Source organism: Tetrao urogallus (genome assembly GCF_951394365.1).
Source record: "Tetrao urogallus genome assembly, chromosome: 1".
Lineage (NCBI taxonomy): Eukaryota > Metazoa > Chordata > Aves > Galliformes > Phasianidae > Tetrao > Tetrao urogallus.
The window spans coordinates 189,590,738-189,734,916 of record NC_136813.1 but is presented as its reverse complement, the minus strand read 5'-3'; the positions used below and the strand labels follow the sequence as shown (position 1 = coordinate 189,734,916).

At 45.3% G+C, this 144,179-nt stretch overlaps 2 protein-coding genes across 2 annotated transcripts; one reads left to right on the top strand and one right to left on the bottom strand.

Annotated features, from left to right (window-relative positions):
• Positions 1 to 61,061: 61,061 nt before the first annotated feature.
• Positions 61,062 to 92,069, top strand: LOC306958195 (store-operated calcium entry regulator STIMATE-like; the record flags this gene model as incomplete). The annotated part of the gene is made up of 9 exons (XM_079549629.1): positions 61,062 to 61,170; positions 72,033 to 72,081; positions 72,641 to 72,736; positions 74,733 to 74,854; positions 81,904 to 82,016; positions 83,055 to 83,138; positions 84,931 to 85,047; positions 91,173 to 91,286; positions 91,956 to 92,069. 9 exons carry the CDS (start codon positions 61,062 to 61,064, stop codon positions 92,067 to 92,069), a joined length of 918 nt encoding a protein of 305 aa, XP_079405755.1.
• A 4,613-nt stretch (positions 92,070 to 96,682) lies between these two features.
• On the bottom strand, positions 96,683 to 142,472 carry ITIH5 (inter-alpha-trypsin inhibitor heavy chain 5; the record flags this gene model as incomplete). The annotated part of the gene is made up of 14 exons (XM_079549802.1): positions 96,683 to 96,981; positions 98,237 to 98,614; positions 100,728 to 100,844; positions 101,915 to 101,965; positions 102,336 to 102,889; positions 106,056 to 106,365; positions 108,840 to 109,011; positions 124,668 to 124,784; positions 125,311 to 125,480; positions 132,445 to 132,691; positions 133,981 to 134,092; positions 135,391 to 135,554; positions 139,360 to 139,404; positions 142,353 to 142,472. 14 exons carry the CDS (start codon positions 142,470 to 142,472, stop codon positions 96,683 to 96,685), a joined length of 2,856 nt encoding a protein of 951 aa, XP_079405928.1.
• Positions 142,473 to 144,179: the final 1,707 nt, after the last annotated feature.

Genomic DNA, 144,179 nt, shown 5'->3' with positions numbered 1-144,179 from the left:
TAAGTTCCAAGGTTATCCCAACACATCCGCCCCAACTCCATTTCTCGCTTCTCCGTGAAGCTGGGGCACATGCTCATGAGACAGCCTGGGCAGGCCTAGCACCGCAGCCTTAATGTCAGCAGAACTGTGCAGAAGGACACCAACCTGAGTGGGATGTGGATCCCATGGATGGCCATTTGTATGAAAAACCGCTCGACGTTTCGACAGCTGGGGCACTGGAAGCTCAAAGCGCCAGTATTCAAGGCCAGTTGCTGCAGGAGAAGCACAAGCAGGGTGAGCGTGAGCAGGGCCTTGTGCAGATGGGCACCAAGCGTGCCTGCAGGGTGAGGAGAGGGCTCCTACCTGGATACAGCCCCGGTGGTACCAGGCATGCGTGCATGCTGGGCACAGCATGGTGCGGTAGGACAAGGTGTCCCCCACAGGCTCAAAGCAGATGAGGCAGTTGGTGCCTTCTGCAGGAGCTTCCTCAATTTGCTGTGAAGGGCGGTGTTCCCAGCAGTAGGACCTGGGGGAAGATGGAAAAAGGGATGGGCACGGTGAGAAGTGCTGCGAGGAGGGCGGAGGACCAGGAAGCAGACCCAGGCCTTGGCTCTGGCTCTGGCAGCCTGCTGGCAGGTGTCACTGTGGGTTTCTCACTGGCTTGCCTACTGCTGACAGCCCTTACCTGTGCTGCTCGAAGTACTGGGTGACACATTCCCCATCCATGGCGCAGGGCAGATGGAAGCTTCGTTCACAACTGCTCTCTGCGCAGCTGATGGCAGCCCCCCTCTCGCCACAAACAAAGCATTGCTGGAAAGAAAGAGAAGAACCGAACCATCAGCGGCAGGCTCAGGGCCTCTGTGGCCAGCCCCACACCTCTGGGCAAGACACAGGATGTGGGCACTGCTGGGTCACACTCTACAAAGATGCCTGGTAGACAGGGCTCATCTCCTACAGCAGGACTTTGTTCTGGAGCTGTTTGGAAGGGCCACGACTGCTCTCTTTGGGTCCAGACTAAGATGGTACAAACCAGTCCTGGCACAAAACACCTCGCTCCACTCAGGTCCTCACCTTCTGGTTTGCCTGCTTGACTGCACGTGTGATGACAGCAGGGGGGACATTCTCAATTCTCATCCCATGAGGAACAATGTTGGCAAAGGTCTGAAAAGAGCAGGATACCATTAGGACAGAATGGAAGTGAGCAGCCCTGGCAGGAATCTGGAAGGAGCCCATGGGGGAACTCACCAAGCAGAACTCATGGACGTAAATCCCACTTGCAGAAAGTGTGTCCCCGCAGATGTCTGGGTCGACATCCACTCGGCGACACAGCACACACACTGCAGAGGAGAGAACAAATGTGAGCACCTGGTGGGGCCAGGTGTCCCTGAGGGCTGTCCCCAGGGTCCTGCTCTGTGCCTGCCATGCTGGCTGGAGGTGGTGGATTGGAAGGGGCCACGGCAGGCCCAATGGTGCCAGCAGGCAATCACAGCCCAAGCTGGAACCCACGTGCCAAAGAGCAGAGGGGCCCTGCCTTGCAGCAGTTGCGGAGTCCCTGCCTGTCCCTTCCTCACCTCCCATCCGCAGGCAGACCCTCAGCACTCCTGTTGGCAGGAGCTGTGCTCAGGGATGCTTTGATCTCACCTGGTTCCTCCGAGCTGGAGGCCTTCCTCTTCCTATCGGACATGATGTGCGTCAACAGTGAGCACTGCGAGAGTCCCTGCTCTCTCCGCGCCTCACCAGGCCGCACTGGTGCTTGGCCTGAGCCCGGCAGCCTTTGCTCTGCTCCAAGCTTCGCGCATCACAATGGCCGCTCTGTGACACCCACTGTGACATCACGGCCACCGCCTCACTGGGGCTGTGGGCCTGGGTCCCCAGGCAAGAGAGCAGAGGCTCTGGCAGGCCTCAGGAATTATGTCCTCCCTCAACCTGCTAGCAAACTGCTCCCCCGGCCAGAGCCAGGAGCAGAGCTGTCCCTTGGCCAAGGCTGCAGCCCTGGAGCCACATTAGCATTTCTTGTCTGAGTCCAGTCTCGGTTTCTAGAGAATCTAGTCCACATTTGCAAGTCAACAGCATATTTGGTATCTAGCGAGTGTGGTGGGTGACTTTCTATGTGGTTTGACAGGCACAGGACAAGGTGGAACGGTTTTAATCTGAAAAAGGAGATTAGATTAACTCTTAGAGGAAATGTTTTACTCAGAGGTTTGTGAGTGGAAATGCACTGGAATTGCCCAGGGAGGCAGAGGGGTCAGCATCCCTGGAGGCGTGCAGGAAACATGAAGGTGCAGCACTGAGGGACACGGTTTGGTTGGCATGGTGGGGATGACCCGTCTGGATGCCTACCTGTGCAGGCTGCTGAGACTGCCCTGGCAGGGGGGTGGACACAATGGTCACCAGAGTTCCCTTCCAACCCCTCATGTTCTGTGATTCTGCACTGCAGCCTCTTTAGCGGCAATGTGTGGATGTGTGAACTTATGAACTTTGAATCTCTCATTCTTCATCCATCACCTTCTTTTGCTAACTACTACTACAACGTAGCTCCCCATTGGGTCACTGCATTTTGCCAGCTTTGATTTGTCACCAAATTCTCAGCACAACCAACATTTTGTTATCACGACGTATGCTTTGGAATAATACTCTTCCCACTGGAAAATTTTTTTTTTTCTTTTATCTTAGATATATATATAGAGAGATATATCTATATTTCCTCGTGACTTACAATCTACTAGTTGCCTGATGGCTTTTTGCTGTATCTATTTAAATAGCTTTTAGATTTTCTCTTAGTAACAGATTACACTGAGCCTCCATCTTATCAGAGGAGTTATCGGGATCTAATCCCTTATAAGCACTGAAGTTATTACAGTTGTGAGACTATTTTCCTTCCTTCCATAATCTGTTGTAGATGGGGAAAAAAAGGTGGGGGGGAAGCCACTTGCATCCTTGCTCCCCTGATCTACGGTCCTAAACCCAAGGAGCAAACCTCCCTTATCCACTGCCCTGGCAAGGAGCTGAGAGTGGAGGTTGTATACCAACACACATGGGGTGCAGGCTGCACCAGAGCAATGCTATGCAAAGCAAAGTGTTCCCCTCAGAAAGTGCAGTTTGCAAAGGGAAATGACATTTTAAGCTGTTTTTTCTTTAGTTTTGTTTCTTTTCCTTTTATAAGCAGAATCCTCCAATGCAAATACATTAAAAAAAAAGAAAAGGGGGACGGGAGGGGGGGGGAAGGGGGGGGAGGAGGGGATTGAATCCAGCAACACCCCAGGATAGAGCTGAGTCATCTCACCCAAAAAGCAGTGCCCATGGGGATGGGGAGAGCAGAGAAGGAAGATGAAGGAACTGCTTTCCATTTTGCAATGGCTCCATCCCTTCCCAACGCACAGAAAATCCCACTACTCCACCAGTGCTTCTGGATTTTGCAACCTCAGTCCCTCTGCCTATATGAAAGATATTTTCAGATAGTTTGATAACAGGTAACAATCTTTCTCCCTCCTCTTCCCCTTTGCCATCTCTGCCCTATGAGCTCAGTGCTTCCCTGAGCAGCGCAACCTGGTCCAGGCAGGGAATGGAGGCTGGAAAGAGGGGGAAAATGGGATGGGAGATGGAGCAGAGCCCTGTGGGAAGCCAAAAACTCAACCTGCACAATGAGGTGGGCAAACACCACCGTCACTCTCCAGCATGATGGGTTTCTGAAGAACATCCCCAAAAGGTGCAAGGGCATCTTCCTCCCTGGGTCTTCCCTGTTCCTCCACCCCTGCCTGGGCACTGAGATGCTGGAGCTTCCCATCACCTCCCACAGCTGCAAAACATCGATGTTCCAAAGTGAACATCTTGCAGCGACGAAACAGCAATCCCTGAGCAGCAGTAAAACACTCCCTGCACTGGAACAAGGAAGTTTCTCCCGAGTCAGCTTCACTCCTCCGCTCCCCTGAAAAATGCTTTTGCAAAAGGCAGAGGAAAGGGCACAAACAACTCCCTGCAAACTCCTCGCCAACTCTCATTTTGCTTTGCAAAAGCTGCGATTCGCCTCCCCTCCATCACTGCGGGCTTTTGAGGGTCTTTCTGTAGAAGAGATGCTCGCTGCAACACTTACTTGTCAGCCCAAATTTCAGTGCACAGCAATTTCTGAGCATTTTTGCACAATAGCAGAGGGGGAAAGAAGCACACCCCCGTTGATTGTCTAGGAAAGGTTTGACAGCTCCACCAGGACATCTCATCCCACGACATGTCTACTGCTAATGCAAAATAAATCATCGCTACATCTCTCGGCATTTTCTTTTTTCCCTCCCTCTTTCATGGCATCTCTGCAATTTTGGCATCCGAAAGCAAACCGGCCACGCTCCGAAGTCTGGGTGCTCCTTCTCGTGGTTTCCTCCCAGCACACACAAACCCCCGTACTTTTCCCACCCCTAAGTCCAGCGGAGGGGGGGGGGGGGGGGGGAGACCCGAGGACGGAGCCCATCCCTCTGCCTCCGCATTGAATTCTCCAGCGCACCTCTCCGAGCAACAAAAGAGAGTTGAACCAGACGTGTGGCACCTCGCTTCTCTCCTTCACCCCCCCAACCCCCCCAAAATGTTTATTTTCAGCTTTTAAAAGACACCTTAATCCGCCATGTTGAGCCGACAAGCTTTATAAATATTCATTTACCGCAGTTCGGGAGCGCTACGGGGAAATATGTAGCGATCAGGGCTGCACGATTTGGCACAGCCGATTGCTTTCTTTTCTTTCTTTTCTTTCTTCCCCGTTATTTGAGGCAGCTTGGTTCTCTCTCCCGCCCCCCCTCCCCCCCCATCCCCCCCCTTTTGCAGATTCAGAAGAAAGGCACTCGCACACCCAAAATAACTCTTTCCGAGGCATGCAATCATCAGCCTAGTGAATGTAAAAGGAGGTCGCGTGAGAACGTAGCAGGGAAGCACCATGAAGACAGATGGTAGTTTAAAGAGGAAAAACAAAACGAGAGAGAGGAAAAGCAAAAGAAAGGAAAAAGAAAGAAAAAAAAAGAAGAAGAAGAAGAAGAAAGAGAAAAAACTGAGCGCATCTACAGCACGACAGGGGAAAAAAAAAAAAAAAAAAAAAAGAAAGAAAGAAAGAAAGAAAAGAAAGAAAGAAAAGAAAGAAAGAAAGAAAGAAAGCTCCGCACGCCCGCGGTGAATCGCGCTCGCGGAGCCGCGGAAGGACGGCGGCGGGGAGCGGCAGCCGCAGCCCCGAGCGCAGGTACCGAGCGGCACGGCCGGGGCTGCGCTCCAGCGGCCCCGCAAACACTTCACAACAACTCCACCGCGAGCACAATTCCCAGCCCCGCTGCCATCTCCCCTCCGCTTTTTTTTTTTTTCCCTCAAAAAAAAAAAAAAAAATAAAATTAATAAACCTTGGATAAGAAGCGGCTCCCTCCTCCTCCTCCCCCACAAAAATAATAATAAATAAAATAAAGAAAAAATGCCAGCAGGGAGACCGCAAGGGAGCCGCAGGGTGCGGCGCTTACCTGAGCAAGTTTGGGATTTATTTTTTTAGTTATTTTTTTTTCCGCTGCGCGGAGCCGACCCGTGCCTCCGCCCGCACCCGCGGCAGACTCATTCCAATATGGCATCCGCGCAGTGCGCATGCCTGCCGCTCTTTTTAGGGCTTTTTTTTTTTTTTTTTTTTTAGCAGCCAACTCCTTCAGTGACCTTTTTCAGCAGTTTCAAAAAAAAAAGAAAATAGAACTTAAAAACAAATCCGCGCGTCCTCCCCCTATGGCAGTCAGCATCAGTGCGGTGCCGCCGGGGTAGGGGTGCGGGGCAGCGCGGTCTCTCCGTGCGCGCAATTTTGAGCCAGAAAATGCCGAAAAGCCATCGGAGCCTTCAGCGTAGAGGGAAATCTGCTCTGATTTTTCCCTCCCCGCTCCTCCCCGCAATCTTTTCGCTTGGGTTTGGTGGCTGATTTTGTGTGGCAAAGAAACTTTCGGGGAGCATGGGGATACAGCGATAGGGGAAAAAGCACCGCGGCTCCTTCACTCCCTGTCCTGGCACCCCCTGGCTCTTGTATTGCCGTATTACCTGGTTATTCCCCATTGTTGGAAAGAAAAAAAAGGCACGAAACAACACCAGAGCAAGCGAGGAACAAGACAAGATGCGAAATCAACTGGTGCGTACCCTCCCAGCGCGCAGCGCACGCACAACTTTCCCGCTATCGTTTGCATCTCAGATCATTCTCTTTTATTTTTCCTTTAGTGCCTGCAGGGGATGAACGGCTGTATCGCGTCGTGCGGATGTGCTGGTGAGGGGGGTGTTTGCGCCTTTAGCCACATTGCGGATTTTTTTAGAATGTAGGCTTTTTCCTTTGCTTTGCTTTCTTTCAGGCTGCTGAAATCGTCCCTGACGCAGCGCTGGAAACCGCCCCGTGTCCCTCGCACCGATTGGTTTCGCTTCCCTGTGGGGTGCTTGAAAAATCCCCAGGGGGAATTAAAACCCTCCTCTGCACCCGGGGTTATTTGGGATGCCCCAGTTGGTGGTACCCAGCCAGCTCCAGAGCTTCCCCTACACAAGTTTGATCAGCAGCTGATGTGTTTTGCAGGAATTTTACTACCTGCCTGGCAGCCCTGCCTAAAAGCTGAGCAATGCTCATTTGCTGGGGATTTTTGGACTCTTTGTAACCCTTTTCCCCGCAGCATTCCTGATATGAGGCTGAGGATGCAGGACACCTTTGGAGCATTTCCTGGATTCAGTGTACGCATTCAGCAGGAGAGCAGAAGGAAGGGGTTTCCTTGCTTCTGGGCTTTGTTCTTTCTGCAGTGAGGGTGTTCTGACACCCTCACATGGTGAGGACATGTCAGAGAGGTGGCGGTGATTTGGAATTGTAGAGTCATAGAATGGCCTGGGTTGAAAAGGACCACAATGATCATCTAGTTTCAACCCCCTGCTATGTGCAGGGTTGCCAACCACCAGACCAGGCTGCCCAGAGCCGCATCCAGCCTGGCCTTGAATGCCTCCAGGGATGGGGCATCCACTTTTCCCATAGTTAACCCCAGCTCTCCTCTGTCCCATTGCAATCACCATCATCCTTTCACCGATCCTTGCCCAGAACTCAATGCTGAGGCTCCCCATCCCCTTCCTCCTCCATCAACCCATCTCCTTTCCCTTTCACCATTCCATACCCTTTTTCTCACACCTCTCATAGGTACACCAGCACACCATGGTGTGTTTGTGCCTCAAAACAAGTGAGGCAATAGAGATGAAGGGGATACATTCATGGAGAAAAGAACAAATGCTTCAGACTGTGCGTTTCTTCACCGCCTTCTTGCCATTTGTGGTCCATCTCCAAAAGGTCATGGTTTGGCTCCTCTTGCTCCAGCAGAGTTACTGTGAAACAAACACTTCAAGCAATTCATATTTTTCAGGCTTTCAGGTTGGTTCAAAATAGAAAGGAAATGCTGTCAGAGCTTCAAGATAAGACGAAAACTCCAACAGATGCCAGGAAAGCACTGAAGTCCTATTTCTCCAGATGATCGTGGAAGTGGTTGACATTTTCAGCACGGTGACATTTCATATTTTCAACATATTTGGGAGTGGAAGATGCCCTGCAAACATGATACCTGTGTTCTTGCTCCTTTTAACCTGCTCTAAATTAGGTTACCCTGAGGCTTCTTTCACTGTGGCATATTTCAGTGTGGCCAAGGTCATGGCATGTTCTGACACTGCTGTCACCCAAGCTAGGGACAAGCCAGCAGTTCTCACTGCATGAAGTTCTTTTCCAGCTCCCTTCCATTAGATGCATTTGTGCTTTATTTTCATACCCATTTAGAGCCACAGAATCATAGAATTGTTTGAGTTGGAAGGAGCCCTTTAAAGGTCATCTGGTCCATCTCCGCTGCAATGAACAGGGACACCTCCAGTTACATCAGGTTGCTCAGAATCCCATCCAGCCTGATCCTGCATGTCTCCAAGAGTGGGGCAACCACTACATCTCATTTAAAGGCTCTTTTGTTCCTCTGATCTCCCTGGAGTTTCTTCCTCCCTCTTGGCCCTCTCTTATTTTCACTTAGAGACCATTTCTGAGCAGCTGACAGCGTGTTTGGCCATGTATGTAGAGATGTAAAAGAAAGCATTATCCTTGTGCAAGGAAATTATTATCTAAATTAGCTCGGTGGAAGCTGTCTAAAATAAAATGAAGGCTGAGGGAGAAAATCACTCCAAATTTTTTTCCAAGGGGCTGTTTCTGTAAAACTTACAGATACAAATGTCAGGTCTCATCTGTAGATGGCTGTAACGACTCCTGCTGGTGGCTGAGACGTTGGGTCTTGCTCATAGCTGGGAATACAAATTTGTTTAGCGGACATGAAGTACAGCAATCTCTGTGTGATTTCATTTTAGTTCTACCTTTTAGAGAATTACTGGGAAAAAGAAACTTCTCAGAGAAATACTCAGTTGTCCCAGCCTCGTACTCCATGATTCTGTGATCCCAAGTATCCCAAGATTTAAAATAGGTTTAATCCCTGGTGAAAAATCATACCAAGCTTAGCTGCAGTTTTAGTCTCTGTAGTACTGTGTTCTCAGGGGTATACCTTCAATTATTAAGTTACATACATTTTGCTGCTGTTGATGCTGCAGTGTCACACCTGTTGGCAGCCACTTACCACCAAAACTTGTATTTCAAGTTGAGAAAAGAAGTTTCTCAGTATTTTTTTATTTTTTATGTTTTTAAGAAAAATGCTTTAATGTAAATAGGATTGATAAAAGATTTACCTGAGCACCAAGTACTCAAATTATGATTATCATCCAACTGCTCATTTCTGATATTCACCTCCCCAGAATATTCACACTCCACGTTGTCCATAGCTGAAGAAGAGAAACATGTACAACCCAGTGGAATTCACAATCTCATTGTTCTAGATTAGGAATCAGTGGTTTCTGAGTTCCAGAATAGGTTATCAGTACAAGAAAAATGCATCCACTTCCCAATCTGGAATCTTTAGCAGGTCTAGGCTTTAGGGGACAGGTGGGGATGTAAAGAGACTCCCCTACAAAAACAGATACTAGAACATGGGCATACAAATGTTATGGCATTAGCACTCCCAATTTCTCTCTTTGGGAAAGCTAAGTGCCCTGGAAGAGATCGGGATTTATACTGATTTTATAAATCAGTAGGATTTATAGAGGGATGTGCATCTTGGCATCCTTTCCTGCCCCTGATTTCACCAGGTGTCTGAAGGACTTGGACTGTCCCACAGTCTCTAACAGAATGCTGAGATGTTGCATGTATTTGTGCACAGTGTGTAGGCTCTTCACAAGCATGATGGTTGGACTAGATGATTTGAGTGATCTTTTTCCAACCTCAATGATTCTATGATACTATAAATCAGTGCATTAGTCTGGTAGGTGGTACAAATTGTGGAGTGTGATACCACATAAAATAGAAAATCTCCAGCTTTAGAAGTTCAGTTGTGATATACGCCATCATATAGGGCAGAAGTTATTTAGCAGTAGCCAGGTTTGTATCTGGAGGAGTTTAGGGAGGTGGTGGACTGCTTTGGAATGCTGCCATTGAGTCACAGTGAGGAAGGGCAAAGATGTGTAGCCCCCAGTGATGAAATAATTGGGGATGATTAGCGGTGTCAAACCTGAGCTGTTGGACTAGATGGTCTTAGAGGTCTTTTTGAGCTTTAATGATTCTATGAAGTATGGAGACTGCCCAGCAGGATCTCGGTCAGTGGAGATCCACATCTGTTCAGCCCATCCTCATCAGCAGCTGCATCTTCTGCCATAGATATCTCCTTTCCGCAGGACTGCTGTTGGGTTCATGATGGAGCAGCTCTCTGTTGGGGGTTGGAACTGGATGATTCTTAAGGCCTCTTCTGATCTAAGCCATTCTGTGATTCTGTAATTTCCTCCCCTCCATGCCTTCAGATTTGAGTTTTACAGCTTCCAACCCACCATACGCTCTATCTCTTCACGAGCAGAAGGCATCTCAAGGCTGTCACTTCATGCCAGCTGATGTCAATGTTGTGTCGGGGATTGCTATGTCTTACCTACACCTTTGTCTCCATTTTATTCATTGGCTTCAATTCGGAGAAGTGATCCCTGTTAGCTGACGCCGGGATGCTCTAAGCCTAGTTTCGCAGTGCCATCTTCTGGAGAATAATACCACATTTCAAATGCATTTTGCAGGCACCTTTTTCTCCTGATTTACTGCTGAACATAGGGTGCTTTGAAGGAAAGTGAAATCACTTCAGATCACCAAACTTGGCATCATCTAAGGAAGAGATTAGCATACATGTGGTTAATCCAAAATTTAAACTGTCTCTTTATGCTTCACAGCGAAAGTCTCAGACACCATGAGCTACAATGAGATTCCTGGCTGGCAGTTCGTAATATGTTCTCCTTGGAACAGGAAAGAATGTGGTTTATATCTCCCATCACTTTTCTTCACTTCATTGACAGCATCAGCCCTGTCTGTGGTGGTCGCAAAACTACACATCTAGTCTCTACTTCAAAGCAAAAGCAGTCTTCCTTGCAGCTTACTGGCTGAATTTTGTTTATTTTTGTATTGCTGTGTAGGGGTTGTGGCTGATCAGCAGAGGGACAAAGACCGGTTTTAACACTAACTGGAAAAGCTGAGCCAGTGCATCATGTCTGCAGCTCAAAAGTGCTTAGAAAATGTGCTGAACAACAGCTCTTCCACCTCAGCAGTAAATGAAAAGGAAGCACATGTTATATCCAATAAATCACAGCACTGAGGTTCAATACTGAGGTTCATAACTATGTCTTATTGATCATACTTGCACTGCAGAAGAGATCCACTCCCACACCAAGGTCTTGCTCATTTGTACCGTTTATAACAGATTCATTATTTACTTTGATTATTTACATAGCAAGAAAACACCTCACTGTGTGTTTAACCTCCAAGACATGGTGTTGGTAAGTGACTCTGGGAAAACTGAGGCCAAATTCTCTGATTGACAAGCATGACCAGGAGCTTATGGCCTACAAACACAGCTAAATTCTACCTCACATCTGCATTTCTCATCATTTCTGCTGTACCCCAGTGGGGATCAGAGCCTTTGCTGCGAGCTGAGCGCATTCTGTATCACAGTGCATGAGGTGTCCTAGCTCTGCGCGCTCAGTTTTAGTACCAAATCAAGTTTATGAACTTTCCAGTTGTGATTGGGGTCCCACGCATGACATGTTTCATGCTGAACTTTTTCCAGTGAGCACCTCCCTTGTCCAGTTTTCAACGAGCTGGACAAAACCTGGAGGAGAGGACACAGCATTCAGAGCATTATGTCAGAAATCACACTCAAGTGTAACAAAAATTCATTTTGCAATTACACAGCTGGTGTTCTCTTCCCTCTTTCCAGTCTCTGTTTGCTGCCACCCCTAAAATAACACTGAAGGTGTGTGCTAGTGATGTTTTCGATCTGCAGCAGTAAGTTGAAAATGATACATTTAGAAGCATCTCTCTGACGCTGACTGTGAATCAGGCATGTCAATGGCTCTCACTGTTTTAACAGATCCTTCTGTATTAAAGAGAAAGATGAAGTATAAAATGCCACTAATTGCTCATAAAGGCATCAGTTTCCACAGACGGGTAAGTGTACATAGTATCCAGCTTAATCTCCATCTGCCCCTAAGAGCATAATTGATTTTTTATTTTAATTTGAAGAAGCTGACACTTCTATTTCTTCACTGCCAGGTTGCTAAGCACATTTAATAAGAATGCATACAAGCGGGGGAGTCTACAGTATGCTATTATAAGTAATAGGTAGCATATTTAAGGTCATAATGAGCTTGGAACTAAGTACTCAGTCCAGGGATCGGGAGAGAAGATGTATGAATACTTTTCTTACTAGGATTCTGTTGAGCAAGGTATGGCTGTTGGTTAATAAATAAAGAAGAGATTTCTTGTGAAAGCTTTTCAAAGGGAGTTCTATCTCAAAAAGTAGATTTTCTGGTCTTTTTTACAAGAGATGGTCTCAATGTCTCCTTTTCTCCATCTCTGTTATATAGAAATAGTGCTCTGACTTCATACATTGCCTTGAGATTCATGGCTGAAAACCACCAGTGCTATGTTCTTCTTCGTTCAAGCTCTGCAGTCATCTTCACCCTGTTAGGCCCATGACTGCATTAGCTGTATTTTTACTTTTAACGTAAAATAAAATACATCCCTGTTGAATGAGATGCTTTCTCCTCGTTTGAAGCTAGGAGATGCACAGCAGAATGGGTGGCATCCAGCCCAGTACTCCCTAGGGCTCCTTTGCAAGTCCCTACGCTGAGTTGACAGCTTGGGACTTCCCTTCCATGCTGCTCTGAGCTCTATGGACTGCTGGGGAATCAAACCACATGGATACAGCTTTGATGACAAACGTAGTAGAGGATATTTACAGCAAGATCTCCAAAATCCCAACTTTTATTATGATGTTGATACTCTTTTCTCCATTTTCTAACTCTTAATTGATAAGGCTATCCTGGACACATCTTGTGATGTTACTCCAATCTTGCACGAGCAAACAATTTGTTCAAGTAGCAGCATCTTGTCTATTTGAAATTCACATTTACGTTGAAATCCTGCAAAAGCCTCGGGTCCTACTTCTGCCACAAAGCTGCAGCCAAACCTGAAAAATTCAAGCCTGAAGTTGTAGTGAGGAGTTGGTCTCTCTTCCCAGGTAACAGCGATAGGATGAGAGGGAATGGCCGCAAGTTGTGCCAAAGGAGGGTCAGGCTGGATGTTAGGGAAAAAATTCTTCTCAGAAAGAGTGGTGAAACATTGGAACAGCTGCCAAGGGAAGTAGTAGAGTCACCATCCCTGGAGATGTTCAAGTAAAGAGCATATGTGACACTCAGGGACATGGTTTAGTGGGCATGGTGGTGACTGGTTGATTATTGGACTAGATTATTTTTTTCCAACATGAACCATTCTATGATTCTACAAAAAAAAAAAAAAAAAAAGGCATCCTGGCCACCAGAAATAACTTTAACAACCTCAAAACTCCACTGTAGATACAACTTTAGCTCCAAATGTAGGCCATCTCCTAAATCCTGCCTCAAAGCCAAGGAACAGTACACAAGCAACTTCTGGCATCCATGCTAGCCCTGCTTTTCAGTGTGTTCAGCTGAACTGTGAAATAAGCTACTTGCAAGGCTTATTCCCATCACTCTGTGATCAGCTACCCATCATAAATATTAATTCCCTCCTGGGTTTTCTTTCGGATTGAACCAACCATTTTCCTATGAGATGAAACCTGGTGAGTTCATGGGTCACTTGAAGGATTTCCCTTTGTAGGCTATACATTTCTCTCCCCCCTGTCCTTCACAGTCCTCTAAGTCTACTCCATCACGATCCGTGCCACAAGTGTCCTTAGAATACTCTGCCAGTACTCTATGGAAAGATTGTGCTACAAACACTCTGTATTTTCAGACGTTGTGTCCTGAAAATTAATTATTATCTTAGCGCCAAAGAAATACCATGTGAATCCCAGAGTTGACCACAGTCAAATACCAATATCAAATACCAATATCAAATACCAATATGACCAGCAGCCCTGGGAAGAGGCCAGCCATAAGTTAGATGTACATGATTTCACCTGGAGGCTGGAGATCTCTCCTTATATCAGATGACACTAGAAAGGTATATAATATACAGTGAAGATTTCACCAGCACTGGAGCGGTCTTTTGGGGTCATTTGCAGGAAAGGTCCACTGCCAAAAGCATTAATACGAAAAACTTCTTCTCCATCCCCACTTTTTGACCACCTCTCATTATAGATGTGAGGTACAGATGTGGAAGTTCTTTCAAGAAAAAAGCAGGTTTTAGTGCTGTGAAAAGTTTTTCTCTAAAGGAACACATCTCTTTACACAGCACAAACATCTTCTCTATTCATGTTTGCATCTATAATTGCATATTCTAAAAAAGAGGTTTTTTTAGTCTGACAAGTCTTAGTGCTTGTCTCAGAGTCCTTTAATTTGCCTCCTTGCAAATGAAAGGATATAACCCTGTCCCATCAAGAGGAGTGTCAGCGGAGAAGCATTGGGTCTTTCAGTAAACAAATAATGAACATAGTCCATAATTAATTGGGCTACTGCTTATGAAATATCCTAATTCTTCAGGATCCACAAAAAAAAAAAAAATCAACAGCTTAACATGTTAGCACAAACGCAAAGTGAAAGCAGAAACTGTGGCAAAGGGGGATGCTGGGAGAGATGCCAACAGGACAAGGCAGGAGTAAACATCTTCTATTTGAGAAGTGGGAAGTTGGAAATGTCAGGGATGAAAGCTCATGTAATAGTGCCTTCTTAAACTGCCAAATGTAAGGTCACTGTCACATAATTGGGTTGTGCTGTTTCCTGGCATTTGAAGGGTTTATTTGGGTGCATTGCAATTTCCCCAGCTTGAACTCAACGTGGCTGCTGGGGTAAAAAGGAACAAGATACAAATACATCAGTGGTAAGAGGAGGACTAAGGAGAATCTTCATTCTTTACTGGATGAGGCTGGGATGTGACCACTGAGGATAAGGAAAAGCAGAGGTTCTGAATGCCTTCTTTACGTCTGTACTACCTGTCAGACCAGGTATCCTCAGGGAACTCCACTCTCTGACCTGGTAATCTCGGCTGGGGTGCGGACTGAACCCCCTGTGATTCGGGAGGACACAGAGACCTACTGCTCCAGCTGGACTGTCACAAGTGCATGGGGCCAGATGGGATTCACCCGAGAGTGCTGAGGGGACTGGCAGAAGTGATAACCGAGCTGCTCGCCATTATCTATCAGCTGATATGTACTGTTGACTGCTGAGGTCCAAGAAGACTGGAGTTTGCCAACGTGACTGCCATCTACTTCCATCTATTGTAAGGAGGATCCGGGGAACTACAGGCCTGTTAGCCTCACCTTGGTGCCAGGGAAGGCTATGGAGCGGATTGTCTTGAGGGAGATCACGCAGCATGTGCGGAACAACTGGGGGATCAGGCCTAGCCAGCATGGGTTCACGAAGGGCAGGTCCCGTTTGACCAACCTGATCTCCTTCTATGATCTAGTGACCCATGTGGTAGACGAGCGAAAGGCTGCTGATGTAGTCTAGCTAGACTTCAGCAAAGCCTTTGACACTGTCTCCCACAGTATTCTCCTGCAGAAGCTGGCAGCCCATGGCTGGGTAAGGAGCTGGCTGGAAGGCCAGGTCCAGAGAGTGGTGGTGAATGGAGCTAAATCCAGCTGGCGACTGCTCACGAGTGGTGTTCCCCAGGGGTCGGTGCTGGGGCCTGTCCTCTTCAATATCTTTATTGATGACCTGGATGAGGGCACTGAGTGCACCTTCAGTAAGTTTGCAGATGACACCAAGTTGGCTGGAAGTGTGGATCTGCCTGGGCATAGCGAGGCCATACAGAGGGATCTGGGCTGAAGCCAATGGGATGAGGTTCAGCAAGGCCAAATGCCAGGTCCTGCACTTCGGCCACAACAGCCCCAGGCAACACTACAAGCTTGGGGCGGTGTGGCTGGAGGCCTGCGTAGAGGAAATGGACCTGGGGGTATTGATTGATGCTCGGCTGAACATGAGCCAACAGTGTGCCCAGGTGGCCAAGAAGGCCAATGGCATCCTGGCTTGCATCAGAAACAGTGCTGCCAGCAGGAACAGGGCAGTGATTGTCCCCCTGTACTCAGCTCTGGTGAGGCCGCACCTCGAGTACTGTGTCCAGTTTTGGGCCCCTCACTGCAAGAAAGACATTGAGGCTCTGGAGCGGGTTCAAAGAAGGGTGACAAAGCTGGTGATGGGTCTGGAGCACAGGTCTTATGAGGAGAGGCTGAAGGAGCTGGGAATGTTCAGCCTGGAGAAGAGGAGGCTCAGGGGAGACCTCATTGCTCTCTATAACTACCTGAAGGGAGGTTGTAGCGAGCTGGGGGTCGGCCTCTTCTCTCGTGTAACAGTGACAGAACTAGAGGGAATGGCTTCAAGCTGCACTAGGGGAGATTTACGCTGGGCGCTGGGAAACACTACTTTTCTGATAGATTGGTCAGGCAGTGGAATGGGCTGCCCAGGGAGGTGGTGGAGTCACCAACCCTGGAGGTGTTCAAGGAACGTTTGGATTTTGTGTTGAGGGACATGGTTTAGTGAGAACTATTGCTGATAGGTGGATGGCTGGAGTGGATGATCTTGAAGGTCTTTTCCAACCTTGGTGATTCTGTGATTCCTTCATCAGCACCATGCAGTCTTTATTGACATTGCTCTTGGCTCCCATTTGGCTTTACAAGAAGTATACCTACTCACTTTACCGGGATTTTTAATGATGTCTTTTGGCAAGGTTAATCAAAGCATAACTATGTGATAAGCAACAAGTTTCACACATTCAAAACCAATGGAGAAAGGGTGTTTTTTTAGCATGACACTAGGAAAACCTTCTGGACAGTAAGACAGAGCAGACAGAGAGGGAGAGGTTGTTGGGTTGTTCAAGGCCAAATTGGATGGGATGGGATCCTGGCCTACCCGATCTAGTTGCCTGAATTAGTGGTTGGCAATCCTGTCCACAGCAAGAGAGCTGGAACTGGATGACCTTTGAGGTCACTTCCAACCAAGTCATTCTGTGATTCTATGAGCAGGTCAGTCTGCACTGTCAGTCTCCTTCTGAGTCTGGACAATTGACTCTTATGCTCTTCTGTTCCTGTGAAATGACTAGGGAAGGTTCAGGTTGAACAGCAGGAAGATATTCTTCACCAGAGAGTGGTAGGCACAGAACAGGCTCCCCAGGACAGTGGTCACATCCCCAAGCTGCCAGAGTTCAAAAAGCCTCCGCACAGTGCTCTCAGAGGTATTGGGTTTTGGCTGGCCTTTTGTGAAGCCAGGATTTGGACTCAGTGATGCTTCTGAGTCCCTTCCAACTAGGGATATTCTATAATTCTGTGATTCTACGACTTGTGCTCAGTCAAGCAGCATGATGAGATAGGTGAGCTATATCCATGGAGACACAGAGCAACCTGATCAACATGACAGCACAGAGAAGAGAGGTAGAAAATTAATTCTACATGACAGGCTTTAAAATGAACTTGATTTTCAGCACAAACATTTAAAAAATCAATCCACAAGGAATACTTTCTATCTACAGATAGGACCCCACCTCCTGGCAGATACACCTCCAATTGTTTTGGAGCATTCTGCTAGAGCAAAAGGTAGAATACACTATGATGACTGGAAAGACATGCAAAGTCATTCAAAGGTGTTTGTGCAGCAAACTTGTAATTTTCAAAGGAGACTGTGCAAATTTATACCCAGTGGGAAAGGAGTAGTATTTCCCTTGGACTGCTTGGAAAATTCTTAGAAAGGTGGCCCTTGTGAGGGCAAACCACACCTTTACAGTACAATTTCAAAAAAGGATTAGCATCAGCACTTGCAGGTTTAAGGCACAGAGAGATGACTTTGCCATGTGACTGGTCACAGCCCAGTAACTCATTGTTAGATCATTCTGCCTCCTCATTTTTCATTTCACCTGGTAGTTTTAATGCTAATCTTCTTAAATGCCTTTTTCTAGCCAGTAGCTGAAGGCTAGTAGAGTTCAAAAACCTCTACATTTGTACAGTTGTTTACAGGGCTCTTTAAGACATGATATATATTATGTATGAGGCTTTAGAACAACCAGCTGTATCAGAGATGATGGAGAACATGAAAGCAATACAGTAGTGTTCCTTCCTACAGCACTTTGTTAAGTGTGACAAGAGATAGGAGATCGAAGCCAAATAACATTGTAGTAGGATACTATTTTCCCAAGAGAATCCTAAATAATGTAACGGTAAATATGATTTTTAAAATTATTGAGACACTAAAGGTTCCTTAAAAGAAATCTGGAAAATGTTTTAGGCTATATTAATCTGTATGAACTAGGATATACTTAGATATCTGCCTTTGAAGTATCAATCCCCTTTACAATCAGTGGAGAAAATCACTGTAGGGGAGTTGGCTGGAAGGACTATTCACTCCTGGGTATGTAGCAAATGTTATGTACGTGCCTGAGACTTCATAGCTTCAACATCTGAGTATTCCCTGCCTCCATGCAAGGAAACCTGTTCCCTGGAAAAATAATACTCTTCAGATCCCTTGGTTTTGACCCTCAGGTCAAAGCATCTTAAATGCAAGAAACACAGAAAATGTGAGAAGCTTCCTAAATTCAAACAAAAACTAAGTCTTGGGAGCAGAAGTTCCTCCATAGGGTCATGACTCACATGATAAAATTAATTCCTGTATGTATCAGTTTCTCTGTATTGGATCTACACCGCTTTCAGTCTTCTTCAACCAAGCCCTAAATGTGTGTCCATGGGGAGTTTTTCTCCAAGAAGAGCCCAAAGGGATTACAAGAATTTCATGAGAAAGGCACATGGGGTAATGAAAGCATGGAGGAAGAGCATTCTCTCCAAAAAGAATTGTCACATAGTGGTGCACAGTGGTTACCAAGAGCTTACATCCACTGCAAGTGGTATCAAGAGCTGCAGCAACTCAACAACAATACGAAGAAAATGAGCAATAAATCAATTTTTACTGCATGCTACTAAACAGACCTCGCTAGAAAAATATATGTTTATACTGCCCAATAAAGGGATGGATGGGAACGGACAGAAACAAGGACAAGCACTCCCACATTTCCTGAAGAAATAAATGATTATTAAAATTATTTTTGCCTTAGCCAATAGCATTCTGATGAATAAAAAAGAAAACTGGAATATTTTCTTGTATGTTTAGCACAGATGCAGCAAGTGCACAGTATGCTCTTTGTTTACAGAGAGGAAATACCCGCTCATATGAGAGACAAACCCACTTTGTACCTTCATGGAATGTGGCTGTGCTGGCTTCCCTGGGAAAGCCACCCTGATCTCCCTATGGGACTCCCCACTGCTGTCACTTTTCTTCGCTTTTTCATGCCCTACATCCTTCAGCCACCACTCTCTGTTTCACCTCTTAGGTTTGGTATGGGTTCCCAACTCACACTCCTGTCTACACTACAGTCTGATACAGACGTGCACTATATTATACTACGTTATATAGAAACTATATAATTGATGTAATATGTTCCCTGAAAACAGAATAAAATGAGCCTGCAGGCTGAAATGAAGAGAGACTGTTAACACCTGTTCTAGTCAGAGATAATGCTCTCTGATAATGCAGAGACTTTCTGACTAATAAGGACCATCTCATCCACAAGTTCACACCCAAATTCACTGTAGCAGCCTGCCCTTCTGCATCTAAGTGGTTGATATAGGCTGTCCTTAAGGCAATTATGGATAAACAGGCACCTCGTGTTCCTTGATCCCAAGGACTTCTAGATACGACTCACGCAAGAGGAATTTCATGGCAGAGGCGTGAATGTCATTGCCTGAGAATGCAGTCTAGGCAACAAGCTAAAGGTAGCTGCTCAGCACCTCCTTGCCGATTCCCAGTAAGAATCCAACCGAGTCTCTGCAGTGCCTATGTGGTGAAGTTTTCTTGTGGTGGCACACAAGACTTCATGCTGTAATCCGCTGTGGGGCATTGCTATAGCATAGTCAGGATTTCCCATCTGAAATATCTATGGGAAAAAAATGCCTTATGAAAGATTCTTAAATATACTATGAAACATTTATGGACATCTTTCCACGGGTGTGAATAAGCATGCACACTTAATCACATTTACTAAATGACACATTCAGGAAAGAAGACCTCATTTATCAACTGACAACTTTCAGCTTCTATTATCCATGTGTCACATGAGTTCCTAAACACAACATTTGTACAGCCACCCCAGGGATCAAACACAGGATCAGAAAATCAGCACCTGGTTAGCAATAATCAGAGCCAATCCTAACTTAGCTGAGCACTGGGCTTCCCGTTAGACAACTTAGAGATCTTGGTGTTAATTCCAGAAGCTGAATTCAAGGGACAAAGACACAAAATTCAAGACAGTTTAGGAAACCAGCTATAGCAGTCAGCTTTTAAGAGATCTTAAGCAGGTCAGGAGCAGTATACCTGATACCTTGGACCACATTTTGCCCGCTCTGCTCACCCACACTACTGAGAACTGTGCTCCCTGAGAACAGCCTTTGTACGTTGGGGTTTGGCTGCCATCACTTCCAGCTCCAATGAAAGCACCTCAGAGAGACGCGGGGCTTCCACTGCGCGGTGGGCCTGCGGGAGCTCCCTAAATCTCCCTGCACTTCTTCCTGCTTCATTCGCACAGATTTCTCTTAGCAGCCCGGCTTTGTTCTCATCCCCTTCTTTCATCTCCACCTTAGCAGTTCCTTTCCTTACTAAACAAAACGACTTTTGCAGCCATTTTATTAGTCATAGAATCATAGAATCACCAAGGTTGGAAAAGACCTAAAAGATCATCCGGTCCAACCGTTCACCTATTCCCAATAGCTCCCACTAAACCATGTCCCTCAACACAACATCCAGCCTTTCCTTGAACAGCCCCAGGCTCGGTGACTCCACCACCTCCCTGGGCAGTCCATTCCAGTGCCTGACCACCCTTTCTGAAAAGTAATACTTCCTCATGTCCAGCCTGAATCTCCCCTGCCGTAGCTTGAAGCCATTCCCTCTGGTCCTATCACTAATGACACGAGAGAAGAGGCCGACCCCCAGCTCACTACAGCCTCCCTTCAGGAAGTTATAGAGAGCAATGAGGTCTCCCCTGAGCCTCCTCTTCTCCAGGCTGAACATTCCCAGCTCCTTCAGCCTCTCCTCATATGGCCTGTGCTCCAGACCCCTCACCAGCTTTGTCGCCCTCCTTTGAACACGTTCCAGGGCCTCAATGTCTTTCTTGCAGTGAGGGGCCCAAAACTGGACACAGTACTCGAGGTGCGGCCTCACCAGAGCTGAGTACAGGGGGACAATCACTGCCCTGTTCCTGCTGGCAGCACTGTTTCTGATGCAAGCCAGGATGCCATTGGCCTTCTTGGCCACCTGGGCACACTGTCGGCTCATGTTCAGCCGAGCATCAATCAATACCCCCAGGTCCATTTCCTCTACGCAGGCCTCCAGCCACACCGCCCCAAGCCTGTAGCGTCGCCTGGGGTTGCTGTAGCTGAAGTGCAGGACCTGGCATTTGGCCTTGTTGAACCGCATCCTATTGGCTTCAGCCCAGCTCTCCAGTCTTGCGTCTATGAGTGACTGATGCTGTACAGAACCAGCCCTCAGACCTCACAGCACTGCCCACACGCAGGAGGAAAACCCAAGCTCTGAGGCAGCTGGAAGCAGCCTCAAGGCTGACATGAACCCTGAACATGGTGGCACCCCCAAGCCCAGATACAACCCCAGAGCTGGGCTGCCCCTGCCAGAGCAGCGATTGTCCATGAGGATTTTGGACACTCTGTCTCCCCACACATGGGGCAGATCCCAGCACAGCCTGGATTGGCCCACGTGGAGGAAGGTCTGGGAAGGCCAGGGGGAGGAAGGAACCCTGTGGTTGAGGTCTCTACCTCTGCCCACCTCAGGAAAAGCAGCAACAAATGAAGCCGACAAATGAGCATGAGGTCACCCAGCTTTATTGGTGTTGGCTGCTGGGGACCAGAGCCAGCAGTTGGGAATGGAACACAGCTTCTCCTACGTAGATCTTTGATGCTGGCTGTGGTGATGTTTGTTCCGAAGATGGACTCGGAAGTGTCTCGCTGTTTGGAATGGCTCCTGCTCATGGTCTCTTCAGGGCCGGCTGTGGGAATTTGAAGCCCAACGACCCGCTGGGAGATGGCTTCGTGTGCGGGACCGTCCTTGCTGTCTGGGCTGTTGCCTGTCTTCAGGCAGCGAGGACTCCCTCGAGGGCATCTGCCTGTGGCCACGTTGTCCTCTGGGCCGGCTTTGTGGACTAGAGGCCCGATGGTGTAACGGGGAGCGGCTTCGCGTCCGGCCAGACCGCCGCCGCCTGGGACGCTCAGTGGGAGCAGCTGCTGGGGACTCTGTGCCAGACCTCAATGCCCTCCGTCTGGTGGAGGTCTGCGAGCTGCTCTCACCACCTGGGGCTGGCGTCCGTCTGCTTCTTTGGCGCCCTCGGTGCTGCCCAGAGGAATCCTGATCTTCTTGCGGGTAGAGGTCCGGCTCAGGCTCACTGGGTTGGCCACTGTGCCCAGGCAGCTGGGAACTGTGTGACGGGCCCACTGCTGCCTGGCTGGTGGATCCGGAGCTGACGTTCTCAGGCACTGAGGAGCTGTGGGATGGCCTCAGTCCCTCCTGGCTGGCACTGCTGGGGCCAGCGAGCTCCGTGTTTGTGCTGGAGGCTGTAAGGAAGGCAGGAAAGTCAGCAGGATGAACCTGCAGCCCCAAGCTGGGACAGGCTCTTATCCCTCCCTCATGGAGCACAGAGACTCAGGCAAGGCCGCCCCGAGCTCCCCATGCCAGCCTGCCAGCCCTTGCCTGGAACCATTCCAGGGACATGTGACTGCATCTTACCGGTGCCCACGCCAGCACAGCTGTCGCACTCCGAGGAGGAGCAGCGCCGGTGAGTGCCTTCAGCAGCACTCTGTCTGGTGGAGGTCTGTGAGCTGCTCTCAGCACCTGGGGTTGGCGTCCGTCTGCTTCTTTGGTTCCCTTGGTGCTGCCCAGAGGAATCCTGATCCTCTTGCGGGCAGAGCTCCGACTCGGGCTCACTGGGTTGGCCACTGTGCCCAGGCAGCTGGGAACTGTGTGACGGGCCCACTGCTGCCTGGCTGGTGGATCCGGAGCTGACGTTCTCAGGCACTGAGGAGCTGTGGGATGGCCTCAGTCCCTCCTGGCTGGCACTGCTGGGGCCAGCGAGCTCCGTGTTTGTGCTGGAGGCTGTAAGGAAGGCAGGAAAGTCAGCAGGATGAACCTGCAGCCCCAAGCTGGGACAGGCTCTTATCCCTCCCTCATGGAGCACAGAGACTCAGGCAAGGCCGCCCCGAGCTCCCCATGCCAGCCTGCCAGCCCTTGCCTGGAACCATTCCAGGGACATGTGACTGCATCTTACCGGTGCCCACGCCAGCACAGCCGTCGCACTCCCAGCTGTTTGTGTTGTATATCACGGAGGAGCAGCGCCGGTGAGTGCCTTCAGCAGCACAGGAACTGCAGAGTAGCAGCTGCCAGGGCCTGGGGAAGCAAAAGGGGTTGTGCCTGTGAGGACAAAGGGAGGAGCCAAGCCAGGGAGTGCCCAGCACATCTCTGGTGCTCAGTCTTCAGTGCTCTGTCAGGGGAAAACCCCCAGGCTGTGCTGAGGCTGACATCCTCCGTAGTGCCCGAGAGAACTGCTGAGGTAACTCACCCCCGTGTCTCCACATGCTCCCTTCCTCCTGGGTTAAGGCAGTTGCTTACATCGCAGCGCCTGTGCCTCTCTCGCAGCGATGCATACGCATTATTGGCCTCCCATGATGGTGGTCTGCCGGAGAAGGGAGAGAAAGTGATGATCCTCCACTGTCCCCAGCATAAGTTCCAAGGTTATCCCAACACATCCGCCCCAACTCCATTTCTCGCTTCTCCGTGAAGCTGGGGCACATGCTCATGAGACAGCCTGGGCAGGCCTAGCACCGCAGCCTTAATGTCAGCAGAACTGTGCAGAAGGACACCAACCTGAGTGGGATGTGGATCCCATGGATGGCCATTTGTATGAAAAACCGCTCAACGTTTCGACAGCTGGGGCACTGGAAGCTCAAAGCGCCAGTATTCAAGGCCAGTTGCTGCAGGAGAAGCACAAGCAGGGTGAGCGTGAGCAGGGCCTTGTGCAGATGGGCGCCAAGCGTGCCTGCAGGGTGAGGAGAGGGCTCCTACCTGGATACAGCCCCGGTGGTACCAGGCATGCGTGCATGCTGGGCACAGCATGGTGCGGTAGGACAAGGTGTCCCCCACAGGCTCAAAGCAGATGAGGCAGTTGGTGCCTTCTGCAGGAGCTTCCTCAATTTGCTGTGAAGGGCGGTGTTCCCAGCAGTAGGACCTGGGGGAAGATGGAAAAAGGGATGGGCACGGTGAGAAGTGCTGCGAGGAGGGCGGAGGACCAGGAAGCAGACCCAGGCCTTGGCTCTGGCTCTGGCAGCCTGCTGGCAGGTGTCACTGTGGGTTTCTCACTGGCTTGCCTACTGCTGACAGCCCTTACCTGTGCTGCTCGAAGTACTGGGTGACACATTCCCCATCCATGGCGCAGGGCAGATGGAAGCTTCGTTCACAACTGCTCTCTGCGCAGCTGATGGCAGCCCCCCTCTCGCCACAAACAAAGCATTGCTGGAAAGAAAGAGAAGAACCGAACCATCAGCGGCAGGCTCAGGGCCTCTGTGGCCAGCCCCACACCTCTGGGCAAGACACAGGATGTGGGCACTGCTGGGTCACACTCTACAAAGATGCCTGGTAGACAGGGCTCATCTCCTACAGCAGGACTTTGTTCTGGAGCTGTTTGGAAGGGCCACGACTGCTCTCTTTGGGTCCAGACTAAGATGGTACAAACCAGTCCTGGCACAAAACACCTCGCTCCACTCAGGTCCTCACCTTCTGGTTTGCCTGCTTGACTGCACGTGTGATGACAGCAGGGGGGACATTCTCAATTCTCATCCCATGAGGAACAATGTTGGCAAAGGTCTGAAAAGAGCAGGATACCATTAGGACAGAATGGAAGTGAGCAGCCCTGGCAGGAATCTGGAAGGAGCCCATGGGGGAACTCACCAAGCAGAACTCATGGACGTAAATCCCACTTGCAGAAAGTGTGTCCCCGCAGATGTCTGGGTCGACATCCACTCGGCGACACAGCACACACACTGCAGAGGAGAGAACAAATGTGAGCACCTGGTGGGGCCAGGTGTCCCTGAGGGCTGTCCCCAGGGTCCTGCTCTGTGCCTGCCATGCTGGCTGGAGGTGGTGGATTGGAAGGGGCCACGGCAGGCCCAATGGTGCCAGCAGGCAATCACAGCCCAAGCTGGAACCCACGTGCCAAAGAGCAGAGGGGCCCTGCCTTGCAGCAGTTGCGGAGTCCCTGCCTGTCCCTTCCTCACCTCCCATCCGCAGGCAGACCCTCAGCACTCCTGTTGGCAGGAGCTGTGCTCAGGGATGCTTTGATCTCACCTGGTTCCTCCGAGCTGGAGGCCTTCCTCTTCCTATCGGACATGATGTGCGTCAACAGTGAGCACTGCGAGAGTCCCTGCTCTCTCCGCGCCTCACCAGGCCGCACTGGTGCTTGGCCTGAGCCCGGCAGCCTTTGCTCTGCTCCAAGCTTCGCGCATCACAATGGCCGCTCTGTGACACCCACTGTGACATCACGGCCACCGCCTCACTGGGGCTGTGGGCCTGGGTCCCCAGGCAAGAGAGCAGAGGCTCTGGCAGGCCTCAGGAATTATGTCCTCCCTCAACCTGCTAGCAAACTGCTCCCCCGGCCAGAGCCAGGAGCAGAGCTGTCCCTTGGCCAAGGCTGCAGCCCTGGAGCCACATTAGCATTTCTTGTCTGAGTCCAGTCTCGGTTTCTAGAGAATCTAGTCCACATTTGCAAGTCAACAGCATATTTGGTATCTAGCGAGTGTGGTGGGTGACTTTCTATGTGGTTTGACAGGCACAGGACAAGGTGGAACGGTTTTAATCTGAAAAAGGAGATTAGATTAACTCTTAGAGGAAATGTTTTACTCAGAGGTTTGTGAGTGGAAATGCACTGGAATTGCCCAGGGAGGCAGAGGGGTCAGCATCCCTGGAGGCGTGCAGGAAACATGAAGGTGCAGCACTGAGGGACACGGTTTGGTTGGCATGGTGGGGATGACCCGTCTGGATGCCTACCTGTGCAGGCTGCTGAGACTGCCCTGGCAGGGGGGTGGACACAATGGTCACCAGAGTTCCCTTCCAACCCCTCATGTTCTGTGATTCTGCACTGCAGCCTCTTTAGCGGCAATGTGTGGATGTGTGAACTTATGAACTTTGAATCTCTCATTCTTCATCCATCACCTTCTTTTGCTAACTACTACTACAACGTAGCTCCCCATTGGGTCACTGCATTTTGCCAGCTTTGATTTGTCACCAAATTCTCAGCACAACCAACATTTTGTTATCACGACGTATGCTTTGGAATAATACTCTTCCCACTGGAAAATTTTTTTTTTTCTTTTATCTTAGATATATATATAGAGAGATATATCTATATTTCCTCGTGACTTACAATCTACTAGTTGCCTGATGGCTTTTTGCTGTATCTATTTAAATAGCTTTTAGATTTTCTCTTAGTAACAGATTACACTGAGCCTCCATCTTATCAGAGGAGTTATCGGGATCTAATCCCTTATAAGCACTGAAGTTATTACAGTTGTGAGACTATTTTCCTTCCTTCCATAATCTGTTGTAGATGGGGAAAAAAAGGTGGGGGGGAAGCCACTTGCATCCTTGCTCCCCTGATCCACGGTCCTAAACCCAAGGAGCAAACCTCCCTTATCCACTGCCCTGGCAAGGAGCTGAGAGTGGAGGTTGTATACCAACACACATGGGGTGCAGGCTGCACCAGAGCAATGCTATGCAAAGCAAAGTGTTCCCCTCAGAAAGTGCAGTTTGCAAAGGGAAATGACATTTTAAGCTGTTTTTTCTTTAGTTTTGTTTCTTTTCCTTTTATAAGCAGAATCCTCCAATGCAAATACATTAAAAAAAAAGAAAAGGGGGACGGGAGGGGGGGGGAAGGGGGGGGAGGAGGGGATTGAATCCAGCAACACCCCAGGATAGAGCTGAGTCATCTCACCCAAAAAGCAGTGCCCATGGGGATGGGGAGAGCAGAGAAGGAAGATGAAGGAACTGCTTTCCATTTTGCAATGGCTCCATCCCTTCCCAACGCACAGAAAATCCCACTACTCCACCAGTGCTTCTGGATTTTGCAACCTCAGTCCCTCTGCCTATATGAAAGATATTTTCAGATAGTTTGATAACAGGTAACAATCTTTCTCCCTCCTCTTCCCCTTTGCCATCTCTGCCCTATGAGCTCAGTGCTTCCCTGAGCAGCGCAACCTGGTCCAGGCAGGGAATGGAGGCTGGAAAGGGGGGGAAAATGGGATGGGAGATGGAGCAGAGCCCTGTGGGAAGCCAAAAACTCAACCTGCACAATGAGGTGGGCAAACACCACCGTCACTCTCCAGCATGATGGGTTTCTGAAGAACATCCCCAAAAGGTGCAAGGGCATCTTCCTCCCTGGGTCTTCCCTGTTCCTCCACCCCTGCCTGGGCACTGAGATGCTGGAGCTTCCCATCACCTCCCACAGCTGCAAAACATCGATGTTCCAAAGTGAACATCTTGCAGCGACGAAACAGCAATCCCTGAGCAGCAGTAAAACACTCCCTGCACTGGAACAAGGAAGTTTCTCCCGAGTCAGCTTCACTCCTCCGCTCCCCTGAAAAATGCTTTTGCAAAAGGCAGAGGAAAGGGCACAAACAACTCCCTGCAAACTCCTCGCCAACTCTCATTTTGCTTTGCAAAAGCTGCGATTCGCCTCCCCTCCATCACTGCGGGCTTTTGAGGGTCTTTCTGTAGAAGAGATGCTCGCTGCAACACTTACTTGTCAGCCCAAATTTCAGTGCACAGCAATTTCTGAGCATTTTTGCACAATAGCAGAGGGGGAAAGAAGCACACCCCCGTTGATTGTCTAGGAAAGGTTTGACAGCTCCACCAGGACATCTCATCCCACGACATGTCTACTGCTAATGCAAAATAAATCATCGCTACATCTCTCGGCATTTTCTTTTTTCCCTCCCTCTTTCATGGCATCTCTGCAATTTTGGCATCCGAAAGCAAACCGGCCACGCTCCGAAGTCTGGGTGCTCCTTCTCGTGGTTTCCTCCCAGCACACACAAACCCCCGTACTTTTCCCACCCCTAAGTCCAGCGGAGGGGGGGGGGGGGGGGGGGGAGACCCGAGGACGGAGCCCATCCCTCTGCCTCCGCATTGAATTCTCCAGCGCACCTCTCCGAGCAACAAAAGAGAGTTGAACCAGACGTGTGGCACCTCGCTTCTCTCCTTCACCCCCCCAACCCCCCCAAAATGTTTATTTTCAGCTTTTAAAAGACACCTTAATCCGCCATGTTGAGCCGACAAGCTTTATAAATATTCATTTACCGCAGTTCGGGAGCGCTACGGGGAAATATGTAGCGATCAGGGCTGCACGTTTTGGCACAGCCGATTGCTTTCTTTTCTTTCTTTTCTTTCTTCCCCGTTATTTGAGGCAGCTTGGTTCTCTCTCCCGCCCCCCCTCCCCCCCCCATCCCCCCCTTTTGCAGATTCAGAAGAAAGGCACTCGCACACCCAAAATAACTCTTTCCGAGGCATGCAATCATCAGCCTAGTGAATGTAAAAGGAGGTCGCGTGAGAACGTAGCAGGGAAGCACCATGAAGACAGATGGTAGTTTAAAGAGGAAAAACAAAACGAGAGAGAGAGGAAAAGCAAAAGAAAGGAAAAAGAAAGAAAAAAAAAAGAAGAAGAAGAAGAAGAAAGAGAAAAAACTGAGCGCATCTACAGCACGACAGGGGAAAAAAAAAAAAAAAAGAAAAAAAAAGAAAGAAAGAAAGAAAGAAAAGAAAGAAAGAAAGAAAGAAAGCTCCGCACGCCCGCGGTGAATCGCGCTCGCGGAGCCGCGGAAGGACGGCGGCGGGGAGCGGCAGCCGCAGCCCCGAGCGCAGGTACCGAGCGGCACGGCCGGGGCTGCGCTCCAGCGGCCCCGCAAACACTTCACAACAACTCCACCGCGAGCACAATTCCCAGCCCCGCTGCCATCTCCCCTCCGCTTTTTTTTTTTTTCCCTCAAAAAATAAAATAAAATAAAATAAAATTAATAAACCTTGGATAAGAAGCGGCTCCCTCCTCCTCCTCCCCCACAAAAATAATAATAAATAAAATAAAGAAAAAATGCCAGCAGGGAGGCCGCAAGGGAGCCGCAGGGTGCGGCGCTTACCTGAGCAAGTTTGGGATTTATTTTTTTAGTTATTTTTTTTTCCGCTGCGCGGAGCCGACCCGTCCCTCCGCCCGCACCCGCGGCAGACTCATTCCAATATGGCATCCGCGCAGTGCGCATGCCTGCCGCTCTTTTTAGGGCTTTTTTTTTTTTTTTTTTTTTTTTTAGCAGCCAACTCCTTCAGTGACCTTTTTCAGCAGTTTCAAAAAAAAAAAGAAAATAGAACTTAAAAATAAATCCGCGCGTCCTCCCCCTATGGCAGTCAGCATCAGTGCGGTGCCGCCGGGGTAGGGGTGCGGGGCAGCGCGGTCTCTCCGTGCGCGCAATTTTGAGCCAGAAAATGCCGAAAAGCCATCGGAGCCTTCAGCGTAGAGGGAAATCTGCTCTGATTTTTCCCTCCCCGCTCCTCCCCGCAATCTTTTCGCTTGGGTTTGGTGGCTGATTTTGTGTGGCAAAGAAACTTTCGGGGAGCATGGGGATACAGCGATAGGGGAAAAAGCACCGCGGCTCCTTCACTCCCTGTCCTGGCACCCCCTGGCTCTTGTATTGCCGTATTACCTGGTTATTCCCCATTGTTGGAAAGAAAAAAAAGGCACGAAACAACACCAGAGCAAGCGAGGAACAAGACAAGATGCGAAATCAACTGGTGCGTACCCTCCCAGCGCGCAGCGCACGCACAACTTTCCCGCTATCGTTTGCATCTCAGATCATTCTCTTTTATTTTTCCTTTAGTGCCTGCAGGGGATGAACGGCTGTATCGCGTCGTGCGGATGTGCTGGTGAGGGGGGTGTTTGCGCCTTTAGCCACATTGCGGATTTTTTTAGAATGTAGGCTTTTTCCTTTGCTTTGCTTTCTTTCAGGCTGCTGAAATCGTCCCTGACGCAGCGCTGGAAACCGCCCCGTGTCCCTCGCACCGATTGGTTTCGCTTCCCTGTGGGGTGCTTGAAAAATCCCCAGGGGGAATTAAAACCCTCCTCTGCACCCGGGGTTATTTGGGATGCCCCAGTTGGTGGTACCCAGCCAGCTCCAGAGCTTCCCCTACACAAGTTTGATCAGCAGCTGATGTGTTTTGCAGGAATTTTACTACCTGCCTGGCAGCCCTGCCTAAAAGCTGAGCAATGCTCATTTGCTGGGGATTTTTGGACTCTTTGTAACCCTTTTCCCCGCAGCATTCCTGATATGAGGCTGAGGATGCAGGACACCTTTGGAGCATTTCCTGGATTCAGTGTACGCATTCAGCAGGAGAGCAGAAGGAAGGGGTTTCCTTGCTTCTGGGCTTTGTTCTTTCTGCAGTGAGGGTGTTCTGACACCCTCACATGGTGAGGACATGTCAGAGAGGTGGCGGTGATTTGGAATTGTAGAGTCATAGAATGGCCTGGGTTGAAAAGGACCACAATGATCATCTAGTTTCAACCCCCTGCTATGTGCAGGGTTGCCAACCACCAGACCAGGCTGCCCAGAGCCGCATCCAGCCTGGCCTTGAATGCCTCCAGGGATGGGGCATCCACTTTTCCCATAGTTAACCCCAGCTCTCCTCTGTCCCATTGCAATCACCATCATCCTTTCACCGATCCTTGCCCAGAACTCAATGCTGAGGCTCCCCATCCCCTTCCTCCTCCATCAACCCATCTCCTTTCCCTTTCACCATTCCATACCCTTTTTCTCACACCTCTCATAGGTACACCAGCACACCATGGTGTGTTTGTGCCTCAAAACAAGTGAGGCAATAGAGATGAAGGGGATACATTCATGGAGAAAAGAACAAATGCTTCAGACTGTGCGTTTCTTCACCGCCTTCTTGCCATTTGTGGTCCATCTCCAAAAGGTCATGGTTTGGCTCCTCTTGCTCCAGCAGAGTTACTGTGAAACAAACACTTCAAGCAATTCATATTTTTCAGGCTTTCAGGTTGGTTCAAAATAGAAAGGAAATGCTGTCAGAGCTTCAAGATAAGACGAAAACTCCAACAGATGCCAGGAAAGCACTGAAGTCCTATTTCTCCAGATGATCGTGGAAGCGGTTGACATTTTCAGCACGGTGACATTTCATATTTTCAACATATTTGGGAGTGGAAGATGCCCTGCAAACATGATACCTGTGTTCTTGCTCCTTTTAACCTGCTCTAAATTAGGTTACCCTGAGGCTTCTTTCACTGTGGCATATTTCAGTGTGGCCAAGGTCATGGCATGTTCTGACACTGCTGTCACCCAAGCTAGGGACAAGCCAGCAGTTCTCACTGCATGAAGTTCTTTTCCAGCTCCCTTCCATTAGATGCATTTGTGCTTTATTTTCATACCCATTTAGAGCCACAGAATCATAGAATTGTTTGAGTTGGAAGGAGCCCTTTAAAGGTCATCTGGTCCATCTCCGCTGCAATGAACAGGGACACCTCCAGTTACATCAGGTTGCTCAGAATCCCATCCAGCCTGATCCTGCATGTCTCCAAGAGTGGGGCAACCACTACATCTCATTTAAAGGCTCTTTTGTTCCTCTGATCTCCCTGGAGTTTCTTCCTCCCTCTTGGCCCTCTCTTATTTTCACTTAGAGACCATTTCTGAGCAGCTGACAGCGTGTTTGGCCATGTATGTAGAGATGTAAAAGAAAGCATTATCCTTGTGCAAGGAAATTATTATCTAAATTAGCTCGGTGGAAGCTGTCTAAAATAAAATGAAGGCTGAGGGAGAAAATCACTCCAAATTTTTTTCCAAGGGGCTGTTTCTGTAAAACTTACAGATACAAATGTCAGGTCTCATCTGTAGATGGCTGTAACGACTCCTGCTGGTGGCTGAGACGTTGGGTCTTGCTCATAGCTGGGAATACAAATTTGTTTAGCGGACATGAAGTACAGCAATCTCTGTGTGATTTCATTTTAGTTCTACCTTTTAGAGAATTACTGGGAAAAAGAAACTTCTCAGAGAAATACTCAGTTGTCCCAGCCTCGTACTCCATGATTCTGTGATCCCAAGTATCCCAAGATTTAAAATAGGTTTAATCCCTGGTGAAAAATCATACCAAGCTTAGCTGCAGTTTTAGTCTCTGTAGTACTGTGTTCTCAGGGGTATACCTTCAATTATTAAGTTACATACATTTTGCTGCTGTTGATGCTGCAGTGTCACACCTGTTGGCAGCCACTTACCACCAAAACTTGTATTTCAAGTTGAGAAAAGAAGTTTCTCAGTATTTTTTTATTTTTTATGTTTTTAAGAAAAATGCTTTAATGTAAATAGGATTGATAAAAGATTTACCTGAGCACCAAGTACTCAAATTATGATTATCATCCAACTGCTCATTTCTGATATTCACCTCCCCAGAATATTCACACTCCACGTTGTCCATAGCTGAAGAAGAGAAACATGTACAACCCAGTGGAATTCACAATCTCATTGTTCTAGATTAGGAATCAGTGGTTTCTGAGTTCCAGAATAGGTTATCAGTACAAGAAAAATGCATCCACTTCCCAATCTGGAATCTTTAGCAGGTCTAGGCTTTAGGGGACAGGTGGGGATGTAAAGAGACTCCCCTACAAAAACAGATACTAGAACATGGGCATACAAATGTTATGGCATTAGCACTCCCAATTTCTCTCTTTGGGAAAGCTAAGTGCCCTGGAAGAGATCGGGATTTATACTGATTTTATAAATCAGTAGGATTTATAGAGGGATGTGCATCTTGGCATCCTTTCCTGCCCCTGATTTCACCAGGTGTCTGAAGGACTTGGACTGTCCCACAGTCTCTAACAGAATGCTGAGATGTTGCATGTATTTGTGCACAGTGTGTAGGCTCTTCACAAGCATGATGGTTGGACTAGATGATTTGAGTGATCTTTTTCCAACCTCAATGATTCTATGATACTATAAATCAGTGCATTAGTCTGGTAGGTGGTACAAATTGTGGAGTGTGATACCACATAAAATAGAAAATCTCCAGCTTTAGAAGTTCAGTTGTGATATACGCCATCATATAGGGCAGAAGTTATTTAGCAGTAGCCAGGTTTGTATCTGGAGGAGTTTAGGGAGGTGGTGGACTGCTTTGGAATGCTGCCATTGAGTCACAGTGAGGAAGGGCAAAGATGTGTAGCCCCCAGTGATGAAATAATTGGGGATGATTAGCGGTGTCAAACCTGAGCTGTTGGACTAGATGGTCTTAGAGGTCTTTTTGAGCTTTAATGATTCTATGAAGTATGGAGACTGCCCAGCAGGATCTCGGTCAGTGGAGATCCACATCTGTTCAGCCCATCCTCATCAGCAGCTGCATCTTCTGCCATAGATATCTCCTTTCCGCAGGACTGCTGTTGGGTTCATGATGGAGCAGCTCTCTGTTGGGGGTTGGAACTGGATGATTCTTAAGGCCTCTTCTGATCTAAGCCATTCTGTGATTCTGTAATTTCCTCCCCTCCATGCCTTCAGATTTGAGTTTTACAGCTTCCAACCCACCATACGCTCTATCTCTTCACGAGCAGAAGGCATCTCAAGGCTGTCACTTCATGCCAGCTGATGTCAATGTTGTGTCGGGGATTGCTATGTCTTACCTACACCTTTGTCTCCATTTTATTCATTGGCTTCAATTCGGAGAAGTGATCCCTGTTAGCTGACGCCGGGATGCTCTAAGCCTAGTTTCGCAGTGCCATCTTCTGGAGAATAATACCACATTTCAAATGCATTTTGCAGGCACCTTTTTCTCCTGATTTACTGCTGAACATAGGGTGCTTTGAAGGAAAGTGAAATCACTTCAGATCACCAAACTTGGCATCATCTAAGGAAGAGATTAGCATACATGTGGTTAATCCAAAATTTAAACTGTCTCTTTATGCTTCACAGCGAAAGTCTCAGACACCATGAGCTACAATGAGATTCCTGGCTGGCAGTTCGTAATATGTTCTCCTTGGAACAGGAAAGAATGTGGTTTATATCTCCCATCACTTTTCTTCACTTCATTGACAGCATCAGCCCTGTCTGTGGTGGTTGCAAAACTACACATCTAGTCTCTACTTCAAAGCAAAAGCAGTCTTCCTTGCAGCTTACTGGCTGAATTTTGTTTATTTTTGTATTGCTGTGTAGGGGTTGTGGCTGATCAGCAGAGGGACAAAGACCGGTTTTAACACTAACTGGAAAAGCTGAGCCAGTGCATCATGTCTGCAGCTCAAAAGTGTTTAGAAAATGTGCTGAACAACAGCTCTTCCACCTCAGCAGTAAATGAAAAGGAAGCACATGTTATATCCAATAAATCACAGCACTGAGGTTCAATACTGAGGTTCATAACTATGTCTTATTGATCATACTTGCACTGCAGAAGAGATCCACTCCCACACCAAGGTCTTGCTCATTTGTACCGTTTATAACAGATTCATTATTTACTTTGATTATTTACATAGCAAGAAAACACCTCACTGTGTGTTTAACCTCCAAGACATGGTGTTGGTAAGTGACTCTGGGAAAACTGAGGCCAAATTCTCTGATTGACAAGCATGACCAGGAGCTTATGGCCTACAAACACAGCTAAATTCTACCTCACATCTGCATTTCTCATCATTTCTGCTGTACCCCAGTGGGGATCAGAGCCTTTGCTGCGAGCTGAGCGCATTCTGTATCACAGTGCATGAGGTGTCCTAGCTCTGCGCGCTCAGTTTTAGTACCAAATCAAGTTTATGAACTTTCCAGTTGTGATTGGGGTCCCACGCATGACATGTTTCATGCTGAACTTTTTCCAGTGAGCACCTCCCTTGTCCAGTTTTCAACGAGCTGGACAAAACCTGGAGGAGAGGACACAGCATTCAGAGCATTATGTCAGAAATCACACTCAAGTGTAACAAAAATTCATTTTGCAATTACACAGCTGGTGTTCTCTTCCCTCTTTCCAGTCTCTGTTTGCTGCCACCCCTAAAATAACACTGAAGGTGTGTGCTAGTGATGTTTTCGATCTGCAACAGTAAGTTGAAAATGATACATTTAGAAGCATCTCTCTGACGCTGACTGTGAATCAGGCATGTCAATGGCTCTCACTGTTTTAACAGATCCTTCTGTATTAAAGAGAAAGATGAAGTATAAAATGCCACTAATTGCTCATAAAGGCATCAGTTTCCACAGACGGGTAAGTGTACATAGTATCCAGCTTAATCTCCATCTGCCCCTAAGAGCATAATTGATTTTTTATTTTAATTTGAAGAAGCTGACACTTCTATTTCTTCACTGCCAGGTTGCTAAGCACATTTAATAAGAATGCATACAAGCGGGGGAGTCTACAGTATGCTATTAAAAGTAATAGGTAGCATATTTAAGGTCATAATGAGCTTGGAACTAAGTACTCAGTCCAGGGATCGGGAGAGAAGATGTATGAATACTTTTCTTACTAGGATTCTGTTGAGCAAGGTATGGCTGTTGGTTAATAAATAAAGAAGAGATTTCTTGTGAAAGCTTTTCAAAGGGAGTTCTATCTCAAAAAGTAGATTTTCTGGTCTTTTTTACAAGAGATGGTCTCAATGTCTCCTTTTCTCCATCTCTGTTATATAGAAATAGTGCTCTGACTTCATACATTGCCTTGAGATTCATGGCTGAAAACCACCAGTGCTATGTTCTTCTTCGTTCAAGCTCTGCAGTCATCTTCACCCTGTTAGGCCCATGACTGCATTAGCTGTATTTTTACTTTTAACGTAAAATAAAATACATCCCTGTTGAATGAGATGCTTTCTCCTCGTTTGAAGCTAGGAGATGCACAGCAGAATGGGTGGCATCCAGCCCAGTACTCCCTAGGGCTCCTTTGCAAGTCCCTACGCTGAGTTGACAGCTTGGGACTTCCCTTCCATGCTGCTCTGAGCTCTATGGACTGCTGGGGAATCAAACCACATGGATACAGCTTTGATGACAAACGTAGTAGAGGATATTTACAGCAAGATCTCCAAAATCCCAACTTTTATTATGATGTTGATACTCTTTTCTCCATTTTCTAACTCTTAATTGATAAGGCTATCCTGGACACATCTTGTGATGTTACTCCAATCTTGCACGAGCAAACAATTTGTTCAAGTAGCAGCATCTTGTCTATTTGAAATTCACATTTACGTTGAAATCCTGCAAAAGCCTCGGGTCCTACTTCTGCCACAGAGCTGCAGCCAAACCTGAAAAATTCAAGCCTGAAGTTGTAGTGAGGAGTTGGTCTCTCTTCCCAGGTAACAGCGATAGGATGAGAGGGAATGGCCGCAAGTTGTGCCAAAGGAGGGTCAGGCTGGATGTTAGGGAAAAAATTCTTCTCAGAAAGAGTGGTGAAACATTGGAACAGCTGCCAAGGGAAGTAGTAGAGTCACCATCCCTGGAGATGTTCAAGTAAAGAGCATATGTGACACTCAGGGACATGGTTTAGTGGGCATGGTGGTGACTGGTTGATTATTGGACTAGATTATTTTTTTCCAACATGAACCATTCTATGATTCTACAAAAAAAAAAAAAAAAAGGCATCCTGGCCACCAGAAATAACTTTAACAACCTCAAAACTCCACTGTAGATACAACTTTAGCTCCAAATGTAGGCCATCTCCTAAATCCTGCCTCAAAGCCAAGGAACAGTACACAAGCAACTTCTGGCATCCATGCTAGCCCTGCTTTTCAGTGTGTTCAGCTGAACTGTGAAATAAGCTACTTGCAAGGCTTATTCCCATCACTCTGTGATCAGCTACCCATCATAAATATTAATTCCCTCCTGGGTTTTCTTTCGGATTGAACCAACCATTTTCCTATGAGATGAAACCTGGTGAGTTCATGGGTCACTTGAAGGATTTCCCTTTGTAGGCTATACATTTCTCTCCCCCCTGTCCTTCACAGTCCTCTAAGTCTACTCCATCACGATCCGTGCCACAAGTGTCCTTAGAATACTCTGCCAGTACTCTATGGAAAGATTGTGCTACAAACACTCTGTATTTTCAGACGTTGTGTCCTGAAAATTAATTATTATCTTAGCGCCACAGAAATACCATGTGAATCCCAGAGTTGACCACAGTCAAATACCAATATCAAATACCAATATCAAATACCAATATGACCAGCAGCCCTGGGAAGAGGCCAGCCATAAGTTAGATGTACATGATTTCACCTGGAGGCTGGAGATCTCTCCTTATATCAGATGACACTAGAAAGGTATATAATATACAGTGAAGATTTCACCAGCACTGGAGCGGTCTTTTGGGGTCATTTGCAGGAAAGGTCCACTGCCAAAAGCATTAATACGAAAAACTTCTTCTCCATCCCCACTTTTTGACCACCTCTCATTATAGATGTGAGGTACAGATGTGGAAGTTCTTTCAAGAAAAAAGCAGGTTTTAGTGCTGTGAAAAGTTTTTCTCTAAAGGAACACATCTCTTTACACAGCACAAACATCTTCTCTATTCATGTTTGCATCTATAATTGCATATTCTAAAAAAGAGGTTTTTTTAGTCTGACAAGTCTTAGTGCTTGTCTCAGAGTCCTTTAATTTGCCTCCTTGCAAATGAAAGGATATAACCCTGTCCCATCAAGAGGAGTGTCAGCGGAGAAGCATTGGGTCTTTCAGTAAACAAATAATGAACATAGTCCATAATTAATTGGGCTACTGCTTATGAAATATCCTAATTCTTCAGGATCCACAAAAAAAAAAAAAATCAACAGCTTAACATGTTAGCACAAACACAAAGTGAAAGCAGAAACTGTGGCAAAGGGGGATGCTGGGAGAGATGCCAACAGGACAAGGCAGGAGTAAACATCTTCTATTTGAGAAGTGGGAAGTTGGAAATGTCAGGGATGAAAGCTCATGTAATAGTGCCTTCTTAAACTGCCAAATGTAAGGTCACTGTCACATAATTGGGTTGTGCTGTTTCCTGGCATTTGAAGGGTTTATTTGGGTGCATTGCAATTTCCCCAGCTTGAACTCAACGTGGCTGCTGGGGTAAAAAGGAACAAGATACAAATACATCAGTGGTAAGAGGAGGACTAAGGAGAATCTTCATTCTTTACTGGATGAGGCTGGGATGTGACCACTGAGGATAAGGAAAAGCAGAGGTTCTGAATGCCTTCTTTACGTCTGTACTACCTGTCAGACCAGGTATCCTCAGGGAACTCCACTCTCTGACCTGGTAATCTCGGCTGGGGTGCGGACTGAACCCCCTGTGATTCGGGAGGACACAGAGACCTACTGCTCCAGCTGGACTGTCACAAGTGCATGGGGCCAGATGGGATTCACCCGAGAGTGCTGAGGGGACTGGCAGAAGTGATAACCGAGCTGCTCGCCATTATCTATCAGCTGATATGTACTGTTGACTGCTGAGGTCCAAGAAGACTGGAGTTTGCCAACGTGACTGCCATCTACTTCCATCTATTGTAAGGAGGATCCGGGGAACTACAGGCCTGTTAGCCTCACCTTGGTGCCAGGGAAGGCTATGGAGCGGATTGTCTTGAGGGAGATCACGCAGCATGTGCGGAACAACTGGGGGATCAGGCCTAGCCAGCATGGGTTCACGAAGGGCAGGTCCCGTTTGACCAACCTGATCTCCTTCTATGATCTAGTGACCCATGTGGTAGACGAGCGAAAGGCTGCTGATGTAGTCTAGCTAGACTTCAGCAAAGCCTTTGACACTGTCTCCCACAGTATTCTCCTGCAGAAGCTGGCAGCCCATGGCTGGGTAAGGAGCTGGCTGGAAGGCCAGGTCCAGAGAGTGGTGGTGAATGGAGCTAAATCCAGCTGGCGACTGCTCACGAGTGGTGTTCCCCAGGGGTCGGTGCTGGGGCCTGTCCTCTTCAATATCTTTATTGATGACCTGGATGAGGGCACTGAGTGCACCTTCAGTAAGTTTGCAGATGACACCAAGTTGGCTGGAAGTGTGGATCTGCCTGGGCATAGCGAGGCCATACAGAGGGATCTGGGCTGAAGCCAATGGGATGAGGTTCAGCAAGGCCAAATGCCAGATCCTGCACTTCGGCCACAACAGCCCCAGGCAACACTACAAGCTTGGGGCGGTGTGGCTGGAGGCCTGCGTAGAGGAAATGGACCTGGGGGTATTGATTGATGCTCGGCTGAACATGAGCCGACAGTGTGCCCAGGTGGCCAAGAAGGCCAATGGCATCCTGGCTTGCATCAGAAACAGTGCTGCCAGCAGGAACAGGGCAGTGATTGTCCCCCTGTACTCAGCTCTGGTGAGGCCGCACCTCGAGTACTGTGTCCAGTTTTGGGCCCCTCACTGCAAGAAAGACATTGAGGCTCTGGAGCGGGTTCAAAGAAGGGTGACAAAGCTGGTGATGGGTCTGGAGCACAGGTCTTATGAGGAGAGGCTGAAGGAGCTGGGAATGTTCAGCCTGGAGAAGAGGAGGCTCAGGGGAGACCTCATTGCTCTCTATAACTACCTGAAGGGAGGTTGTAGCGAGCTGGGGGTCGGCCTCTTCTCTCGTGTAACAGTGACAGAACTAGAGGGAATGGCTTCAAGCTGCACTAGGGGAGATTTACGCTGGGCGCTGGGAAACACTACTTTTCTGATAGATTGGTCAGGCAGTGGAATGGGCTGCCCAGGGAGGTGGTGGAGTCACCAACCCTGGAGGTGTTCAAGGAACGTTTGGATTTTGTGTTGAGGGACATGGTTTAGTGAGAACTATTGCTGATAGGTGGATGGCTGGAGTGGATGATCTTGAAGGTCTTTTCCAACCTTGGTGATTCTGTGATTCCTTCATCAGCACCATGCAGTCTTTATTGACATTGCTCTTGGCTCCCATTTGGCTTTACAAGAAGTATACCTACTCACTTTACCGGGATTTTTAATGATGTCTTTTGGCAAGGTTAATCAAAGCATAACTATGTGATAAGCAACAAGTTTCACACATTCAAAACCAATGGAGAAAGGGTGTTTTTTTAGCATGACACTAGGAAAACCTTCTGGACAGTAAGACAGAGCAGACAGAGAGGGAGAGGTTGTTGGGTTGTTCAAGGCCAAATTGGATGGGATGGGATCCTGGCCTACCCGATCTAGTTGCCTGAATTAGTGGTTGGCAATCCTGTCCACAGCAAGAGAGCTGGAACTGGATGACCTTTGAGGTCACTTCCAACCAAGTCATTCTGTGATTCTATGAGCAGGTCAGTCTGCACTGTCAGTCTCCTTCTGAGTCTGGACAATTGACTCTTATGCTCTTCTGTTCCTGTGAAATGACTAGGGAAGGTTCAGGTTGAACAGCAGGAAGATATTCTTCACCAGAGAGTGGTAGGCACAGAACAGGCTCCCCAGGACAGTGGTCACATCCCCAAGCTGCCAGAGTTCAAAAAGCCTCCGCACAGTGCTCTCAGAGGTATTGGGTTTTGGCTGGCCTTTTGTGAAGCCAGGATTTGGACTCAGTGATGCTTCTGAGTCCCTTCCAACTAGGGATATTCTATAATTCTGTGATTCTACGACTTGTGCTCAGTCAAGCAGCATGATGAGATAGGTGAGCTATATCCATGGAGACACAGAGCAACCTGATCAACATGACAGCACAGAGAAGAGAGGTAGAAAATTAATTCTACATGACAGGCTTTAAAATGAACTTGATTTTCAGCACAAACATTTAAAAAATCAATCCACAAGGAATACTTTCTATCTACAGATAGGACCCCACCTCCTGGCAGATACACCTCCAATTGTTTTGGAGCATTCTGCTAGAGCAAAAGGTAGAATACACTATGATGACTGGAAAGACATGCAAAGTCATTCAAAGGTGTTTGTGCAGCAAACTTGTAATTTTCAAAGGAGACTGTGCAAATTTATACCCAGTGGGAAAGGAGTAGTATTTCCCTTGGACTGCTTGGAAAATTCTTAGAAAGGTGGCCCTTGTGAGGGCAAACCACACCTTTACAGTACAATTTCAAAAAAGGATTAGCATCAGCACTTGCAGGTTTAAGGCACAGAGAGATGACTTTGCCATGTGACTGGTCACAGCCCAGTAACTCATTGTTAGATCATTCTGCCTCCTCATTTTTCATTTCACCTGGTAGTTTTAATGCTAATCTTCTTAAATGCCTTTTTCTAGCCAGTAGCTGAAGGCTAGTAGAGTTCAAAAACCTCTACATTTGTACAGTTGTTTACAGGGCTCTTTAAGACATGATATATATTATGTATGAGGCTTTAGAACAACCAGCTGTATCAGAGATGATGGAGAACATGAAAGCAATACAGTAGTGTTCCTTCCTACAGCACTTTGTTAAGTGTGACAAGAGATAGGAGATCGAAGCCAAATAACATTGTAGTAGGATACTATTTTCCCAAGAGAATCCTAAATAATGTAACGGTAAATATGATTTTTAAAATTATTGAGACACTAAAGGTTCCTTAAAAGAAATCTGGAAAATGTTTTAGGCTATATTAATCTGTATGAACTAGGATATACTTAGATATCTGCCTTTGAAGTATCAATCCCCTTTACAATCAGTGGAGAAAATCACTGTAGGGGAGTTGGCTGGAAGGACTATTCACTCCTGGGTATGTAGCAAATGTTATGTACGTGCCTGAGACTTCATAGCTTCAACATCTGAGTATTCCCTGCCTCCATGCAAGGAAACCTGTTCCCTGGAAAAATAATACTCTTCAGATCCCTTGGTTTTGACCCTCAGGTCAAAGCATCTTAAATGCAAGAAACACAGAAAATGTGAGAAGCTTCCTAAATTCAAACAAAAACTAAGTCTTGGGAGCAGAAGTTCCTCCATAGGGTCATGACTCACATGATAAAATTAATTCCTGTATGTATCAGTTTCTCTGTATTGGATCTACACCGCTTTCAGTCTTCTTCAACCAAGCCCTAAATGTGTGTCCATGGGGAGTTTTTCTCCAAGAAGAGCCCAAAGGGATTACAAGAATTTCATGAGAAAGGCACATGGGGTAATGAAAGCATGGAGGAAGAGCATTCTCTCCAAAAAGAATTGTCACATAGTGGTGCACAGTGGTTACCAAGAGCTTACATCCACTGCAAGTGGTATCAAGAGCTGCAGCAACTCAACAACAATACGAAGAAAATGAGCAATAAATCAATTTTTACTGCATGCTACTAAACAGACCTCGCTAGAAAAATATATGTTTATACTGCCCAATAAAGGGATGGATGGGAACGGACAGAAACAAGGACAAGCACTCCCACATTTCCTGAAGAAATAAATGATTATTAAAATTATTTTTGCCTTAGCCAATAGCATTCTGATGAATAAAAAAGAAAACTGGAATATTTTCTTGTATGTTTAGCACAGATGCAGCAAGTGCACAGTATGCTCTTTGTTTACAGAGAGGAAATACCCGCTCATATGAGAGACAAACCCACTTTGTACCTTCATGGAATGTGGCTGTGCTGGCTTCCCTGGGAAAGCCACCCTGATCTCCCTATGGGACTCCCCACTGCTGTCACTTTTCTTCGCTTTTTCATGCCCTACATCCTTCAGCCACCACTCTCTGTTTCACCTCTTAGGTTTGGTATGGGTTCCCAACTCACACTCCTGTCTACACTACAGTCTGATACAGACGTGCACTATATTATACTACGTTATATAGAAACTATATAATTGATGTAATATGTTCCCTGAAAACAGAATAAAATGAGCCTGCAGGCTGAAATGAAGAGAGACTGTTAACACCTGTTCTAGTCAGAGATAATGCTCTCTGATAATGCAGAGACTTTCTGACTAATAAGGACCATCTCATCCACAAGTTCACACCCAAATTCACTGTAGCAGCCTGCCCTTCTGCATCTAAGTGGTTGATATAGGCTGTCCTTAAGGCAATTATGGATAAACAGGCACCTCGTGTTCCTTGATCCCAAGGACTTCTAGATACGACTCACGCAAGAGGAATTTCATGGCAGAGGCGTGAATGTCATTGCCTGAGAATGCAGTCTAGGCAACAAGCTAAAGGTAGCTGCTCAGCACCTCCTTGCCGATTCCCAGTAAGAATCCAACCGAGTCTCTGCAGTGCCTATGTGGTGAAGTTTTCTTGTGGTGGCACACAAGACTTCATGCTGTAATCCGCTGTGGGGCATTGCTATAGCATAGTCAGGATTTCCCATCTGAAATATCTATGGGAAAAAAATGCCTTATGAAAGATTCTTAAATATACTATGAAACATTTATGGACATCTTTCCACGGGTGTGAATAAGCATGCACACTTAATCACATTTACTAAATGACACATTCAGGAAAGAAGACCTCATTTATCAACTGACAACTTTCAGCTTCTATTATCCATGTGTCACATGAGTTCCTAAACACAACATTTGTACAGCCACCCCAGGGATCAAACACAGGATCAGAAAATCAGCACCTGGTTAGCAATAATCAGAGCCAATCCTAACTTAGCTGAGCACTGGGCTTCCCGTTAGACAACTTAGAGATCTTGGTGTTAATTCCAGAAGCTGAATTCAAGGGACAAAGACACAAAATTCAAGACAGTTTAGGAAACCAGCTATAGCAGTCAGCTTTTAAGAGATCTTAAGCAGGTCAGGAGCAGTATACCTGATACCTTGGACCACATTTTGCCCGCTCTGCTCACCCACACTACTGAGAACTGTGCTCCCTGAGAACAGCCTTTGTACGTTGGGGTTTGGCTGCCATCACTTCCAGCTCCAATGAAAGCACCTCAGAGAGACGCGGGGCTTCCACTGCGCGGTGGGCCTGCGGGAGCTCCCTAAATCTCCCTGCACTTCTTCCTGCTTCATTCGCACAGATTTCTCTTAGCAGCCCGGCTTTGTTCTCATCCCCTTCTTTCATCTCCACCTTAGCAGTTCCTTTCCTTACTAAACAAAACGACTTTTGCAGCCATTTTATTAGTCATAGAATCATAGAATCACCAAGGTTGGAAAAGACCTAAAAGATCATCCGGTCCAACCGTTCACCTATTCCCAATAGCTCCCACTAAACCATGTCCCTCAACACAACATCCAGCCTTTCCTTGAACAGCCCCAGGCTCGGTGACTCCACCACCTCCCTGGGCAGTCCATTCCAGTGCCTGACCACCCTTTCTGAAAAGTAATACTTCCTCATGTCCAGCCTGAATCTCCCCTGCCGTAGCTTGAAGCCATTCCCTCTGGTCCTATCACTAATGACACGAGAGAAGAGGCCGACCCCCAGCTCACTACAGCCTCCCTTCAGGAAGTTATAGAGAGCAATGAGGTCTCCCCTGAGCCTCCTCTTCTCCAGGCTGAACATTCCCAGCTCCTTCAGCCTCTCCTCATATGGCCTGTGCTCCAGACCCCTCACCAGCTTTGTCGCCCTCCTTTGAACACGTTCCAGGGCCTCAATGTCTTTCTTGCAGTGAGGGGCCCAAAACTGGACACAGTACTCGAGGTGCGGCCTCACCAGAGCTGAGTACAGGGGGACAATCACTGCCCTGTTCCTGCTGGCAGCACTGTTTCTGATGCAAGCCAGGATGCCATTGGCCTTCTTGGCCACCTGGGCACACTGTCGGCTCATGTTCAGCCGAGCATCAATCAATACCCCCAGGTCCATTTCCTCTACGCAGGCCTCCAGCCACACCGCCCCAAGCCTGTAGCGTCGCCTGGGGTTGCTGTAGCTGAAGTGCAGGACCTGGCATTTGGCCTTGTTGAACCGCATCCCATTGGCTTCAGCCCAGCTCTCCAGTCTTGCGTCTATGAGTGACTGATGCTGTACAGAACCAGCCCTCAGACCTCACAGCACTGCCCACACGCAGGAGGAAAACCCAAGCTCTGAGGCAGCTGGAAGCAGCCTCAAGGCTGACATGAACCCTGAACATGGTGGCACCCCCAAGCCCAGATACAACCCCAGAGCTGGGCTGCCCCTGCCAGAGCAGCGATTGTCCATGAGGATTTTGGACACTCTGTCTCCCCACACATGGGGCAGATCCCAGCACAGCCTGGATTGGCCCACGTGGAGGAAGGTCTGGGAAGGCCAGGGGGAGGAAGGAACCCTGTGGTTGAGGTCTCTACCTCTGCCCACCTCAGGAAAAGCAGCAACAAATGAAGCCGACAAATGAGCATGAGGTCACCCAGCTTTATTGGTGTTGGCTGCTGGGGACCAGAGCCAGCAGTTGGGAATGGAACACAGCTTCTCCTACGTAGATCTTTGATGCTGGCTGTGGTGATGTTTGTTCCGAAGATGGACTCGGAAGTGTCTCGCTGTTTGGAATGGCTCCTGCTCATGGTCTCTTCAGGGCCGGCTGTGGGAATTTGAAGCCCAACGACCCGCTGGGAGATGGCTTCGTGTGCGGGACCGTCCTTGCTGTCTGGGCTGTTGCCTGTCTTCAGGCAGCGAGGACTCCCTCGAGGGCATCTGCCTGTGGCCACGTTGTCCTCTGGGCCGGCTTTGTGGGCTAGAGGCCCGATGGTGTAACGGGGAGCGGCTTCGCGTCCGGCCAGACCGCCGCCGCCTGGGACGCTCAGTGGGAGCAGCTGCTGGGGACTCTGTGCCGGACCTCAATGCCCTCCGTCTGGTGGAGGTCTGCGAGCTGCTCTCACCACCTGGGGCTGGCGTCCGTCTGCTTCTTTGGCGCCCTCGGTGCTGCCCAGAGGAATCCTGATCTTCTTGCGGGTAGAGGTCCGGCTCAGGCTCACTGGGTTGGCCACTGTGCCCAGGCAGCTGGGAACTGTGTGACGGGCCCACTGCTGCCTGGCTGGTGGATCCGGAGCTGACGTTCTCAGGCACTGAGGAGCTGTGGGATGGCCTCAGTCCCTCCTGGCTGGCACTGCTGGGGCCAGCGAGCTCCGTGTTTGTGCTGGAGGCTGTAAGAAAGGCAGGAAAGTCAGCAGGATGAACCTGCAGCCCCAAGCTGGGACAGGCTCTTATCCCCCCCTCATGGAGCACACAAACTCAGGCAAGGTCGCCCCGAGCTCCCCATGCCAGCCTGCCAGCCCTTGCCTGGAACCATTCCAGGGACATGTGACTGCATCTTACCGGTGCCCACGCCAGCACAGCTGTCGCACTCCGAGGAGGAGCAGCGCCGGTGAGTGCCTTCAGCAGCACTCTGTCTGGTGGAGGTCTGTGAGCTGCTCTCAGCACCTGGGGTTGGCGTCCGTCTGCTTCTTTGGTTCCCTTGGTGCTGCCCAGAGGAATCCTGATCCTCTTGCGGGCAGAGCTCCGACTCGGGCTCACTGGGTTGGCCACTGTGCCCAGGCAGCTGGGAACTGTGTGACGGGCCCACTGCTGCCTGGCTGGTGGATCCGGAGCTGACGTTCTCAGGCACTGAGGAGCTGTGGGATGGCCTCAGTCCCTCCTGGCTGGCACTGCTGGGGCCAGCGAGCTCCGTGTTTGTGCTGGAGGCTGTAAGGAAGGCAGGAAAGTCAGCAGGATGAACCTGCAGCCCCAAGCTGGGACAGGCTCTTATCCCTCCCTCATGGAGCACAGAGACTCAGGCAAGGCCGCCCCGAGCTCCCCATGCCAGCCTGCCAGCCCTTGCCTGGAACCATTCCAGGGACATGTGACTGCATCTTACCGGTGCCCACGCCAGCACAGCCGTCGCACTCCCAGCTGTTTGTGTTGTATATCACGGAGGAGCAGCGCCGGTGAGTGCCTTCAGCAGCACAGGAACTGCAGAGTAGCAGCTGCCAGGGCCTGGGGAAGCAAAAGGGGTTGTGCCTGTGAGGACAAAGGGAGGAGCCAAGCCAGGGAGTGCCCAGCACATCTCTGGTGCTCAGTCTTCAGTGCTCTGTCAGGGGAAAACCCCCAGGCTGTGCTGAGGCTGACATCCTCCGTAGTGCCCGAGAGAACTGCTGAGGTAACTCACCCCCGTGTCTCCACATGCTCCCTTCCTCCTGGGTTAAGGCAGTTGCTTACATCGCAGCGCCTGTGCCTCTCTCGCAGCGATGCATACGCATTATTGGCCTCCCATGATGGTGGTCTGCCGGAGAAGGGAGAGAAAGTGATGATCCTCCACTGTCCCCAGCATAAGTTCCAAGGTTATCCCAACACATCCGCCCCAACTCCATTTCTCGCTTCTCCGTGAAGCTGGGGCACATGCTCATGAGACAGCCTGGGCAGGCCTAGCACCGCAGCCTTAATGTCAGCAGAACTGTGCAGAAGGACACCAACCTGAGTGGGATGTGGATCCCATGGATGGCCATTTGTATGAAAAACCGCTCGACGTTTCGACAGCTGGGGCACTGGAAGCTCAAAGCGCCAGTATTCAAGGCCAGTTGCTGCAGGAGAAGCACAAGCAGGGTGAGCGTGAGCAGGGCCTTGTGCAGATGGGCACCAAGCGTGCCTGCAGGGTGAGGAGAGGGCTCCTACCTGGATACAGCCCCGGTGGTACCAGGCATGCGTGCATGCTGGGCACAGCATGGTGCGGTAGGACAAGGTGTCCCCCACAGGCTCAAAGCAGATGAGGCAGTTGGTGCCTTCTGCAGGAGCTTCCTCAATTTGCTGTGAAGGGCGGTGTTCCCAGCAGTAGGACCTGGGGGAAGATGGAAAAAGGGATGGGCACGGTGAGAAGTGCTGCGAGGAGGGCGGAGGACCAGGAAGCAGACCCAGGCCTTGGCTCTGGCTCTGGCAGCCTGCTGGCAGGTGTCACTGTGGGTTTCTCACTGGCTTGCCTACTGCTGACAGCCCTTACCTGTGCTGCTCGAAGTACTGGGTGACACATTCCCCATCCATGGCGCAGGGCAGATGGAAGCTTCGTTCACAACTGCTCTCTGCGCAGCTGATGGCAGCCCCCCTCTCGCCACAAACAAAGCATTGCTGGAAAGAAAGAGAAGAACCGAACCATCAGCGGCAGGCTCAGGGCCTCTGTGGCCAGCCCCACACCTCTGGGCAAGACACAGGATGTGGGCACTGCTGGGTCACACTCTACAAAGATGCCTGGTAGACAGGGCTCATCTCCTACAGCAGGACTTTGTTCTGGAGCTGTTTGGAAGGGCCACGACTGCTCTCTTTGGGTCCAGACTAAGATGGTACAAACCAGTCCTGGCACAAAACACCTCGCTCCACTCAGGTCCTCACCTTCTGGTTTGCCTGCTTGACTGCACGTGTGATGACAGCAGGGGGGACATTCTCAATTCTCATCCCATGAGGAACAATGTTGGCAAAGGTCTGAAAAGAGCAGGATACCATTAGGACAGAATGGAAGTGAGCAGCCCTGGCAGGAATCTGGAAGGAGCCCATGGGGGAACTCACCAAGCAGAACTCATGGACGTAAATCCCACTTGCAGAAAGTGTGTCCCCGCAGATGTCTGGGTCGACATCCACTCGGCGACACAGCACACACACTGCAGAGGAGAGAACAAATGTGAGCACCTGGTGGGGCCAGGTGTCCCTGAGGGCTGTCCCCAGGGTCCTGCTCTGTGCCTGCCATGCTGGCTGGAGGTGGTGGATTGGAAGGGGCCACGGCAGGCCCAATGGTGCCAGCAGGCAATCACAGCCCAAGCTGGAACCCACGTGCCAAAGAGCAGAGGGGCCCTGCCTTGCAGCAGTTGCGGAGTCCCTGCCTGTCCCTTCCTCACCTCCCATCCGCAGGCAGACCCTCAGCACTCCTGTTGGCAGGAGCTGTGCTCAGGGATGCTTTGATCTCACCTGGTTCCTCCGAGCTGGAGGCCTTCCTCTTCCTATCGGACATGATGTGCGTCAACAGTGAGCACTGTGAGAGTCCCTGCTCTCTCCGCGCCTCACCAGGCCGCACTGGTGCTTGGCCTGAGCCCGGCAGCCTTTGCTCTGCTCCAAGCTTCGCGCATCACAATGGCCGCTCTGTGACACCCACTGTGACATCACGGCCACCGCCTCACTGGGGCTGTGGGCCTGGGTCCCCAGGCAAGAGAGCAGAGGCTCTGGCAGGCCTCAGGAATTATGTCCTCCCTCAACCTGCTAGCAAACTGCTCCCCCGGCCAGAGCCAGGAGCAGAGCTGTCCCTTGGCCAAGGCTGCAGCCCTGGAGCCACATTAGCATTTCTTGTCTGAGTCCAGTCTCGGTTTCTAGAGAATCTAGTCCACATTTGCAAGTCAACAGCATATTTGGTATCTAGCGAGTGTGGTGGGTGACTTTCTATGTGGTTTGACAGGCACAGGACAAGGTGGAACGGTTTTAATCTGAAAAAGGAGATTAGATTAACTCTTAGAGGAAATGTTTTACTCAGAGGTTTGTGAGTGGAAATGCACTGGAATTGCCCAGGGAGGCAGAGGGGTCAGCATCCCTGGAGGCGTGCAGGAAACATGAAGGTGCAGCACTGAGGGACACGGTTTGGTTGGCATGGTGGGGATGACCCGTCTGGATGCCTACCTGTGCAGGCTGCTGAGACTGCCCTGGCAGGGGGGTGGACACAATGGTCACCAGAGTTCCCTTCCAACCCCTCATGTTCTGTGATTCTGCACTGCAGCCTCTTTAGCGGCAATGTGTGGATGTGTGAACTTATGAACTTTGAATCTCTCATTCTTCATCCATCACCTTCTTTTGCTAACTACTACTACAACGTAGCTCCCCATTGGGTCACTGCATTTTGCCAGCTTTGATTTGTCACCAAATTCTCAGCACAACCAACATTTTGTTATCACGACGTATGCTTTGGAATAATACTCTTCCCACTGGAAAATTTTTTTTTTTTCTTTTATCTTCCTTTGTCCAAGTACAGGGCAGCCCTCCCTGTAAAGATTTTCATTGGCAAGGTTAAAAAAATAGTCACACAGAAAAAGAAATCAAAGCTTTAAAATACAGCCTGCAACAAAACCCGGAAAGTATTTCTGGCAGTCATGGGAAGCAAGAGCAGGGCTGTAGAAGGGGATGAGTTTGCACACTTTTCTATAGCTGCTGCTGGGCTGCCCCTGCTCCTGTACGTATTTTGTCTTCCATCTCTAAAAACTGGAATGCAAGGAAAGGAAAGGAAACAAAAAAGAGGAAAAAAACACCAAAACCCTGACTGCCTTGGGATAAAGCTTCTCTGGGCAGCTGCCATGCATTTCCAATAGCTTTGCATCCATGTGCAGCAGAGACTGAGAATCAGAGCCTGGTTTGTGAACTCTGCTTACCTAGCTGAGCACTGGGGGTCCTGTTAGACAGCTGAGAAGATCCTTGTGTTCACTCCGGATGCTAAATTCAGGGGACAAGGAGACAAAACTTGGGAGAGCTCAGAAAGCCATCTTTGACATCAGTCAGCTTTTCAGGGAGCTTAACCTTATATTGTAGCAAGCGGTTGGATCTAGTTCAGCTTTTAAGGTTGCCTCCACACCAAGCTTTCCTGTGATTCTGTGGCAACCATCTCTGCCGTAGTACCGTTGCCATGAGCTGAGCGTCTTATCTTCAGTGTTTGTCCCAAGAGCACGGCTCCTCCAATCTACTTCTGTGCTGCGTGCAGTAGGGAAAACATTAATGGTGTGCATCATACCTTAGCTACAAAGTAAAAGTCCTTCACACTTGCAGACACATAGGTGATTCAGTACAAAGCTTACTTGAAACAAGAGAAAGAAAACCCCCAGACTGATTGTTTATGAACCGCGGACTGCCCAAGCACGTTCCTTCCAGCACAGCTTGAGCTTTCGTGACTGCAGATAAGCTCAGCTGAAAGTTCTCTTCCTTTGGTGCCTCTTCACTGCAGTGCCCTTTTGGCCATTTTTATTAGAAAGCCCTTTAGATCAAAGGTTCATGAGGAAGAAATAGTGCTTCATTGTAGGATGAAGGGAGTGATTGCTCCCCACTGCCCTGCTCTGCTCTGCGTTTTAAATGGGTCCTCCATGTGGTGTAAGTGGGATCCACACGTAGATGATGCCCAGCTTATTGTGGTTTAGCTTGGAGTAGTGAAAGCTCTACGGAAATATTTCTGTGTCCTTGCAGTGCTTGATGGGAGTCTTGTGTCTCCCAAGCAGTTTTATCTTTCTCTATTTATCTAGAGATCAGAGATTTATCTATCTCTGAACAGAAAATAGAAACGGGACAGTGAAGTCTTCTGGGAGTAGTTCTTTTCTGTGAAAAGTACCCTGGAACAGGTAACAATCCATGGGACTGGGGTGCTAATTCTCTAACTCCCAGTGCACTACATGATATCATGATGTGGAATACTGATAACAGAAATCGTAAAACCATGACATGGGTGAACCCATTCTTCTGTCTTTTGCAGCATTTGTCTTATAGTGTGCAGAACTAAAGTTCATTTGTTGGATGTTGGATGTTGTTTTACTGGCCTGGGACTCATAAAGGTTCTAAGAAACGTAATGCAATTTTTGTTGTATCTGTTCCTCCCACTCACTTCACTTCTAATATGACCATTATGGACTCCTTTGTGCTTCTCTTATGGCTACCAAGAACGTGTCTGTCTCCACATGTAATTTTTACTCTTCAGAATGTGTATGCGTGTTTCTCATCAGAGATGGGGCAGGGGTGTAACATACACAGCTTCTCAGAGAATTGATGGGTTTTTAGCAAACCGTGGGAAGAAACCCCGGAAGTTAGCATGGAGTAGATTTCATGGATGTTTCCAGGCTGAAGTCAGGCTTCTTCCTGATTCCTAAGTTGCAGTGCTTATTGCATTAGCCTGGAACTGACTGCCCAGGGATGTGGTGGAGTCACCATCCCTGGAGGTTTTCAAAAAAAGGCTAGATGGGACTCTGAGGGACATGGTCTGGAAAAGTCATAGGCATGGGTTGACAGTTGGACTAGATGACCTTAGTGGTATTTTCCAACCTTAATGATTATATGATTCTATGATTTTCAATCCCAAGACCATGACCACCTCACTTCCTGCACGCTCGAGTGTTTTCCTGGAAGGAAGCACCCCCACTAATCCAAAGGGTGAAACCCAGCCAGGGGATCAAGCCTTCTTCTGAAAGATTTGCTGTATATGTACACTTATATCATGCTCCTAAGCCATACTTCTGCAGCTAAGATTGCACTGTAAATACAGATGGAGCCTTCTTGCAGGCTATTAGCTTAAAGTGAGGTAGCGTTTGTTGTTTTAGAAATATCCTACGAGAAGTAACTGAGGTCTCTTCTCAGGATGAGAGTCTGCAGCCTGAACTGAAATAATATCTTTACTGAAGCTGTAAAAAATTCATTAAAGGAAGTAGAAATATCTTAACGATAACATTTATAAAACATCAAGGATGGCTTGTGAAGGAACGTGTGGTTTTCAAGTGCTAATTGAAGAAAGGCTTGAAAGTGGTGCATATTTGCCAGGTTTTGGCAAATTAGCATTTTATTTCAAGACTCAATGAGTTATAGAACTCAGGGAAAAAAATAATTAAGGTTGTCTCTGGTTCATGCTACATGATTTTTGTGAATATTTAACATTTTGTCAGTTGGTTAAGTCCCCATTTCCAAACTGATCTTTTTCTCATAGTTACCCAGAAATCAGGCTCTCACATCCAGCAAAAAATCTGAAAGGGCTCATCCAAAACCACTGTCATGAAGAGAAAAAGACTTAATTTCCTCTGGGGAAATCTCAGACCTGTCAGGGAGACAGAAGAACTGTAAAGAATGAAATTGTGTTTTATTCTTTTTTTCTTCACCCCTTTTTTTGTCTGGTCAGGACTCTGATCTTCCCAAAGGGGAAAGGTATAAGAAACATCAGCAAGTACCTCTTAATCAGCATTATTCCTGGAAAAGGATTCTTGTTGCAAAGCTAAATCCACTGTTTCAATTCAGACCTCGGGCATTCTTCCCAGGCCACAATGGCCAAAAATTCAAATCTTCTCTCGAGCCCGGAGGCAGTTGGATATGGCCATACTGTTCTTACACAGTATGTGTCCAAGCCACAAATCTGCACATAATGTGCTCCCAAAGTTCAGCCCTATGCAGAAATACAGAGAGTAAGCTGAAGTTGTACTTCAACTTTTCTTTTACTGTCTAAGAATAAAGTTTCATTTTCAAGGAAGAGATTTCTCTGAAAAGCAAATTTGGAGTCTTTAACCCACTTCTTTGTGCTGGTATGCCTCACCTGGAGTACTGCACCCAGAGGTGGAGTCCTCAGTACAGAAGACATGTGGACCTGTTGGAGCATGTTCAGAGGAGGGACATGTGTCGAAGGTCTTATTGAAGTCCAGATTGATGACATCAGTGACTCTTCCCTTGTCCACTGATGCAGTGACACCGTGACACCTGCATAGAAGGTGTCATAGAAGGCTACTAGGTCGATCAAGCAGGATTTGCCCTTGGTGAATTCAGTCTGGTTCTCCCATATAACTTCCCTGCCTTCTATGTGTCTTAGCATTGCTTCCAGGAGGATCTTTTCCATGATCTTCCCTGGCACAGAGCTGAGAATGACAGGTCAGTAGTTCCCAGGGTCTTCCTTTTTACTCTTTTTAAAAGTGGATATGATGTTTCCTTTTTTCCAGTCACCAGGGACATCACCTGATTGACACAAACTTTTCAAATATCATAGAGAGTGGCTTGGCAACTGCATCAGCCAATTTCCTCAGGACTCTGGGATGCATCTCATCAGCAAACATCATCCATTATAGACTTGTGGATTTTCAGGCTTCTTAGGTGGTCATAACCTGATCTTCACTTAAACTGGGAGAGACCTTGCTTCCCCGATCTCCTCCTAACAAACAAAATGTCTGGGGGCTGTGCGGTGAGAAGTTATCAGGGAAGACCATAGTAAAAAAATAACAACAAAAATTACCTCAGCCTTTTCCTTGTCTGTTGTTACCAGCCTGCTTGTGTCACTCACTAGGGGAGGGTACAGCCTTCTGGACTTTTCTTTTCTGGTTAAGGTACCTGTAGAAGCTTTTCTTGTTCTTTTTGGCATCCCTAGTCAAAGTTCAGTTCAAGCTGAGCATTGGCCTGACCCCATCCCTCCACAGCCTAGCAGCTTCCTTACAGTCTTTCCACAGTACCTGTCCCTGTTTCCACTGTCTGTGCATTTTCTCCTTGCTCTTCAGTTTGACCACCAGGTCCCAGTTCAGCCATGCCAGTCTCTTGCCTTCCTTTCCTGACTTGCTTCACCTCAGGATGGAAAGTTCTTGCGCCCTAAAGAAACCCCCCTGAAAGATCTACCAGCTCTGCTCTGCACCCTTGCCCATGAGGACAGTCCCAGGACGTTTTGTTGACTAGCTCTCTGGAGAGCTGGAAGTCAGCTTTCCTAAAGTTTAGTTTCTTAATTTTACTATTCATCTTTCTTGTGTCCCTCTGGAGCATGAACTCAACCATAGCATGGTCACTACAGGCCAGAAAGCCTCCAATCTTGATATCACCAATCAGTTCATTTGCATTGGTGAGCAACAGGTCCAGTGCTGCATTCCCTTTGGTGGAGCTGTCAGTTACTTGACTCAGAAAGTTATCCTCAATGCATTCCAGGAGCCTCTTGGATTGCCTCCAGCTCACTGTGCTACTTTTCCAGCAGATGGTGGTTGAAGTCCAGCATTAGATATGGAGGTTGGCAGACTGGCCTGCAGCAGGGGGACTGGAGCTTGATGACCCCTGAAGTCTCTTCCAACCCAAGCCATTCTATGATTCTATGATATAAAGTCCCCCAGCAGGATGAGCACTTGCAATCCCAAAATCTCACGTAGCTGGAGGGTGAAAGCCTCATCGACAGAGTGTCACTGATCTGGTGGCCTGTAGTAGACACTGATCACAAGGCTCCCTTTGCTGACTCAGTCTCTAATTGTTACCCATTGGCTCTTGACTTGCTCATGACTGTGGGATAACTTCGCATTTTATTCCTTTCCTGATGTAGACAGGAACACCCCCACCCCTCCTTCCTTGCCTGTTCCTTCTGAACATCTTGTAGCCATTGATAGCCACACTCCAGTTGTGGGAATCATCCCAAAAGGTTTTGGTGATGACAACTAAACCATAGCTTTCAAGCAGCACAGTAGCTTCTAGTTCCTTCTGTTTGTTTCCCAGGCTGCATGCATTGGTGTAGAGGCAGCTGATCTGGGCAGCTGATCTTGTTGCTTCCATAAAGGATAACTCCTTAGTGCCTTCTAGCTGTTTTCCCTGAATTTCCCCATTGCTTTCTCCTGTTGCCCCAGCAGTCACGGCCTCACTATCATAGAGTTTTGTATGTGCTACAGTGTTGCCGATATCCCATCGAAAGGAACACTCTCAGGAAGTCCAAAGCACAGCCTCTGGCTATGCTTATGTAGGTACTTGTACTCCAGATCGGCAATCTTTGGCTGTCCCCTCTCATTTCAGTGGTAAAGTCAATTCAAAAAATCCCAGCCTCTCTGCAGTTCACCACCCTCATCAGTTGCACTGTGTTTTAGAAGCTTTTTTATACACATAATCAGCAAAATGGTCTGAATTAAAGGTACACCCCTTATCACATTGGTAATTTAGGGACATTGTTCGGTGGGCATGGTGGTGATGGGTTGATGGTGGGACTAAATGATCTTAACGGTCTTTTCCAATCTTACTGATTCTATAATTCTACGAATTACTTGCAGAACTCCCAAGATAATGTACCAAGACTGTAGCAAAGCCAGTCACTGTAACAGGAGTTTCTGTCCTCTCTTAATCATCAAATCATTCTCTAGTCAGGATAGAGTTCCAGAAACAGTCTGTGAACTAATTGGTCTGGGATGGGCTTTTTACTCTACCAACAGAGTAGGAAAGTGATTTTTCAGCTGTTGAACTCTTTGCAGGACTAGAGAGCAGGGTCTGGCCTCTAATTTCTTGCACTGGTAAAAATGAGCCACCATGTCATCAGAGAAATCTGTAGGCACTGCAGGAATCCAGGGTGACATATAACCATCATCCCTGTAGGGATGTAGGGTGATATAGGATGTCAAGAGGGCCCATCCTAATGTAGGATGACCATTTCTGTAGGGATAGTGGGACCTATAGGAGGTTCCTTTACATTTGCCTCATACTGCAGAAGAAGGAATGGCCTTGCAGGATGAAGATGTCCACTAACGGACTGATTTGCACAGCTCAGGTGTTCTAAGGGAGAGGAGAGAGGAAGGGAGGCTCAGACATGCCTCTTCCTGCATATCCACACAGCCTGACAGCCCTGGAAGCCTTACCTGCCTGCCTCACTGGCTCAAGGGGTCAGATATGAGCTGAGCAAACACTGCCTGAGAGCCCCAGCTCCAAGCCAAACACAGCATGCAAATAATAGCACAGGCCCTGTAAGGTATGAGGTTGTTCCCATTCATTCAGAGCTGGAAACTGAACATCTCATGATAATGTAGCTAAGGTGCTTACTAAAAATATAAAGTTATTATCCTGACAACAGCTCCTCAGCAATACAAAGTCTTGGTTGTTTCTAAAATTGGTGCTGGCCACTTGCTTGTGAACATAACCTAGAAGTGAATGTTAAATATGACAGATCTTTTAAAAACAATTAAAAAGGAAAAAAAAAAGAGGGGATAGTTTGGCAAGAATAAGGACCAGTTACTCTTTAATCAGCAGAGATCCATTCTGATGGCAGTATGAATGAAACCTGTTTGAAGTATTGGTTAAAGAAAATTTTCTCAAGGGCTCTTGTTTTCAGAAACAATTCCTCTATCAGACGAGAAATAAATTCAAATAAAAAATGTACGTGTCATCCTGAAAAGGGCAGATCTCTGCATCCTCCTCCCACTCATGCCACAATATCTGTCTGCAGACATTCCTTATCCTCTGCATTACACTGGGGACTTGGGGATACAGAACACCTTAAGGGGCAAGTCAGTGGAAGAAACCCATGTTGTGTTGCTGTAAAAATTAGCAGATATGTTCACATGACTTTTCTGATGCACAGGACTGCCACTGAATGCTTGTCATCATAGAATCATAAAATCATAGAATCATTTGAGTTGGAAGGGACCTATGAAAGTCTCTGTTCGTGTAGATGTCCGTGTTCATTGCAGAGGAATTTGACTAGTTGATCTTCATTTGGTCCATTCCTCTGCAGTGAACAGGGACACCTACAGCTAGAGATGGAGAGGACTCATTTCATCCCAGAGATGACCAGAATAGATCAGAGGAATGTGTCCTCCAACAGGCTATTTTCCTCCACTGACTCTAACAGGAGACTAAAGACATCTCAACTAAAGATAAGTGAGACGGATCCCACCCAACAGCAGCTGCTACAAGGCAAAGCTTGGCTTTTTCAACCAGTGATTGTACAGCACTGCTGTAAAGGCATCCAAGGCCGTGGCAACTTTTCAAAAATGTAACAGACCTAAAAAAAACCAAAACAAACAAATAAATAAATAAATAAAAGAGGCATGGGATATGGAAACGAACACTATTTCCTGCACTCAAATTTCCTTCTCAGCTCACTGCAAGGAGAAGCAGATGCAAATCAGATGGAGCTCTTGGCCCAGAACCAAGTATCCCACCTGATCCTGAGCCAGCAGCTCCCCAAAGCTCCAAGCTCCGTGCCCTTGAAATGAGGAAGCCCTGCAACACACAGCCTTGCCCTGAAGTGTTTGGGAATTGGAGCCCAAACACAGTGATGACTGCGGCGTGTTACCCAGGGCCACGTTGCACACTGAGCATTTTGGCCAGCTGTGCATGAGACAAGGTGACAGTTGCCAGTAGGCATTGCAATGGGCTGAAAAACTCCCAGTGCTCCAAGACACCCTTTTTTTTTTTTTTTTTTTTTTTTTTTTCTTTGTAACAAGAGTTTACTTGCTTTTTCAAGCAGAGGAAAAAAAAACCCAACACTTTGTATTCAAGGAATATGGAGCATCTTTTTCAAGAGATGATAGATGGTAAGAACCCAAAGTCAAGAAAAAAATGAATGGGTTCTCAGTAAGCATAGGGTGAAATAGAGCAGGATCACTGAGAAACAGAAATAATAACAGTAATAATAAAGACCTTAATTTAGTTCAGCACCATGCACTTATTTTATGCATCTTTAAATCTGGCAGTCCATAACACTTAACTGATCCATGCTGCTAAGTTCTCCTTTTGTTGATGCTGCTCATCAGTGCTGTGAGTGTAGATGTGTTCAGTCCACGTGTTATGCTCATGTAGCATGGAAATGGCATGGAAGGTACCCTGGCAGAGTCATAGAACAGTTTGGGTTGGAAGGGACCTCAGAGATCATCTAGTTCCAACCCCCCCTGCCATGAGTAGAGTTGCCAACCAGTAGATTACAGACCAGGGAAGGCTGCCCAGGGCCCCATCCAACCTGGCTTTGAACACCTCCAGGGGAAACTTCTCTGGGCAGCCTGTACCAGCATTTCTTTGATATTCCAATTGTCACTTCCTTTGTCAAGGTTGGTTTTCATTGGGCAATGAAATGTTCTTCCTTGCTGTGGTGTTTCCACTCCGATGGGCAGCTATGCCTTGGAGAACAAGGTTTCAATGCAAGTAACAATTGTTAAGCAGAATGAACATTTTTATTATGACAGCCCCCCTTCTTCCTCTTTCCTCATTTTTACTGCTGAGTATAACACCCTACAGTATGGGTTTAGGTCAGCTGCCCTGGCCTCACTTCATAGCTCCTCCTGCACAGGTTTCTTCAGGCTCTGGCATACCTCAGATTTACCTCATCTCATCTTCTGACACATTCTTGTCCTGTTCTGTCTCTGCTCTACTCTTTATAAACCAATTTTACTTGCCAGTGCGGCCTGGCTAATCCTTCTTTAAAGAGAAAAAAAATATAGTAAGTATTTTCTGTGGTTTCCAGTATTTGATTTTTTTCCCTGTGAGAATTCAGAGATTTACTCCATCCTTCCTTTCACATGCACAAAATTGCCAGGATTGCTTTTTGCATCCCTTACTACCTGAAACTACTGGAGTGTCTTGGCTTTTTTGATTGTAAGTATACAACCATCATCCATATTTCTGTAAGATCACAAAGACAGACCTCTCCAGACTTTTATTCAACCAAGGCTTTGGGAAAAACAAGTGATCCTTTCCCCCTCCCTCTCCCAATCGCTCTCCCTCTACCTTTCCCTCTCCCTCTCCAGATTCAAATGGGATACTGCACCTCTTTACCTCTGTAGAGAGATAGAAATCCTTGGGGGGCAAAAGGTATGGAGACAGCTGTGGGACATCTTAGTTGCCATAATAATGTAACAGAATTTAGGAGTCAGAGCCCACAGACTCTACCACCAACGCAGCCAAGCCTTAAGGGCTATTTGCACAGGTTTTAAAAATCCAAGTATTTTGAAGTGCAAATCATGCTTTTGGTAAACCAAGGCTGTGGTTTCACAGTAAAGTGTCGAGTACAAGTAACCACTAAGGGATTGCTGCCTCTCTCTGCAATGAGGGGCAGGAAGGGGTGAAATCAGGATTTTTCTCTTCATCCCTTTTATAGCCTGTGTGTTTTCACACATACTGGGCTCTCTTGTAGAAGTTTCAGCATTTGAAAATAAGGCTTCAGATAACTTTCCATTGCTGAGTGGAGCAGCGGGGAGAAACCATCACTGCTGGCTGGCAGGAGTGCAGAATGCACAACTGGCAAGAGGGAGCCTTGGGAAAACCTTCCTTTGTACACACACACACAGTCTGCTGACGCATCCCAAATACTGTCTTTGATGAATAATTTGCAGGATATCCATAGAAAATGAAATTTTAAGAAATATCCATCTAGTTCAAATGTCTTGAGTGTGTAATACTTGGGCAAAAAGAGCCTGAGGCAATTCCCAGGTGAAAAACGGTCATCTAGCAACCAGTTCTTGGAAATGGTTCTTCAAAAGCTGCTGAGGAAATGTAAGAAAAAGTAAAATGTTAGAGCCAAAGTAAATCTGTTTTAAGATACATATTGCTTTATAGATGCTAGCAAGGTGTTCAGCTGGCTTATGTAATAATATCAGCTGTAATACTTCATTTAGAATTTAATATAAAGGCAACTGATTGCAAGACACAAACAGATTCACCAACCTAGAGGAATTAACCTTTTTATGAAACTGTTGCACACATGAAATCAGCTGAAAATGACTTAGCAAGAACTAGCTTCCAGCTTGCTGACTGAACTCATGATTAAATCGTGATTAAAGCTGGTGACTTGAGCATCTGCCAGTCCACAATTTGGTCCCCCCCTGAAAAAAGGAGGGACTATTTCTGGCAGGGGCTATTTCATCACGTTGGTACCAGGGGATGTGTGGACTCAGATGAGGAACAGTTCCCATGATTTTCTTTAGTGCCTGGTAATGTTTACCATTGACTTTAAGGCTATTGCTTGGGGTCATATGATTTGATGAGATTTGCAGTCCGCTTGGTTTTGTAGCTGAATGCAAGTTCCTGTGTCTTGAAGTCAAGGAGGAAAACTCAGCCGCGTGACCTCAGTTCTCTCAGAAGATAAGTGTACTGAAAAGAAATAGAAAATGAAACCTGCCCTCCGAGGAGGAGGCTGTGGAGGGGGAGGGGAATGGTATTAGTCAGAGTAGCAAGTTTGAGGCAGCAGTTTAAGATACTGACCCCATCGGTAGACCCTGCAGTGTATCAGATCATTCTGTCACAGGTAGAATCCCCCCTGATTCCTCCTGGGACCCCCACCTTCCTCCCTGACTTGGCACCCAAAAAGCCTCAAGGGTGCTCCATGTCCTTTCCATCCCTGTACCTCCAAACCCATCAGGACCCTCATTCACTCTCCCCACCTCAGCACACCAAGCTCTCCTGGGATGTCCCCAGTTTGGCACTCCCCATCCTCAACAGAATCCCCAGCTCAGCACCCCAAACCCCACTGGGACCACAGCCCAAACTCCCATCACTGCACCACAAACTTCACCAGGACCCTCCAACCTCAATCCCCAAAGGGATACCTGTACCATTCCCTATCCTGGCACCCCAAACCCTACCAGGACCTCCTCCAGCCTGGCACCCTGATCCCTAACAGCATTCCCCAAACAACTCACCCCATCTTAGTTTCTCAAATCCCACCAAGAACCCCTCAACCTGGCACTTCAGACCTCAATGGGACCCAAGTCCAAACTCCCAGTGCCAGCACCTTAAACCCTGCCAGGACTGCCACAACCCAGCACTACAATTCTCACTGGGATGCCCAATTACCCTCTCCATCCCAGCACCCTAAGCCCCCCAAGGACCACAATCCACATTCCCCATCCTGGCACCCCAAGCCCTAGTGGAACCCCCAATATCTGATACTTCAACTTCTACTGGGACATCTACCCATCTTCCCCATCCCAACACTCTAGATTCTGCCAAGACACAAGCATAAATTTTCTATCCCGGCACCCCAACCACCACCAAGTCCCCTCCACCCCCACCCCTGCTGGACATCCCTCGAGCCCTTCCCATTCCCAACCCTAAATCCATTCCACACCCACATTCACACTCAGTACTATTCCGGTACCGATCCCTATGCCCATCTCCATCCTTATCCCCATCACCACTCCCATTCCCACGCTCACCCTCGTCCCTCCCCATTCCACCCCCGGGTGTGGCCGCCGGCAGAGGGGCGGGGGCGCGGAGCCGCTTTGTAGGCAGCGGGGCGGTCGCGTTCCGTTCCTCGCTGCGCTGCGCTCCGCCCGGTCATGGCCGCGTCCCGTCCGACTCAAGGCTGCGGCAGCGGAGCGCTGCTGGGCCGCTTCGGAGTGCTGCTGCAGGCATTGCTGGCACTGTGCGCCTTCTGCACGCTAATGTGTGAGTACCTCCGTACCTCCGGGCTGTTATTAGGGCGAGGTTTCGGGGGAAGCTCTTTGCTTAGAGAGTGGCGAGGCACCGGCACGGGCAGCCCGGAGAAGTTGTGGATGCTCCGTCCCTGGAGGTGCTCGAGGCCGAGCTGCACGGGGGTTCGGCGACTTACCGTTAGGCTGCAGCTGGGGGGGTTGGAAGCGGATATTCCTTAACAACCCAAACTATTCTGCCAGATAACCCTTCTAGTTGGGTATCGCAGCCCGTTTGCCGGCACTGCTTGGAGCTTCGCGTCGCTTTTAATGATTTTTTTTTTTTTCTCCAGACCTGTAGGAGAAGGGATGGCAGCAGCTCGCAGCCGGCAGTTAGGGCGCCAGATGCTCTCTCGTAAAACTGTTGTTCCGAGCCTTTATCTGATGGTAATGAGGCACCGCGGAGTCGCGGCTCTGATGTGCGAGCTCAGTGGCTTAGAAAATTTTAATGAAGGGTGGAAGCCAACGGTGTAGGCAGGAAGAATGTGACAAAAAATAGGATGGGCATCAGGTACGGTGCTGCTTGGTTAGAATAATAGCTCCTCTAATTGCACAGTGATGTCGTTTTGCTTAACTTTCCCTTAAAACGTGAAGTTTTTTTGGGTTGAGTGCTGTTTGCTGGGGAGGGATGGTAATAAGAGAAAGCAGTGAGAAGAGGTGAGGGCACTGATGCTGCAAGACTTGAAAAAATCATTGCTGCTGTGCCCCAGCTGTGCTGTGCTTGGAGCACCGTGGGTGCTTCTCCTTGGGGTTAAGTGATCTAACAGAAGCCTCAATCTGTTCTCCTTTTTTTAAAAGCCTGCAGTAATTAAAGCTTCCAGTTGAGTTGAGAACCCACATGTCTTGAATCCCTGTGCTGCCTGGACTCCAGTGTTTAATGCCAGTCAGCTTGTGAAAGCTGCAACAAGTTCTTCCTGTGGCAGCTGATAGCTTTTTCCAGTGGGAGTAATGATATTGCAACACTTCACGGCCTGTATTTCACTGAACATTAACAGTAAGAGCAGCCTACTTTGTTGTTTCTGTTGTGTGTTTTTTTTCTTCTGTTCCTGTAGTGGGGGAGGCTATGTGTTAATTGACCCATAAACCACAGGGGATACCTTGTGAAATAAAGGGTATTAATTATCAAAATACTCCCACAAATGAAAGCATGGGCTCAATTATTTGCCAGCAGTAGCTAAGAATGTTGTTCTCCCCCAACGCAAGAGCTAATATAGTCTTGCAGAACTTCCTGAGTTGGAAGGGACCCATCAAGTCCTGGCTTCACACAGGACCGCCCAGGCAGCTCAGTGCCGTGCCCACTGCCCTGGGCAGCCTGTTCCATGCCGACTGCCCTCTGGTGCAAAGCTTTTCCTACCTCCCCCTGCCCCTTCCCTGACACAGCTCCATGCTGTTCCCTCTGTTGCTGTCACAGAGAGCAGAGCTCAGTGCTGCCCCTCTGCTCCCCATGAAGAGCTGTGGGCAACCATGAGGCCTCCCCTCAGCTTCCTGTTCTAGGCTGAACGAACCCAGGGACCTCAGCTGGAGAATGAGGATGCTCATGTCCAAGGATATGAAGAGCAGCTGAGCATGCTCTTGGTTAATTAGGGAAAAATCCAAAATCTCTTTTTGAGTGGTTTCCTTGTGAATCTGCTCAGTGGCTGAAGATGAAGCCCTAGATGTGAATAGGTTTCCAGCCCTAGACTCCTGATGGTAGATCATCCCCTGGCTGCCCCTAATTCCCATCAGGTGTTCTTTATCTACACCTCCTTTGCATACTCTCAGGTTTTCTGTTAGGGCTGGCTGTGTGCTGGCTCTTTAGCCCACTGGAGCTGTAATTGGTTTACCAAAGACTTTGTTAGGATATAACATGCTTTAAGGCTTCTTTTGGGAGTGGCCTATTCAGCTGGAAGCCTCCTGGGGAAGAAAAGGCTGCAGTACCTGGATAGTGGTGGTTTGCAAACAGTGTATGTAGGGGAAATCAAACTAATGCTGATGTGGTGTTGGATAAGGCTTTGCAGGTGCTTAGCCATGGAAAGTGCTTGCAAGAGCACGGTCTACAGCAGGATGGATATTTTTATGTTGTTCTAAGAAGAGTTTGTGACTTCATGTTTCTTTTACTTGGGGCTACAGGAAGCCTGAAAAAGAATATGCAAATCTCAGGGAAAGTGGTAATGCACTCAAACAGGCTGCCCAGGGAGGTGGTGGAGTCACCATCCCTGGAGGTGTGCAGGAAACATGGAGCTGTGGCACTGAGGGACATGGTTTAGTGGGCATGGTGGGGATGGGTGGGTGATTGGAATAGATGGCCTTAGTGATTCGATGTGGATCTGTCACATGGAGTGTGAAGTTTTAGTAGAACAACCCACTATGTTCTTTAAGGCCAATTTCACCTCTTGCAAAGGGTATTAGAAAGCCCTTTAGATCAAAGGTTCACGAGGAAGAAATAGTGCTTCATTGTAGGATGAAGGGAGTGATTGCTCCCCACTGCTCTGCTCTGTGTTTTAAATGGGTCCTCCATGTGGTGTAAGCAGGATCCACAGGTAGATGATGCCCAGCCTAATGTGGTTTAACTTGGAGAAGAGAAAGCTCTAGGGAAACATTGCTGTGTCCTTGCAGTGCTTGAAGGGAGCTTATGAGCAGGAGGGGGAGCAACTTTTTATATGGCCTGGTAGTGACAGGACAACAGGGAATGGCTTTAAATGGAAAGAGGAGAAACTCAGGCTAGATGTTAGGAAGAAATTCTTCATTTGGAAAGTGGTCAGGCACCAGCATGGGTTACTCAGAGAAGCTGTGCGTGCTCATCCTTCAAAGGGTTCAAGGCCAGGTTGGATGGGATCCTGGGCAGTCTGATCTGGTGGCTGGTGACCCTATGCATGGCAGGGGGTTGAAACTGGATGGTCTTTAAGCTCACTTCTAACCCAAGCCATTCTATGGTTAGGATCACCACTATCACAGCACTGAGGAAAGTATTTGTTGGAGCTTACAAATACTCTAAACGACTCTATCCTGTCTTTAAGGCTGTAGTCAAGCTCCTCTGCAGTGTTGTGCAGGGCTTGCTCTAATTTAGTAATCAAATGAGAATCAGATGTAATCCTTCCCAGCTGCCTGCTCCTTCCAGAAGGACTCGTGCTAAGAGAATTAAGTTGTGAACACTTGGTTCTGCTGCCTCTTTTTTCCTTACAGCTGTGGTTGGCAATCTAGCTTCCTGGGCAAGAACTTGTCCTTGGGGAAGCTGTGATGTGGATAATTCAGCAATCCCATCTGAAGTAGTTGTCAATGCGTAGCTTTTGAGTGAATTTTGCAGTTGCTGCATGTGATGTGAGGGTTGTTGGAACTTGTCACGTGGGCACCAAATCCCTTAGAAAGAGAAGACAGAGTCTTGAATAGGTATCTTAGTCATGTTTTTCCTTTTAGATTAACAGGGGACAAGTGAAACAGATCTGGGGAGTCATTTAAGAACATTTCTCTTCTGTTTACCTCTCCTCCTAAAGCTTTTTAAGCAGCCTTCTGAGCTCTTGAATGAGGCTTAGGAGCATTTGTGCTATGGCAGTGTTTTGTGGTTTGGCTCAAGTGGTTGGTCCTGAGGTAGGACTGTGGAATAGCAGCTCGACCATAAAAACAAACAGTAGCTCTCAGCTGTGGAGGGAAATATTGGTAAAATCATAGAATGGCTTGGGTTGGATGGGATCCCAAAGATCATCTCATTCCAACCCTCTGCCTTAGGCAGGGTTGTCACCCACCGGATTGGGCTGCCCAGGGCCTCATCCAATCTGTCCACGGTCACTTCCAGGCATGGGACATCCACAGCTTCTCTGGGCAGCCTGTGCGAGTGGCTCACAATCCTCTGTGTGGAAGGGCTTGGATTTCCTTATACTGAGGGGTAGGTGGAAGGGATAGAACTTAACTCAGAAGGGTTCTGCCCTATTGCAACTCAAATTTGTTGCTGCACGTGCTTTAGGTTGCTGCACTGTTTCTGTGCTTCAGAACTATCTTACGTGCTTCCCATGTGGTGTTCCAGCTTTTATGCTGAGTATATCTAGGAAAAAAAGTGGGTTGAAGTGTGCGTGTACATCAGGAAAGAGAACTGAATGATAGATCACTGGATCTGTGCAGACTTGCATTCTGTTGATTTTAATAAACCTGTCCAGGGCATGAGAGTACTACATTGCCATGCTTGGGACGGGCTATGCTGACTTTGCTTCCTTTAACATGGGAACATGGCTGTGTTTGATTTGATTCATTATACTGAAACAGGGACTTTACCACTCTACCACTCTCTCTTGTGGGGAAAAATAAAACCACAAAGATTTACAGCCTGGAAGAGGTGTGAAGCACAGGGCTGTGACTCTGGTAGTCTGGGTCTGCATGTAGGTTTGCAAGTTAAGCAAGAAGCTACATATGGCAGGACTCCTATGACTTCTTTCCTTCCGCTTCAATACATGTGAAAACTGGCTGAGCTTGAAAACATGCGTTGTGCTTTGTAAGCTGGAAGGACCATGTGGCATTTAATGTGCTTCATTAAGCAAAGCACAGCTTTCTATGGAGCTTTTGAATCTGAGTTGTTGATTACGTTGACCTCCTCTTGGATGTCACCTTCTGAGCTGCTAAACCAAGTGGTGAAAACTGTATGCTAAATGATGATTGGGAGGAATAAAAGCTGAGGACGTTCCTGCTTGCTGGAGGAACAAATGGGTTGGTTAGGCTGAGAAACAACCAGGCAAAGCTTGAGCTGCCAGAAGTTATGTGAAACCTATGGGCTGTGAAGCACCTTATGCATTGTTGGATGAGTTCTGCTGCATCTGGTGGATGATTGATATTATAGGTGATTCTTAACTCTTGCGCAAGTAAGTTTACAGGGGGATTTTGTCATTTCAAAGGGTGGAGAAAATAAGCCTTTAGGGAGGAGTCTGTTAAATTTCCAGTTGGTTTATTATTTGGCATTTGTGAGAGAACTGACAAACTTCACGTTTGGAAAAAAAAACCTCAATTGCGTAACTTCATTTGTTAGATGTTCTCTTAATTACATCATGTACTGGCCTTAAGATCTATGCTTCAAACATGGGAATGCTTTATATTCCAAGGCACTGACCTGGAATCTGGAGATGCGTTGTGTGTAGAGCCTCTGTTGCCTTTCCCAGATGGAGTTAGAACAACCTTTCACTTAGAGCCCAGTCCAGGTCTCCAAGACCTCCTGGTCAAATGGAGCCTATTCTCAATAAGTGCTTATGACTAATGGTTTCATCACAAGGTGGTTTATGATCACTTGGCACTTGAAGGCTTATGTATGTGTCAAGCTTTGTTTTAATGACCATATAAAAGTAGAAGCTTTGTTACTTATATACAGTAACCATACTTATGTGACCTGAGGCAATTCCTCTTCACTTAGTGTGGTGCAAGCAAGCCGAAAGGTCGGACACCCATGCTGTAATGGCAGACATAAAAAATTGTGTAGAAATAAGGCATGGGTACTACACTAATTGCATGAGGTGGAGCTTGAAACTGAATACTGCATGACCTTTACTTGGGCAATTCACGTTCCCTGCTAGTAGGATGCTTTAGCTGAGCAAGGCGGGTGATGGGCTGATACTGTTGCTTTGAGAGTTTCAAAGCTTGTCTTGCAGTGGGCTTGTGGGTAACTGGATTTGGATGAGGAGTGGGAATAGATGGCCAAAAGATCCTGGAAAGGTACTCAAGTAATTTTGCTTTGGAAACAGCGGAATTATTCCTTTCTGTAAGGTTTATTTGCATAGATCTAAAAGCTCTGGTATGTGGCATTGTGCAGGATTTGGAGGTTTTGCAGAAGTCCGCTGCTTTGAGTGCCTGAACCTGCTACTGATACACATTTCTCCTGCAATTTGGAGCACTCTGTGCCAAGAGAAGCTTTTCTCCTCTAGAAGATGCTGTAAAGCAGCCTGGCAATATCCAGATACATTCAGTAGGAGCTGGTACCATTTTGTATTTCCCTGCTGCCTCAGGTCTTGCAGACTCAGAGATAATCCAGAGCATATTTGCCCTTTGTTGTATATAGAGTATTTAGCCTGTTTTGTTAAAGATGTACATTTTTGAAGTCTTGATACAACAGAGTTTGGGAAGGAAGCTCCAAACGTGTATCAGGCAAGTGCAAGAATACAGGTTTGTAGTGTACTCCTCCTCAAACTAATGATAGATGTGCTGCTGAGCACTGCTCTGTGTTGAGGTGGTGCTGTTCTGAGCTTTTCTATCTTGCTGGCAGTGTGCTGGCTGCTGCCTGTGAGCAGTGACTGCTGCTTCCTCCCATTGTGTCTCCAGTCTGAGTTGCTGTGAGCTCACACTAAAAATAGTGTAGCTTCCACAGCTTTGGTCTCTGCTTGTTGCCTTCTTCCTGTCTGGGGCTTAGAAAAAGCCTGAGAAAGGGTGTGTCCTGTAAAATAGGTTGAAATGTGTTACTGGAGACCCTACTCACTATAAATAAAGTGGAGGGTGGCAGAGGAAGAGCATTTCCTCCATAGGACAGTAGCTCTGAATCCTATTCAGTAAGGCCAGAAATCAGGTGGTGTGATGCTGTCACAAAAATAATCTTCCTGGTTTCATAGTAGGGCATTTCTACTGGGGAAATAAGCTTCCCCCCTGGTTTTACAGAAATTTTACTTAGGAGTCTGTTTTGCTGATCTGTTTTGCTGCTATTCTAGCTAATTCTGCCTAAATCAGGGGTTTATTTCCATGAGGAATAACAGGCAAATGTGCATGTGCACTGATGTCTGAACGCAGTGCATCATCAGTGGGGATGCTGAGAAGATGCTGCATAAGGAATTGCTCCACTGCATGGGCAAGATGTGAGGAACAATGGAAGAGAATCTGGAGCTATGCAAGTATTAATTATAATTTGGAAATTAATTACTACAAAAGTAGGCTGTAGGGCAGTACAGCTGGAGTTCCATAACTCCAAGGAGCTATACATATCTAGGGCAGACAAAGCTGTTTCCATCGCACTGCATCTGGAAAACACCACAAACATACACTTTCTGTTACCCTGCAAAACAAAAGTTGGGAAAAAATTAAAGGGGGGGGGGGGGGGTTGTCTCATTGAGGTCATACCTTGTCATTTTCTGACTCCTTGCAGATCTATAAGTACTCTTCTGCCAAGTGGATATATTCTTTTTTTTTCTTCTTTTTTTACATGGGTTTCTATTCAGATGGCCAAATTCATCCTAGTCTGGAGATCCTCAACAAATTTAAAGTGTCTGTGCCCTTCATTGTCTTGACTGAAGAGGAAGGGTTTGGGAGCATTTGTTTCCTGCCTTGCCCTTTCTTGGCCATAAGCAAAAGGCATTTCTCTCAAGTTGCTGTTCATGTTCCTTCCCTTCTGCTGAACTTCAGGGCTTTTTGTCTGCTGTAACGGGAGCCAAGTAGGAATGAGTGTTAACTTGTAAGGACACCAATTCAGGCTGTCACCTGAGATTATCGGCTTGATCTCTTTAATTGGATAGATGTGGTTGTTCTTTTCCAACCTGCCTTACCTTTTCCTGGGATGTTTTAGTCCGTATGGATTGAACTCTACCACAGTGTGGCTGAGTTCCTTGGAGCATCTTCAGAGTTAGGTGTGAGGCTTCCTGCTCTAGAGGATTGTCTTTGAAGCTTCTCTGGAGGAAATGTTTCTCCAGTGAACGATTTCACAGCTGACATCCTCTCACTTTACCATTCAGTTGAAACTTAGAAGACATCACTAGGAATGTGGTTGAAATACCTATCAGTGAAGGAGCAAGTCACACAGGAAGAGCCTGCACAAGCAGTCTTCATCTTCCTCCATTTAGCTCTATTACACGGATCTTTAGCTGTGAGCATGGGGAGTTCTTTATTTAGTATTGTCTTCAGATGGTTGGGGATTTTCTCCCTTCTGTCTTGTGCACTTAGAGACATAGAATCATTTGAGTTGGAAGGGACATTAAAAGGCAGACCACCTACTCCAGCTCCTCTACAGTGAACAGGGAAATCTGTAACTGAGCAACTTCAGAATATCCTGGTCCAGCCTGGCCTCCTGCGCTAAACAATCTTAATAGGTTACAGGTGCTAAAATTCAGATCACAATTTCTGTTTGCATTACCATGCATTTGCAAGCACAGCTTGTCCTGTGGTAGATCAGTCCACTATCAAGATTTGCCAGAGCCGTGGTTGCAGATCCATGCCTACAGCTGATGGAAAGCTGAGTGGCCTCAGTGAATAGAGATTTCCTTTGAGAAGAGCAAGAAGAGACTTGAGCTGTTTCCCAAGCCAGCTGAGCTTGAGTATCCGCCCAGGGATCTGTGCATGCCCTGGCTCAGATTCCCTGCAGGGAGACATGGAGGAGAGGAGTTTTATCAGTTTCTTGACATTTCAGAGACCTGGAGCCATTTTTACGTGGATTTGAACTCACCCTTAACCTCTGGGTCATGGCCACTGAACTACTCTGCTGCCTGTTCAAGCTCCGGTGATCTTGGCTGGCTTTCTGGCTTAATTCAGAGACAGCCTGATGCAGCTCTGTGCAGTTAATGCCCTATTAAGCAGTTAATTATTTCTCTATAATACTAGCTTTTATCTTTAATACAACAGTTTTACTGTCTCTGATAATTGCACAGACCCAGATAATTCTCTTAAATCTAATGAGGCATGACAAGCCATGTTCAACAAGGCACCACGCCATTAACTTCTTACCTCTTGTCATCTTATCACACTGAATTACTATTTCTAGCCTGTGTGGCTGTGGATACATGTATGTCACTTCTTATTAGGACAGCAGTAAAAATCATCCCTGATGCTCTTGTGATTAGGCTGGTGGTCAGCTTGGTGGCCTGTAGAGCCATTCTATGCCATAGGGAAGTTTTTGTACTCTTTGCTTCAAGTTTGTTAGTTTCAGCTTAAAGAATTCTGGCCTCTCAGCTTTGTTAGTCCATGGATTTATTTTTTATTTATTTATTGTGGAAAGTGAGATGTAAGTGCTTGTTTGGATGTGCCTGAAGTCCTAGAGTTGAAGGACTTTTTTTTTTTTTTTTTCCCATGTGTCACCTTGTCATTGTGCCAGTAAAAGGTACAAAGTTCCACTTAATTGAGCATCCAAGCAGGGGAATTCCTAGATCTTTTCAGGCTGGATCAGGCAGGAATTTCCCTGGGAAAGCAGCCCAGAACTGTTTCTTGGGGCAGATGGTTGGGCTCCAGTTGGCAGGCTGAGTACTCAAGTACAGTGAGACTCACCCAGTGCATCATTTAATTACTGTATAGATGCAAGACAGAAAAGAGCAGTTTATTTGGGAGTAGCTGCTTCCAGCTAGTGTATTAATTTTTTCTTCCCAGCCTTTACTGAGCTTGTTGCTCTTTTGGTTGATCTTTCAGTTAATGGGTCTGTGGAGGAGTGTAATCTAGAGCTGGATACCAAATATGTGTTTGTTCTGGTGTTTGGTTAACTCTTGAAGTGACAGAGTAAGCTACAGAGCTCCAGGAGCAAAGACTTGGTGATGATAAAGTAGATAGCTGGTGGTCTGTTTGGGTGTCAGCAGCCTTTTAGAACACTCATCTGCTCAGTACTGGGTAAATCTGGGCGGTGATGAAGGGCATAGGGACTCATGCTTCTAATGCATACCCTTGAGATAGCTTGTCTGGGGAGGCTATACGCTGATTCATACTTGTGTGTTCTGTAGCTTTCAGGCTCTAGGTTCCCCTAGATGGCACCATCAAGCAGCTGCTGTGCTCATGTCCTAGGATGAGCGTCAGGAGTAGCATTGAATTAGTTTCTTTTTGCCTCCGAAAAAAGAAGTCACAGATCAGTAGTTTTAACTCTGAATTCTGTTCAAGCTGGTAGTGTTCCAGGAACTGATTGTGAAAGGTCAATTCCCCATTTACATGGGGTTTTGAGACAGCAGCTGTAATTGCAGAGCCTCTAGACTTGGATGTAGATGCTAGCAGCTATCTCACAAAGCAAAATGATGCTACTGAATGCCCTTTTATTAATTAGGTTGGGGGAAAAACATAGTGAGGAAAATCTCTCCCAGGTCTCCTTGTTGCAGGGCACTGATATCTTAGGTTTAAGGGAAGAAGACTTGGCCAGGTAGGTGGAGCTCTGTAAAACAAATTCCTAGTTGGATTGACAGCAAAGCAGTAAAAACAACTTCTGTGTGCACTATAGCACTAGAAAGCTATTAGCAGCTCCTATTTGGGCACATAAAAGCCACCTGAATCCAGGGAGAACATAAATCTGTGGAACAAGCAACCTGGGACCCTTGGAGATGCTTCTGCAATGCTCAGAACACTGTGAGCAGAACAGAGTTTAAAAATGAAAAACAAACTTAGTGTTATCTGCAAGTAGTAATTATCTGCAAGTAGTAACTGTGATAGATAGCTCTGGAGGGTCCTGGAATGGAGGACTGGAGTGGCTGCAGAGACTGAACTAATCTATATGCAGAGGGACTTCATTTAAAGTATTCATATATCTCTTAATATCTCGTGGTTGGTGGTACAGAAACCACATCCCAGACACAGCCAGTGAACATCCAAAACATGTGTAATAAATCAGTGTTCTAATAGTGTCTCCAGTTTGTTGGCATGAGCTTGGAGCCTTACCTGTTTGTAGTTTGGTCCTGGCACCTTTATGGTAGGGGTGCTTACTGACTTCTGATCCTGTGAGCTGCAAAGAGGTGATGGCTTTATTGTGCCTCTGGAATCCAAAAGCTTGATGGACTACTGGGGTACATGGTTTGAATATCGCTACCATAATTCTGATTTGCCTGGAAGAATTATCAGGGCTGGCAGATAGTGATGAAACCTCCCCAGCTTCCTTCTGGCCACTTGACAGGGAATGGAAATACACATCTGTTCAGCTCTGATGGTTAACATGATCTTTAATTTTCTTTGCAGTAAAACGATTTAAAGAACCAAAAGAAGAGAGGCGTCCCTGGAGGATATGGTAAGATTTTAAATTTGGATGTTAAAAAGCCCATGTACCTCCAGTATTTCTTCTACCAACAATCTTCATGGCTCTGTGACTATTCTATTGGTATTTAGTCTTTAAATAAAATGCTCTGCTGCTACTTCCCAAGACAAATTTCCTAAAGCAGCTGGTACTCCCTAGAAGTAAATTCCCTCCCTAGCTCCTCTAAGAAAGCTTGGTTTCACTGAAAGTGGTTGATCCAAGAGGTTATGGTCCTCTCAGATCTGCTAACACAGCTGCACATGGGCTGTCTTTCAGACCAGGTCAAGTTTTGGTCTTAAATTCAATTAAACAGATAATTACATCTGATAGGTTGAAGAATCATATGTACAGCCAGGCTGGCTTGCCAGTGTTAGCAAAGAAAAGCCTCTGTCCCCTGGCTTTGGTTCTTCCCTTAAAGTAATTTGGAAATGAATGGACTTCCCTTCTTGGGTATCAGAAATGCTTCTTAAAGGAAAACGGGCCTATGCCCAGCCTTTGTTTGGCTGGCCTCTGCTGATGCTCTAGGAAACAGATCTTGCTTTTTTCTTTCCAGGTTTTATGATACCTCCAAGCAAGCAATTGGTGCCCTCTTCATCCACTTTGCCAATATTTTTCTGTCTGATCTCACTGAGGAGGACCCTTGCTCTCTGTAAGTACCAAAGGCACTTCCATTCACATCCCACATCTTGAAAAAGAGGGAGGAAACCAACCGGAGATGTTTGGTTTCTACCATATATGGCTGGCTATTTAAAGTACTGGATGGATACTAGAGAAGTATTCTTTGCTCAGTGTGGTTGAAGGCCCTTATCCAGCCTGGATAAAAAAGCTCCAAGAAAAACGATGTTTTTTCTTGAAACTTCAGTTTTACCTACCACATGCATTCATGTTGTCCTATTTTGGGGCTATTTAAATTAGGCTTGGAATTTAACAGAAATGTATCTTTACTCCAGACCAGACAATTTGCAGCTACAATTCATTTCAGAACTAGGTAAAGTTGATTTTTGTGTATCCCCTTTGAACTCCAAAATGCTGCTCAAAACTTCCTGGCCTGTCTCCTTTGTTTATGTTAGAATGCTGCACTTCAGTGTGTTTCTTTAAACAGCCACAAGTTTGGCTGGGACTAAATGTAACCTCTAAAATGATTCATGATTGCTTTTAAACTGATGTTGTTTGAAAACAACCCCGTTTATGCTTATGCTGTGCCCTTCAGTTTCTCCTAACGTGCTTGCCATTTTCCTGGTCTGCCTGCCTTGAATACTGAACTGGGCAGACCTCTGAAATCCTGCCCTTGGGCTCTGCTGCTCCTACGCTGTGCATCCTGCCCAGTATAAACTGCTGGAGTCCCCTGTTTTATTGGGAGTGCTCTGGGAACTCTAAGAAGCTAGTTTGGGAAATCTTAATGCCTTTTCTTTAAATCAAAAGCAGATTGTTTTTTTGGTTTTGTTTTGGTTTTTTTTTTCCCAATATCTTTATTCAGAAGTGATATCAAGCTAGGGAAAGGAAGCATTTTTTCCTGTGCTTGGTGGTGTTTTCACACTGTAGAAGTATCTGACCTATCGCTGCAGAACAAGATTCTAATAGCACAAAATTGGCCAAAAACATATGAGAGATTTTTCTGTGAGGCTCATTAAAATACTGAGCCCTGGATTAGAGATTGAATTTTGCAATCCCAAGAAGGCTCCTGCAGATCTCCTGTCTCTCGCACACTTTCCAGTGAGGCTTAAACCTCCAAAGCTGCAGAGCAAGTTCATCAGTCCCGAATCTCCTGATGGGGATGGATTTTGCTGATGGACCTGCAGCAGAAACCCTAAACTGGAGGCTTTCCAGGACCCTAGGCTGTTGAGCCAGGGTTTGTTACCTCTCCTAAATTCTTCTGCCTCTTGCTTTGCTTCCCTGCTCATATAGCATTTTACACCTGCTATACGGAAGTGAGTTTTAGCCTTTCCTGTGGAGCATTTATGTTGTCCAACAAGTTTCAGTTTTCTGGTATAGAATTCTGAAAATGTTTTAGAATCATTAACATTGGAAAGACCACTGAGATCATTTAATCCAACTGCCAACCTATCACCTGCATACCTACTAAACCATATCTCTCAGTACCATATCTACTCTTTTGTTGAACACCTCTAGGGATGGTGACTCCACTGCCTCCCTGGGCAGCCTGTGCCAATAACTCATCACTCTTTCTGAGAGTAAACTTTTCCTAATATCCAACTTGAGTCTCCACTGGTGTAATTTAAGGCCACTGTACCTGTGTAGTTATGCTTCTATGAAACTTTGGTTTTAATTTAAGAACAAAAGGTGTTGTAAATGGAACCCTCTCTTTTTTAGGGAGTAAACCCTAAGCTACAGTAACTCAAGTAGTATTTAATGCTGTGTGAATAAATGAGTGGTGCCAGGGAGATGGTGGAGCCTCCTTCCACTGCCGATCAGGCTCTTAAGCTGGTAAGGCTATTGGTAAATTCAGTAACGTTGGCAAGGAAGGAAAGCTTGGACCACTAAGTAAGGATTTGAAAATCATAGTTTTTGATAGATTTCCATATTTTGAAGATACATAGTGAAGCTTGTGTCATATAGACTTGAACACATACAACTTGAATTTGCATTTGGAAGCCTCACAAAGAGACCTTTTCCTCTGTTCCTAGCTACCTTATTAATTTCATCCTCGATGCTACACTGGGGATGCTGCTGATTTGGCTTGGTGTGAAGGTGGTCTCCTGGGCTGTGCAGCGTCAGAAGTACACATATCTTGTCTTTGGAGAATATGGTACGTGTCTACAGCTCTGCACAAAGGTGACTTGTTTTTTCTCTTCTGTGAAAGAAGAAAATGGCTGGCTAAGGGGAAAAACATGGACTATTCTATTCTATTAATTAAAAACATGGACTATTCTATTCTATTCTATTACACATGAACTTCTACTTCTGTTATCTGTCAATAATCAGCACTACTGAATCATTAAGGCTGGGGGGGGGGAAGAGACACTAAGATCATCTAGTCCAATCATCAACCCATCCCTGCCATGCCCTTAGTGCCACATCTGCCCTTCTCCTGAACACCCCCAGGGGTGGTGATTCCACCACATCCCCAGGCAACCTGTTCTAATGCCTCACCACTCTTCCCGAGAAGAAATTTTTCCTGTTATCCAACCTGAACCTACCCTGAATGTTAATTGTGTTATATTTTGGGGGCATCGCTACGTTGTGGTAACTGCTGTTGTGTTAGTCATGCTTGGGCACAGAAGATTGGTGATAAAAGTTTGAACATGTCCTGAGGTATAAGATCCCACGACGACGATATGACAAATTATGGGTTTGGATGTCATAGTGGTTTTCTGTAGGGCTCTGTTGTGGGGGTTTTGTTATTGACTTCCTCCAGCCTCTTCTTGAAATGTGCAGTTCTTTCAGTTGTCTTGAGCTATGGTAGGCATAGACAGACCAACAAAACTGGGTTATCAAATGACATGTTTTCCCCAAATTACGTTTTAAAACGTAATTTTTTCATTTAAAAAAAAAAAAAAAACCTCTTAAAAGTGCACGTAAGCTTGTCAGCCTCTGCTTTGGTTCCTGTTTCAAGAAAAGCCTTTCTCCAAAAGTCCCACTAGAGGGTAGCACTTCTCTTCAGAAGGAGGAGAGCAGTGCTTCTCCGCTTCTCTGCAGTGAAGGCAGGAGTTAACCCATTAGGCTATTTTGTGTTAGTCTTTTTATTTAGGAAGTACACATTCACACGAATAACTTTAAGTCTTTATGTCATTAAGTCTATTCTAAGGGTAGTGATGTTCCTCTGTATTCTTTGAAGCTGGTGAAACTTAGACCAAAGTGGAATTAGTGTGGAGACAACACTGAATTCTGAGTTTTAGCTGAGACTTCTTTGGTGCATAAGAGAGGGAGTGCTACACCTCCCTGAATAGGTTTCAGCACAAGGTGGAGGGGGTGGTTGGGTTTGTGAGGTGACTTGTGGCTAAAGCAGAGAGTAGTTTTAAAGGCTGCGGTGTTCTAAAGTCATTCAAATGAGGCAGCAGAGGAATAAATATTCCTGGTTCAGGCATTGGTGCATTGTCACTTTATGAGCAGTGAGTACTCGAAGCCCAACTGCAGTCATCCCAGAGCACTGCTACACATGCCACGTCTGCAGCTGAATGGAAGCAAGAAAATGTTAATGCATATTGACAGCTTTAGCCTTGCAGAGCAGTAATGAACTTCTTGAGCTGAAGTTTCTGTAGACTGAGCCAACCTTTGAGGAGGGAAACAACTTGCTCCTCCAAGGAAATCTTGATTTTGTTAACAAAAATGTTTCTGCTGCTGTTTGAATTTAGTTTTTGAACTGGTGATTAAATCTCATCCACCCAGCACCATTCTTGGCCAGAACCACTGTGATGGAAAAGTCAAATGGTAGTCAAATGGCACGTCAAATGAAATCTTGCTGCAGAGCTAAGAACTCTATCCTCATCTCTGCTGTTAAGTAACCTCCAGAGTGATTTGGAAGATGCTGGCAAACTCTCCACAGTTTAATACAAGCTTCAGATTCAGTTTCTGGACTAATTGATGTACCAGACTTGCATTGTTTTCTTCAGTTATCCTGAAGAGCAAAAGTTTCTCCTGCTGTTCTGCAGAGGAAGGTGGGCTGTATACCACATAAACACCAAATCCATGATGCAGACAGAACCTACACTGTTCTCTCAGGCAACCAGCTGTCCAGAACTGACTGTTTAAAATAGATTATTCTCATATTTCCAGAAAGAAGTGGGAGACACCCATTCTGAGATCAGTCTCTTGCGTCTTAGCCAGAGACTGCTGAGGCCAGAAGTGACCTGTTTTTAGCTAGTGGAGAGTCAAAAGTTCCTATACCTTTATGCTCCCCCATCTTTGCCCAGAAGCTCTTTGGATTGTCTTTAAGCATAGGAAGGTAAATTTGGAAAGGCTGCTGGCTCTTCTGGAGGTGCTTGGCTCCTGAGAATGAAGACTAGCAAAGTTCACTCTTCATGCTGGTTCAAGTAGGTTTTGAAAAATGGTGGTTGATAAACTTCAGCCTCCAAACTTCAAGTCCTTCAGCCTCTTCCCAGTTCTTGTGGCTATAAGAGGCTTGCTGGGGGGAAACCTCTTGATGGCTGCAGCATCCCTGCACTGTGTGTGTACCAACTCAAATATTGAAGTACTTCTAAAATAATACTTTAAGGAAACAAACTCTGTCAACTCATATTAAGGCATTTTTGCAGTGAGTGAGTCAAATGCTGAAGAGCAGCATCATGAAATGGTGAGAAGAAGTGGATATCTTGGCTTGAAAAGTTATTCAGGGAGGCAGGCTTATATAGGAGCATGGCTGTGGTCGCTAACTGTTCTGTTTGATGCCTTGTGTTCATTTGCTGTCCAGAAATGGAAAGCCGCTTTGCTTGGAGCCCTCTGAAGTCTGTTTAATGGTCTGTTGAACTCCACTGGTCAAACTCAGTTACAGCAGAATGTGCTTTGTGCCAGCTGCTGAGTTTAACTGAGGACCTGTGTAGGCTGCTTTTGGCCCTGCTGCGATGGCCTACAAAATTTCCATAGTAAATATTCCCATGAACCGAAGCAGCCAAGGGAGCTGGCTGCTAATGATTGAGGAAATACTGCTGAAAATAGCTCTACCTTAGGGGACTGTTTTGTCCTTAGCATGCAATTCAGATGCTTTACCAATATTTCTTGCTTTCTGTACATAGCATCGAGAATCACACAGATACTTTTGTCCTGGAGGTACAATTTAAATATTCTTCACTGAGTTCCTATCGACTTTCCCCATCCCCACCATCTAACCCAATACAACTTTCAGTATTTTCAAAAGCTCACTTTTCCTCAGCCTCCCTGAACTCTCTGCTCTGGCTATGGTTAAATATTTTCCCACCTGCTCAGTACATGTATAGTCCCTGGAAGCCTACAAATAAAGCTGTCTGGCACTAACACGTGGACCTTGACAGCTTGGTACATTAGACAGCTTGGATTAAAATTAATCCTGTTGTATGGTAACAAGTCAAATACCTCAAGGAGTGCTGCTTTTGCTCTGTAAGCAGTTGGGCTCCCACGCACAAGCAGAACATGAGCTGTGTCTGTGAGGTTGCTGCAGGCACTGGGATCCTAGGTCTGTTTTAAAGGGGTGATGCTGATGGTGGGATAGGGTGCTGGAGGAGAATGGTCAAAATGCAAAGCGTGCATCCTTTCCACTAGGACTTGCAGGGCAAAGATTTGTCCTTGGTGCAGGGAGCCACTCAAAGGGAGCATGATGTGGCTTTCTGTAGCATATCTGCAGAGATCTTTTGTGCCTGTTCTGTTCCTTACATAGAAAGGGAAGTTTTGCTTGCAGCAGAGGGAGGGCATTGAATTGGTTTCTGCCTCCAAGGAGCAAACTAGGTTTTGTTGATTGGCTATCCTGTATGGCAGAAACAGCTTTGGAGGCACTCACCCAAATTTGCTAGTGGAAACACCTGATACAAAATCATAGTGGTCTTTCCAACCATAATGAATCTAAGATCATCTAGTCCAGCTGTCAACCCATCACCACCATATCAGGAGAATCTCTCAGATCCATGGACTGAGGGATTTCTGGGCAGTGCTTGGCTCACTGAAGACGTTAAGTGGCATCTAAGGATACTCCTGGCCTGACTTTCTCCATCCCCGCCATCTAACCCAATGCTGGCTGTAGGAAGCCAGCATCTAAATGAGCACCCTTCTGTCACTGGGATACCTGGATGCTGGAGAATAACTGCGCAGACACCCTGTGATCTTTCTGCTAGGTAATGGCAGTAAAGGCATGTAATTCTGTGGTTTGGGATGCATTCCTGTACGGAAACATCCCATGTTCTGGAAACAAAGCTTGGAGTCTTAAGAGGAGAACAAGGTTCCAAGACAGTAGCAGCTTGAGGCTGCTGAAGGTGATAGAGCAGATGGCCACATCTGACCCATAGGTCTGCAGGTCTCTTTGCAAATGTTTCTGTTGTTTAATCTGGGCTATTAGAAACTCTTACTGCAGAAGAGATATGCAGCTGCTGCTTTAGGTGATGCAGGAAGGATCGGATTGAGAAGCTGGATATTTGATGCTCCAGAGGTGGAGGCACCTCTGACAAGGTGAGGTCTGGTGGGTAGTAAGGAAAAAGAAGGGTTTTTTTAAGACTGAGAGTGAGGGAGGAATGATTTAGGTGAGGAAAGCATTAAAGATAGGGGTGAATCTGCCCCATGCTGGATTAGGCAGCAGACTGTTTCTCCTACTGTGTGCATCTCAGCCATGTTAGCCAAAGCTTATCTGAATGATGAAGGGTTAGGGCTGTTAGGTGCACAGTATGCAGAAGTAAGATCTATAGCTGCTTGTGATAATGAATGGTAGTGACCTATTGCCAAAAGGGTGTGAGGGAGCAGGCATTTTGGAGGTATCTCCAGCTTGCTGATGCTTTTGGAGAGGGCTGAAACATCGGAGAGAAGTGTGCTGCAGGTATCACTGCTACCACTGTGGGACAGCTGACTTGCAAAGCTGTGCTGTCAGCCTCTGTTTCCCCATGGGGGATTGACCACAACAGCTGATGACACGGAGCAAAAGGCAAAGAGTTCAGGAGGGAGACCATGGGTATGTTTGTTTTCCTGTTGTGTCTGTGTGTGCTCTGATAGATGATGGTAGCCTAAGGGCTTATGAAAGGATTGGTTGGTCTGGGGATGTCAGGCAAAAAGCCCCACTAGGCTCAGCCAGTGCTGAAGAAGAGTAGATACCAGAACTTATCAGGAGAGGCTCCAGGAGCAGTAAAACCTCTTTGACCCCAGCCTTTAACTGCAGACTGCCAACGATGCTGCACAGACCACCCATCCAGCTGCTGCCTGCCAGGGAGTGCAGATGTGTGCTTTCCAAAATCCTCAGTGCTGGTTGCATTTGCATGTAACCTTCCCAGCTCCTTCTCCATGTAGTTCCTGCTGGTCTGGCTCTCAGCATCTTGAAACCACAGCTTCCACTTCCTTCTCTCCCCTCTTCAGTTGTGGCTCGGGCAGTTACAAAGCTGGAATGCAAGGTGATCACGTGGAGCTCTCTGGCATAGAGAGACAAGCTGGATGCCTCTGTTCTTAGCAGTGGCTTTGCAAATATTTTGGTACATTGCTAACAAATAACAGGAAGGACGAACATGCACGCAGATCTGTTTTTGCACTCCCTGCTGAGCAAATTCTCCCAGCGCTGGACTTGGTAAGACAGCAGCTCTTAGTAAATCCTGGCCCGTGCTGCTGGTTTCTGTGACCAAAGGTATGCATGATGATTTGGATTGATGTTTGCAAACTACTTGTGTGGGCTTCCCTTGCTGTGTCTCAGCAGCACCATGCAGAGAAAAGCTGGGCAGAGCTCCCTGTCTGTTGCCATCCAAAAGCAGCTTGAACATCTTGCACAGATGCAATTCCAAGTTCTGGCCCAATTCCTCTGGAAGTAAAGTCTGCCAGCGATTATCTTTGTCTTTGGATGGTAAGAGGAAGTGCTGCATTTTTTCCTAAGCCAGATACAGCAGCTCAGTTTTGCAGGCCCAAGGTATTCTGATGACCTGGGAAAATGATAACTTGCCAGGAGGGTACTTTCAGATGGCTGAAGCAAGCATATGTAATAGATACAGTGCCATTATCACTGCTAGCAATACAAATATGCTTTTTTATTATTACTTGGTAAGTACTTCATTGGAAGCATTCATATTTAATTAGCATTGATTTTTTTTTTTTTTTTTTTTTTTTTTTTTTTTTTTTAGTGTGTTGCTGTAAAACCTAGGGGGATGGAGCCACTGTCTCTTGCTCAGACAGTGTCACATAACCATTTGTTCACTCAATCAGCAAAAGCATAATCTAGTTGAGGACTGAAAGCTTTTGTCTTACATTGAAATCAGTGACCAGAAACTTTTGGAAATTAGGCAGGTAAGATTTGGCAGGGGAGTAGCTTGGAGGTGTAGAAAAGGATCTGTTGTGCAGTGCTTTGTTTTGGGGGTTGGAGTGGATTTTAATTCAGGAAAGATTATCAGTCTGAAACTCTGGTCCATATGGAACAGGTTTTTTGTGAACTGTTCCTATGAGCTTATTATTCCATAGAAAGTAATGGGGAGGAAAAAATGGTGATGGGGTGAAACTTTTCTTTATAGAATACTCTAGGTTTGCTAAGGTGAAGAGAAATGAAGTCTGTGATACCTTGGCAAGAGGGGCAAACCAAGCTACTAATGTTCCGAAAGCAATGCTTGCTTGTAAGGAGCCATTTGAAAGCTCAGGATTCTCAGCAGCTTAGAATTCTAGAGTCACTAAAGTTGAAAAAGACTGCTACGATTATCTAGTCCAAGTGTCAACCCATCACCACCGTGCCCACTAAACAGAGTCCATACACACAAGCTCTATATGAAGGTATACAGTGATCTGTGCTTTCAGATGGGGTACTGGCCACTTCGTACAAACAGGGTTTCTTCCCCTTATCCTTGTATTTATTTAGCTCAAAACAGCTCAGTACCATAGGCTGGATACCTGCAATGCCTGTTGGTAGCTGAAGGAGGAGGAAAAGATGCATCCGTAAGGCTCTGTACATTCAGGGCTCTCCCCAAGAGGAGGAGAATGTTTCCCAAACCAAGATCCATCTGTTTAGCTAATCTCCTTGAAGTTACTGGGAATGTTTCTTTCAGCTTTCAGTGGTTCTTGAGTATATGAGGGCTGCTGGATAAGCATTGGGCAGAGCCTGGGCTGTCTCTCTCCCCATATGCATAAGGTGAACGTGAGCATTGTAGGACACATGTCAAGCCTGAGGTCATTTACCTGCAAGGCTGTCTTGTCCTGTGTCTATGAACTGTGCTCTTCTTCCAGGTGACCCTCCGCAAGCTGCTGCTTGGATTGGCCAGTGTATCCTCTACCTGCTGATTATGGCTGTGGAGAAGACCCTGATTAGCCTTGTCCTGCTGATCCCTGGTTGGACAAAGGTAGGCTCCTAAGCTGTATTTTATTTTCGTAGGTACAGCTGTTGTGTTTTTTTTCTTGTCATTTTTGCCCTGTTAATGGTCCACATCATCATAGGTCTTTAATCCTTCTGAGTTGTTGACAGCTCTCTGTGATAATTAGCTATTACTGAAGTTTGAGGAAACATGACTTTCATAACAGCTTGGCTTGTGATATGTTCTCCTGCTTGTCAAGAACTAGTGGAATATGATTTTTCTTCAGTTTTCTGTTCTCAGAAGAATAAAATGGGCTGGACTGATTGGTGGCTGAGCTACTTCAGTTCTGCCAGGGGGTTTCCACATTATCTTGTTAAGTCAATACAAATTGTGGTCTTGTGCCTAAACTAGGGAAACTGTTAGATTGTTCCAAATTGACCCCTATAGAGTACTGCCCTACCCTTCTCCTTATACTTTTGTATGGTAACCAGGGGGACATTAGTCTGTTGGGATTGTTTTAATTAAAAAAACATACATTCTTTTGGGAATTGTAGCCTTTTTTATGGAGGAAGGTAGGCATTGTGGGTAATTCACTGGTACAAAAGGTATTTAAGGAATTAAGGGGCCATCCCAGTACTGAGTGCATTTGCACTTGGTGCCTTGTACCCAAAAGGGCTGATGTGACCTAATTGCAGTGTTACTTGCAGCAGTCTGGGAGCGTTTATCTGTTCCTGGTTAGAGCTTCTCTTTCGAATGTAGCAGCCTACAGTGCTCTGACTTGGCTGTGAGTATTGATCTGGCACATGGCTGTGCAAATATGTTGGCTGTATTTTGCAGATAGGCTCAAGAAGCCAAGAACAGTCCTACCAGCTGTTGTCGCAGGTAGTTAAAGTCTATCTTCACTCATTTTATTGCTGAAAACAAAACACTTGGCAGCTGGGCTAAAGAAATAGCCTAAGCCATCTCAAAGAGCTCTGCTAAAGCAAGGTATGCAGGGCCCTAGATAGGACATAGCTTAAGAATGCATCCTGTTTGCAGCAAACAGCTATTTGAGTAATGCTTCTAAATACTTTTTCTTCTCTGCAGCTTCAGCAGATCCTCCTGAGTTACATCCCAAACCCCCAGCTGGAACTCATCCTGGTCATGCTAGTTGTGCCTTTTATTGTAAATGTAAGTGATGCCATGGCAAGTACAAAATGGGGTGGTTTGGAAATGGGTCCTTTCCAATGGGAAGAATGTACAGGATGTGGCTTGGCAGCCTTGAGTAATCGAAGTGGATGGACAAGGTAAAGGGGAGTGGAAGCAAAGATCTTTGCTACAAGCACAAATCTGTATCTGCTGCCTACCAAGGGCTCTGCTCCTAACCCCCAGTCCCTTGTCCAAGCTGCTGTATGGCTGATTGTTTACTTTTTTGAGGACACTTGAAACACATCAGCTGGGAACTGGGTCTAAACAGCAATGCTGTAGGAACAAAGGTGCTCCAAAGCCTGTTGAAGTTCTTATAGGAATGGCTTTTCAGTGGGAACTTGCTGTGCTTTCAATTGCAAATAAAAGTGGAGAAAGGGTGTATGAGAAGAGAGGTGTAAAAGACAAGATAATTCAGTGGACTTTCAGGGCAAATAAGTCCTCTTACTGTGATCCATCACAAGAAAGCTGTCCTTGATCAAGGGAGCTTTTTTTTTTTTAGTGTACTGTAGCTGAGGAATGAAAAAACAACTTTGCATCCTGTGTATATGCCAAGTAAAGAGTCCCTACAGACAGCACAAAGCTGCAAAAGTCTCAAGCGTCTTATTTGTACTCCAACCTTGAAGAGAAAAAACAATGCTATTTCTTGCTTATATTCACCAAGGCTACTAGAGGGGCCAAAAAAGCATGCTTTCAGCAGAAATACAGGCTAGTTTCCCATTAGAGTCATGATCTGGTTGTCCCAGGAGTACATAAGTCCCATTGAAGTGCATGGCAGATCTCTCTTCAAGTGTAGTGACATGTATTTGGTATGAGGGCACTGGTTTGACAATGTGCTGTGCTTTTTTTTTTTTGTTGTTTTTTGTTTTTTTGCAGTGTAACATGGGTAGAAAGCACTGTTAAAACAAGAGGCTTGGGTCCTTTTGACAGGTGTTGGGTATTGTCAGCAGTAGACCTTCTGCCAGACATGGTCTTTGTCCATCTGCATCATTTAAAGCTGTGATGTCACCGAGACTTAAATTTGCAAGCAGTCATGGGAACATGAACAGAAGTGCTAAAGCTCTTGCAATGGATGCAGTGATGGGGGCTGAGGAGCAGCAGTTCTAAGTTAAAGATACTATAAAGTAACTTATTCTGTATCAGCCATCTGTCTAGATTGGTTCGGACTGCCCAAAACTAGTGATATTCAAACTCATATTGCAAACTTAGTTTAGCAAAAGCTGTTTTCTAGTTTTCTGGATTCTATGCAGTGTTTTACTAACAGATCAATTACTATCCTGATATGGCAAGTGAGAAAAAGATCTTAGCATTGAGATCTCCCTGAAAAAGGGGTGAACTTTTATACTTGCAATAGATGGAGTGTTGGCAAGGATGGGTTTACCTGCCTGTGCTATTCCAACCTCTTTTCCCAACCTCACCCCATGGTGCACTTGCTTGAAACTCTGGTTCTTAAAGTGGCTGATGCAGGCAGAACAAGTGAATGAATATGGGATGCCATTGGCTCAGTGATTCATTCTGGAAGAAACTTGGTCTGTTGTGATCTGTTTTCACTTGGTCTCCAGTGAAAAGGGAATCCTCAGAATTTGTGAGGGAGAGACCTTAGCAACTTGTCTCATCCACCCTAAGAGATACACTTAACACAGGATTAATTTGGATATTGGGCTGCTGGAAGATGGAGGTTTGGAGGATCCAAAAAGTGAAGAAAGAAGTAGCTTGGCTTGCATGACTTTATATTTTGGTCTCTGCAGTCTATTCATGAAACTCCTTTCTCCCCAAGGCCGTTATGTTCTGGGTTGTGGACAGCTTGATCATGAGGAAACACAAGCAGAAAGATATGTTGAACATCAATGGATCCACAGAGACCCCACAAGCTAGGAGGAGTGAGGAATCTCGGGTAAGACCAAAGATGTTCTAAGTCAAAGACCAAATTGTGCACTTGGGTATGGCTTTTGTTTTATCAGAACTATGCAGTGTGCCATCATGTTGCACCTGGACTGATGTTTGGTGAATATGGGGGTGACCTTGGAAGTCCAAATAACTTCTGATGCTTATAGCTGAGGTCACAGAGGTTCCCTGGGAGGATTTGATGTAGTATCACAATCTATAAAGTAGTGCTGAAATACTGCTCTCTAGGATGACAGCATCTTGAGGGGAGGGGATCACAAGAGTGGCAGGCTGAAGCTGGTGGGCACATCTGCCCTAGTACTATCAACTTTGCTATTAGTAATTTTAGTTGATCTTGGTTCAAATCTTGCTTTCCTGGCTGCAATTAGTCTCCTTTTTTGGGGGGTGTGGGGGGGGAGGGGAAGCACAAGGCCCAGCTAGGAATCCTGTTTTTTTTGTCAGTATTTTGAATTATTCAATCTAATAATGGTCTCGTAGCTGCAGAATGCTGTGTTTTGCATCATCTGAGCCTGACTACTGAAGTTAAGGAGACTGGGGTGGGTGGGAGTGGAATGCTCCAGTATCAGCATGCTTTGTTCCTGTAGTTAATGACACCTGGACTGCCAGGCAGGTACTGCCCGAGTTTCCCATCAGATTTCTTGCAGAAGCCACAACCTGATTCACTGGGTCGAATTCCCTTCCTTCCCCTTGGCTCCCAGCCCTTGTTTGAATGCGGAGTGCCTGACTCCAGGTATCAGGAGACGCTGTGATTGTATCCTGCAGCTCACTGGCAAGAGTTAAGGTTAAATCACTTCTGGCAGTCATAGGCTGGCTCCTGGAATAGCTGAGGGATTTAGGACGGACAGAAATAACACTGAGAAAGCAAGAGGTATTTTACAGAGTAACTCTGTTCTTGTAACTGGCCATCATGCTCATTAGTACTATCAATACTGCACTGTATGCATAGGTAGTGGTGTTCAGAGGTGTTCTTGATGGCTTGAGGGTTCAGGAGGCAGGAAGGGCAGGCAGATGCAAGCAAGTGAGACAAATGAATCATTCTTCTTGGCCCAACATCCAGATAAACAGCTGTGGCTTGGCTAGATTACTGAGAACACGTGAGCAATATTTCCCAGGGAGTTTCCTGAGCTGTGGGGCATCCTGAAGAAATCTGTATTGATCTGGAGAGGGAAGAGGAGCTGAGCAGTACCAAGATGTCTTAATAGTTGTACACTGAAGCTAAGGGCTGCTGCCTAGGACATAAAGGTGAACTAACTCTAGACACTGTGCCCTGGTTATAGCACAGTCCTGGTTGCTTGATGTGTTCTACAGTGGTGCTTCCTGGGCAGGCCTCCAATCTAGCTCCACTCAAAATATAAAACTGATGGTGAATATCTGCTTTACTGATTAGATGTGCTGGAGTGTTCCTGAGGTTTAAATTCAGCTAATATTATGCTGCCTCCTTGCTCTTGTTTTGACTAGACAGCAACTCAGATGCTACAAGCTCTTTTCCAACCTGTTGCGACCTAAGCTTGGGTCACTTAACCTCACAGATGTTATCATAAGCTTCAGGCTGGTGTAGACACACAGATGGTGTTGAAGTTACTGGATCTCCATAAAGATGGAGTTGTCTCCTCCCTCACTCCATTGGAGGGGACAAGTGTTCTATGCCCTCTTGCTCAGTTTTTGGATAACCTAAAAAGAAGATACCTGTTAATCTCTGCAAGCTGGAAAGCTTCTTCTGATAGCTTCACATAGGTAGGGCGCTTCATGTGGTGGATATGGACTTCTGCAGGCTGAATCTTTCTGTCAGTGTCCTTTTCATATCCACCAAGTATTTGGCTCCTTTTCTCATGAGAACTCGCTCTGAAACCTTCTGTGTGCAATCTGTCTGTCCGCCTTGAAACTGTCTGATCCATCACCACAGTTTAGATACTAAGGTGGTAGGTTTGTACCTGGAACTGTCTGTAGGGACTGCTCAGATAAGCTCCTGTGTCTCCAGCACTATACAAATAACTTGGGTAGGGAAGGATGTTAATTAAAAGAAGAGTCAGAAACATGAGTGATCTTTTTTTCCCAATTCTGCTTCTTGGCATCGGGCCTTGAAGTAGACTCCTGCTTTGTCACTTTTTAATTTTATGCTATTAAATACAGTGTTGGATGGTTGAGTGCTGCAGCTGGGTCAGCTGGGATTTAGGCTCAAAATCAGAAAATGAGGGTTTTTAGGGCTTGTTTTGGTTAAGCTTTCTCCATGTGAACAGGTTATTCTTCCTTCCCTGCTGCCTACCTAGACAGGAGGAGAGAGAGAGCTGAGAAGCATCTCTGTACAGGGCAGGGCCAGGGCTGGCTGGGGCTAATGTGTCCTGTGGTTTATCAGGGTTCATCAGCACTGTCTAGCAGCAGGCGCCAACAGCTCCCCATCATGCTGCCTTCTTGAATTTCAGCCCTCTGCCTATCTCACCAGTAGTGTCATTATTTTCACTTGAACTTGCAGTTTCTCTGGAAAAGAAGGGGGAGGAAGGAAAGGAGTGGTCTGAAGTTAACCTGCTAAAAAACTATACTCAGCACTTACTATAGGGATAGCAGCAATAACAACAGGTTGGATATTAGGCAAAACTTACTTTCAGAGTAGTAGTGCATTGGAACAGGCTGCCCAGCAAGGTGGAGGAGTCACTGTCCCTGGAGGTGTTCAAGAAGAGAGTAGATCAGGCACTGAGGGATGTGATTTAGCAGGCATGGTGGGGATGGGTTGATGGTTGGACTAGATGAGCTTAGTGATCTTTTCCAACCTTAATGATTCTATGAGATGTTGGTTTTGTCCTTGGCAGTTCAGATGAGCAATAAGAGGAAACCTAGCTATTCTGCCACTGATGTTTGCTGACTCCACAGCTGTAATGCAAACCAAATAAATGCCCATCTCCTGGGTTTCAAAGCTCTTCTGTGAGCCATTGATGTGCCACTGGGCCTTTGTTTATAATGAAACTGCTGTGATGCTTAGGAATAGGACAAGGAGTAATGGCTTGAAATTTGAATGTAGGATGTTCCATGTGCAGGTGCAGAAGAACTTCTTCATAGTAAGGGTGATGGAGCACTGGCTCAGGCTGCCCAGAGAGGTTGTGGAGTCTCCTTCTATGGAGATACTCAAGGTCTGGATGCCTACCTGTGTGACCTATTGTAGGGAACCTGCTTTGGCAGGAGAGTTAAATTCAATCTCTTGAGGTCCTTTCCAACCCCTGCAGTTCTGTGATTTATTTTCTTTTTCATATTGAAACTCTGCTTTTCAGTTTTAGCACAGAAGAATTTCACTCTTGCTTCCAAGTCAGCCTTAAATCTTCCCTCTGTCACACGTGTCCTACCTTGGTAAATATTCAGTCCATTTCTGCCTTTGTGTGTGATGGATAGGGAACTTCAGAGTGTCTGTCCGAATCTGGTGCTATTCAGGGTAGGGAAGTGCATTCATCTGCTTGGCCCTGATTTCTGCTTTGCTTGTGTCCTGCCCTTGACCTGTGTCTCTTTTCCCTTGTTCTTGTAAGCGTTGATAAACTTCAGATCTTATCAGTGGTTTCTTTGTTTTCATCACTTAGGAAAACAAGTCAGTTTTAATAATGTTGTATTTGATCTTTTTGGACTTGTTTTAGTTTTTTCCTCAGGGAATAAGTGAGCTGCTTCTTCTTCTTTTCTCCTCTCTTTGAAGGCTTGCACTTTCAGAAGCAAATTACAGCAATGTTTGGTCTAGTAACAGTGGTACTTCTCAAAGTATTTGCAGAGAAACTGGAGGTTAGTTTAAGGTTGAGAGGGAAGCTAACGTACTACACGGACCTGCCTTTGGTTCTCACGGAGTTCAGCACCAATTCTAATCCCTTCCATAGGGATTATAACTTCTGGCAAATTTGCTAGATTGAAGGCGATGGTGAATGGTGATACCTCTACTGCTTGCTTTAAGAGTTGAAGAGCACTCCAAGAGCAAGTTTGACTTGCTAATTGGTTAGCTGAGCTGATCTTTTTTAATAGCTCAAGGTGAAATGGAGTGCCTGCTCATTAGGGGAAAGTTGAATGAAGATAGGTATGGTCTCTGGTAGGAGACTGTCCCACCTGTCAGTCCTACTGAGGTATGGGAACTCACCTAAACTCAGATGTGGGAGGAAGGTAGGATGGTTCCTGTCTCTACATGTAACTGGTAGTTTCAGACAAAATTCCATGTCTTGCATGGAAACAGCCCTTGAGCTTCTCTGTTTTCAACTCATTCTCCTGGCGTGGGGAGGAATGTGTGAAGTATTTGGGGGCTGAGTGGAACAGCAGCACATTGTCCTGAGACTGGGAAGCTACGGTCCATTTCCAGCTGTACCACTGATCTGTTGTGATTTTGACCTGGAAACATCTGTAGAGGAAGTTCCTTGACCAAGCTGTGCTGAAACATCCCAAACAATTCTGTCTGGGCAAAAAAATGAGGGCCTGTACCATGGCTCTCATAGCAGTGAGGTGCTTTCTCATGATGAAGCTCACCATGGAGCTATGGAAGGGTTACTGGAGGACTGTTGGCTTGAGTGCCTTTGTATGAGCTCTAGAGCAGGCAGATAGCAGCCCAAAGGGGTCTGGATGCACAGCCCTTTCTACGTCAGCCATGGCTGGCTGTGAGAAGGTCTGAGTTTACAGCATGAAACCCACCTAAATAATCAGTTCATTAGACTCCAAAGATGATCTGGTTCAGCCTGTCAGAGTTCAGTGATTTTTTTTTTTATTTTTTTATTTTTTTTTTATATAATGCTATGTGTAATTAATCACCCATTTTTTTTCAGGTCCTCCAGCATCATAATATTTATATGCCAAACAGGAAATCTTCACTTGGAAGAGATGGAAACTTTCCTGTGATGTCTTGAACAAAAAAAGAATGGGGTTGTGTAGGTTAACTTAAGGGGATGGAGGGGAATGAGATCTTAATCTGATCTATTGCTATCCTTTGAGTATCTGATGTGCTGCTGTGAGGATAACAAAATCAGACGGAGTGTGTGTGAGACTGGGGAGAATGTTTTGTTCTGTGGCTGTTCGGCTTCTTTGAAGTCATTGACTCATTGCAGTTTGTTTTTCCTGTTTAGTTGCTTTGTTGCTGTGGTGACTGGCTTGGTGATGCTGTCTTAAATAAACAAGTGGAGGATATGTTCATTCACAACTGTGTCTGGAGATGGCCATGAATAAGGCTGTACTCCCGCTCTGGTTGTGGCGTTTTCACCAAGGAATGCTGGGCTCTGGGTCTAGTTGAGCTGATGGTGGGCCTGTTGGGCTGAAAGCTTATCAGCTGTTCTGTAATTGGTGTCTTGAAGGTGGAAGGGTTTTGTGGGATGGACACAAGGCTTCACATTTCAGTGGTTCCAGTTGCATCACAAATTGATGAGGCACTGGAACAGGCTGCCCAGGGAGGTGGTGGAGTCACCATCTCTGGAGGTGTTGGGGGGGGGAAAAAAAAGGTAGGTATGATACTGAGGTTTTAATGGACATGGTAGGGATGGGTTGATGATTGGACTAGATGATCTTAGTTGCTTTTCCAGCCTTTATGGTTCTGTGAATTTAGGGTCAGATGGGGCTGAGACTTGAGTTTTGACTTCTTTTTCATTTGGCACAGGGGAGAGTGCTTATTGGCTCTTTTTCCCCTTATTGGCCATAAACTAATGATGCTGACTGGGTGTTGTGAGGCAAATGGAGGAGAGGGGAGGGACTTCTGACATCACTCATCTAGAGAAAAAAAACCAAAAGCCCTCAGCTGTGCTGCTAAACTTGTGCCCATCTATAGCATAGAGTTAGACCCTGAGTGTCAAAGACTTGGTCGTGCTACTGATGCGGGGGGTCACTGCTGAGCAGAAACCCTTGGCTCCTAGCTGATGCTGGAGTGACTGCACATCATCTGTGCTTAGATCTTGCTACTGCTGGGGCTAAAGGCAGTAGGGCTGCTTTTGCTCAAAGCTGAGCTTTAAAGGAGTCAGATGGGGTTGAACAAACAATCTGTCAAGCTGTAAATAGAATCACAGAATACTACCCATGCAAACAGTTTGTCCGTCCAGCCTGCTGGCTGGCATTAGGTTGCAGCTCTTCTGTGGGGCTCTGCAGCCATAGCCTGAGTAAAATTTAGCCTTTTTCCTCTTCCAGATGATATGGCTGGAGGATGTCCCATCAGGATGGTTCTGTCTGCATCGAGCGAATGCTCCGGGCCGGTGGCAGCCACTTAGCTCAGAACTGCCTCTTGATAGCTTCAAGTCTGAGGTTAGCAGCTGAAAGCATAGGTGTTCTGGAGGCAACGGGCAGCCTTGTGGTTGTGCAGCAAAGTGTTCTTATCAAGGGAGCTACTGGTGGGAGGTGTTGATGCTCTGTTCTGGCTTCTACAGTTCAGACTCTGCTGGGTAGAAATAAGAAGGTGCCAGGCTAGCTCAGCAATTCTGAGCCTGCTGACTGTGGCTGAAGCAGCCCTGAGCTCTGCTTGTTTCCCTGTCTGAGCTTTAGAGATCACAAGCAGCTGGGGGCCTGGGAAAATGTCTCTTTGTTACAGCTGTTTGCAAATTGTGGCCTAGTTTTTGTGCATCTCCTCAGAGGCTGCAGCCTGGCCTTAATGTGAATGTTTGTGAATCCTGTCCCCTGGTGAACAGAGCTTTCAGCTGCCTGTTCCACTCCCAAGAGGGCTTGTGGGGTACCAGAGCATCTGTGTTTGGATCCATATGTTCCTGGCTGTCTTTGGAATGGTCAAGGTGACCTTAAGACCTCCCTGCTCTGCAAGATCTAACCCCATTGGCAGTAGATCCTTTTATGTGCTTGACCCCTCTAGCAGTCCCTTGCTAGGGGATAGTGCCTGTGGTATTAACACGAGAGAACAAAATTTCAGCTGCCATCTGACTGAGGACTCTGATTCCATGAGCATCTGTCTGTTCTCCTCACCAGGTGCTGCTCTCTCCAGACATGGATTTTGACCAGTCTGAAAGTGACCAGGATATCTCAGGACTCCAGGGAACAAACCAGAAGATGAAGCAGCCCAGCTACCACGTGGTCATCTGACAGCACTGAGACAAGGGAGGTGGAGGAAGGAAGCAGTACTGTGATTCCTGAGCTGGCTGAGGAAGGATGCAGAATGCAGCTGATCCCTGGGGATCTGTGGAGCCCTGCCTCATGTACGCCTCTCCTTCTGCAGTTATCTCTTCGGGATGGTGTCCGTGCAGCCTGTATCTAAGCAGTATCTGCTTTATCTACCCAACCCTACCATAGGCACATTGCAGGCATGTTGAGGTTAGGGTAAGGATGTGTGCTTCCTCTGGCTGGCCAGCTGGGTGTAACTTTGTCAGGCTAGAGACTGAAATCAAAAAGTTCTCTTCTTTTTATAGAAAAATCCTATACTGTCTGAACTGTAACACTTTTATATGCACAGATGCTCTACAGAACTGGTTTGTGATTATATATTTAAATGCCTTGAATTGGGAAGATTGTCTCAGTGGATCTGATGCGTTTGGTTTTTTTTTTTTTTTTTTACTGTTTTATAAGGAATGCAATAAATATTTGACTTAAAACTGCTTCATATGTGAATTATTTTGCAGTGCCTTGTTTTGTGAGACACTAGCCCTGCCAAAAGGAAGGGGATGAGCTGTTGGGTCATCCCAGATCCTGGCATCTTCTGTTATAGGTTAGAAGTTCCTATTCTTTCTTGTTAACAGGCTCTGATAATCTACAAACAGCAAAAATGCAAAACATTCTGCAGCTCTTAGAGGAGAGAACAGCTGCTTAATGTGCTTGCAGACAGCTGTGCTGAAACTCAGAGTCCAACAGAACATGGTCTGATTCGGGTCTGAGCAGGTATACCTAGGCAAGCTTCGCATACTGTAGAAGTCTCAAGAAATGTTGGGCAGGAGTTATTTTGATGTTTTTTGGGTGGGATTGGTTTTTTGTGGGTCTTCTATCCCTTCTGTTTTCATAGAAAAACTGTTCCTTAATTGGGCACGCAGATAAAGGGTTTGGATTTTCTGACTTTAGAGGGCTCTAGTCCTTTAAAAACAAAGCTGAGAGGATGTGAATTTCCTCGGGTAGCTGTTCTTTCCAACTTCAAAGCAGTTCAGAAGTGTTAGATGCAAATAAGTCTTGCATGCCTCTGAGTGAACTGGACATGCTTGGCTACACTTGCAGCTGTGTAGCCCTATGATGTATTTCTAGAAGTTAAGTCCCTTTTTGTTTGTTCTTTATTTAACGGTCAAAATCCTACTTGTGCTGGCATGCCAAATGGCCGTTGGAACAAATGACACACAGCTCTCTGAACAGCTCATTTATACTGCTTCATGACATCACTCGTTGCCAAACAAGCAGAAGTTGAGGAGTCCTCTGCTGGTGAGGGCTGAAGCAACCCCTGTGCTGCTAAAGATCTTGAGTAAAAAGAGTTGAAAACAGCTTTCTGTTAGAGACTTGCCTAGGTGAAATGGTATTTCAATTTTCTTCTTGCTGTAAGCTGTGTAATGTGATACTATGCAAAAGTACAGTCCTTGTTCTAAAATGGAAGGTGAGTGATCTGATCTCAGTTGGGGAATAAACCTGGTGGTGCTCAGTGCTGGGTGAGGTGGTTCACAGTGGGCCATCATAATCACTAGGAAAAAACCTTCTTACTTTGAGGGGGACAGAACCTCAGAACAGGCTGCCAAGAGAGGTGGGAGAGTCTCCTTCACTGGAGATACTGAAAACAGTCACTTCCACTGTGCTCTGGTGTGATTGCTCAGCCTTTGTATCTGAGCAGTTTGCGATCATAAACCACATCGATGCAAAGGAAAGTGCTCTGTGACACTCGTGAAGATGAGAACAGATGTGTGCTTGTCATGCACTTAGCACAATGTTTTACCTGGGGCATCTCTGGGTTATCAAAAAGGGGTGTAAAGATGAAGCCTGGACAATCCTGAGGGAGGAAAAGCATTAACACCCCTTTTTTTAGCTATTGGAACAGGTTGCCCAGAGATGTGGTGGATGCACTGTCCTTGGAGATAGATGTTTAAGGTTAGGCTGGTCAGGCTCTGGGCAATCTGATTGAGCTATAGGTATCCCTGCTTATTGGAGGGGAGTTGGATTAAATGGCCTTTATGGAGGTCCCTTCCAACTCATGATTCTATGGAAGCTGAATCATGAAGTTTTTAGTCCATGACCTGCTTTTGTCCAGTGATCTTGGACCAGCAAGAACATGAACTCTCTTAACTTCAGAGTGGTTCTTTCAGTCATCTGGTAGCATAAGTTTGTCCAGGAGCATGAAACATACCTACCCTTAGCTTCAAAGTGCATTTCATCTTTGGTAAATGAGAACTTCATGGTAGCGTTCACTGTAAAATGTTTATTGTGAAATGGATAACTGGAACCTTAAGGAGAACTTGAGTACATTGCTCCAGGTGCTTCACATGGTTGGGCAGCTGGACTTGATCATTATTCTTTTCAGACCCTGAAAGAAATATGTTTTCTTGGCTGGGGAGGAGGACCAATGATGCACCTGAAGCGTTAGCAATACATGTGTCTGTATATACATACCTATGTACAGGAGAGATGAGAGCTAACCAAATGGCTCCCACTAGCAATACACTTCAACAGCAAAATGTGGGGGGAGAGTGAAAATATTATTGTGAGGACTGCACGAGGACACCCACCATCTAGAAGTTTGCTGTCACTACCCTCATCCTGTGCTAGAGGAACGGGATGTTATTTTGCAATGGATGAGGTGATGTTCCTACTGTCTTCTTGGGTAGAGAAGTCAACCTCACGGACTCTCCTTTTATTCCTGTCTTGTGAGCATACTGTGAAGTCTCTTTAGTTATTGTGTGATCAGAACTGCCAAAGGTCTTGCCTTTGCTTCTCCTTGCGGGAGAGCTGTTTTCCAAGATAGCCAGGCTCAAAGCAGTAGTTTGGAAAAAAACATGGAGACAAAATCATGAGCCTTGGCAGACGTTTTGCACTGGCCAAGCTCTCTGGAATGACTTTGCAGAGCACAGTTCTAGTTGGTTGCACTGGGCTGTTTCCCTCTCCCCATAGAATACAGTGTAAAAAAAGCAACCGTGCTCACTACCTGCTCTGCTGCTGCAGTGCTAACTCAATGATCAAGCAACTAGAAAACAACTCCACCCAACCCAACTCCAGCAGCTGGAGCTCTGACAGCAGCAGTATGACTTTGTTCTTAAATATGCAAAAAATTAGTCAAAATTGAACCTATTTCTGTATGCCTCTGGCAACTTCTTATTTTTCTGCTCACACATGGATATCATTTAGCTCTGGAGATGCTTCCATTATCTACCCGCCTTCCTTCCTCTAGAAGAGGCAGAGCATGCATGAGTTCAATTTGGCCGCAAAGACTTGGACTTTGTGGTTGTCAGAGTCCTCTTTGGCCAAGTTCTCTACCAGGAAACTCCCCTGTGGCTTATGTATAGCATTATTCAGTGGTGCCTCATTTTAAAATAGACCACAGCTTTGCTGTTCGGGTTTGGAGGTTTCTCTGCAGAGCAGAACCACCTGCAGTGGGGGTGGCTGGCAAAACCTCCCCTAAGCTTCTGCTGCCAAATTCCTGCTGTGTACAAATTCCTGCAGGGCAAGGAAGGAGAAGCAGCCAGGGAAACTGGGATGAAATTTTTTGAAGATTTGGAATAAATAAATACTTCTCTGATTAGAAAAGCAGCTACAACTGTCCAGTCTAAAGTCAAAATTGAGACACTTCTTTGTAGGTTCACAAGCTATGGAGAGTGCATGTTCATTATCTTTCAGCAAATTTAAATCTCTGCAAAGCAGAAATGCTCTGCTCAAGGAAATGGGAGGTTTGCTGGAAGCTCACCATGGAACTTTGCTCCTCTCTGAGGGAGTAACAAATCAGGATGAAATCACGACATTTATAATGTCATTTAAATGGGACAGCTTGAGGAATGACTGCTGGCACCGATCCTATTTCTGCAGAGGACCACAGGTGCTTTTATGCATGCAGCCTGTACTCTAAGACAGCAATAAGCTCTATAAGGGTTTTCACCACTATATTAAGAGCCTGTAGTATTCAGGGCGCAGCATGTTTAGTGGCAAATCCAGACCCTATCCCAGCAGCCAAGAAATCAATACCTTGTTGTGGCCTTAAAGTTTTTATTTCTTTCTTACCTTTTTGATGCTAATGGCTCTCTGCAGATGAATATCCACCCATCTCTCCTCTCCCTCTTCTCTTCCCAGGGACCATGGCTGGAGCATGTACTCCACGTCACTTCCTTGCAAAGTATTTTCACCCAAGGTTGCCTCCCTAGATAGGCACTGTGATGTATGATTCACGCCTTTCATGGGTGACTCACAGACCCTGGGGTTATTGCACAGATCCCTGAATAAATTTAAGGCAGGCAGCTCTCTGCATTTATAGGACTGCTAGCCCCTTTCTCCCTCCTGACCCACTAGGAGAACACCAATCACAACTTTAACTGTATCCTCAATCCTTTCCTCCCACCTCCTTGTCTTCAGGAATATGATGAACCCTGTTCATCTAGCACGAATTAGAGACAGTGGATTTCCAAGGGCAACAAGACTTGGTTTCTTTGGCACCAAAAAGTATAGAAATATTCATAAATTGCCTATCTCTAGAGGCTTCAGAAGGGACCCGCTGTCACACATGCTGCTGCAATGCATTGCTATGATCAGTCTTAAAGGCTGTTTCTCGTCCCAGGGCTGGTCCCAGTGTCAAAAGGATGAGAAGCCAAATAGTCTTTATAGCTGCCATCAATCAGTTTGTCTGCGTTGTTTTTGGCAAACCAGCAGTCAACTTGCTGCTGGCCATTGTAGATCCTCCTTTGCTTCCACACAACAGGAACAAGCCTGCCCTTCACTTTCAGAGTGTTTGTAAGGTTTGGCTGTAATGCTTCGGTTTGGTTTTGGCCAACTTGCTGTTGATTTATGTTTAAAGATTCCCGAAGAAGTTTAACTTCATGGCTCAAGAACTGACCTGCAACACAATATAAAACACATCACTTTAATGGTTGCTTTGTGCCTACGTATAAGTGATTTTTTAAATAGGTTATATTTTGGTGGTTTTCAGAGTGCAGAGTTGTTTACAGCTTCTCTGCAATAGCAGGATGAGTCTAGGTCCTGAGATACTTTAATAAAACTTGTGAAGACAGAGATTAGAATAAGACCTTATTTCTTGTCCACTGACTGAGCTAAAGAGCTTCTTGATCTGCTAGTAGGTAGTAAGTTCCCCTCTGTAGGCCATGGTTACTAGAGGATGATAGCCCAAAGCCTATCAGCAAGTGGAAAGACTGTCTAGGCCTATAACACCAAGTTCTCCTCTCTAAACCTCTTAATCTCTTTTAGGCAGATGCAAAGGGCCTGAATCCAAAACTCCAAACTTGAAGGATCATCTCCTGCTCAGCCTGAGAGTGCCTGAACGTCATGGAAACTGGCTTCAGCCTTAGTTCTGTATATGTGTATGTCCATAAACATCACTTCTTGTCATCCAAAAGAGCCTAACTGTTCAGACATTCTCTGAACCTTCCTAAAGCCCAGCTGCTCTCAGAATGTGGGGATGGTTCATATTAAAAAAAATTGAAAGAAAAGGGTAACAAGAAATACTAATGTTTCTTAATCTCAATCAGGCTCAAATGTAAACAACTCATTCCTACAAAGACAGACCTTCATATGTATGGAAGTACAGAATTTGAAGGCTGTAAGCCAATGATCTCTGGCAATGCACTAGCTCTGTGACCAGAAGTCTCTTTTGGGATCTGCAAGACCTCAGCTGACTCTCCTTTCTGCTTAGAGAGGGTCAGACCCAATTCTGTTACATCCTGAGAGCACGTAGCTGCTGATCTATTCTAATTTAGGACTGTTATTGGAGAACATTTTATTGATGCCTTATTAGGAGTTCTTGTGAAATATTTGCATTCTCTCTCTGTATTATTTATCTTTGTGAGCTTCTAGTATGTGCATTCAAATGACAGCTGCATTAAACAATCATTAAAATAGTGGTAATGGGTAACACAGGCACTGGGATAGTGAGAGAGAGCTCATATAAAGCAAGATGGGAGAGGAGTTGGGAATGCTGGCAACAGAAGTCATTTACAAAAGGAAGTAGAAGTTACACCTGGTAACTGCACCTCCACGTACCCTTTTCATCACCTCCTGTCTCTGTCCTTCAAAACTGTTTGGAAGGATAATTTTTCCATGGTTTACAGCTCCAAACCTGAGAACCTGTTACTTACCCAGTAACCCGTGGGAGTCAGAAGAGAGACCTTTACTGTTGGAGATGTAGAACCCCAGGTGATCCTTCTGATATGGGGCTGGCTTCTTGTAGCGGTGGATGAGGATGACAAAGCTGATTGTGTCTCGAATTGTCACAGTGATGTTGGAATTGGCAGAGATGGACACCTCTAGGCTGCTGCTCCTCACAACAGCATTCCGGTCACAGGACAGAATAAGCCGTTCTCCATCATCCAGGATAATTCTGGTGGGTGTGATCTCCAGGTAAGATCTCTCTGGCTTATTGCTGAGGATAGTGATTGTGTTGAAGTAAGTCCGATGTTTCTTGTGGCCATTGGGTGGTGCAGGAGCTCCAATTAATTGTCCATTCACAGTTACACCTTGCAGGAATAGAACCAGTAAGTGAAGACTGGAACCAAGAACAGGTCTATTGTCTCAAAGATATGAGCTTTGCAACCAACTACACGCAGATTTACCACCTCATGCTTGAATTATTTTACTAATCAGTATTCAAAACAGTTCTACCAGTGTGTTACAAACTGATAAACTTGCGTAGAGTATCTAAATTTATCCAAGCTAGGAAATACTGGCTTGCTCTGGAGGCAAATGGCTTTAGCCTCTTTAGTCCCGGCCATGTGTATGTAATACCCAGGATAGAATCAGTTGCTTCTTGGCACAGCCACTTCCTAAGCTCTATCCAACGTCAGGACAACTTATAATCAGTACACTTACATGGGGTTTTTTGGGCTATGTAAGAGAAATATTTACCTTGCTGACTACTGTAACTCCACCAGCCATGGTATGATTTAACTAAACTATTTATTTGTTGCTAAGATTTGGGCAAACATAGGGCAAACACAGATCCTAGAGAAGTAAGGCAAGCTGCTGGCAGGCCTGTTTTTCCTCAAATCACCACCTGGCATACAGACTGAACTTCTTCCAGGAACAGGACCTGAAAGTATCCAAAAGTTTCTGCACCAGAGGATCTCATGGCAGTTCACATTTTGAGACCGTGTTCCTCATTACTTGACTCTTAAGAAGAGATGTAACCTGGCTAGCTGCAAAGTAATGTCTACTACCTCAGCCACAACTTTAAAGATGAAGTAAGACCCATAGAAGAAATAGCCCGAACCACAACAGTGTGATGTGCTAAACCTTTTCAGGTGTCAGCGTAAGAAATCCAGGCTCACTTTGTGTGGCTGCAGAGGAATACCCTGACCCTGCACTCCGATTGAATTATTTTCAGTTTTACCAGCAGTGTCCTTTCAGCTTCCCTCACATTTGACCCAAAAGAAACACTTTCAAGTGCAGATCCCACTGAGCCAACTGAAGCCTTCAGGTCCACAGCAAGATTCCCAATAACTTTAATTACCTTTGTGACTTCCTGCCTGTAAAAAGTGGCTTATTTCCCACAGGTCTTTGCACAGCTACTATACAGAATTGTGGAATCACTGAAAGGGACCATTAAAGATCCAACTCACTCTCAGGGGACAGTAAGGGAGGAAGCTTGTGGCAAATCCAATCTAGACCCAAGACATCAACACACAAGTGAAATTTCTCTACCCCTCACCATTCATAAGGGATTTTATAGTTTCCATCTTCATAGACTTAACAGGCTAGTTTTACAGTCTGCTTTCCTTAAACTCATTCTGCATTTCAGCCATGGAATCGCACAAGTAGCAACACATATGTAGTCACTGAAAGAAATGCAGGGAAACACTGCCAGGATCTGGATTTTATTTACCAAGGCAGGCATGAATGCATGTGAAACATGGAGAGTTGACCACAGAAAATAATTCTTGTGACTTTAATAATAATTGTTGGAGTTGTTTATCTTCTTTGTAAAACGAGTGTGTGAGTTATCTCCGGTTTTGACACCCCCAGCCTCCCACCATTTTCCTGCTTAGGACATAATCTGCTTATTAGTTGCCCTGCTTAGAATTCCAGATCAGATCAGACCACAGTTTGGGCCTCTGGTTATCAGACTGGCTCGTGCAAAATAGATCCTGAATTGTGGGGGTTTTCTCAAGGCTATCATGACTTCAGTGAAAAAGCCTCACTGCTTGGTTAACACGTTTGAATACTTTGCTCTGTCCTGGAGCAATCAATCGGTGCTGTAAGTAGAGAGTGAAGTTCGAATATACAAGGAATCTTGATGCTGCTAAATCTCTCACTTGCATGTTGTGACCTTGCAACTAGAGCGCTAGTGAAGCTGTGCTACCAAAGAAATGCATCGCCTCCGAACCAAATAGGTGAATCCCCTGTGGGATCTCTCAGCGTGGCTGTTTACTCAGCTGTGCCTCTTCTGCTTGTTCTAGTTCTGCTCAAGTACACTTCCCAGCCCATACTGGACTCTCGTCAGCAGGACCTGAGCTCTCCAGTCTAGCTGGAATGAAGCAGCACACACACTTGAAAGGCACACTCAGCCTTTGTTCGTGATTGCCACTCCCTTGCTTCTAGTCAGTGAAGACCTCAACTTCCTTAACTGCTCACCAGATTCCTTATGGTCAGAGACCAGTCGAAGAATGTCTCCTGGTTCTCCATCAATATTGAAGCAGACAGAGAACTTGCTGGAGGGAAAATCGATGACAAAGTGAGGGTCTCCATCCGCTGGGAAGATATGGAATGGAGACAGATGTGAGAGACATACACAAAATTCCAGAGTTTAAGAATATAACAAAATTGCTTTTCAAAGAGTATTTTTCACTGTTTTTTCTTTTTTTTTTCCTAAGGCCTGATTGTTTATTGTTTTTAGACATTTTGCCAGGAAGCACCAAGCTTTGCTTTGTTTTTCACAAAGATTGTTTTGTTTTTCTCACAGAAGGCATTGTGTTTTCAATGAAAAATTGAAACCCAAAGTAGCCCAGGAGAAAATTTGGGTGTTTTCTGCCTGAAATACTATTTCATATGGGATTTACCATGCAAGTGTCTAATATTCCTGTTTTTCATAGTCTGTTCATGGGCAACATCCCTGACAGCATGTATAAATATATCTTCTAACCAAAGATCGCTGTGTGGGCACATGTCCCACTGAACCTTCCTGGCCAAGATCATATTGGAGCTATTGATAACAGATTTTAAACAATCCCATGACCATATTTTTTTTTTAAATCCTTTCCTGGCCATAAAGTACCAAATAGGTGTGGTTGTAAGTAAAGTCAAAACCTTACTTTATAAGGTAAATTTGATCTTTTCCAGTGAAATTCAAGTCTAAATTATTGATCTGGGCTTATTCTTCAGCATTTAATTATGACAAGAATGTTAAGTAGAGCTACAGAAGCAACAGGAAAATAGTAGAACACTACAGAATTTTCTTGTTTTTAATTCTCCAACAACATTGTTGTTTCAACAGTATTAGGTTGCAAATATCTAACATTTTTTGACCAGTTCTGTTACAGAGTGAGAACACTCTTCCCGTTCACTAATTTACAGTATTTGCAAACACAAGGATCAAATACTGTAGATGAACTACCTTGCTGTGTTTCCCAACACTTATCCTCATTTCTTATGCCCTTTGTTTTTTGTTTTTGTTTTCATTTTCCTCTCTACTCTGCAGTATAGTAAATTGGGTTTTGGCTGATTTTATTGGAATGGTTACACCATGGTGCCATGCAATTGAATTCTCTATAAATCAGCTGCAGTTATTGTGCATTACAAAGATCAGGAAAATTGGCACTAACCTGAAGTTTTGGAGATTTTAATTCTTTGCTTATCTTGATGTCCGCGTATACCTAAGAGTGAGGAGAGAAGGCTGTTACTGAGCAGCAGAAAAAGCCATAGTATACCAACGCTCCCAAACATTTACTCAAAGAAATTATGGAACATATTCCTGTAGCTACTTCAAGCTTCATTCAGAACACCAGATTTTCTTTTGTAGCTTCTAAAAAGCAGTATGTGCTTTCATGAGGTGAGTTGTGTCTATAAGGTCTTGCTCAATGTTGTCCAGCACACAATTAACAAAATCAATATGAAAACCCCAGTTTTCTGTTTACCACTCTTCAGTTCATTGTCTAGATCATCCCTGTTACCAAAGGCAGCCATGAGAGATTAACCACGTGAATAAAAACCTCTTACCAGCACATGATTATTTTCACCTCGTACCTGGTGGTGCCTTGTGTCCTTGCAAGCTCTGCAACTTTTCACCAATGCCATCAGTAGAAGGGCTGATAAGCTCCTCGTGAGGTGGTTCTGAATGGAGCCCAGCCTCTCTCATCTTCAGATAGGTGAAGGGAGTCACAAAATTGTAAGCCAGGGCCATTGACTTTGCTTTCTCTGTTAAATATTCTTTCTCCTGATTGTCATTACTCTTTAGCCGAGAGTTTAGCAGTTCCTTGATGGTGAGGTAACTCCATGCCCTCTCAATGTAATTTTGATCAGCTCTGCCATCTTCCAGACCAGGGACAGCTCTGATGTCATTCGTGCTTGGCAAGTCAATAGCCACGTCTGTTTTGAGGAGGATGTATTTCTTGGAGTTGCTAGCAGTCACCTCCACATGGAGGCTATCTGAGGTGCGGTTGATGAGTTTGCCAGCTATTATAATTTCAGAGCCATTGAAGTAGTTGGGGAAGAAGTTCTGAGTGACTTGCTCCACATTGTCTTCAGGGTAATCAATACGGATGTCAGAGAGGAGGGGTGTTCCTATCTCATCATAGAATCTGAAATAACAATACATTTTTCACTGCAAGTACTGCATGCGACTGTATGCACACGCTCTTGCTCTTACAGTCAGACTAACACATCTCCCATTCTTTCAGGAACAGTTAGATCTACCAGACCCCAAATTTTACAGTCACCTGTGTCACTGGGCTCCCAGAGGCAGGGGAGTCTGTAACTTTGAAGGTTTTCAAAACTTGATAGACAAGGCCTCAAGAAACCTCACCTAAATTTGAAATTAGTTCCTGAGCAGGAGCCTGGGTTACATTACTTCCACAGGTGCCTTTCAGCCAAAGTTATTCTCTACCCTTTTTTAGTTTTCAGTGTTGAGCAGACATCTAAGCAGACTTACTGCATTTTGTTCAGAAGCATCCCAGCATGATTTGGCAGTCACCTAACTTCCTCTAAAATTCAAGAGCCTTGCAAGGAGATACCTCTGTCCACTTACATATGCTTATTAAAAATAATTCTTGGTTTCTCAGACTCACAGAAAGTCCCACATTTGTTTCAAAGCATACACAGAAAACATGCTGCTGTCTGTAACTTTCTAGTGGTTATATTATGTGTGTTATTCCAGAACCAGAAATTATAAGACGCAGATGCTAAGCCCCCAAAGCTGTAGAGTATCTGAACCAAAACTCCTGCATTTCTGGAAAGAGTCCCAGTTACTACAGTTTGGGATGATTGATGTGGGATAAACATGAATACTATTGTAGAATCATAGAATCCTTGCAGTTGGAAGGGACCTTTAAAGGTCATCCAGTCCAACTCCCCTGCAGTGAACAGGGACATCACAGCTGGATCAGGTTGCCCAGGGCCTGATCCAGCCTCACGTTGAAAGTCTTCAGGAACACAGCATCAATGCATCTCTGGGCAACCTGTTCCAATGCCTCAACCCTCACTGTAAAAGACTTTTTCCTTGTATCCAACTTAAATCTACCCTCTTTAAGCTTGAAACCATTTCCCCTTGTTCTATCACCACAAACCCTGCTAAAGAGTCTGTCATCTTCTGGGAAGCCAAAGGAAAATAAAAATCAAGAATGTTTCAAAGGACTGTAGGAATTTTAAACACTAAATAAAGGAGGCCTGGAAATCAGTGCTACCTTATTGTTAACTTTCTTTTGGAGCAAGCAATAGCCTCCATGGAACCAGAGAGTTTAATCCTATAATGCTTTTTTAATGTGTCCTACCCCGCTTCTAAGAATACTCTCTGTTGTACAGGCCAGAAAGCTTTTACAAGGGGTCAAGGCCCAGATTTACAGTACTGTGTTTTTCCTGCAGCAGTGTGCTTTTGATGGATCTTCCCAGGCTGCTCCAGGAATGCTCAATTTCCTATTTAAATGCTAGCCTCTATATCTCTTGGCAAATCATTTCAGCCTGATTTTGTAAACAAACAAGGAGCTGGCTTCAGCCCTTTAGTTTAGTTTAGCATTTTTTTTTTCACATCTGCTCATACAGATTGCTGGGAGGCTGAGTTCCACTTTATATTTTATTCTCTCTCAAAAGAAACCCAAAGCCTGAATCAGCTGGCTTTCTTTTAAAGTCTCTCTGAACACGCAGTGTCTTCACTGTAGAGACCTTGACATGCTTTAAAACATGACCGAATTAAATCTTAAAACATGCTGTGCAATAGCTCCTAGAGTATTAAAAAAATGGTGGAGTGAAGGATACCACCTGTCTGATAATATAGCACAAGGAAGTATCTGCATGAAAATACAAGCCACAAAAATCAGAGCGCAAAAATCAGAAATGTTACCCACATCTATGTTACCCACGTAGATTTCCCCTCCACCAGTGATTTGAATTGGCCTCCAGTAAATAATTCTACTTTTTCTTATAAATTTGGTACCAAATGGCTTTACCATCACATACTGTTGATAAACAGTAAGCAGTTTATCAGATGGAGGTGTTTGGACAAGTACTTGCTATGCTGAGTTTCTGTAGCCCAGTCAATCAGCAGATCCTTCATTTGCCAGGGAATGCCACTTGCTATCCAAAATACATGTTTGGAGAAGCAAATGACATGGGTGGAGTGGCAGATGGGTCTGTGTTGCCTGATGTTTAAGAAAAAGCCACGGTACCTTTGTGCAATTCCCCACTAGGGTCTTCCCTTGGACTACAACTGATGACACAAGAGAAACATGACCTTTAGTACTACTAAATGTTGAGGATTACAAGAAACCTATCAGGAGTTAGAGTCACAAAGAAAAATGAGGGTAAGAAATGACTACATGATCACATCAAGAATGACCCTTACATTTTTTTCTTTCAAGGAAATATATTCTGGAGTTTGGGCATGAGGTTAGCTTTTTAAAATATAAAGAAATAATTTTCCACACCTAATTGGTATCTTCATTCCTAAGCCTCTCTGTGCTGTTTATGTTGTCAGTGTAAAGTGATCAGTGCTTCCTTTTCTCCTTCTATCCATCTGAGGAGAGATGACACTTGTCTTCTGTCTCTCCAGGTCTACATGTCTAAAGGAGTGTTCAAAATAAAGGGAACATTCTATGGGGCTAGGAAGCTCCAGTACACCTCAGAGTTTCTGCTAGGAAAAAAACAATTTCTGGATAGAAAGAAACTTGCAATCTCAATTTCTAAGTATACTCTGCATCTTTCACCCAGAATTGAGCCTCAGACAAATTCCTGTATCTTGCTATGTCTCCTTAGAGGATTTCCCTCCCATAATGGCCCTAAAAAATGATGCAGATATCAATGAGTCATAGAATCATTTGCGTTCGAAGGAACCTTTAAAGGTCATCTAGTCCAACTCCCCTGCACTGAACAGGGACACCTACAGCTAGATCAGACTGCTCAGAGCCTGGTGCAGCCTGATCTTAGATGTCTCCAGGGACGAGGCATCAACCATCTCTCTTGTCAAACTATTCCACTGCCTCACCACCCTATCATAAAAAAACTACTTTATATCCAATCTGAATCTCCTCTCCTTTAATTTGAAACCATCTCCCCTTGTCCTGTCTCAGCAGACACTGCTAAAGAGTCTGTCCTTTTCTTTCCTGTAGCCTCCCTTTAGATGCTGGAAGGTTGCTCTCAGCTTGCCCCAGAACTCTCTCCTGTCCAGGCTGAACCACCCCAGCTCTCAGCCTGTCCTCGTAGGGTAGGTATTCCATCCCTTGGATCATCATGAAGGACAGATAAAACAGAACAAACCCTTTCAGGTGGTTGGCTGCATCCTCATCCTCCTGGAAATGCCTCACCATGCCACAGTTCTCCAGTGCCATCCTCTCCAGCAGCTTGTAGTCCACATCATTGCCAATGCCAATGGTGAAGAGGCAGAATTTATCACGGATGGCATCCTTGGTATTGCTGAGGATTTTGGATGACTGTGTTTCCCCAACAGTGGGCCTCCCATCCGTGAGGAAGATGATCAGAGAGACGCTTCTGGCATCGATGTTGTTCTGAGCAATGTAATCATTTAACAGCTTTGCACCCGTCTGGAGAGCACTGTTAATATTAGTCCCTAAGAAGGCACCAAAAAGATTAGTTCATTTCACATTCTAAGGACATTGCAAATCACTTCCCTATTCTCCCTTTAGCAGAATAGGAGCATCTCTATTCATCAGGATGCTCTTTTTCTCTGCATGAGGTTGCTCTAGCTCTTTAACTCAGCTCCACTCTGCTAGCACCACTTTGGGTTAACTGCTTATACTCTTATAAATTAATTTACAAGTTGCAGCTTATTATGTGAAATTGTTGAATCCTTGGGTGTCTCAGTGTACAACGCTCAATCAGCCCTGGTAACCAGAGGCATAGTACATACCATGCCCTGCCAGTGCATACAAAAAATAGTTAAACTTAATTATGGGTCTCTCTTAGATGGTATCTGAACTAGGAAAACAAGTTCTGCCCACTTTATCTGAAGGGCACAGGATTTGGAGAGACAGAATAACCTTTCAGATGGAAATGCAAAACAAGTGGTCAGTACAACTCAAATGTGAGTGATCCTCGAAGTTTAAAGAGAAGAGAAATGGCTTTGTTAGTCAAAGAGTGTATTTTCACCAAACAATTTCCTATGATAAATGGAGCTGCCTGAGGAGAGAAAATAGATGAGAATGTGCAGGTACAGTAGAAGAATAGCTATGAAAAGAATTTGAGCCTAATGCATGTTTAGAAAAAAAGAAAGAGTTTTATTTCAAAGGCAACCACAGAGCTACAGAGGACTGCATTTTGCCATATGCAAATAGTGTGCCACTGTACTGTTTCTACTTCTCTGGCATGTGAGTATGACAGCAGTGTAAGCACAGTACACGTTTTGTGTCTTTGATCTGTGAGCCAAAGTGCATTCACGTTCACAGGAAGATATTCAAGCCATAAGCATATTTATAAGGAAAATGCAGAGTTAGCCAAAACCGAAGTATTGCTGGCCTGCAGTGGACTATCACTGCACATTCCTGTTGAACCTTGGAGTTAATCATTTCCTTTTGCTTTTGTTCTCTGTTAGGTTCACGGGCAAACTCAGCTGTCCCTGCACTTTGGCATTTCAGTAGTAGAAAGCTTTGTACTCTGAATTTAGTTCCACTATTGGCAATTGTTTAACTGGGCAGGTCCCTTGAGCACTTCCTAAACTCTTTCCCTCTTAATACAAACAGTGTGGCCAACCATCCTGTTTTCTGTTTTTCCATCAGAGTGTTTCCTTTGCTAGGAGTGGTCACTGTTCAAGGGCAAGTATAGGAAGACCCTGTTCGACCTTCAGCCAGCTGTGGTCCTTTGCAGGAAGAACAATTTGCATCTCTTTGTCTACCTGCAGAGTCCTCAGCCAGGATGGGCACAGCTGCCGAAGTATTCTTGATTATAAACCTTGGTATGTTTCATAGAAACTTAACGTGGCTTGGGTTGGAACGGAACTTAAAGATCATCTAGTTCCAACCTCCCTGCCATGGGCAGCGTTGCCACCCAACATCCCAGGCTGCCAAGGACCCCATCCAACTTGGCCTTGAGCACCTGCAGAGATGGGGCACCCACAGCTTCTCCTGGCAGCCTGTGCCAGTGCCTTACCACCGTCTAAATAAAATATTTCCTCCTAGTATCTAATCTAAATCTCTCCTCTTTTAGTTTAAAACCATTCCCCTTCGTCTATCACTATTAGACTGTATGAAAAGTTGGTCTTCTTTCTGCTTGTAAGTTCCTTTCATGTACTGGAAGGGCACAATGAGATCTCCCTGGAGTCTTCTATTCTCCAAGATGAACAAGCTCAGCTCCCTCAACCTTTCATTTTTTGGGTTGTTTAGGTTTTTTTGTATGTTCTTTGTTTGTTTGTTTGTTTTTTGTTTTTTGTTTTTTGTTTAATACTGCTGTCCATAGGCTGAGGAGACCACTGATTCTAATTCAAAATCATGCCTGCATTCCGCCATCACTGAGCCTTTCTGTTCTCTTCTCTCCACTCCTGACAGGAAGGCACAAGCAAAAAGGGACAAAAACTTCTTGAATGTTATTAGGGCTGCTCCTTACTGTTTGTTAGAACATAGAGAGACAAGAAGGAGAAAATACTAGGTAAGGAACTATCTCCTGCAGAAGGTAATCTGATAGGCCAGATTGGCTACTCCTTGAGGTTCGCATATCAGGTAGAATCATGTGCCTACTTACATACAGGTTTTCAGAAACTGTACAAGTACCAGTCCTGTATGTCCTTGATGGCAATATGTTTTCTTTTTCCTGTGTCCTTAAGAAAAGATGTTGCTAGTTTTCTCTCTTCCACATTTGAGAGAATGGGCACAATTTGTTTTTAAGAATTATTATCAGGTCTTATAACCAGCTCTGGGGACAGCTGCCCATCATATAAGCTTGTACAGAACACATATCCTTCTGCCACCTAACCCTGAGTGAAGGCAGGGAAGAGGCTCCCTTGTCCCATGAATAAATACTAATTATTTTTTTTTACTACTACATGCTACAAGGCCACTGAAATCTGAATATCAAAATTAATCTCATTCCTACCTCCAGTAGGTGACATGTTATGAATGTACTTTTTGGCATCTCTTATATTATTTGGGGTAACTGGCACCAGCTGATCCTGCTGCCAGACCTTTATTCGGTTGGAAAAGCCAATGATATTGAAGTGGTCTTCAGGCCTTAGGTCCTGGAGGATTGTGAAGAGAGCTTCTTTGGTCTGAAAAGAGAAGAGAAAGAAGATCAGCAGGTTAATGGCCAGTGCTCTGTCAGGTAAGAATCAATGCTTAAGCTTACAGATGTTTCTGTGTTACTGTTGGCTCATGAAGACATGACCTCTGGAATAATGAATATTGAATAATATTAAGTAGTACCAAAAGACTGCTAGAGATCTTCTAAAGCCCTCTAGACTTGAATTAAGTTGTAAGAAGCATATGGCTAAAAGGGTTACTTGAAAGTTGAAACACCTCTAAATATATCAAGGATGCATATGCCTTGTTCATAATTAGGATACTGATTGTCTCATATATACTCCAGTGAATAGTTTTAGAAATTAACAAATGCATAAGCAAATACATTCAAATGAATAAGAAAAAAAAAATGCATCCTGACTAATTATTGCTGATTCTACCTGCTAGTCGGATTCGTCTCAGGCATATTGTTTTTACAGCAATATACCAGCATTATATCGTTCTGCTATTTGTCATCCCATGCAAATATAGGCATTCAGATAGAGCAAAGCTGGTATTGAGCTGAGTTCATAGTGGGAGAAGTTAAGGTTCTTGTGTGATAGAAATGACAGACCACTGTGGATTAGCCAATAGGAAGAGTGCAGATGTGTTCAGCCTTCCCAGTATGACCAACTTTGGTGTATTATCCTGTGCCCACATGGAGACAAACTTCAGCTTGTTAAGACCAGCTGAGAAAAGATGCTCCCTGTCTTTTCAAACATACGCTGCATTTATATGCAAAACACATGAGAGGAGTGAGGCAACAACTGTAAGCAGAGGGATCAGCAGCTTCTCAGCTCTGCCCATTTTTGGCCATCACTAAGTCTTTGAAATTCCGAAGAAAGCTCTGTGAGGAATAATATGGTGGACCCATTGGCATTTAAAGGTTTCTCTCATGCCTATCAAAAAAATGAAGGATTTGTCCAGAATTAATAGAAAGGATAATCAGTATTGCTGGAAAACAGATGTTTCTAGGCCTGATGTTGCTATGCAAAGACAGTTTGGAGAAGTTCTCAAGGAACTGATCAGGCTGTGCCATCAGTATCCCTCTGGATTCTGCATGGAAGCTGATGATGCAACTGCAAACAAATTACCCACAACAGAGGAATCTCTAATCCTCCAAACTGGTGACTTGGCTTCCAGCCTGAGGTCCATCTGAAGTTCAAGGAAATATTTCCCTTAGCTTCCAGCATTTTGGAGCCAGGTCCGGATTCCTCACTGCCTGCTTCTGTCCTCCATGTATGCTTTTTTCCCTCTAGGGATTGCAGGATTCATCCTCCCAGTAGCCAAACTCGTCTCTCACTTATGCATAAAAGGGCAAAGCAGCCATCACACAGTGGAGAAAAGGACGTTTGTGTTTATTACATTGTAATGACTGTGATCTGTTCATTTGTCCCTCAAAAACTGGAAACAAAGTAAGAAGAAAGTAAAAATGGAGAAGCTTCTATCCTACATAGGTATGATCAGGTCTTCATCTCAGCTTCTGCTGAGGAAAAGCTTGGACAGGATGGGGAAAAAATGCAACCACAACAGCTCCCCACATACAACCTCACAGTGTGGACTGGGGAGGGAAACAGACCTAGAAGGAATAATTTAGTGTGAAACCCCACAAATCTCATTAGCCATACTGTAGCTCTGATTATAACTAACATCACTTGATATTTCCCGTTTCAAAAAGCCTTTTGTTGGTTGTTTTCAAATCTGTCAAATTGCACTTTCCTCAGAGGGTTTTACTGGGCCCAAAAAGCTCTGCTTTTTCCCCCGAGAACAAGCCAAGAGGAAAATAATCTTGCTTTGGCCTTGTCACTGAGAGACTGCATCTCACCTCCAGCATGCACAGAAATTCCTTTTGACATTCTTGTCTGCAATCAGGCTGAAGAAAGGCAGAAACAATGCAGAGCAGCAGTGCAGCCTGTGTGTGCACATCACACAAGCTAGAACTGCTGAACTGAAACAGATTTTCCTAGAAAATGCAGTATTTCTCCTCCACATCCTCACACAGGATCCAAATGTGGGGCTGGGACCATCTCTCTCTCCTTTCATACACTCTTTCCTTTTCAATACTTTTTTTTTTTTTTTTTTTGGTGGTAGTTAAGCTGTTTCCATGGAATTTGAGCCAGTTTTTACCAGCAAAACATTCTAACATCCATTAATGCAGACAAACAGGCAACCCAGATTCTGACATCTTGAACATTTGTTTCTGTAACTTCTGTAACTATTTGATTTCATGTAATATAAGTAGACATATATATACAAACATATATGTACAAGTGTTTATGCATATGGTTTTGCTCCAAAGCAAGGAGAATATGAATGAGGCCAAATGGTTCATTCTCATGTAGCTGTTACCTCATCCTCAGTAAAAATGAAGGGTGGGATTCAATGTTCCCAACTTGGTCATCAGAAAGCTGGGCACATCATCTAATCCCTCTCTAAGGCAGAGAGAGATACCTCCAGAGAGTAATTCATCCCATCTGTTTTGGATAGGTTTTAGCATGGGCTGAGTCACTGTCTGGAAGTGCCTGTCCACCAGCACTGCATCCAAGAGGCAGTGCAGCTATAGAGAAGATGAAACTTACCTCAAGACCTAATCCTGTCCAGTTCTGAGCACCATGGAGCTAGAAGGAGCTGAACTGGTTCTCCATCTCTCCCAAAGTGCTCTGAATTGCCTGCCTCATGCTGTTTGCTTCCATCTCTCCTCCCAGCCAATAAGGATCATAGAATCATAGAATCATGGAATGGCTTGGGTTGGAAGGGACCTTAAAGATCATCAAGCTCCAAGCCTCTGCTGTGGGTAGGGTTGCCACCCACCAGATCAGGTTGCCCAGGGCCTGAACCAATGTGGCCCTGAACACCTTTAGGTATGAGTCTCCAGATTTATCCTGAAATCTCATTATGGCTTTGCTGGCCATATTCCTCATCCATTAATGCACTGCAAGAGAGACGTGACTTCCTTCTGGAGGGCTGGATGCAGTTCAGGAGCTGGCAGGCAAATCAAACTTTCAACAGAGAGAATTTCTTGGTAAAATTGCTTGAAATCTTTAAATACATCGCAATGACTGAGTGCTCTAGAGGCTCAGCCCTTTGCTCCAGTCTCCCCAGCCTCCAAGAGAGGATTTAGAGCTCTTCGTGCAAGGAGTGCTTGGCAGCGACTTCACTCTGGACAAAGCAGCAGGTTTCTTGTTCTGGCCTTGTATGGCCACAGCTGGAATCTCTCCTGTTTCTGAGCAGCCAAGAAGTGGGATTCCCAAGCTGCTCGGTGGATGGGGTCTTTGCACTTCTACTCCCGCCTGGCCCCAGTGAGTCACTGCACTGAAATGCATTCCAAAGACACTCTTCTGCGAGGCAGAAAATTAACTGTTTCTTCCCTGGTGAGGGTCAGATCATTCCCCCACGGCTGAGCAGATGATGCTGATCTCATTTTGGGGATAAGCTGAGCATAGATCCAGCCCACTCACAATGGGGAGGTCCAGTTTAAGAGTCCAACATTTTTGTACCAGGTGCTGTAAAGCATAACACTTCTCCCAAAGTGTTTGCCTGGCTACATGTATATTTATGTGGAGGACGGAGCAGGAATTAATGAGTGACAGAAAATAGCAATACTGACCAGCTGGAAAAAAAAAAAAAAAAAAAAAAAAAATCACTTTTGGCCAACTGGGAATTGTTTGTAGCTATCAGCAACATGTTTTGAAACAGTATTTAAAAAGGAGAGTTTCCTCTTATTCCTCTCCTCCCAAGCCCTCAATTAGCATAGATGAAACTGAGCAGGGAGGTGGAGACTGAACTGCCATACCAGTGCATTTGAGTCAAGAAACGATGATGCTGAATGATCTGTTAATACAGCTGGAACCTCGGGCTTGAAATAGCCATCTCCAGGGCTATATCTGGTCCAGAGCTGGACCAGAAAAAATGGTCCAGCTCTGGACCATGGTAATGGTAAGGTTGGGTGACAGTGAGTAGCTGGAAAATGATCACAGTTAATGTCTGTGCTTCAGAAATGATGAGAACCTGAATATGGGTTTGCACTTATGCATTGTATGTGTAGGTAATGTCCTCTCAAGCATATGAGGTCAGAGATGAGCCAGCTCCCAGCCACCATCCTTGCCTTGGAGATCATTCTGATAATTGGGCATGCACTGCAGCTACTCCTCTTCTAGTTCATTCTTGCTACGAGTATTTGGGGCTGAGATGACTCAGGACTGTCACAGGTAGCCCAGAGATGTGGTAAATGCCCCTTTCCTGGAGACATCCAAAGTCAGGCTGGATGAACCTCTGAGCAACTTGATCGAGCTGTAGGCATGCCTGTTCAGTGCAGGGGAGCTGGACTACATGACCTTTAAAGATTCCTTCCAACTCAAGCGCTTCTGATTCTATGACTCTCAACATCAGCAAAGTAGAGAACTCCCTGAGCTACACTCCAGTTCAGCTGCCACTTTCTGTAACACTTCTTGTTACCTTTCTGTCTAGCCGCTGAAGCTAGCTCCACTTAGCTAAACATTGGTGGAACAAAGTATGGGAAAAGACATGCTCCCTTGGGGCAGCTGAACGCCTTCAGCCCTTTTTTGGGATAAAGAGCAGCCTCAGAGACATCTGGGATGATGTCAGACCATCTGGGCACCTTTTAGGAGGAATCTGAGCCTTGGTGACATTTCTACCACAGTCCGCTGGTTGTTTGAGGAGCAGGGTGAGGGTGAAGTCTGGCTACCCTGGAAACTTGCAGTTCAAAGGGAGACAATGTATAGTTGTTTGATGCCACAGCATTGACAGACACTGGCTCTGCAATGGAGCAAGCACACAGTTCAAGCACCTCATTATAATGCATGTCCCAGGCCCACATATTTAAATTTTCCATTGCCTAGGAGCACTTGTAAGTGTTCCATCCCAGTCCTGCATCCCCTATGCAAAGTCTCATGCCAGCTCATAAAAATCAAGACTTTCAGTCCTTGCTGAGTCCAAGTCTGTACAAATAATGGGTGTCTCTGGCACAGCACTAACTCAGACCCTTTTGGAAATGACTTCCAGACACAGAGAAAGCTGTTCTTAGCACCCACCAAGCCACTGCCTCCGAGATCACTTGGCAACACTCAGTTATGCCCTGCATGTCCAAACACAGCTGGCATCTGTCCTCACAGTGGCACGACAACGCAACATCAGAACCAGTGATTGCCCTTTTCCAGATTTCCAGCCAGCTCTAGGGAACCACATGGGCTTGAGATCAAGGAGGTTGAAGAACATAGACAGCAGAGAGGAAGGCATTAACTGAGGCTCTGGTGTGTGTTCACAGAAGAGCAATGAAGCTGTGAAGGGTCTGGAGCATGAATCTTATGGGGAGTGGCTGAGGAAACAGATTGTTCAGTCTGGAGAAGAGGAGGCTCGAGGGAGACCTTAATGTTCTCTACAGCTCCCTGAAAGGAGGTTGTGGTGAGGTGGGGTTGGCCTCTTCTCCCAGATAAGTGACAGGAAGAGCCTCAAGTTGTGCCAGGGAAGGTTCAGGTTGGATATTAGGAAATAATTTTTCACAGAAGGAGCAGAGAGGCACTGGCACAGGCTGCCCAGGAAGGTGGCGCAGTCACCACACCTGGATGTGTTCAAGAAGAGGACAGATGTGGCACTGAGGGACATGGTTAGTGGGTATGGTGGGGATAGGTTGATGGTTGGACTTGATGATTTTAGTGGTCTTTTTCAACCTTAATGATTTTATGTCTCTATGATCTGCAACCATGTATTGAAAGAAAAGTAGAATACAAGATTTGACAGTAGTATCCTGTATTTAGCTAAAGAAAACACAACTACCTAGGTACTTCTGAGGCCTATCTACCCATTACTTTGGGATCTGGGTGCATCATAACCTTTATGTTGTCCTTCCGGATCTCCTGAGACAGGCCGTATTTGACAAGAAAGATATGGCACAAGACATAAGCATAAAGGGATTTAGAAAGCCACAGCTCTGCCCAGTAAATTGTCTCAGAGTGCAACAGATGGGAGAAGGGCTCAGAAACCAGATCTCCTACAGTGAGGAGGAGAAAAGTACAAGTAAATATGTTGTTTGGCAATGCACAGTAAGGAAGCACAGGGAAAGAAAACAGATCTGGTCTTCCCCTCCCCAGCATCCTTCGTGCTTTGGTTCATAATGTTCCTTTTCCAAACATGAACAGGCAGCCGACGAAGAGCTTCAGTGGTGGCTTTTCCAAGATGTTTCTAAAACAAATACCTGATCCATTTGCCCATGATCTATCGGAGAGATTCACATGAGATTCATGCGAGGTCGGGAAAGGCCAGCATTCAAGATACGTCTGAAGTAGTACCGTTGAGGCCAGAGAAGGTACTGCTACATACAGTCTGGGATCCTGTCTGCGATCCCAGTAGCCAAGGGGAAGGCAGTGGGAGCACCACTGTCATTTTACAGGGAGGAGCTGATTTGCCGAGTAAGCAAAGTCATTTTGGCAGTGTCATTCCTACTGAGGTTTGATGCCACTTCTTAGGATGATTTCTTTCCTCTACGGCCTATTTTCTTTCTGCCTACTTACTGCAAACCATGTTCCAGTTCTCAGCAACAAGGATTTCTGAGCCAAAAATGGGTTTTAACCCTGAAGTGTATCATCGGATTATTTTGCCCTCCTCTGTACCCCTCACAGGGGGGGACAATCTGCCCTTTCTTCCTCTGCAGGGAGTGTCCTACAGTTCAGGGACTTAGTCTCACCCCCTCCCCAACAATGTATCTTTGTGCTTTCTTCCTGGCAGACATTGATGGCGTAACCAAGGAAAACTCCTTCACAATTCTAGACAACAAGCATTTTGTTTTATGCTGATGCTAGCATGTAAAGAGAGGGAGTTTGGTTGTAGAGCTCTGGACAATAAATGACTGTCTCTAGTGTATGTACCAGTCTCTCACCCCAAATCATCGTAGATCACTTGCATATCAACTGAATGATGCTGACCCCCTGTCTGGCCATAGAAAAGGTGCACAGCAGTTTCTCTCTGCAAAAGAATTTCTCCATCATTAGCAGGAACTGTCTCTACTGCTTATTCTATCGAGGAAATCATATTGCAGAACTTCTGCTTAAAGTACTGAAGTAGTAAATTCCTGTTCAGTGGGAACTGAACTCTAGGGTGTGGACAAATTTAGCTATCATTTGGAGGTTCTGCATTTCTCTAGCACCCAGTAGCATGGTGAGGATAAATACATGAAAAACTGCAAGATGATCTGATTTCTCAGCAATTGGGGTTTCATGCACACAGGGCAGACTAGTTGCTAAATCTTTGCAACCTGGCAGCATTGTTGAGGATATAAATAAATGTCTGTACGAAGATTTAGGGAGGCGAGCTCCTATCACTACCATGCATTATTACTTCAAGCCCTTATCAACAATGCAGTATGGATTACATCTGGAGCAGTATATGTTCCTGTAAAATTAATCAATGAGAAATGTTTGAAGGCTGCCCCACAGTACCGTGCTGAAAAAATTCCATGGGAAGCAATGGGGGTACCCAGACAGCCAGCCAGACTGACACAGCAGTGTATGAAGACCACAGTCTTGTTTTGCATTTAGCTCATTTAAAGTAGTGTCACATCATGTAATGCTGCAGTTGGACACTCAAACACTCCCCCATCAGCTTGACAAGCAATCTCCATGGAGCCAGAAGCAAAAAGGTTAATGCCAAGGGGACAGTACCCCATGCCCTCAATACAGTTGGATGCCTCTCCCTCTGCCTCTGTCCTCAGAAGATGGAATTAGTGCATTAAAATCATTTCAAGAACTTGGGACTTCCATTCTCTGCCCCTGTCACAGAGATCAGCTGCGCTGGGAAGAACTGTATGTCCAAGTAGAGGTTGACAACAGCACAGGCCCTGTGTTTCTGCAACAATTAGCTGCTACCTTTCATTTATCCATGAAAGGGAATGCTGTACTTCCACAAAGATGAAGTTATTCCTCCAAAGAGATCCTAACTATGCAACCACTTATAGACCTTGCCCTTTTTTCTTCAGCTGGAAACTTCTTATTTTGTAATGCAACTTGCTCATTTTCATCTCAAATGACAGTGATTGCTTGGAGAGTGGTTGGTTGGAACAATCTCTGTACTTTTGCTCAGAGTCAACACTGAACAATGTAAAAGCACTAAACAGTTGTTATAAAAATAGTAAATTAGCCTGTTCCCACCTGAGAATGTGCCATACAGCCCTCACAGTCCATCATCACTTGCTCTCTCACTTTTCCATTTCCAAATCTCAGCAGCTCCATCTCCCCACTCTCCTAAGTCCTGAAAATCTCTGTTTCCAGCCCTTCCTCTGCCCACCTCCATCCCAAGCCACTGCAACAGACTTAACTTCAGGCCAAATCTTTGCCCAAAACTCTGAAGAGCTGAGAAAAGAGCAGATACATCAAAGAGTATCAAGTCACTACATCAGGTAGTAACTATCCAAACAAAAGCTCTCTCTTTATATAACACAGATTGTAGCACCCACCTCCTGAATCAGAATCTGCCTATGAATACTGCTTGACGACTGTAGTACTTCTTAATACAGTAGCATAAGGAAGACCTCCTTATTGCAGGCTTCCCCAGAATATCCCAGGCAGTTAATTCAGAGCCTTGACTGTTCTTTACAGTTTGAGACAAATTGTCCCAGTTGGGCAATGCCTACAGTATGTACCCCGTAATAGGGTGAAGGGGCATTAACTTGGAAATAGCAGTGTTACTGCAAGCAATGTTGGACTAATAGCTCTTGGCCAAGATCTAGTGTCTTTTAGACTCTGAGGCTCTTGTACAGCCATAAGCCCAGTCTATACAAAATTCTGCAAGGAGACAAGCAGAGGCAAGGAAGATAACCCACCTAACTTCAAATAGCAAATTTATGATGAAAACATGAATAGACGCCAGCTCTGACTCGCATGTATTGCTCCAGCTAACAGAAAACGCAGTTCTGGCCTGAAAAGACTGTGAAAAAGAGATCTAGAGCTTTACAGCATGTGTATGCCAGGCCATGGTCCTGATCAGCCTCCTTTGGGGGTTCTATCCATGGGCCAGGTGGCTCCAGCCTGGGCTTTCAGTCCTAGTGTGAGCCTCAGGTACCTGTCTCTTGCTCTGTCACAGCTACTCTTGTGCCTGGTCATGGACCCCATTGATCTTGACTCATAGACTAATTTCCCAGCTTGATTTTCCCCCTGGCTTGCTATATAGACTTGCCTGGTGGTCACTGGGCTGTGTGGGGTCACTTTGGTGGGTTTGGCCTATTCTTTGATGAATTCAGCAAAGGCTCTGTGGAAACCTTTTGGAGAACTCTCACTGTCTTCACAGGGTTTCAGGTCTAGCCATAGCAGCACCTCCATGTCAAACTCTGCACTTGCCTTTGCTTCCTATTTGCTCTGAACCCAATTCAAGGACTTACTTTTCACAGGTGGGCTGAGGTTTTCTTAGAAAATGCTGTCCCTACTTCTACTGCCTCAATGTGGAGCAAATCAGCTGTTAGTCCTAAGACCAGAAGATGATGTTTTCAATCGTGAATATATCTGAGGACATCTTTCTCTGAAGCTTGCTTGTTTCTTTCTGTGACCCTGTCACTATTTATAAATTTTAGAGTTTTGGAAAAGTAGATTATTCTGTAGCATGACAAGTGTTTGCACATTTTTGGAAGCTGGGGAGTCAAGGGCTATGTGGAACTGACAACCTATTTAGTGTAGTGGTTGTCAAAATACATATCCACATCTAAAGAGAGGAGTGAGATAACACTGCTGTTGTACATTCCTGAGTAAGTGCCAGCTGCATCAATTTAGTCTGTGCTGGATACAGTGCATAAAGTTCCTCTGTGTTAACTCAGATAGTTACTTTCTAATGGAAGTGGGAAAGCTGACAAATCTTTTCTCTTTGCAGAGCTTTAGAATCACTAAAGGTTTTAATTAGGATTAGCATTTTTTCCAGAGTTCCCTGGTGGTTTAAGGTTGTTCTCCTGGACAGCAGCCATTATTTGGACTAGTAGTCAACAGGCTCACAGCCACCTCTGCAGCAACCAGCAGAAATAAGTAGAGCCTGAAGTGAGAACATTAGGCGTTGAGGTGCTTGTCTGCTCTCTTTACACCCTGAAACTGCTCAGAGAGAGCCTGGGTGTTGAGTCAGAGGCACAGAAGGCATTTAGGGCTCCAAAGGAGCTCACATGGTGTGGGTCATGAATCAGGGGTGCCAACAGTGTTCCTTGGTTGGATGCAAGCAAACTGAAGCAGCTGCAAACACACAGCAGGTCCCAGTTTCAGTTGAGTTCCTCCTAGCACAATTAACCTCAAAGAGAGTTACAGCCTGGCACACTACCACTGACAAGCTGCCAGGCTTGTGATGTAGCCAACTGCTCAACTAAGTGTGTGGGCATTTGTTGCCTGTGGGAAAAATAAGGTGAAATTAAGCCATGGTTCAAACAGCTTCATTTTACCAAGTCTGCAAAACATCTGCAAACCCATCCTCTTGTGGGCACATTCATAGCTTAGAACATGCCTGATGTGTAGCTCTGGAACTCAGGCTGGTAAGTCCTTTTTCACCATGCTGTCTGAAGCTGAGGATAATCATGTCAGTCACAAGGTAGTAAACACATGTCTGGCCCATCTTTCTCCTAATTATACCATTAGAAAAGTGAAATGTCCTCTAGAACAAAACAAGCAAGCAAACAAACAAAAGCTCTAAAACAAAAGGTGCCCATAAAAATTAGGTCAGATTGTTCAAAGGATAAAACCATTTTGCTTCCTGACAAAACCTGCAGATACCACCTGTTCCCCAGGCTCTTCTGACTCGTGTTATAAGCAACTATTCCACACAGAGCTTACTTCCTCTCTGCAGAGGAAGGAACAAAGATCTTGAGGACAGAAACAGGATGCCAATGGCATCGTTGCTTGTATCAGGAATAGTGTGGTAACCAAAACTAGGGAAGTAATCCTGCCCCTGTATTCGGCATGGGTGAGGCCTCACCTTGAGTACTGCTTTCAGTTTTGGGCACCTCAGCACAGAAAGGACATTGAGGTGCTGGAGCAGATCCAAAGAAGGGCAACAAGACTGGTGGAGGGCTTGAGGAATATGCCCTATGAGGAGAGACTGAAGGAACTGGAGCTGCTTAGTCTCGGAAAAAGGAGGCTGAGGGGAGACCTTATTGCTCTCTTCCAATATCTGAAAGGTGCTTACAGCAAGAATGGGGTTGGTCTCTTCTCACTGGTGGTAGGCGACAGGACAAGGGGAAATAGCCTTAAGTTGCACCAGGGTAAGTTTAGGTTGGATATCAGGAAACACTTCTTTACCAAAAGGGTTGTTAAGCACTGGAATAGGCTCCCCAGGGAGGTGGTTGAGTCACCATCCCTGGATGTGTTAAAAACTGTTTGGATGTGGTGCTCAGGGACATGATTTAGTGGAGGGTTGTTAGGGTAGTATGGTTAGGTTGTGGTTGGACTCAGTGATCTTTGAGGTCTTCTACAACCTGAGCAATTCTGTGATTTTATTCTATGATTCTAATTCTGTTTTCCTTTCCAGTGGGATAACAGTAATGACATACAGTCTTGAACACATTAACATTTTTTTCATCATCATATTCAAGGGTTTTCTCTTCCTGAACTTCATGTCCCTACCAGTGCTACAAGGTGAGTATCATGAAGTCACAGATTCTCAGTAGAGGAGCTGTAACACAGCTGAATTCACTAGGCATTACCAGCTCAGGGGCTGTGAAAACCAACTCAGCTCTTGTGAGGCCCCATCTGGAGTACTGCTTCCAGGCCCAGGGCTCCCAGTACGGGAAGGATATGGAGCTCTTGGAGCAGGTCCAGAGGAGGGCCACTAAGATGATCAGAGGGCTGGAGCACCTCTCCTATGGAAAGGTTGAGGGAACTGGGATTGTTTAGCTTGGAGAAGAGAAGGCTCTGGGGAGACTTCATTGCAGCCTTCCAGTACTTGAAGGGAGCATATAAACAGGAAAGGGAATGGCTGTTTACAAGGGGTGGATAGTGATAGGACAGGGGGGAATAGTTTTAAACTGAGACAGGGGAGGTTTAGGTTAGATATTAGAAGGAAGTTTTTCACACGGGGTGGTGATGCACTGGAACAGGTTGCCCAAGGAGGTTGTGGATGCCCCATCCGTGGTGGCATTCAAGTCCAGGCTGGATGTGGCTCTGTGCAGCCTGGTCTGGTGGCTGGCGACCCTGCACATAGGAGGGGGGTCGAAAGTAGATGATCACTGTGGTCCTTTTCAACCCAGGCCATTCTATGACTCTATGATTCTATGTCTCCATGATTCTATGATTCTGTGATATGAGGGGGATGTCTCAGGAGTCTCAATGTCTTCGTTTAAGGTGATCAACCAGTCCCACTATGTGTGTTTGCAACTAGGTCTGGATGCCTTGTTGCTTCAAAGGATGAAATATCTGAGAAATAAAAGGATGGTGCAAACACATAAAAGATCACATAGGAACTAGAAGGGCTTGGGAGATGAAAAATGAAAGTAATTTTGTTTGTAGAACTGCAGGAAGCATTAAATACTGACCCCATTTGAGTCATGTTGCTGTCAATGAACATTATTGTTCATTATTGTTATGAAGGGAGATAGCTGAAGATTACAGTATCTTGAGTGTATAAGAGTGCGAAGCTGATGTTTCTCACCCATGCTTTTACAGCCCTAAAAACTTTGCGACAGTTACCATAGCTGACCTGAACAACTTCTCTTTACAAGAGCCCAGTGTATTTTTAGCTGATCATGCATATGACTCAGCAGACAGAAATGAGGGAACACCATCCCACAGGAATTCCCAGCGCTCTGTACTCTACCACGGGTTACCACCACAGCTGCAGGAGTCTGAGAGAAAAGGAGGCATTTCCTCTGCTCAGATGTATCTTGCCACCAGGGAACATGTCAATAATATAACAAACATCTTGATAGCAACAACTGGGTAAAAAGGCCACTGAGCAAACAAAAATCATGGCTGTGACTGGTTTACCAAAAGAGACCTATTGTTCAGTCACTGCCAGGTCTTGAGTATTCCTTAGCTAATCTGCAGTTTGAGTTGGAGTATTTGTTTAGGTTTTGTTCGCTTTGTTTTCTTTGCTTGTCTGTTTATGATTCAGGCCATAACTCAGTGAAGTTTTGGGTTTTGGAGCAGTTAAAATCAGAGGAAGATAAATGTTTACTGAACATAGCACTCCTAGATAACTTACCCGTAGTTCTCCATTAAAAGAGTGTATCTGAGGCAACAGGCACAAAGTTGAATACACCCCTGACAAAAGACCTGGCTAGATACATCTCTTGCTTCAGGCTTAGGAGGCATTTATTTCCACTTAATTAGCCTGAGATTTATGTATTTTTAGCAGTAGAAGCTAGCTAGGCTATGAAGCAGGCCTTCAAGGGTTAATCCCTGGTCATGCTGTTTCTAGTAAGTATATGAAAAGAAAAGCTAATTAGCTCAGGAGGAAAATAAAAGTTTTCATAGTACAGGGTTAATCTGCTGACCCAAGGAACAACTTTGTTCAGCTCACCCCAGCACCAAGCCCTCCAGAGTCCTAATCTCCATGGTTCAGTGCTGTACTCCTGACTGCTTACAGCATGCAGAGCTGGGTGCATTTGGGTAATATCTGTTTATTCAGCAAGGGAAGGCTTGACGTTTTTCAGCAGGATAACAGAAAACCAAAAACCAGGCTCTGTCCAGAGGAATTTGTAGTGATTCAAAGGCATCTTCATTCAAGACCTGCTTCAGTACAGTGCTAGGTGTGTTTGTTAACAGCTCTCTGCTACTCCAGGCACTGGGGAAAGTAATTAGGAGCCATAAAAGTCATTTTAGCTTAAAGTGGAGATAATTTAATTTGATAGAAGCTACAGCTTCTAAATGAAGATTTATGACCACCATTGAAACCAGATGGTAAAGATTTTAGCAGAAATAGAAAGGCATAAACACCCACAATGTCCTTGATCAAAGACAGAAAACTGTCAGGGAATTACCATCATTTGTGTCCATGAAGGACATTTAGACTAGTGTTAGTGGCCAAGGGAAAAAACAAACAAACAAACAAACAAAAACTACAACACTTTCAAATAACCACAATTTCCTTATTTCTCCTATCATTCCATGTTCTAGGCAGGTGACAAAGGAGCCTGAGTGGACTAATTAGAGCTCCTTAACTGAATCTGACATAAGCCTACGCCATTAGACTTCAGTTGTTCTGGTGGGGTTATAACATGTCATCCATGCAAGCTGAAACTGCCTTATACTGGTGTCTTAGTATCATAGAATCATGGAATCATTTAGTTTGGAATAGACCTTCAAGATTATTAATTCCAACCATCAACCTGACCTGCCAAGTCCTATCACTAAACCATGTCTTTTATGCTGCGTCCACACATCTCTTAAATACTTCCAGGCATGAGGACTCCACCATTTCCCTTGGCAGCCTGCTTGACTACTCTCTCTGTGAAGAAATTCTTCCTAATAAGTAATCTAAACATCTCCTCGAGCAACTTTAGACTACCTTAATGTATGTGAGAAGTGACAGTTTCCACTGTCATTAGTAGATAACAAAGTAGAAGGCAAAGATGTGGGCCTTTCAACAGAAAGAAGCCACTCAGCATTTCCATATCTCATAACTGTGGAGCAAGTCTTCAAGTGGAAAGGAAGTGGAAAGGAACTACCTCTACCAGGGCTTTTGCACATTTATAAGATGTAAGCTTGGCTTATGTTTGAAGTGTGAGTACAGAGACGAGATGTATCTGTCAGACCAGAATTGAAATACTGATTTCTCTCTGCTTCTTTGTCACTTATATTCTTTGCTGAAATGCAAGAATTTATTTTGTGTTATAAGAATTCCAATGACTGACTGGTAACAGGAATGATAGAAACTACAGATCAAAGATTTATTAAGATTTAAAATATTTAAAGCATTTAAATATATATTTTTTTCTAATTTAATATATTAAGCTTTTAGGAACTAAATAATAACCTAACAACCTTACATAGTCCAGACAGGTGTACCTATAACTTCTGTAACACTATATTTTTTGTTCCAGATTTAAGTGTTTCAGATTCCAATTAGATTAGATCTGATGGGCTGAGGGTTTGATTAGGTTTGATCTTAGTGATTTTGAACATCAGGGATTTTATGATTCTATGATTCTAGTTTGTACTGATAATATCATGTTGAGAAAAAGACTATATTCCCCCAGACACATTACTCCTTCCAAGCCAACTAGTTGGATCTGTGGACTGGAGCTAGTTTCCAGCACTGGTAATATGGCCTTCAGTTTGATATGTTGATTCATGTCAAGATCTGTGTCCTGGGAAAATGTCTGAGATTTGCAGTGAAAGAATCAGATTCTCAAACAGGGCAAACTGACTTTTCTTTCAGAAGACCTCATCGAGTCATACACCGTTTTTCCAAGAGTTTTGTAATGTAATGACAGAATTGTATTCTCTCTGCTAAGATGGACACAATGGTTTGCTGAATGCACTTTTCTGAGAATTCTCCCTAATCTGCCTCTCTTCAAAATGAACAGGATAGAACTGCCCAGCACAATCTTATCTGTTCAGTTTTAACAGCACTGACCTTTTATGCAGAGTGATGAAGAATCCTGCTAAGATGAAGCCTGAAACAAGTTCTCTGCAACCTTAAAGTCAACCAGTCTATAACACATGCAAGGACTCACCTGCTTTAGTTTTGTCCCCACCATGGATGCACTGCTGTCAAGGACAAAGACAACGTTCTTTGGTAAGGGAGGTAGATCCATGGGTGCAAAGTAGTGTACAAAATACCCATTAAGAATCTGTAGAAGAAAAATGAATTTAGGAATGAAGGGAAGATTGTGATTCAGTATCCCAGACACATCATTACTGGATGAGCACACCTGATCTTGCTTTCAATCTGTGTGTCTACATTGGTGGATGAGCTCCCTTCAATTTCCCTCTTGATTCTTGTCCTCTGTTCATTCACAGTGGGGGGCCTACTGAAGTCTCTGCATCTCCTTGCATGGTGGACAGTGGTTTTCTTCCAAATGTAGTAAGGATATAACATGTATACCCAGGGATCAGAATCACCACATGCATGTGGGTACCTGGCCCTATATCCAGATGCATGCAGTCTATATATTGAAAAACAAATACAAAACAGAAACTCAGTGAAGCATGTCCTTTCTTTTAAGTCTATCTTGAGGTTGCAAACTTACTTTATTTTGGACAGTTTTTTCAAGCCTTCACTTGGAAAACATTTGCTAGGATATATAGAGTGTGTAAGGCAGTCAAGCCTTCTCAGGCGTAGCTAATAAGATGGAAAAGATCAGCCATGTGAAGTACCTGAACATCTCCGACACTCAGCTCCCGGTTGACATCGTATCTGACTATGAAGTCTCCCAGGATGCCATTTCGGGCAATCTTGGTTTGCTCGACAACATTGGGACTAAATGTAACTTTAGCTAAGGTTTTGGTTTGTCCAATCACAGTAGAAGGAGGAGGAGAGACATCACCTGTTGAGATAAAACCACAGTATTACAAGTTTTTCCTATTTTCTTACATATGTCTAAGCACCACACACAGTGTATTACAATGAAGTTAGGTCTACTAGCACCGTTACGTGCTAAGATTAAAGGTTCATCTTACCAATGATAAAATAAGAACTTAATAACCCCTACCCCAAGATCGCCATGTTATCAGGGATAGAAATGTTTATCCAGTATTCCTATGCTCACTGCTTGTTGGAAGTCACTGAACTCAAAGGCCAGATATTCTCTGTATGACTTCTAATCAATTCCTGTGAATAATACAAATCCAGCTTCAGACACGTACAGATCTTAATACCAACCAACTCAGTACATTTAGCATGCAGATCCTATACCTGAGCTCCTTCCAGGCAATATATGATTCATTTGACTTATTCAAACATTTCTTCTAGGACGTGAATCATACTGCAGATTTGTCTCGACAGATTATAAAGAGATCTTGAGGTGACTTGTTCAGATATTCTATAAACTTCTGAGGTGGGATTGATATGGCTGATTATAAATGTCTGTGTAATGTCTGCATCTGAGCAAGTCACCTTAGATCCCTTTATGTTCAGCAAAGAGCTGAGAGTATAGTCACTGTAATTTCAGTCTGACTTACTGATCCAACAACTAGTGCAGTCATGCAAACTGCATCCCAGAGATATAGCTCAAGCTTATATCTTAGAGCCCTCCCAGGGTCAATGGAGACAGACATGCCTTTCAGAGGGCATCTCAGAGAAAGACAGTATCATTTTCTACGGTGATATGAAAATTCTTTGCTGTCTCTTTGGGTGGTCCTTCCTGTCTTTTTGCTATGCACAAACCTACTAAGTGTATCTTTAAGTCCTGTATCCAATATTCCTCTCCAGGGGTTCCTATAATACTGTCATTGTAATGAGTAGTGGCACTTCTCCACCTTTTTAAAGTGCCTTGAGCAGCATTAGAAGAACACAACATGACAGCTGTATGCAAGACTGAACATCATCCACCTTGCATCCAGATCCCACAGCGATTTAAAAAATCGGATACATATGATTATGTCCATTTAACTAGTGGGAAAATGGAGGCACACAACTCTCCTGACTTCTCACAGGTTGAAGTTTATAGAAATGACAAGAACAGGGTTCTTGTGGTTTTATGGAATGGTTAGCTAAAGCTGTGTTGTTTACCCTAAAGTGTTTATGCATAATCTAGACTTCTCCAGGCAAAGAAATGAAATTAAAAGTCATAAATGAATAGCACTCTAAGACTTCTTTTCCACCTTCATTTAGCTTTTGTTTTATAGCTGTCTTGTGAGCCTGCTTGGGAGCATACAAGAGCGTACTACTTGGGCAGGAAGGGATTTCCTCTTAAGACACAAAAATAGTTGGAGGACTACGATTTGGAAAAAACTCATCTTGACAAAAGGAAGCTGCATGGCAGATATTACTCAACTTCAGCAAAGCCAGCAATTATTTCTGCATCATGAGGGTAGATTTAGACTAAATATTAGAAAGAAATTCTTTACTGTGAGAGTGGTGAGACACTGGAACAGGTTGCCCAGTGAGGTTGTGGATGCCCCCTCCCTGGAAGCACTCAAGGCCAGGCTGCGTGGGGCTTTGAGCAACCTGGTCTAGAGGGAGGTGTCCCTGCCTGTAGCAGGGGGGTTGGAACTGGATGATCTTAAAGGTCCCTTCCAACCCAAATCATTCTATGATCATATGATTCTACGGCTTCTCTGACTAAGCCACTTCTAATTCACACATCCCAACAGTAACTGAGTTTTCTCACCTAATGCATGTAAATCAATTCAAGACACAATTGTCAGATCTTAAAGGAGGCTTATGTTGTGACTGCCCAGAACTTTGACATTTACTCTACAGTCTGTGTGCAGTTCAGATTTCTCCAGAGAAAATTCATAAATCACTAGCTCTGTATGATTTTATCTCCCTGGATTTGGTTTTACTATTGTAGCTGCCCTCTCATCTAATGAAGCAATGTATGTAATATGTTTGTAACACACAGTGCATCCAGTTTGCTTGTGTTGGCCTTCCTGGATTTTCAGCCTGTCTTCCAAAGTCCCATTTAAGAGACAGAGTGCAGGAAATGTCCAGAATTCATAAAAATGACTTAACTATTCATTTACATTTTCTTATTTATTTGAGGGTTTCACATTACTTCTCAATAACTGAAAAGCAAGCATTGCCACTGGTTGGGTTGCCTGACCACATCAGGATTAGTGAAAAGCAATCTTAGACTGAAAACAGAAGTTCTTTCCTTTTACCAGGCTGTGACCTTTGGACTTCACTTCTGTGTTTCCCTGCCATATGTATGTTGGTGGGTTGAGCATACTATGCTGTGCTCAACAGCATATTATGACAATATGAGTTACAGTTCCAGCATTTCTGTGTTCTTTGACCATATGAAACTAGCTCTGTGCTCTACACTTCCTCATCTTTTAAATGGCCATTATCATATGTATCCAGGTTTGTAAAGCACAGTGGAATCTAGATGGGATTATGTGGATCACACTGCTTTCCTCAACTACTCTCAAAACACTGTGTATGAAGGTGAGAAGTGTCATTCCTTCTAACACAGACAGGTCTTTAGGAACATTCAGAGAGGAGCTTGCCAAGGCTGCCTCACACAGTGACAGGAATATCTGGGGAAGCATCTCCCACCATCTTACCATCTTGACCATCACTCTTTTCTTATCTCTGGGATATATCTCTATATATGGACTGATTAAAAAAGATCCAAAATGTTTTGATCGTTTTTTGTTGGTTTTTTTTTTTTCCATTCTGGAATAGAACAATAGAAATCAGCTTTGGAAGACAGGCTATTTAATCCATTCCATTCTCCCAGTCCCAATTTCTTCCTATTTACTTTTATCACGTTATCTGGAAATACAGACCTCCAGTAATGAAAGCTCAATACCTGCCCTTACCAGCCCTTGCTAGAACCTCAACTTTTCACTCTTAGGAAGATATTTTCAATGTCAAATTTACATTTTTATTTCTGTATCACAAACCTGTGGGTTTTTTTTGTCTTTTGTTGGCATAGTAAGAATAGTATTTCTTTTCTGCTTGGAGCAGCCTTGTATGTCTTTGAATACAACTACTATGTCATCCCCCAGCTTTCTCTTTTAGATAGCACTTAGTATCTGAATCACAATTACTCTCCCCTGTTTACCGGCCAAATTCTTTTCAGATAAGTGACTGGGAGGGGTAAATCTATGAAATATTGCAGAGTTCAAAGCATGGATGAGCTCCAGAGACCTACGCTGACCCATGCTTGTGTTGAGGTAATTAATAGTCTTCAGATAAATTTTCCAACAAATTCAGCTAAGTAAGCTAAGCAAGTAAAAGCATTTTTTCATGTGAGAATACAGTCTCCACATGATGAAAAGTTAAACCCAAATTATTTTAGAAACTGGAAGAGTGATGAATAGAACTCAAATGCAAAGTTCATCCTCTGCTAACAAGTGGTAGCTTTCAAACAATTGTGATAAGAAATAAAAACCTTCCTGCAATCTAGATCCTTCATAGAACTGTACAATGATTAAGTTGGAAAAGATTTCTATGATAATCTAGTCCAACTGACTTTAAAGAGAAATAGAGTCATTTTCAAACAACATGGTGTCTCCCTACCCGAGACGATGGCTAGTTCTCAAATCACTGCTCTGGAGGAAAAGGATGAGAACAGTCAGCCCTGAGCATGCTGAGTGGGACACCATCCAGAAAATGGCTTCACTCTGAGGTCGCCAGAAATGTCCACCATCACTGACCTCAGCATCTCCTGTTTTGGGCTTTGAATGTAACAGAAGCAAACACCTGCACAAGCCAAAGGATTACTTTCCAAAACTCACGTGTCTGTTATCTTCCTTTGGGAAAAATACAACTCCCAGATGGAGCTGTGTGTGAAGAAGTCACTGACAAAAGAAGTATCCTGAAAAGACCTGTTATCACTTTGTCTCTATTCCATATTCAGAGAGGATGTACAGAGTGCTTTCCTAGACCAAAGCACAGCTGACGTTGCAAGAATACCTGGAAAATTTGGAACCAAGTCCAATCTTTGTATCTTGGGCAACTAAAAATGGGCAGAAATGAACTATTCTGTGTCTACTGCTACAATTTCTGTGCTATCCCTTAAATGTCAAAAAAGTGTCAGTCACTCTGTCACATCAAGGGGCATCTTCTGCCAGTAAGTCTTAAAGTTTTCTCTTCTATTTGTCACAGACCGTATGGATATTAGCAGTTTGGCTAGGGTCAAAAGTGCAAATTGTGAATGAACATTAAGCAGAAAACTTTTTTTCAATTAAGCTTCCTGCATGGGATGTTGGATCTACTGACAGCACATAGAAAAGCACAACAAATGTAGGACAATTGGTCCACAAAGTACAGATCAGCCATTTCTCAACTTTGGAGCACTTAAAGGTTTTTTTTCACATTAGTTTTACTAATGGTCTTGGGTCTTTGGATGTACTATGAGCAAGAAGGCTTTGCAGAGACTAATGGCTCAGATGATTTGCTTTCTGGATCAAGGTAAAAAGATGAAAATAGATTGGAGTCTGATGGATTTCAAAGTGCCTTGAACTTGCTCTCTCTGGGAGTATTTTTGTGATTCCCACTTACATTCAGGAAGCAGGAAGTTCCTATTGTCTACTCCATCTGTGGTTGATCTTGTTGGTCAGAAAAGGTCACACGCAATAAATCTCTCCTATTTGAAACTAGTTGTTCTCCGAGACCTGTATGAGAACCTTCTGAGATCCTCTGTCAGGTCTTTTTGATTTTATTTTTTTTTGTCTGCCCATTAGTCCTTATTTCCTCATTTTCCTTCAAATCAGAAAGGAGCTCTACAAACCCAACTGATTTTCTTAACTTTACATATTCATCAGAGCATTGGTCATCTGAGTACCAATGAAGCCTTGATCTAAAAGACACATAACACACTCCTGCCTGCTAATAGTGGATCCCAAAAGCATGTTTAGCACTTCAATAACTTCCACAGCAGTGATTGCACCTCAGAAAACATATTCCACAAATTGTATATACTCATTGAAAATAGAAAGAGTTTGTAGCAGCAATTCTAAATAAGGATTAAGCAAAGGAATGTGAATTTCAGTTGCTTTACCCACTGTAATGTCACATCTATTTATCTACATTTTGCTGGATAGGGTGGATTTTAGAATCATAGTGCTTGGGTCCATTTTAAAAGTATTGTTTTGAATCTCAGACACAGTGCCAAGAATTATCAGTGCTAACAGATTGTCATTTGGAGAGCAAGTTACAGGATTTTTCCCTGTATAGCATTTACACAAGAATTTCCACACTGTACTAGACCAACCGTGTGTCTACTCTGCTCCATCTCCAACACTGATCAGTGGCAGATGTTTTGCAGGAAACCATATGCCACAATGCACTGTGATAGTCCCTGATAGGAGGAAAAGGATTCCTGTCCTCCTGATGAGGTACAGAGCACGCTTACTACACAGTGCATGAATGTGTAGCAGGGAGACTAATTAGCTGTATGTGGCTTGACCTGAGGTTAGTTCAAGTCAGCAGGGCCATTGACTTCGTAGAGTCATAGAATAAAAGAATATCCCAAGCTGGAAGGGGTCCATAGGGGGCATCAAGTCCAACTCCTGGCTCCACACAGGAGTACCCGAAATTCAAACTACATTTCTGAGAGCATTGTCTAAATACTTATTTCAGTGCTATTTGGATGAAATCAGTAGTACCAGACTGAGTGATCAGTTTAACTCCCTGATCACAGTCTTCACTTGACAGACACAAACAGCTTCACTGATTTCACTGGTATTATGTCAGCTAGAGTAACGGAGGTCAAGTCTCACAAGCTTCTACATCCTGCTTCCACGTCAGACTCACCCTTCTAACTTTACCATTTCTTTTTTGCCAACATGTATCAGTCCCAGTATCCTGTGCTTCTCGCTGTTAGTTTACACTAAAAATCGTTAATTTTTGCTTGATGTTTGGACAAGTCCAAGGATGGCTGGGATAAAAGTAGACACTTGGAAAGTGGTTTTTCCTCATGGAATTTCCCATGTTCTAAAAAGCAGGATTTCCGATCCTTGCCTTGGCATGGGTGGATGGAAAAAACAATTCACTTCAACTGAGCAGTTCCCAGTAGATGTAGAGCCAGAGAAGAAGCTGCTCAAATACTGAGCACAAGGCCTGAAGGCCCAGTTCCAAGCTTCTAAAGACAATAGAAAACAGCCGTATTGAATTGAATGGGATCAGCCTAATAACATTCAAAGTTCTTATGAGCTTATGCACAGACACCACGCAGACAGTTGTCTCTAGAAATTATGACAAATGCCATCAGCCTTTGCACTAAGACTGAATTCCCACCATCCAACTTCACGGAGTTATAAACCTGAAAACTTTTTCCTGTCATATTCGCTACACCAACTTTCTTGAAACTGGAGTTTGCCCTGCCAATGAGTGAAAAAGGTCTCTAAACAGAAATTGCTGACAGCCCACAGTGTTTGGAGACTTGCTTATCACATAAGTGCAGCCACCCCTGGGTGCAGTGTACCTGCCATACAGTGACTACTGTAAGTGTTCATAAAGGAAAATAAAAAGAATAATAATAATAAAATTATTATTATTAATAATAATAATTTTATAATAAGTATTCTAAAAATTAGTTATAGCTGGAATTTTTCAGAGTAGCTCACACCTAATGAGTTCCTAGTGTTTATTTTCCATGTTATCTTTGTTTCCTTTATTTTGTGACAATAGTCTTGATCCTGGGCAATGAGGCTTTAATACAATGTTGGGGTTTTGTTTATTAGCTCATTTGGAGCAGAAGGTAAATGAATGAAAACCAAGTCTATGCAGTTATTCAAGAATGCCCCAGAGAACTCCCAACAGTTCCAATCCAGTTCCTAAGAAATTATTAGGATGTCACGAATAACAAAATCATGGATCATAAAATCTCGCCTTACCTTCAGCTTTTCCATTGCCTTTATGCTTGCTGTTTCGAAGGGGAGGCACTTCCAGTGAAATGATACCTGAGTTCTCCAGAATGTTCACCTCCACTCGTAACCTCCCCACCAGCTGCTGGGGCCGGATGCTGACCATATACTCATATTTTCCCAATCGCCTTTGCAAGAGCTCTTCATAATGCAGTAGGAAGTTGGCTTGCATCTTCCGAGGAATGAAAACTGAAGCTTTGAATGTCTCGTAGCCATTCTCTCTGGAAGAAAAGAGGAATATGTCAAACATCTATAGCATAGAGCAGGACCAGAAGAAAGACTACCTCTTGGTTTCTAAACACAAGGATTCGTAAGACCCATATTTAATTCTTTCCTTTGCCCCAGTGACTCACTGCAGTACCTTAAGCAAAGTACAAATTATTTTCTCTTCCCTATTATTAGCTGTTTATCACTACATACTCAGAAGGGAAAAACAGGACCACAAAGGCATTTCCATCTCTGGACACCTCTCTGAAAGGGCTCTTCTCTTCCAAGTGACTACAATGTGACAGGTTCCCTTTTATGTCTGGATCCTGAGAGACTGTCCTTTGTTAAAAGCTTGTGACTTTTTTTTTTTTTACCAGACTAGTCACATTTTGAATCCACTATGAGCTTGACATCCATAATTCTTAGTGGCAAGAAACATGATTTATAGGAAGAACACATTGTTTTGTCTGTTTAGAACTTGACACATAATTATTCTTTTTCTCTCTAGATTTTCTATGAAAGACAGAAAATAAAGATACCTATTCTCTTTTCACACAAGTTCAGATCTCTGTCAGATTTCTCCCTCTGTACAGTTCATCATTTTTCTAATATGAGAAGTAATGGTCTAGTTATGTGTTCTTGATCATGTGTTTCATATTGGAGTAGCTTTACTATCACAGGCAACAAGGAGTCATGCAGGATTTTCTAAAGCAGAAAAATCCATTCAGACTTGCAACTCTTTGAAAGTTATATAGGAGAACCTGGGCACTTATCAAATTAGAGGAGGAGAATAGCCTGCAGATCTGCCAAAGTGCCTTCAGATGAACATAGGATTTCAGATTGTTAAAGAGATGGGACTTTCTGACAGCATGTGGCAAAAAAAGACTACACATGGTCAAGCACTGAGAACAGGGCAAATAGACAAGACTGCAAAAGGGTACCTGTGGTTCTACTACTGAATATCTTTGCAGTCTTGAAGTTGTAGCTTACTGAAGCACAGTGTGTCTTAATTTTACTGCCAGTTATTCAGGAGGTAACAAGATTTCTTTTCCTCTCAAGTATATCAGTCCGACATCCTGGACCTCCTTGGAAGTGAAAAAGTTGTGTAACAGAGCCGGAAAAGGTCACGCACACATTTAGGTTACTTGGAGCATGGGAACGACACTAGGCAGTGAAGACAATGTTTTGTTCAGCTCCTTCCTCTTCCTACAGATCCATACGTGTGTATACCAAAGCAACCAGAAATAAATATGGGAGGAGAGTACATTACTTCTCAGAACATAATTGAATGCATGACACTTGCCTTCCGTTCACAGGACTTGGAGGTTTCTTCATCTTTGCTTTGTCATCATTGCTGTGCTTCTTTTCTTTCCCTGTGACCTCCCCATAGTAAGTCTTGTTGCCAATGCTCCTAGAGAGATCAGAGATGTCAGCATGACTGATCCGCACCTACAAACAGTGAGAGCTGTGCAGCTCTCTGCAGAAGGGCACATGGACTGTGCACATGTGGACAGTTAGTAGCACAACTCTTATTGAGTTCACTCAGATCAGTGGGATAGAAGCTGACTCAGAAGTGCCCTGGTTGCTTTCGCTGGAAGAGCACATTTTTACCCCAGAACTTAACTTCTCTTAAATGCCAGTATAAAATGTAATCTTCAGAGCACAAAGACATTAGCCTGAAAGCAAAGCAATTGCCAGACTCCCAACAAGCACTGTTTCGTGTATGGTCCCAGATCCACCATCTGTGTCAGTGCATGTGGCAATATTCAGAATTGCTTCTCTCAAGTAGCTGCTTTGCTGACAAAAATGCATCTCTCTGAGAATGAGTTACAGACCTGGATGGGCAATGGCAAAAGGCTAATTTTCCTTCTACTCAACCCAAGAAAAAGTTTTCCTAAAAAAAGCTTACCCCTCATCTGCTATAGTGAGGGACAAAGTAGTGGCAGTAATTTCTACCCATAGGTAGGAATCTTAGCATGACCAAACTAAACACATTTTAAAACCAAGTGCCTCATTTATTCCTTAGTGAGTTAGTTGAGTGTGAGTTGATTGCCCTTTGCCTGCCCTGCTACCCAGAGAATGACTAGCACCTCCAGCAACAGGTCAGCCTGTCTTCTGTTTTGATTGTTGTGGTGCTCAGAGACGTGATTTAGCAGAGGGTTGTTAGAGTATTATGGCTAGGTTGTGGTTGGACTCAATGATCTTTAAGGTATTTTCCAACCTGAGTGATTCTGTGATTCTATGATTCTATGATTTTGTGATTTGACCCTTGTCCTCCATTGAGATTGTGAAAACGTAGAAAAATAAGAAGCTTTTGAGGCACCACAGAGTTAGGAGACATAAATATGCTGTGCTAGTGTTGCTGAAATTTTAATTGGAAAGGTTAGAAGAGTTGTTCTGGTCCAAATCTGAGAAAGAGGAGAAGGAATTTATTAAAGTGCACTCACATGGGAAATAGAAGAATGCTCTTCCACATGTACAATGAGGGCTTGAATCTTAGTATCCTGTCCTCCAAGCATTTGTTCTGTGCTGTGAGGCCATGATATTCTTGGATGAAGTATACCATGTGTGTATTTTCCAAGTGCAACTATTCTAAATGCAAAAAGCATTGATACAGTCCAACTGCAGGCTAGCCAGTGTTTAAAATCTCAGAGACCTGTTTGTGAGATGGAAAAAACATTCACCTAGCTGTCAGAACTACTTACGTACATGGTAAAGTTGGAGATGAAAGCTGCAGCTGGGATCTGCATCTCAAACACGGCTTCTCGTGCCTCGGATCCACTGTTCACCATTGTACAGGACACCGTGGTGAAAGCATAGCGAGAAATGATTGTGGATTTCACTGAGAATTCAGACATCCGAGGCCTAGTTTCCTGTAGATATCAAAGGTTACCCATTAACAGTGAGTTAGGTAACTCTCCCCTTCAATTTTACAGTGGGTTTAATATTTAATATTCTCAAAGAATGAACCCTTTTACAATGAGTCTTTGACTCCCTGTGAGAAACACAGCAAGCAAGGTGAGGACTGCCTCCAAAATATCAGGTGAGATGCAAAAGTTAAACTTAAAAAGACATGGCAGTGTCTTTGTTTGTACACAAGGTCAAAAAGCTACAGTCATTCTCCAATTCTCAGGAAGGGTCTCGGCAGCACAAGAGCTCTGATTTTGCCAGCATCTGTGTTGTGAAATACACTGATAAAATCCATCTGTATCCTAAGTCGCACTCTTCAACTCTGACTATTCGAGACAGTGAGGATTAGCCCATTTTGGCCTGGAAGAGAAGCCCAAAATATCTCCCCATAGGGTCCAGAACTGATGTCACAAGAGCAGATGTAAGACTTCTTGAAAGGCTGAGATCACTGCGCATGGAGCAGCATCTTAAAACTGACACAGTCAGATCTGTAAGTTTTGTAAACAGAAAAACTGCTGTCACTGGAGTGAGTTGAGTCCTCCTCTGCTGAGAATCAATGCTGGAGGTCTCGGCCAATGGATGGAAGAGACTTAATAAGAAACACTGACACAGTGACATCTCAAACAAAATATTTTAAGCCTTTTAGCCCATATTGGATTTCTTCCAGCAAAGAAGTAGCAGAAATTTCAGAGAATGACACATGATGTAGCAATGGAAGCTGGAAGCCAATTTCTGCTGCATGGGAATGTGTCTGGGGTTGGAGCATTTCTTCAGTCTAAGATGATTTTTGACAGCAACGTCTCCATGGAACTCAATAGTTTTCATCCTAGAAGACTTCAGTGTGTTTAACTGTAAGTAGCCCGTTAGAAAATAATCTATTTGCTGCTTTAAACCATTGAAGTCTGAAACTTCAAAAGCAGAAGGGAGCTAAACAGTAAAATATGTTGCAAGTAAAGAGCAATTTTGCTAAACCAAGTACATCAAGTATTTATTCCTACTGAGGCTACTAAAAAATCATAGCCCCCTGAGACTTGTGAAAACACAAACATGTTCTTCAGCTGCACTACCAGCCTTTTTCTCCCAATAAAAACAATTTTCCCAAATGGCTTAACAAAGGGATCAATTGTTGTATGAATAAGTATGAAACAGAAAATATTCTGCGGTAGCTGATGGCATCAGAATAGCAATAAATGAGCATCCAGCTAATAAAGCTGCTGGGCTAGTGGCTTCCAGGCAAATGAAAGGATGAGAATCCACTAGAAACAAAGATGAAACTATCAACAGCTGGAAATAAGGCCCCATTTGCCTACACTTTCAAGGCTTGGATATGTCTGAAATGGACCTAATCACAAGAGAAGTCTTTAACAGCTGGAGAATATCTGATTTGTTCTGTCTCCATGTACATCCTCCTCAGCACAGGTTCAGCTCCCATGGAGCACAATGGCAAAAACTCATTTTCAGTGTGAGCTGGTTCACTAATTGCAGACAGCTCAATGAGATGTATCTAGACTACAATATATCTACTTAATGTAGATGTCCACCCTTAGGCCACAAGGGGCTTTTAGTCAGTTGGTGGTGACTGGGACAATATTCCCAAAATATGGGGCAGCTTGTTCTTAGGATTTTCCCACACACATAGGCATGAATTTTCAGTTTCTATCTGCTGAAAGTGGAGAGGATGGGGAGTTTTAATCTGGAGTGATGTTGCAGGCACATTTCAAGATCTAATGGGATGATGTTCCATTCACTCTTTTGTACCATCAACTGCCTGTGGCCTATCAGGTGTTAAAAAGGATTTGCAGAAGCGAAAGAGAGAACCTGAAAATGCAGCAAATTCCTTAGATCCAAATGTCCTGCATTCACTCTCATTTTCTGCATTTCATCACAATCTGTGGGTGCAAACCAGGCTGAAAGCTCAACAGCAAATAGCTGAGATACAGACTGGTTTTGCAGTGGCAGATCTTGACTTGTCAAAACAAGAACGTAGCCTGCCAATGGCAGGGATCAATAGTACATGCTCAGAGAAGAGTGTTAAGATCTGGCCAACCTGGTACTAAAGCTCAAGAACTTTCTCTCGGACTCCTCTAATTAGTGGCTGAAGGAATTCCTATACCCAGCGTGGCATTTTATAAACATCATTCCTGAAGATGTTCAGGAAGTGTGAAGATGTTGTTCTTAGGGACATGGTTTAGTAGGCAATAGTGGTGGCAGGTAGATGGTTGGACTAGATGATCTTAGGGCTTTTCCAACCTGAACAATTCTATGATTCTGTTATATATGAAGAACCACATCCTTTAGATGTTTTCTACCAAGTCTATTATCTGCTAGTTTCAACTGATCTCTGTTAAACTCTGCATCCCTTGAAACAAGCTCCAGTTCTAATATCTTCACAGTCAAATGGCAAAAACAAAAGGAAAAAAAATACATTCAGCACTTCTTCCTCCTTGTGGTGGGTAGATGTTGCTGCTGGAGAAAGCAAACACTGTGCCAGGGCATCATATACTACTGGGGATGAAAGAGCCTTACGGCCCTGGAAGGGATCTGCCATTTCTTGTATATAGAAAATATAAATGCTGGGGGCAGAGGAGGTTTCAAAACAGGTTGCTAGGTCGGGCTTGGCGGGCAGCCCAAGTTCCAGTCTGTGATTCTCGCATGTTCCCTGGAGCCTTTACACAATCCGTCAGTGCTTGATTCTCTGACTTACAGCTGCACAAATGCCTGCTTGTTTTCCCCACTTTTTATTAAGGTCTTCAGAAGAAGAGAGACAGCACAAAGGAGAAGCAAAACAAAACAAACCATTTGTTTAATATTATTATTGCTGTGATTTATTATTCCTATTAAAAATAAAGCCAGGGAGTGCCAAGGCAGTGGATTAGCACTTTGCTACAATAAAGGTTGGCTGGAGGCTTTTTGAAGATGTCCCAGTTATTATGATGAAGTGGGAGCTGAAAATTTTCTGCCAAACATATTATTTTGTGTTTGTTTATAAGAAATCTTTGGAAAGATAGAAAAGAGCTGAAGATAAATGAAATTCACTCCACATTTTTGCCTCTATCAGTTGCTTTCATCAAAATATACTGACTACATGTCAGATTAGAAATTGTAAACTAGTAATAAGATTGAGGATTGCTCTCCCTTAGGGTGCTGATTCAAGTGTCAAAGATCAAAGGAGCCAGAAGCTACTGATGGCTGTTCAGTGTGTGAAATGAGTTCTTCCAGTTCTTTTCCAGAGAAAAGAAACCAGGAAAATAACTGGCCATGAATAGCGATTTCACTGGCTTTAGCCATATTCTTATCTAAGCCATGCAAATTTCAGTGCAGCAACATAGCCAGATCTGACAAATTTTCTATACATCTTAAAGCTTAGATTCCCCCACCAAAAAGGAAGATACTGGCTTCTTTGCTCTCTTTCTTCAATAAATTCTGGCTTCTGTATAAACAGAGAACAACAGATCTTCAAATTTCAAAATGAACTCTCTTTTTCTCTTGAAATTCAATGAGATTTCATCAGTCTCATTCACGTTCATTGCATGGTTGATGATGATAGCATTGGATACTACCCAAATCTGTGGCTGAGAAGATGGATTGGGATGAGTTAGAAGAACTTGTACCTGTTGGGTGACTCAAAATTAAGATTTTTTTTCCCCAGAATCACACCCCTACCATCACTGACTGATACAGTTTACTCTTGGGCACAGGGATGCACATACATATAGATGCTCAGAGCAAGTGTAATTCTCATGAAGTAAAAGACAGGGTGATACATACCAGCCTCTGCAAAAATCTGGTCTGTCTTGGGACACGACGTACAACCTGCAAAGAATTAAAGGAGTTAATGGAGCCTTGAAAAGCTTGTCATTTGTTTAAATCCAGACGTGAGCTTGTCTGGCTGAACACAATGGCCAGGTTCAAATGTTCCTTAGGTTTAAACCAAAACCTAGATCTCTTCTCTATTAGCATACCCATTCATCAAAGCTCAGGAATGCAGCTCTCATGAATGAGAAGGTGTTGTGTATTTTACAAATGCTACCTATCCAGAATGTCTCTACTTGAAGGCAAGGACATCAGCAGTGGCTGTCCGTGCTGCGTCTTCATCCTCAACCATGTTCTCTGACAGCTTCCTATGGAGGTACACAAAGGCTCTATACTACTGTTTTTCCAGTGGCATGGTGTGCGATGCATGATGAGCTCTTCTAAATGGTTTCCCAGGAAAATAATGTCCATCTATTTTTGTATTGGACACTACAAATGCAATTTTTTTGTTAGAATTTTCCCAGCCCCCATCTCCTAGTCTCTGTTAGGAAGGGAAAGCTGGAAGTTAACCATAGATCACATGAAATAACTTCATAGGTAAAACACGTCTGTCAACCCAATGTTGGGCATCGTTACTTCAATCCTTTCTGCCTTAGGACCTCTGGAGGCCTAGCAATTGATCAGACTAGAGCAGGACAAACTGAGCCCTGCACTAGTTTCATTTGCTTATTAAATGTCATTTTGAGCCCAATTAAATCATCAAATAAAAGTCAAAGCCCATTCCTCATCCTTACTTGAATTTTACTATTAGACAAAGTATTTCACCTATGACAACACAGTCCTACTCATTTCATCACCCTTCACTACAACTCCTCTGACTTTTTTCCACATACATGTAAGTCTTGGCTTAACAACATGTCCAAATCCAATCCCTCCTCAATACATAGTAGAAGTCTCTTGTCAGTGAGGAACAATGAGGGAAGCCAAGTGACTTTCTAAAATGTTGGTGAAAGTGGAATGCAATGATAATTTTTTACCTGATTTGCCCTTTCTCTTGATTTACACTGAAAACAAAGTCACCCCTTGCCAAATATATAATTTTTTTCTCTTTATTCATGCATTGCGAGCTCAGAAATGCCTAGTGGAGAAATTAAATGTTTTCTCTGTTAGAATCTTATTTTTCATCTTTATTTTAGCCAACATCTTGTAAAATTAGAACGTAGGAAAAGCATTTCTCTCAGGAAATTCTCAAAAGAGACGAGAGGAGAGGAGAGGAGAGGAGAGGAGAGGAGAGGAGAGGAGAGGAGAGGAGAGGAGAGGAGAGGAGAGGAGAGGAGAGGAGAGGAGAGGAGAGGAGAGGAGAGGAGAGGAGAGGAGAGGAGAGGAGAGGAGAGGAGAGGAGAGGAGAGGAGAGGAGAGGAGAGGAGAGGAGAGGAGAGGAGAGGAGAGGAGAGGAGAGGAGAGGAGAGGAGAGGAGAGGAGAGGAGAGGATGATGTGATTCTCTCAGAAAGATAGCTTCTGAAGTCTTGAGAATAACTGGTAGATATTGGTCAGTAAAAGTAAATTCTGCTTGTTAGGACTTTATGACTACTGCCAAAGCACAGTAGCAAATAACAACCACTGAAGACCTGACCAGAACTGCATCTAGTGTAATGGTGATAAAGAGCCTCTTGTCATGTGCCCTAGCTCCCTAACAGTTCTCCCCATAAGCAGATGAATGAGTGCTCCCAGATGCCATCCAACTAGCAGGACAGTGTTGAAGATGGTTTACCACTTGTACATCTTGGTGTGCAAGACAGTCCTGGATTGTTGCTAAATTCCCCAACAAGAAATATGTGTCTGCAGTAAACAGGATTGGCAAAAAAGTTGCTGAGGACCTCCCAGAGGAGAGAGATGAACACTCTTGTAGAGTGATCCTTCCCATACTAGTATGGGAGGAACGGGCAACTGAATGACTAACTCTAAGACAGGTACAGATACGTATGAAAAGTTTCAGTCATCCTATGTGTGACAGAAGATGCCAAATACAGACATCTAGTACTGCCTATGGCACTGTAGAGTATCCCCCTTGGCATCCATGAGGATTCGTAGATCCTGCATCACATCTACAGGTCTTAGATACTACAGAGCCTCTCAGATCTCATCAAGTTAAGGTAACTGCGTATTTAGGTAACTTAAGTAAAGTCACCCATGATATCCACTATAGACCTGAAGGATGTGAGCACAGGTTTAGCATTCAGTCTTTTAAACCGCAGCCTCTAAACTACTATTGCAATGTCATTTCTAATGTGCAAAAAGTTCATTGCCCTTTCAGGCCCATTTTTCCAGAAAATCTAAGCTGCACAATGGCACAATACAACAGTCATCACTTGCAGAATTTATTTTTTTTCTCCCCTAGTCAAGAGGCATTTTACTAGCTGAAATACATGGAAGTTCCTTTCATCCAGCTTCAGTTAAAAATCAAGTACGGTACAACTGAGACCAGAGGACAGGGCAGAAAAGCCTTCCTCCGGGCCTGAAATACTCCGAATTACTCAGACTGGCGCAAGGCCAGGAGACTGCATTAACTCTCTTGTCCCTGCAGCACACACTGTTTAACACAGCTATCAGGATGCCAGCTCTCCAGAGGCACTAAGACCACAACCCTTGGCAGCACAGGAGGGTGCTGGGGCTTTACCTCAAAGAACCACCTGAGCTCTCAGCCATGGGGACAGCAGAGAGGCATGCTGCACAGAGAGATACATGAAATTCACTTTTAGCAGCCTGCTGTGCATGTTAATGCCAAACCCTGAAGAAAGTGACTGCAAATGAGTGACAAATTCAGCGCATTTTTCTTACTGTCAGTTCTCTATCACCACAGGGGCTATCCAGGCAGTTTGTTCACCTGACAGCCCTGGACACACACCAGTCCAAGAGTTCTCCAGCTGGCTACTTTCAATTAATCCATGCCAATTAACGGGGCACAAGCCACCAGATGTCCCCAAATAACAACTGTCTTAACACCTACTTGCTCCGCAATGCTGTAGTCTGCCATCAGCTTCTCCTCCAGGTACCTTGCCATCAGCTCCGAGTCGGGCTGCCCTGCGGCAGCAGGGAAGCAGCAGCAGAGCCATAGCCAAAGGATCATGGTGGAGGGGCAGCAGGTAGGAGGAAAGCCTCACTGCCTCCACTGCTGCTTGTGCTGCGGACAGGCTGTGAGCAGGCTGACAGGAGGCGAGACGATCCACCCTCTTCTCCTCCTTCCCAGCTCGGGACCAGCCCCTTTTCCACTCAGAGTTTCTCTGGCTGCCAGGGTTTTCTATCCTGCAGTCACTTCCCCTCAGCCTGGGATTACAGGCACAGTCCTCGTGCCCTTCTCAGTGCTGCCCACAGCCCCCTTCTCACCTCCTATGGGTAGACAGACAGAGGGGATCAGAGCTGGGGGTCCCTGAGCTGCAGCCACATGTCCTCATGTCACCCCAACCAGGAGGACAGCCGAGGAGGTCCTCCCAAGCAGCCTGGAGTCAAAAGGAAGAACTTGCCAAGGGAATGCTGCATGGAGATACAGGGATGGGCAGCTTGGATTCAAGGTTGGGGGACTTGGTAAGGCATAGGAACAGGCTGTTCAGGGAAGTGGTGGGGTCACCGTCCCTGGAGGTGTTCAAAAAACATGGAAATATGGCAGCGAGGAACGTCATTTAGTGAGCATGGTGGAGATGGGTTGATAGTTGGACTAGATGATCTTAAAAGTCTTTTTCCAACCTTAACAATTCTATGATTTCAGTGTCAGCAGCACCCCAACCCTGCGGCGGCCCTCTGTGAAGTGCCATTTCTTTTGCTGGGGCAGGACACAAGATGGCTGCTGCCTGAGGTGCTGGTGCCTCAGGGACCAGCAGGGCACTCTTTTCAGCTGCTGGTGGCAGCTGAAAGAGCCTCTGTGTGTCTCCTTATGCTATTCACCATTATGTTGGGCAGCCCTGAGTGACTTATGCCACAGTTAGTATATAAAAGCATTCTTCTGCCCACCCTTTTGGGAGCGTGATCCAAGTGCATACTTGAAGGTTTGCCCAGGAGGGGTACAACTGTACATTTTTACCCTCTCTGAAGGGATTTTTATGTTCCCCCTTCCCCTTCAGCCTCTACTGAAGAGAACAGTAGGGTGCTGAGGGAGGTACAGGCGAAGCACAGCGTGAGGGCAGCCATGAGATGGGCTGAGCCTCACCTCACTTAGCCCATGGCAGCAGCAACACTTCCTCCTTCTTGTTGCCAAGATCTCTGTCTCATTGGTGAAAGCAGCCCCAGGGCCTGGTTTCTCAGCACAGGGCAGGGCTCCCTCCGCACCCTCACCTTGGCACCCCGCCTGCTGCCTCCCCACCAGGCTGCAGGCAGCCCGGGAAAGCTGTCAGCATGGTGTTGGCCTGGCACCTTATCTTGGCACATCGTGCCCCAGAGCTGTGCTTTCATCCCTCTCTCTCATTGTCTCCTTGGTAGTTTCTCAGCTCCAGCAGACCCAATTTTCCTCTCTTTTCTTTCACACGCAGCCCTTTCAAGATTCAAACCATTGTGTTCTCACTTTCCAGCTCTAGGCCATCAGAGACTGAGGCTGTTTTGCTTCAGCTCCAGCCCAATGTGGTGAATGTCCAGTGGGTGGCTCAGTACCACAGGCTTGGCACCTTTCTTTGGTGAGGCCACATCTCAGTACTCTTCTTAGTTCTGGGCCCCTGGGCTACAACAGAGACATTGAAGTCCTGGGATGTGTCCAGAGAAGGGCAATGAAGCTGTGAAGGTTCTGGAGCACAGACCTTATGGGGAGTGCCTGAGGGAACTGGGATTGTTCAGTCTGAAGAAGAGGAGG